At 43.5% G+C, this 124058-nt stretch overlaps 5 protein-coding genes across 16 annotated transcripts; 4 read left to right on the top strand and 1 right to left on the bottom strand.

Annotated features, from left to right (window-relative positions):
• Positions 1-466: 466 nt before the first annotated feature.
• Positions 467-4430, top strand: LOC118222679 (helix-loop-helix protein 2-like). Its single transcript, XM_035408446.1, has 3 exons — positions 467-674; positions 1060-1244; positions 2423-4430. The coding sequence occupies exon 3, from the start codon at positions 2467-2469 to the stop codon at positions 2833-2835; it is 369 nt and encodes a 122-aa protein (XP_035264337.1). The 5' UTR covers positions 467-674; positions 1060-1244; positions 2423-2466; the 3' UTR covers positions 2836-4430.
• Positions 4431-18906: 14476 nt separating this feature from the next.
• Positions 18907-76943, top strand: LOC118224246 (vang-like protein 1). Of its 7 annotated transcripts, none has more exons than XM_035411559.1 (10): positions 18907-18993; positions 34856-35126; positions 44610-44739; positions 45576-45614; positions 60715-61146; positions 61321-61496; positions 66337-66470; positions 71113-71245; positions 72474-72708; positions 73430-76943. In XM_035411559.1, the coding sequence occupies exons 2-10, from the start codon at positions 35056-35058 to the stop codon at positions 73688-73690; spliced, it is 1611 nt and encodes a 536-aa protein (XP_035267450.1). In that variant the 5' UTR covers positions 18907-18993; positions 34856-35055; the 3' UTR covers positions 73691-76943. The 7 variants fall into 7 exon arrangements, with proteins under 7 accessions (XP_035267450.1, XP_035267449.1, XP_035267448.1 ...); XM_035411558.1 differs by having other exon boundaries at positions 18924-19137; positions 34859-35126; XM_035411557.1 differs by having other exon boundaries at positions 18924-19137.
• A 4582-nt stretch (positions 76944-81525) lies between these two features.
• Positions 81526-94240, bottom strand: LOC118222593 (calsequestrin-2-like). The gene is made up of 11 exons (XM_035408301.1): positions 93413-94240; positions 89470-89554; positions 89088-89188; positions 88310-88421; positions 87595-87668; positions 86516-86646; positions 86053-86098; positions 85583-85637; positions 85139-85239; positions 84792-84866; positions 81526-84143 (listed from the first exon to the last, which is right to left on the bottom strand). The coding sequence occupies exons 1-11, from the start codon at positions 93653-93655 to the stop codon at positions 83925-83927; spliced, it is 1242 nt and encodes a 413-aa protein (XP_035264192.1). The 5' UTR covers positions 93656-94240; the 3' UTR covers positions 81526-83924.
• Positions 94241-94846: 606 nt separating this feature from the next.
• On the top strand, positions 94847-102723 carry poglut1 (protein O-glucosyltransferase 1). Of its 5 annotated transcripts, none has more exons than XM_035407910.1 (11): positions 94847-94942; positions 95792-95882; positions 96292-96435; positions 96803-96938; positions 97356-97477; positions 98256-98315; positions 98944-99043; positions 99629-99687; positions 99827-99994; positions 100910-100966; positions 101348-102723. In XM_035407910.1, the coding sequence occupies exons 3-11, from the start codon at positions 96344-96346 to the stop codon at positions 101502-101504; spliced, it is 951 nt and encodes a 316-aa protein (XP_035263801.1). In that variant the 5' UTR covers positions 94847-94942; positions 95792-95882; positions 96292-96343; the 3' UTR covers positions 101505-102723. The 5 variants fall into 5 exon arrangements, with proteins under 5 accessions (XP_035263801.1, XP_035263804.1, XP_035263802.1 ...); XM_035407913.1 differs by lacking the exon at positions 94847-94942 and adding an exon at positions 94956-94974; XM_035407911.1 differs by lacking the exon at positions 94847-94942 and adding an exon at positions 94996-95018.
• Positions 102724-103958: 1235 nt separating this feature from the next.
• timmdc1 (translocase of inner mitochondrial membrane domain containing 1) lies at positions 103959-109272 on the top strand. 2 transcript variants are annotated; one of them, XM_035407806.1, is made up of 8 exons: positions 103959-104053; positions 105047-105287; positions 105468-105633; positions 106258-106346; positions 106580-106647; positions 106761-106839; positions 108013-108123; positions 108420-109272. In XM_035407806.1, exons 2-8 carry the CDS (start codon positions 105061-105063, stop codon positions 108568-108570), a joined length of 891 nt encoding a protein of 296 aa, XP_035263697.1. In that variant the 5' UTR covers positions 103959-104053; positions 105047-105060; the 3' UTR covers positions 108571-109272. The 2 variants fall into 2 exon arrangements, with proteins under 2 accessions (XP_035263697.1, XP_035263698.1); XM_035407807.1 differs by lacking the exon at positions 103959-104053 and adding an exon at positions 104082-104243.
• The last annotated feature ends 14786 nt before the right edge of the window (positions 109273-124058 follow it).

Raw genomic sequence — 124058 nt, 5'->3', positions numbered from 1 at the left:
CATGTATGTATTGTCTCAGTGGGGACCCTGTGCTCAAATGCAGATTTAGAAATATGTATTATTAGCCATAGTAAGTTGTTAATTGTATGTAATATTCTCCCATTAAATAGAGCATTATAACTATTATTCCTTCATATCACTACTGGAAGTATCACCAGTACTACTGTCATTAATACTGCTACTTTCTTTTGCTATCACTACCTTTTTAAGTGCTCGTGCCAGTACTATTACAACAACTACTACTTCTACTACTACTATGACTACTACTACTACTAATAATAATAATAATAATAATAATAATACTGTTAAGAGCCCCACGTTCAAGTCAAACAGGCTATATCAAAAAGGCTAAAAAGTATCTTCCTCTCGCGCTGTCCTTATACAGTTAGAATTTACTCAGTTGGTGCTGAGGTGCCACGGGAGAGGGGTGGAGGAAGTGGCAGGAGGGGGCGGAGAAGGGAGGGGTGCGGATGGTTGAAAGAGAGACAGACAATACGATTCCACAAAATTATCCCGCTCCTCCGTCACTCAAGCGCAGCTTTATTAGGAGGTCGTGGTTTTAATCTCACCTCTTATAGTATTCGTCAAACTGGGCTCGACAACACCGGAAGAAAAAGAGAGGAAGAGAGAGGACCGGAATTTTTCTACCTGCGTTTTCGTCAGAGAGGCTCTCGGTGTGTCTACTAGGGCTTTTCTTTTCAGCACCACCATCTCCCACAAGAACGGAGAAACCTCTGCACACGCTCCGCGATCCTATCAGTGCAACCATCTCTATTGTTTTCCAGCTGGGGGTCACGAGGCGCCACTTCCATAAGATTTTTATCTTCCAACATTCTTCAGTCCAGAGCTATTTTTAAAAAATCGTGTTTCTTTTTTAGGGAAGGAAAGTATACACGTAACGGTATCTTGAAAATATCCACTACGTAGAAAAAATACAACAAATAAATTTCACAACATTTATATATCAAATCCTTGTCCGATATACGTATTAATATCTGAGAAATAAACCGGGTGCTGTGGTTTGTTTGTAGATTTATATCACCTTTGAATTAATTTCAGTAACCCATTTGAATGACCCGATGGAAAGGATGAGCTGGACTGGAAATGAGAATGTTTTATTCTAAAAGAAGACAAACAGAATCACTGCGCTCACCTTGAGGGCTGTCTGCGGAGTAACTCCTGAAAAGGACACTAAAGGACTGAGTTCAAGTTTCAAAAAACAGAAAGAAACGAAAAAACTATCGGTGAGTTTCACCAATTGCATGACTTAAATCTTGTTAAGTAAGTGGAGCTTGTAGGGTTAAAATTTCAGCATTTATATTTTATAGTAATTATTTTTATTTTTTAAACTAACAGTAGCCAAATAATGTGTCGTTTACTATCTAAATCGTTGCACTAGACCACCTATTAAAAACAAAAAATAGGAGAAAAAAACTATTTTAAAAAATGTATATTTATTTTCAACAATAGAATATTTGTTCTAATCAAGCTTCGGCGATGTGTATTTTAACTGACACCATTTCTTATTAGGCATTTGGAAAGATGCGATTGGATTGCATTTCAAATAAAGTAAATTTGATCCTTGTTCATATGACAGCACTTTTGTTACAACACAAGGTGCAACAGATTGATGTTAACGCTTTTGAGCGTTCGCCGTGGCGGCATATTTTAGAGCCATATCGTGGTGTCAGACTGCCAGATAACTAGATATTTTCCTACTGTGGCAGATGGTCAGATGCGAACGGTCAACAGTTCTGACAACAATGAATTTCATTTTATATTTCTCTGACTCCATGTCACACCTCTCCGTAGAAATCAAAACAAAAACACGTTAAAACTAGGAAATGTATTGTTAAAAATATATTTTGATCGTGAGAAAATCTGGTGCGGAAATGTACCCAGCTTGCAGTTTTATTCTGGCATCGCGTATTTGTTTATTCTACTGCAATATAAAAAGGTTGATTTTATTTGCTTTCTACGTTTATAATAGGCTACGGCCTAATGTAAAGACATTGTTTTTAACCTAACCAGTTGCATGCTTACGATGAGGAATGATAGTTACTTTCTAATATCTAATGTGGTACATTTCCAATATGTTAAAACTCTGATTTTAAATTATAATTACAATACTTTAGTTTAAAGCACATTGGAAGGAAGAAAGGCACATCTATTTAATAAAATATAATCTGAGGGTAGTTTCGTCATAATAATAAAATTTAAGACTAAATACTTAAGTGTACATCCATGACATGCTGAATTTGGTCATATTTGTGATATTCAGCAACTGAAAGTTACCCGTATAGTCCAACCAGAAAAAAATCATCGTGCCAGCCAGAGTGAAAGTGTTCTCTTTTACTGCCATTTTGGGATTGCGTTTTTAGTTTCTTGTCAGATAGTTTACTGTTGAATATTCTTGTTTCAGATATTGACATATTGCAGAGACAACAAAAAAGAAATTATTCGAAAATGATGCTGAGTCCAGATCAACCTGGTGCCGACCTCCCTTGGGGCCAGTCCGACACTGAATCGGTCCTCCACGACATCAAAATTGGCTGTGTCTCCGATGAGCCGATGGATGGAGAGGGGAAGACGAGGACCCTCGTTCCACAGACTCTGAGCAGGGAAGAGAAGCGACGGAGGCGGCGTGCGACCGCAAAATACCGCTCTGCTCACGCTACCCGCGAGCGCATCCGCGTCGAAGCCTTCAATGTGGCCTTCGCCGAACTGAGGAAGTTGCTGCCGACCCTTCCGCCTGACAAGAAGCTTTCCAAAATCGAAATTCTTAGGCTTGCCATTTGCTACATCTCCTATCTCAACCACGTTTTGGACGTTTAGAGAACCAATATTATTTTTCTGTCAAAGGCAATCTTACAGCGAATAAGAGAATGTTTTAATGGAGAAAGGGGAAACGTGGAATACCCAGGAAAACATAATTAGGCTTCGCTATTTTACCGATATTAGGCTATCATAACATACTTTACAAGCCGAAGACTGGATGGTTAAGAGGACGGAAAGTGTAAGTCTCGAAAGTAATTAACACAAACATCTATACGGTGTTTTCAGGGAGTTTAACTCCTTCAGTGTTCCGCAGTTGTAACTCAAATCCGGTAACAACATCGTTGTGCTGTGCAACAGCTGTCCTAATCTTTTTGAGCCGTGAAACTAAAAAAAGAAAGAAACAAGAACGCAATAATTTTCTAAAGTAGACTAGCTTTCTGATGGTGAAATCACAGTGGTATTTAACAACAGTCCACATATTGCTTTAGATATTTTGTAGGGAATAAACCTTCGTTAAAATATGTCTGGCAACGGTGAACGCAACTTTTAAAGTGATTTTAGTCAACGAAAGCATTCATGAATAAGAATAGACCAACGTTAAATTAACAATAGCTGCTTAATGATATGTGGCGAAGGATAAAGGGAGAATAAGTAAATTATGTATAAGTGCCACTTATTAAGAGACATTAAATTGTGACCTTAAGCGTTTATTTATTAATTTGTTAATTTATTTGACAATATTGAAGTTATTTAATTTATTTGCCTATATTTATCTTTAGCCAACATAGTCTTTTTATAAATCAATGTCCGCTGTTTACGTATACACGTATGTATATTTATTCATGTATAATTATTTATACTTTAGACTGTGGTGTTGGACTATGAGTGATGTTGCTCTTCAATTGCACTTTTCAGTGATATTTTTCTGTTGTAAGTATTTTGTAAATGGAATTGTATGTCAAAAACTTATTGATTGTTATCGTTTTTGTTTAAAATGTATTGTATGTCTGGCAACGATAAGCACTTCAACTTAGGTGTCTTGTATGAACTTTCTTTGTAGTTTCCTGTGTGTTGAGGGGATGGTTGTTTGGAATTGAAATTAATTGCTGTGAAGGACCAGTATTTTAAATTTAAATACACTAGGCTAATTTTTGAAAATCAAGACATTGGATGAGACAGCAATAACGTGGCTGCACACAATATTTCAAAATTTATACACATAACTATGCTGAGATGATTATCTACACAAGAACTGTTATGTGCTTCAACAACGCTGTGTCCTTTAGCTATTCAGGATGCCGCTTTAAGGTTCTAAGCAACATCCCCTGTGCTGCAACCAAAAATTATTTCAACTTACTTAGTCAACGTAATTTTTATATAGATTTATTTTCATGCCTTTATTAGATATACTTTATTTATGTATTCGTCTCTGCTTTTAACTTAACACAATAACTGATTTTTATAGTGAAGGAAAAATACATATCCGCTATCCAAAGATTTCCTGTCTTTTCAGGGTTTTATCGTGTCTTCGTTGCTTTATAGCACATATTTTGTAGTGGAGTAGTTATAATAAGCTGGTTTCTAACGAACGCAGTTTTTTCATATTTTAATAGTGAGTTGTTTCCCAAAATAAATATTTTAAAAAATCATGATTTTATTATGCTTATAAATTTTTGTGTTTGTATTTAATGGTCCCCCCTTCGCCTCGCACAGTTAATTAGCACAGTTAATAAATATAAAATGTCTTTTAAAATTAGTTGTATAGCCTACATGAAGAAGAGAACCAAATCTGACTGATGTTGTTAGAAACCGTTTGGAAAGTGGGCGGTAAAATCTCAGTCGCGCCCTTTATTTGTAATCACGTGTTAAACTAGGAACTTTCTTGTGTTACGATTAACACAAATGATCAGTTGATCCAGCATGAAATAAATACAATTGTGCATGTTGTAGCTAGAACAGGAGGCACGTGTGCTTTACACTTGACAAGAATACTTAATTCTTATCAGTTGAATTTCACTTTTTTAAAACCACGATTTCCCTATCACTAATTTTTTTTAAATGTTCTTGAGAGAGATGATGGCATAATTACTATGTTTTTTTCTTTGTTTTGTTTTTTTAAGTGCACCAAGCTCTGCTTCACGAATTCAATTTAAATAGGCTACGACAGATGTCACATCTTTGCTGAGGACGTGCAGAGCGCCACCTCGGATCATCCCCGACAAACATAAGCTACAACGTGACGTCAATTTGTTTCACGCGCCCACCGCTATTTAAACTCGTTGACTGAGTACCGAATTCTGCCTTGCGTAAACGGAGGCTCCGAAACCGTCTGGTCAGTTAGTGCCAGTGTGTGAGTGATTTCGCTATGCATGTGTTCGCCGCTCTCGTTCTCTTTTGGCTGAAAGGCGCATTCCCCAGGGGAGGGGGCAGGTGTTAGTCCAGACGAGCCAAGACAACCAAATTACTGGCCGTCTGGCACCTCCCGTGGGAAAGCGAGAGGAAGAGCTGAGAGAGAGAGATGAAAAAAAATACGACCAGGGACCAAAAGCCATGCTATATTGCCTATTAAAGCTATGGAAATATTGCTGCTCCATTTTTTGGCACTGATATTGATATTAATTCAGTTATACTGAAATCAGTTATTTTTATTTGTATTTAAATAATTGCATTGATATTGAAAATCATATATTTAGTGTCAGGATCGTAAAGACTTCACATGGACATGGAAAGACTTCAAGTAAATCATTTTATTTTGGTTAAACAAATAGAAATACTTACATACATACGTGCATACATACATACATACTGCACAAAAGTTCATTTTTCCAAACAAGATGGTGTCATAAATAAGTACATTTGTTTTCAGTTCACCCCAAAAAAGCAACATAAGCAGGAATTCAACATCCTTTCATATTGAGGGTTGCTTGCTGTATGTTATAATTGGGAAAAAACTTCCTAGATTATTGTAGTATTCCAGACCCTTTCAGCATTGTGAAGCCATGGAAAATAATACTGGTGTTAGGCTATGCCAAACCAGAAAAATTAGGAAATTCCAACACATGACATCATATCAAATAAAGCAGGAGAAGCCAATGAGTGATTAGGCTGTTCATTAGGCTGTTTGATCTGAAACCAGGCACGTTTAAAAAGCAGTCAAATTGGCAAAATATTTATTTTATTCATATGGGTCAGAGAGTGCTTGAGATTTGAGGTCTGTGATCAGACAGATGCAGCACAATGAAGGACTATTCAGTTGGCTGTACAGGTGCCATTTGTGGTTCACTGTAGATGTACTCTTGACCCTTCTATCATTTTGTATATTGTCCAGATGTGTGAAAAAATATTTTGGTCACATCTGTACAGTGACAGCATACCTCCTACTAGTGACAAAATAAGTGACACCCATGCATTTAGAATGCTCCTAATTTGTACAATACATTTATTTCGTATATTGTGTTATTTATACAGTGTAAGAAATTTAGGCCATCACAACAAAAATATCTTGTTTGCATTGGCTTTTCAAGTTTCTTCAGCTTCAACAAAGAAAAAGTTATTCTGACTAAGGACTTTCTGTTAGCATGAAAGTAAATGAGTTGAGTTGACCTATTCATATTCATTTGACGAAGTGTTGCAATTGATCTAAGAGCACTATGAGTTTTGCCAATGTTTTTTCATTTGTTCAGACAAAAACAACAAACAAACAATGATTTCTGAAGCTGAGCGAACACAAAAACGCCAGTGGAAATAGTTATCAAGACATTTCACATAGTAGGACCTGACTAAAAATATAAAATCAGAGCAAAATACTTAAATTAAACAGTTCAATCAAGAAATGGCTGGAAATGAAATGAACTTTAAACAGTCAGATTTAAGACTTTATTCCCATATCCAAAGTTCTAGATAATGCAAGAGAAATATGAACGCATCTAATTCACAAAATGTAACATATTTTCAAATAAAACAAGTAGCCTGCTGCGCTCCCCTCAACTCCAAAAATAATAATAATAATAATAATAATAATAATAATAATAATACTTGTCTAGCAGTCCAGAATGAAGTGTATCATTTCAGTGTAGCCCAAATCTTACACTAGCGTCACTATTCACATCTGATTAAAGAATAACAAACATTTATATTAAAATATAAGGCAAAAAGTGAAACCTGGTCTTTTGCTGCTCTGGATGAACACGTATGTGAGAACATACAAAGCGACTATCCTTAACTGCTCTTAAATACGTAATAAGGCAGCTATCCCTCTAAGAGTTTATTTATTTTTCAGTGACTTGGCTTTTGTTGGTGCACTGATTTTTGAGACCAACACATCGAACGTGTACTTGTTTCTTTGGGACTGAAAGGAACCTCTTACACCTATTCCTCTAAAATGATGGTGCAGTTCTGACAAACCAATGATGCTGTTGGAGATAGATTACATTATGTTAAATTACAGGAATTATAGCAAGTCTCTCTTATCCAGAAGCGATTTACACAGTTTTTTCATTTTTTACATAGTATCCATTTATAGAGCTGGATATATACAGAAGCAATGCAGGTTGAGTACCTTGCTCAAGGACTGTGTCCTACCTGGGAATCAAATGGATTACCTTTAGGTTACAAGACCAGTTCCTTAACCTCTTGTATGGATTTTCAGGAGATCTGTATCCTTTGGAGACACAAATTACTTAAAAAGGTGCAATGGTCAATGAAACTAAGCTTATCTGAAAGGACCAATGGCTGGTCTACACAACAAACCATTTCACATTTTTCATGTTTTCAATGTGGCAAACACATTACAGAGCATTTAAACATTAATTTGTAACATGTTATTTGCTGTCTATGTGGTTGAAGCTGGAAAAGGTTTTCTATCTAGTTGGCTATCTCTAAAATCAAAGGCAGCCAGTTAACTAGGTAACTAGCCTAACTAGCTACATAAAATTAATAGCACTCACAATTTTGCTGGCAAAAGCACTAGTTGAGCAACATGCCAAGTGACAAAAGTAGTCATGAATGATTGCATCTTGTACATAGACTCACCAGCCACTTTATTCGGTACACCTATCTAGTACTGGGGTAGGACCCCCATTTGTCTTGAGAACAGCCTGAATTCTTCATGGCATGGATTCAACAAGGTGCTGGAAACATTCCTTAGGGATTTTGGTCCAAGCTAACTTGATAGCATCACACAGTTCCTTCAGATTTTTTTGGCCACACAGATTTCCTGTTTCACCTCATCCCAAAGGTGCACTGTCAGATTGAGATCTAGACATTGTGCTGGCCATTGGAGGAAACTGAAGTCACTGTCATGTTCATGGAACCAGCGTGAGATTAAGCATGCTTTGTGAGATGATACATTATCCTGCTGGAAGTATGCATTTGAAAAAGTGTAGACTGTGGCAATAAAGGATGCACACAGTCAGCAACAATACTTAGGTATGATGTTAGGTATGTCATTCAAATGACGCTCAATTGGCATTAAGGCGCCAAATGTATATGCCAAGACATCATTCCCCACACCATTACACCACCACCAGCAGCCTGCAAAGTTGGCTTAAGGTAGGACGGATCAATGGATTCATGCTGTTTGTTCCAAATTCTGAACCTACAAGCATGTCGCAGCAGAAATCGAGATTCATCAGGCCAAGTGACATTTTTTACCATCTTCAATTGTCCAGTTTTAGTGATCACGTGTCCACTTTAACCTCATCTTCCTGGTCCTAGCTGACAGGAGTGGAACTCAGCATGGTCTTTTGCTGTTGTAGCCCTTCTGTTTCTATGTTCAACGTATTGTCCGTTCAGAGAGGCCTTTCTGCACACCATTGTTGTGAAAAAGCTGTTATTTGAGCATTTGGGGCTTTCTGTTAGCTTTAACAAGTCCGCCCGTTCTCCTCTGACCTCTCTCATTGAGAAGGTGTTCTCAGCCACAGAACTGACGCTTACTGGATGCTTCTGGTTTATCGCACCATTCTCTGTAAACTCTAGTGACCGTTGTAGGCCTACAGTATATGGTCATGTATTATAGTCGAAAATGAAAGAAACTGGATAATGAGTAAAGTGGGGCATAAGACGATTTACTCTTACACTATAAGTCAAGGAAAAAATGAATTCTTTGAACAGTTTGTAAGCTTCGTAAACCTTGCTTATAAAAATTAATTCATTTGAGCGCAAGACTTAGTGGGAGTTCTCCCTCCTACAGTAAACTAAACAGCATGTGATTAATCAGGGCTAAATTAACATTCAAGAAACTGTTCCATGGTGGTAGCAAAGATTACTTACATCAAAACTATTGCACAACCTGGCATACAGGAAATGTGGTCGGTGAAAATCATTTAAGCAATAACTCACGACAGGCAGTGATATATTGTAATTATATCACAGCCAGGGGGTGTTCTGCAGCCCCTTAGCTGTGATATTATCAAAATATACCATGGTGTGTTATTACTTTTATAAAACAGTGACTAAATATGATAAGATATTATAGACACTATCCAATTAAAACTGTTTTTATTAACAAGTTCATTACCGGAATAATTTATAAGAAATTAGTTCCTGGCTGCTCGTGCATAGTGCCGGGTAGTTGCTATGCAATGTCACTAAACTCTCTTTTATTCTGCCAAACTAGCTAGCAAGTAAGCTAGCATTAGTGAGCTAACAAGAGTTTATGGGTTATTGGTTATTGATTGATTATTTTTATCTTCTCATTGATTGTGCAACCACTGAAAAACTGTCCAACATCAGTAGGATCACGTTGCGTAGGTCTAGCCTACTCGGTTTGTTAGGTGGAGAAGGTGCATTGCTCGGTGTGGCGGGGATTCTGCTTCACCTTCTCCGGTCCACAAGTTTCTGTCACCAATAGCTTTGGAGTGAGCACTCATTCTTGTGCCCACTCACAGACATAATATTTCTCACCACAAAACCCGCATCAGATAGTTTAAAATGTTTCCATTTTGGGACTGATGATGATTGTTACGTGATGGTTTTTTTTTTATTTTGGCTTGAATTCCGCTTAGAAAAATACAAACTCAGCCTAACAAAAATAAATATTGGATAGAATAGAATGGAATAGAACTACAGAGAACTTCTCTGTAATACATTAAACAGGTGTTATGTTTTTGTTCTTACATTAGTGATTTGACTAATCTCATATTCATCTTATTTTAATAATTATAATCATAAATTAATACACATGTACACTGGCTAAAATCTTTTACTGAAGTTCATCCTTACATACAAAATGCATCATCTTCACATACAAACTGTACCCATCTCACAGAATTCACTCCATATCACACAGAACACATAGCCACTGATTCAATAACCTTTGCTGTTGTGCATCAGATCGTTTCTGAAAATCAACTCGACATTTCGGAGCTAATTTGAATCCATTTTACTGTGCGGAAATCACTTTCCCATGTGGGCCCAATGTCACTTTGACCAAAAGTAACAGGTAAAATGGAAGCGAGCTGCCTTCTGTCACCCACCCTGGTATTCCTCTGAAAACTTTATTGAGTCCTGTGAAAAAATAATCAGAGGAAATCAAGATGTGATGTCAGGTGAGGAGAAAAGTGCACAGGTACACCGGGGCTTAAGGCTGCTGGGACAGGGATATCCTGGGATTCTGCAGCCTCGTCCACGTCTGTTTCAAAATGGCGTGTCTTTAAACCGTGACTGTGATTCAGCCGTTCAGCATGTGATATCATCTGGCTTCTTGTTACACCAGCTAAAAGTATGAGATCCCAATGGATTGTGGTGTCCTGGTAGACACAACTGTGCCATTTAGGTTCTGTTAAAAAAAACACATACCCTTATGAACCTGATGTAAGTGGATTTCTTTCAACAGAATTCACCCTTTTTCTAACATTACAATTGCCTCAGTGCCTTTGAATGTATATATCGTTTACTTACCCTTCATATGTCTTTGCAGATATAATCACAATTTATTTCCCGCAGAGGAAATGTTTATGTTTGTCATGCAAACATTCACTTATTAAAAATAATTAAAAGATGTTTCCCAAATGAGCTTCACTTCTTTAATGTTTCAGTTGCAGTGCATTTAATAAATGTACAGATACAAAAATAACTGAAACCAGTTCCTTGTGTAAGGCACCACAGTTGATCTTATATGCATTACAAGTAATGAGTTTCAAGAGGACAGAACCTCCATTCACAGAAAATGGGTAGTTACCCAATGGCTTGAGAAGTATAATGCTGACATTATCCAGATGTCATGGCCAAACTTTACATTTACATTTAAAGCATTTTACAGAAAATCTTGTCCAGAGTGATTCACACATCTTACACATTTTTACTGATGGTTATCTTTTACTGAAGCAATTCAGGGTATTTACCTAATTCTAGGGTACAACAGCAGTGCCCCACCTTAGCATTGAACCTACAGCCTCAGAGTTACTGAACCATCCGGTACATTCTATCAAGTATGCATGAATTATTTAACTTCCTTGTGAAATAATGGGCCCATATTATTTCTGCAGAATTTCAGGTGCTGGTAGAATATTACATAGTACATACAAGCTGTACTGGCCACACATGGTACAGTAGCTTGACACTCTGTCTTAGCATTGGTCTTTCCATTGGTTCACGCCCTGTAGTCTGAGTAAAGAGGGAGTTCATGCTACCCTGTCCTCAGTGAACACAAAATTTGGGAAATCTCTTGTGGTGAGAGGTGTTAGTGATCAGCGCGAGGTTCTTTCTACGTGACTTTCTCTTATTTGTGTTTTCTTTTATTTGTGGTGTCTTTTACTAGGAGTTTTTGACCTTGCAGAGCTTTTGTGGTCCATATGTGAAGGATTTCAGAACCACTGCTCTGTAGCTTTTCAAGACTTACTTTTTAAAGTAACAAGCCTGCACCATATATACACATTTTGGTTAATTAATCATCTGGCCTGGATTTATTCATGAATGGACTTAATTTATTTAAAGTAGAATAGGAGAGGATTAGTTAGATGGTTAGATTAGTTAGGAAAAAATGGAGTTACTGACTAATTTTATTAGTTGCAATGTGATGTCACTGAGATTTTACAAACATTTAAAAAAAACTGAATGACCAATTAATGTTGATCTTGAGCAGTCCTTATTACACAGTGTACCTTCCAGTAATTGATTATTCCAGGAGTTCACATTCTGGGAACTCACTCAGTTTTGTATGACTGCACCTACCTATTACCCTGCAGCTGATTACTAACTCAGAATCACTGAGTTTCTATGGTGTTTACAAAATGTAGATCATTTTCTTGTTGTGACCACGGACCCCAGGTTGGAAATCTCTGGTTTAGGAAATGGACAACACTGTGAGTCCGTCACCACTGTTAATTCCTTTACTCCGGAGAAAACAGTGTCACAGGGTGCAAGGTGGTGCTGTATCAAGGCATGATCTGGATGTGTATGTGCGTGCGTGCACGCGTGTCTGTGTGTATGTGTGTGCGTGTGAGTGAGAGAAAGAGAGAGATGAAGTCATGACAGTCTTGTGAGTCGAGTACTGGCCAGTGAGGTGAGGTGCGATGTGTTTTGGGCACACGGCTCCACTTAATTGGCTCTGACTGCGTGACGCAGCATGCTCAGCGACCCAGAGAACCCCAGCACTGTGTGTCACCGACCCCCCTCCCCTCCACATCTCCCACCTCCCCCGCTCCACTCCATACCCCTCTTCCCCTCCCAGCCCACCTCCCTACACCCCTTCCCAGCCCTGGCCCTCCTTGTGTGGAGGAGAATCAAAGTACAGAGCGACACGAGTCCCCCAGACTGTGTACAGAAGCCTCTGCACCACATACGGGTGAAGTGGATAAAAGTAACTGATGGAAAAAACCGTGCCCACTTTACCAGCAGGGACCCCACTCGTGCTGGCGGTCGGCCTTTTGTCTCGAACAGATGGAAATGGGGCGAGAGAAAGAGGGAGAGAGAGAGAGAGAGAGAGAGAGAGAGAGAGAGGGGGCAAGAAAGAAGTGGAAAGAGAGGAGAAAAGAGACGCAGAAAAAAGAGTCAATCTGTTCTCAATAACTTGCACATTGAAACCAGTGTGCTCCTTACAATTCGTCATCCCATGTGTTGTCCCAGTCCCATTCATTCACAAGCTGGGACCATCTGTAGCCTATGGGGGCCCAGCAGAGGGCATGTCATATGAGGGTGCATAATGCACTCATGCTTATGTTCAAATATGACTTATACGTTTTACCAGTTTGGATTTTTTTTTACATTTTTTGTTATTTAAGTTAAGGGGATATTTTATAAAATACATATTAGATATTATCAGATAAAAGTTGTTTTTTATTGATTTGTGTTTTTCGTTTATGGCCCTTTCCTTTTAATTAAAGACGTGTTCCTAAAGTAGCACGTTATAACTAAGTGCAATTCATAAACCGGATAATGTTTATGTGTTAATAGTGCTATGTGTTTCATTAATTTGCCTTAAACGTGCTCAATCCCGTGTGCAACTCACACAATTCTGGATTTTCCTTTCACGTCCTCGAAACGGTTTTAACAGAACGCGCCAGCGTGTGCGTGTGTGTTACATATGGTTTATTTCATCTAGCTTCCTCTTGATTTTATTTGAGACGTTTGAGACGCACGACAGCACGTAAGCGCACACTTATCCAAAAACTCATAAATTGTGGGTCTACGGGGAGGAATCCATCCACCCTTCGAACCTATATTCAATGACCCCTCGGGCGAATCTTGCACATTCAATACGGACCATCTGCACAGCGGTTGCGTTAAATACATTCTAAAACTAATCAAGAAAGGGCGCCTACAGTGCCTTTGGGTGCGTTTGCTGAGAACTCTAATTTGACTAGAGTTCAGTGTTTAGCAATAGAATATATTTTTGTTTTGCTACTGCACCGTTAAATGGAAAGCTGTCGTGATACAAAAGACCAATTAAAGCTCAACGAAAATGTAACTTATATTTATAGCATTAAAACCAACGTAATTTATCACAAAGTGTCAGTCCTTATTTTAACCGTTAACTAAGCGCAACGAGCGACAACTTCAGCGCACCATAAGAAGTTTATCAGATGCTATACGGCTGCCCTCTGTTGGTCGCCAAAAGAAAGGTAGAAATGATACAGCATGGCGTGTTCAATCAAAATAGGAATATGAAATTATAACTATTACAACAACAACAACAACAACAACAACAACAACAAATAATAATAATAATAATAATAATAATAATAGTAATAATAATAATAATAATTGCGCACGAGAAAATTCAAATAAAGCGCACAACGAACTAAATATGTGCCCAAAGTTCGTAACTGTGATTTTGGATTGATGATAAGAATTTATTTTTTCTTTATAATGTGTCACCATAACCGGAGTACAAAACTTGAGTTTCCGAAATTGTAAATCCGTACGGTGTGTTAAGTTAGAACGCTTTTAGGACAGGCAGAGGGAAATGCATTGCAGTATATAGTTTTGACCCAAGGGGGCGTACTATCCTTGCATATAAACAGAAAACAGACAACAGTTCAGCGAATATCAAGAGACTTTGTTAACAAATTGCAACCTTTGCTACAATAAAAGTTAGGCTGTATTTAGTAGATTATCAATCAATCAGTCAATAAAATTTGTATTAGGTTATATTACAAAGGATTTTCACAACGTGCTTCACAGTATATCCTAGCCAAAAAACCCCACAAAGCAACCAATGGCAACAGTGGCAAGGAAGAACTCGATAGAAGACTTGTAGGAAGAAGTCTTGGAAGAAACCAGGCAGGTTGTATGAGGCATTCAAAGGTAGCGGACCAGGGATGGAAAGGATAGACAGCAGGCTTGGGGAAAGGTGGCAGTTGCCCCAGAGAGTGGTAAACAAATAAAAGGTTAAGAGAGAGCTATGGGTAGCATACAAAGATACAGAGAACAGAATGGGCAACATAAACCCTCACCAGGAGTTTCCTACAGCAACATGACTATTAGGTCAGACACAGAGAATATGCATAGACATGAACAAAGACAAGGAACCTACCCAATGCCCAAGAGCCAACCTGTGAAAAGAGCTCACAACTGTTGAGAGGTGACAGTGAACTGAAGTTTGTTTGTCACCCCATATTACGCTATGCCAGCAGTCCTGCACACTTCTCCAACTGCCTCTCTCGACTGTAACTGATGTTAAGCTTCAATGTAAAGGCGCATCTTTAATCTGGACTTAAATATTGACACTACCTCTGATTACCTGACGCTTTTCACAAGGTTATTCCGGAGTAGGGGAGCACAATAGGAAAACGCTCTACCACCTCTCAGGTTCTTTGGAATTCTGGGAACTACTTGAAAACCTACATCCAGAGAACAAAGCAATCTTGAAAGCTTGGAAGGTTGAAGCAGATCTGATAAATATACTGGTGCTAGTCCATGTAATGCTTTGAAAGTTAGAAGCAGAACCTAAAAGTCAGTACTATGATTAATTGGCAGCCAGAGCAGTGGTAAACTGAGGTAAATTGGTCTGCATAATATATATAATCTTGGATAGCAAACAAATCCCTCAGCTGACATTTAATCACTAAAAGGACATATTACCAAAACACATGTTTCTCTCAGACCCTGTGAAACAAAAATAAAGTAGATTTATGGGCACAAAACATGGCCACTGCAGTGTGATTTGGAATTTAAAAACAGAAACACACTGGACTGCAGTGAATTGGAAACTAGAGTTCATTTCAACACGCACACACACACACAGCTTCTGAGTGAGTGGGAAAGGGGGAGGGAGAGACAGACAGGAAGAGAGAGGGAGAAAGAGGGAGAGTATCTGTGAACGTGTTGTTCTGAGGGCACTACTGTAGAATGATAGCACTGTGTATCATTACCTAGTTAGACAGGTGAGCCTGCAGATAAACACTTATTTACATTCCCTAGGCAGGCCCCTGTGAACATGCTGTCATTTATAACTGACTTGCTCTAACAACACTCCACTATCTCTGATGGACTGCTCTGATAGGAGCCTGATTTCAATCACTGGTTCTTTTTTCTCACACGGTATTAAAATAAACAGACCTGTAGCAAAGTGTCTTCCCCTTTAACTGTCTTTGTTGTGTAATACAATGACTACGTGATGTGAACATCAATAGCCAGCAAGACAAACACTGGCTCACTTGGCAATGAAGGTCAAAATATACTTAATAATCATAATCATATTTATAACCTGACCCCAATAGCATTCTCTTTTGACCCAGAGTCACAATATATTCTAGTCAAGATATTATTTCATTATAAAAACACAGTATTAAAATGTGTACCAGAATTCATGATAAATTCTGTTTTTTAACGAGGCCCAGAGATTTGTGTGCACCCTTAGTCCCCCCAAGCTCCCACCACACCCTGCTGGCAGATGTCAAGGTCTAAAAAGGCCAGAGAACATATTGTTGGTAACTACATCTGTTCAAATGGAATGTCTTTTTCACTGTTCCAAACCACAGAAACTGTTGAAAATGGCAGTGGAATAGCCAAAGGTTCTGAGACACAGGGTCCCCCAGGGTTCTCTGAAAGGGTGCCAGGGGTTTTCTCAGCAAAAATTTTAAATAGATCTTGCCTCATTTACACATCCTCTGTAATGTAACTGTTTTAACTGTAATTATTACATATTTATATTCAACTAAATAGCCACGTCTCTAAGGAGGTGAGGGCCTATCTGGCAGAATGAGAGAACCTAACCATGGTCGGCAGCTCCACAGCGCAGTGACACGAACACACGGCATTAAAGCCAGGTGTATGGGCAACTGCAGAATGTCAGGCTGCAATGCTCCCCCAAGTGGCGTGACTTTCCTGATTGCTACATTATCAATAAGATCACCAGTTACTGTATGTTTTGCAGGGCCTCTTTATGTAGATCATGGCTAATCCAGTTTTGTGCATTACATAAACCAAAAAAGCCACAAGCCACACTTTGGAAATAGTTAAAATCTGAGGCTCTGTATGGTCCATACTATGTATAGTACTGTAGATAGCGGTGTACACCATTACTTTTTGTAGTCGATTAAAAAATAAGCTAAAGAAGAGGATGGAAAAGGAGTATACCTTAAAATGAGAGGGGCAGAGAGAGAGAGAGAGAGAGTACGCAGATGTGTGCTTGTGTGAGCTTGTGTGTGTGCGTGTGTTTGGGGGGAGGGGGGTGCTCACTTCTTCAGCTTGTGCAGGTCCTAAACCCCCCCCCCCCATATCAAGCCCTGCAGCTGGGACTCCTTCGCCCCATTAAACGAGCCTCCTCTCAACACCACCCCACCCCCCAACCACATGCCCCGTGTCACACTGGCACATGCTGGGACATCATCCAGCAGTTTCAGTATGCAGGTCCTCTCACTGTCTGTCAGCCTTCCCCAACTCAGGTAGCTAACACGTGCCGCCTGTCCTTGTTACTGTACCACTCCAACCCACCACTGCTGTTGCTCCATCAGCAAAAGAATGGCAATTAAAAAATCATGTTTCCATTCCATGTCAGGGCACCAGTGTCACCAGCGTAGTAGTTGGGGAAATTGATTTTTCTCAGCAAGTCACAGATTTGAATCTCAAATGGCACTGTGGTCGCACCCTAGAAGCATGGCATTTAACCACACTCACTTCAGTAAACATCCTGCTGTCTCAATATATTTAAAGTAAGCATAACAATATGGATATGCATATCTACATTTAATAAAAAACAAAATGCTCTGAGAACCAATATGGAAGGCACTGCTGAGGGGAAGGGCAAATAATAAATGGAAAGGTGATGTGAATTCTGTAAAGCGGGATTGGAGAGTGGCAATAATGAGCACAGCAGCCTGAGCAGCATGAGTGCTTTATTCTCTGTCAAGTGCACACCACCCCAGACACTGCCCCTCTATATTTTTCCCAGCAGGTTAATGGAGGGGGGAGGGATCAGATTTGTGCTTGGATAGTAACTGTTTATGGCCAAGGTCATAGAGGGAGCGATCCCGGCCTTATTTGATTACAATTTCATGTCATGGCAGAAAGACAATTGGGGAGATTTACTTATTTATTTATTTATTTATTTATGTATTTATTTATTTATTTATTTATTTTACTGCCAGATATTTCACAGCCAAATCTGAAACACCAAGCTAATAAACTTATAGAAATTATATAGGATAAAATTGTTCACCTGCTTTGCAGCTACACCCGACATTATAACATTGATGGATTTGCAGAAATGTTGATTAGTATGCATTATCCATGTCAAATAAACGTAATAAATAAAGATACCATCTTCTTCCGTCACCTCTCAACTAAAGGAAAAAATAAAAATACAAAAAAGATGGGCTACTCTGCGACACTGACATATCGTTATATCCTGTTGACAGCTAACCCCACCCTCCTGGAACTAGTGAGTCAAAACAAATCTGCGTTCCTTCACGGTTGAAGCCGCCGACGCCACTTCAAAGTGTTGCCATACGGCTCTCAAGATGTCTTTGAACTTGATGGCTCTGGCACTTTAAAACAAGCCATAATACCCATTGACAGCGGTTGGAGATGTATAGCGGCGATAATTGCGACAATGAAAATAGCAATAATCAGAATAAAATCAAAGCAAATCACAGTATACGCGTCTATAACCGCAGCGGCGTAGTAAGACGTAATAATTTGTGTCCGTTAATGAAACACTTTTCCAAAACTCATTCTTACTGGGCCACAGCCTACATAAACATTTTTTTTCTAATTTTCCAGTGAGATTCTCGCTGTATGGCATAGCCTACATGTAATATACATGTGTTGTTTATGATCATTTGCACTTCAAACTGTTTATTATCCTACCTCAATATTTAATCATAGCCTCTCCGTTCACCTTACCATTGGTACTTCCAAGAGCAAAGGTATCAGGTAAAATTGAGGCGTGCGTTGAAATTAACCATTCACCCACCCCACCCCACCCCACCCCAATTAAACGTAAACGCACCCCCATTAAGTAGCAGACAGGGGATTGACCCACTTTATCAACATAGCAAATAAGGTAAGCATGTATAAACTTTATAGCCAAAATAAGATTGCGAACATACACCAGAATTCGGAGGGATGAGCGCAGGAATGATCGGATGAAATTAATTACAGCGACAATAATCCTCATTGAATATTCCGCAATTGTCGCGTGGTAAACCCTGCGCGACTTCCCCCTAGCGCGACTGCCCCGCACTACAGCCTTCTGCTATCACTCCAACACCGCTGTATGTGCTGCCCCCTCTGATTTCTCCTGAACGAGGGATTCCTACGGCTGCTTTCCGGGTTAGTTTATGTCCTGTGCGCTCAGCCTCCAAATGTAAATTATCAGCAATACGTGAAATGCGTCCATGGAAATGTTGCCGCCGTAAACAGTAGTTTATCTTAAGGATTCGCAAGTTTCCGCCAAGCTTATGTGTTTTACGATCGGTAAGTCTATCGGTTATTTTCTGTCAGCGTGAAAGCCAGCTAGTTCAATAGCCTATAGAATGTGTGAGAGTAAAGTTCTTGGCCAGGTTCTGCTTCATGTTTTCCCTTTGGTATAAACGGGTTTGGTTCTGCTTTTGTTTCTCATTTATATTTCTCTGTGTCGTTTTAAGATTAACTTTGAATTTTTTTTTACCCTGACGTTTGCCGTGTCATGTGTGGATTTAAACTCAACTGTTTTATTTTTTTAAATTTGAACGGTTCATACTGTGCATATTTAAATTTGTATATGACACTGTAAATTTCTCCAACATTCAAAGAAACTGGTTCAGTGTAATAACTTACTGCAAATAACTACCGGCGACGCCTCGATTAAATGTAAATAGAAATGCAATGTTTCTGATCTGAATGCTCGCCATTATGAGTGTCGGTCTGATTTTTACCTTCTTTTGGGATGCACGAGCCACAGTTCTGAAACGTGCACTTCGCTGGGTTAGTTCTCTGCCTGCGATATGGGTGCAGACCTACTCTCAGGTATAGGTAGTTTTCTGGCTATTTAATGTGGGTGCACAATAATTTCCAACTAAATTCGTACGGGGAAGCGTTGTAGTCATGCTGCAGGGCGATGCCTGCATTTATCCGGCTGGAGAGCTGCGTACTTCTCCCTTTGAACGTGGTTCCATTGTTTTATATGCGTCTTTCCTTCGCCTTTACCGGTCGGTCTCGGGGGCGGAGTAGGGGATTTTGTTGTCATACTGTTACTATAGAGCAGATAAGAGCAATAGAGGCCCTACAAAGACCAGGGACTTTCCTACTTCGAGACGCCATTTGGGATACGGTAGGCTACAGGTAGGAGGTGGGAGGAATTCAAAATCTTGGAATACGCATGCAGACCGAAAAAAAACAATGCCGACTGGTAACAATAATTTGTGTTTTGTGTCACTGTTCGAATTTGGTGGGAAAATGTTTATATAATCCGACTCTGGAAAAATGTTCTTGTGATTCAGTCGTTTGGCTATCAACAAAATTAACATTAACCATGATGTGTAGATATGAAATGGAAGATATGCGTTTCTTAACCAGGAGCACGTTTTTCAAGTTTTCACTTAACACATCAGTTTTGTGAAACCAGAGTATTTCGTACCATGCACACCTGCATGCGATGTATAGGCTACCTCCACTCACTTTCATTTCAATTAGCTTTTTAAAATGTGGGCGGAAGGAAATTCATTTAGATACATATCAGGTATTTTGTGCCAGTTCCAGAAAGGTCTGGCAGCAGTCCATCTAAAACTCCCTACGGTTACCGTTACGTAACATGTAAAGACTATAGTTATAATGGCGTCACACTCGCGGACAGGAGTGCGTCGACGATGTTGCGTTATGCGCATGGGACGCAGGTCAGCCCTTAGCTACCATGGCCACGATTGTCGAGAATGATAGACATCTTCCACCCTTTCTAATTAGAAACATTATCCGCTCTAACCATACATGATTAAGTTAGTAGCCTATATATGTTTATTACGTTCTGCTTGAGAAAGTTTTTTCAGTCTTTTCAAAATATAATTTGGAGATACGTTTGGTCATATAGTGGTTTTGTCGAGAACGGTGTGGAAGAACTTGACTGGCCTGCACAGAGCCCTCACCACAACCCCATCCAACACCTTTGGGATCAGTTGGAAAGCCAACTGCCAGCCAGGCCAAATCACCCAAACAGTGCCCGACCTCACTAACGCTCTTCTGGCAGGATGGAACCAAATCCCTGCAGCAATGCTCCGGCATCTAGTAAAAAGCCTTCCCAGGAGAGTGGAGCTTGTTATAGCAGCAAAGGGTGGACCAACTCCATATTAATGCCCATAATTTTGGATGAGACGTTGGATGTCAAGTCTCCACATACATTTGGCCATATAGTGTACCTTCTCATCACGTTATTTAATCGTAGTGGAAAGATAAACATTGAAATTGGATCTTTGGAATAGTGCTTTGGACAGAATTGTTGGAGAACCAATTAACCCTTTGAAGATTTGTTTTTTTTTTTCAAAAAATTTTCAAAATTCTAAGTCAGTTTTCTAGAACTCCATTGCTTTCAATTAACGGTAATGATTGTTACATCAGCATGAGAGTGCTCAGTTAAGGGTTTAAAGGGTTAAAAAGGTAAAGACCTGTGTAAGGTTTTAGATTCTTTTAGCTTGCACTTTCTGTAGGCTCGTTTAAGCTAATGTATAACCACTTTCCTACAGAATGGCCCTACTCCTGTTGTGCCAGAGTCTAATTGATTATTATTTGTGAATTTATTTTTGCTGTTTTGTGACCCACATTGTTCATTTGAATTTTAGGAATTGGCAAATTTGTATTTGAAACATTAATGTGTTTTTTTACACTAACATTTGACGAAGGTACTGTTATTTAGCTTGTTCTATTATTTTCAAGAGTTTAATTGCGATATTTGTCCTTCTCCGATGCATTTTGGCACCAGCTATTTTTGCTTTATGTTTTTGTGTCCTCCTCCACCTTAATCATGCACACACATTTCATTGTCATCACAGAATTAAGACATATTGTTAGACTAAAAATATAAAGTGCAATACAATAATAAATGTTTAGAAAGGTTTTGACTTCAGCTTTTTGTTTTTTGTTTTTCTTTGGGGGGTAGGAGGGTGGGGGATCCTGGAAGTCTATTGCGGTTCTAATTGTGTTAATGATTCTCAGGCGGTCTCATTTTAAACCTCTCCCGCCTCGCTGGGTTCCCCTTTATTGTGCGGTGGGCCTGTTTGATGGAAAGAGAGGAAGCCTAATGACTCGGGCGGTGTCTACGCCAGAACCGAGCAAGACGGCGCTGTCTGTGAAGGCACGTCGAGCCGCATCACACACGTCAGGTGGCACACGCTGCCGAGGATGCACCCCCCCTCCCCCCGGCAGAGTAAACACTCTGTCAGTGTGTAAGCGTCTTCCTGGCTTCGACTGTCTTTTATTTCCCTCCCTTCGGGGGGTCTGTGGGAGAGACGGCGACAGGGAATCGGTGGATTATGAAATGACTCATTGTAAAACATGTGCATCCTGTTAACAAAGAGAACGAGGTGGTTAGAAGGAGGGGGAAACAATGCTGTCTGCCGTCCTGGTGGCATGCATTATTCAACACTCATGTCTTTACCTTTTTATCTGCGCGGAAATCTCCATTCATAACATTAGGAAAATGTTATTGAAGGTAATATCCTCCTGGGGATTTTCTGACAGCTCCACCTCAAACCCCACAGCACCTTCTAATCTAAATGGTCTACGCATCGCGTTTTTCACGCGCAACATTAAAAGTGTAAAAGTAGTCTTTAACGGGTTTCATCTGTGAGTTGCAGCTCACTGGCAGAACCCTTTCTCCTATAAGAATCCGTTCTGCTCAGTTTGCGAGACCTGGGTATCTGAGGAACAATAGAAGAATGTGGGCACGCACACAGTCAAAGTGATCTCTTTACCTTTAGAGCACAAGACAGTTTATAAGTAAGTTCCCCCTTTTTTGGGGGAGGGGGTGTTGGTAAAACATCGTATTGCAGTATTTTTGGGGTTGCAAACATCCTTAAAATGTCATCCAGCCTGGATAAAAGGCCTGCTAATTACAGAGGTCTGCAAAGTGGGCAGTGTAGAGAGTAGTGTTGCAGGACAGACAGCACACATAGCTGATATCCCCACCGACTTTGAAGGGTTAGCAATTCATTCTCGTGTCATTTCAGCTTCATCCTGCTGCAAGGCTAGCTCATTGATCGATTTACGTGCTGTATGTGCGGTGGGCAGATTGGTGGTCATAGGCCTGTCTGTTTGGGGCTGTGTTCTATACCATTCCTTTTTAATTTGCTTGTGGGTAGTTTGTTCATGCTGTGCAAGTGTGACCTCTTCCCCCTCCTGGGTTTCGCTCTCTCCGTGATGCATTCCAGCTGTCCTCTTTGTGGAGTGGGTGTGGTCAGCATTGTTGCAGCTTCTGTTACATGTTCGGTGGGGGGGGGGGGGGGGGTATGCTTTCATCACTGAGGAGGTTTGGCATGCGGCAGTGGCTTGAGGAAGTGGTGCGTCGCGGATGACGTCACAGTGCGCTGATCTCCAGTGCTGTCGGTAGCCAGGTCGCGGGTTAGGGGGTTGGGTTCACTCCAGGGTGAGATTAATTCACCGATAAGCATGTACACATATGAACTGACCACCACTTGACCCCAGCCGCTTGGCATCGTGGTCCGTTTGAGACGAGCACAAACGTAAACACAGCGCTGCATGGACTTTCCTCACCAGCCTCACGTACCCAGAGACGCCACCACTGCTTAGAAACCCATCGTCTGCAGAGGACGGATGCTTGACCCTTTGTGGAGTGGAGGCCGCAGGCATGTGTAGGAAATAGAAGGAAATGGAAAGAAATGGAAGGAAACGGACAGTCGCCCTCCAGTGATTTTAATTATAAATCAAGGAGGCTATGACTGCTTTACGTGCACTCCTGTTGTTTTTTGGTTCCGTTTCTCAGAGAAATTCCCAAAGATTGTGTTCAGCAGAAAGGAATTGTGTTGCTGTTGTTGACTCTGAAGAGTTCTGATTTGTAATGCATAATGGATATGCATTGTTCACAAAAAGGTGCACTCAACTGTCCATTGCTGTTAGAAGAGTGTGGCAGGACGGAGTGTGGCACAGTGGGTAAGGAACTGCGCTTGTAACCGAAAGGTCGCAGGTTCGATTCCCGGGTAAGGACACTGCTGTTGTACCCTTGAGCAAGGTACTTAACCTGCATTGCTTCAGTATATATCCAGCTGTATAAATGGATACAATGTAAATGCTATGTAAAAAGTTGTGTAAGTCGCTCTGGATAAGAGCGTCTGCTAAATGCCTGTAATGTAATGTAATGTAATGTAAAGAAGAGCAATACCCTGTTCAAGAGTAAACCCACCCCCCCACCCCCCCGCCACACTCACACACGCACACACAGCTTGAAACTGACTGAAACTGCTTTCCTGAACCAAAAAGGAATGCTAAGTGTTTTTCTCTCTTAGTAATGATTTGTGGAAACCTACTGTTGTTAATGCAGTATGTGTATAGTGTACATTTCATTATAAACAGTCTGTGTGAGTGCGAGCTGAAAGATGATATTTATTCACCTAGGGAATTGTGGGTAACCAATTGAGCAGAAAGACCAGAGTGTTGGGCATCATCCATGTGGCTGAAGGAAAAGATTTACTCCTCAAGTGGAAAGCTTCTCTCGCCTGTAATTGTTTGCACTGCCTCCGTAGATACACATTTGGTGAGAGGTTATCTGTAAATGTCACTGGCTTAAATAAAGGTCAGTGGCATCATTGGTAATCACTCCTTACAGCAGTGCTCAGTGCATCTTCAGCTTCCCATCAAATTACGGGTGGAGAATCTGTCTCCCTGTGGCGACCTGCTGCGTCTCTGGCACCTGAGCTGAAAGAGATGTGCGATGGCTCTACATCCCAGGCAAACGCGGACTTCGAACCCTAATAGACTGATATCTGGCAGTGAGATGAGATTTAAACCACATAAGGGCTTTCCCAGTGACGTCAACTGATTTTCTTTTACAGTCTACAGAGGAAAATATGGAGATCTATGGTATCGAAGGAGAGAAACAGATCATTCATACTCGGGCAAGGGCTGTTTCTTAAAACCAAACTGAAACCTTTCCTACACATTGTTATAATGTAAGAAAGAGGAGAGTTGTTGTGGTTTAAATATTTTGTGATTCTCTCTGGTTTGTTGATCAATTAAAGTTTTCAAAGATTGTCGGTCCATCTATGATCAGAGTTAAATCATACTGATCCACAATTTCTTAGAACTTCTTTCTTCTTGTTTTTGTTTCACCCATTCCAAATTGAAATCACAAAGAACACTGCACTCTTTGTATCAGTTTTTTTGAGCAAGCTTCGAAGATGACTGCAAAACGTAACATCACCTGAAGGGGGTCCGTACACGCTGACAACATTTAGTGACGTTTGCGGAGATAAGGTAAAGGTTATGGCAAGACGTTTTGTTCTGTATGTTCAAGTGTCCCCCAAGCAGACATTTTGGTTTTGCACACACTGATCCAGTATGACATTTGCTTGATTAGCAAGTGCACATTCCTCATACCTGGAGTGATTACCTCAATTGAAAATGGCCACAGTTGGCATCTGTGGAGTAGGGCTAACCTTGTCAATGACAGGCTCAGGATTCTGGTGTGCATTTCCTATGAGAAGAAGTCAGGAGCTGAGTTTGCGAAGATCTTTCTCTCGCATTGTTTGTTACACTTGTCGTGGTGCCTCAGCCGTTTCACAAGGTAACCAAGTATAAAGTAAACTAGTTCAATGAGTTGGTGGTAACAAGTGATTATGTTTCATTAACTTGAACAGGTGGATGATGATTGATCCAGCAGCATTGTACTGATAGGACTAGTAGTGCGAACATGTAGTTTACAAGGGTAAACAAACAATAATTTTGTTAACATAGATGAGATTAAAAATAAGAGTTTGAGAAGAATGTCTGCAGTCTGCCTTACTGCACAACATCAGCGCCATCTTGACCTGCTTACACCTAGGTATCACAACAGAAAAATACAAGGGCACTTGTTCAACATTCCTGCCATTCAGATCCAGTATGTTATAACTGTAATGGATCCTGAAACCTCTCCCTGAGGATGCTGTGATCAGAGGGTCACACTCGTGTTCTGGTCATACTCCATGGTGCGTTCTGATCCGATCACACTCGTCGGAGTGTTCCGCACGCAGTCGTCGGTGTTCTTTGTGAATACCGATCAGCTGTGGGACAGTCTAGCATTCCGAGTGGTCGTCTTTTTGATCCCCTCGCTTCATACAGTTTCTGTAGGGAAGAGGGTGGAGTTGGGTCTTTAATTGGAGGTGGGGGTGGTTTCTAATCAGGTGCTTGTGCTATGGGTTACGATTCACTGCTGTGAAGTTCCCAAAATAAAACCTTTCCCACTCTGAGGGGAGCTCTTTTGTACGTGTGGTGATTGTTTCTGGGCTGAAATTTTCATGGTACATCAGCTATCTTTGCTTTCTTTTTTATTGGTTTTCCTCTTGTTATCCAGGAACAGGGAAGTGATGTCATGCTCTTGCCGTTTCCAAGGCAATAGGGTGCCCCTGAGAATAGCTGGTGCATGCCGTTGTTAAAATTTGATGGGAAGGGTTGTGGTTTGGGCCTGGGGCTTTGGAGAGTTGAAGTGCTTGCCGCTGTTTTAATCCTGGCTTTTGCTGAAGAGGTTTTTGGGTTGTGGGGGAATGCCCTTAACTTTATATGCTGCTTTGAACATTCCAAAGTCAATGTATAAGGGAATTTACTGGTTTTTGTAATGTCTTTAAAGGGATAGCTCATTTTCTGGAGGTTTTTTAAAAAATATTTCAGTTGTCTGTGTGTTTTCTGTAAGAATAGATACTTACAGAAGTTTCAGACCACCTGCTGACTTTACAGTGGCTGGAAACTTCAGCAAGTATCTAAAATGTCCTTCATTGGACACAAAATGGGCCAATGAAAACATACACTGAAGCTGAAATAATATGTTAGAAAAGTTCCAGAAAGTGAGCTATCCCTATCCACAAAGTTTTGCTGAGGCATTCTGCAGGACCAGAGCTATTTCTGAATGATTTAAAACCCTTGTGATCTTTCTATAATGGTCATTTTGTGTGCGTCTCATTCCTATATATCCTATTGATGCTTTAATGGTGGTGCCAAGTGGTTGGTTTTATCAGGAATCTTGTTGTGTGGCATTATACCTTCTTGTGGTGGAAATGATCAATCCCGTATTTACAGTGACCAGTCCTGTTTGCAGGCCACTCCCGTCTGAAAGGTGCGCAGCCGGGTGCCTGATACGCCACAGGGGGCGCTCTCATGCGCTGATGCCTAAAATTTGAAAATGGGAAAGTTTGCATTTTCACTTCTCAGAAATATAGCCAGTCAGTGTTACTGCAAGTGTGTGTGTGTATGGTGGGGGTACTTTGAGTGGCGAATGGAAACGGGAAGATGCAGAGCCCGCCCCGGACAGTCCGCGCATTACTGCTCTGCGTCTCCATGGCGCCCCGAGGGCTCACATCGCTGTGGCGGATTCATGTCGTATTGTTGTGCATCCGTGTGCATAATCTTAATCTTGTTATTTCAGTGGGCTTGGATATCTTTGCCCCCCTCCCCCCCACTCCTGCTCTTGCTCTCTCTCTCGCTCTCTCTCTTTTTCTCTCTCTCGTTTTCTTAAGCTAAAGCAACAGCTATCAAGCATTTTACGCTCCATTTCAGGACGTCCTCGATGCTTCGTCTTTCTTTCCCGTCCATTCTTCAGTTCGTTCTTTTCCTGCTATTCCACATAAATGCCTGTATCAGCCCTGTCATTTTCTCTGAGTGCCAGCTGAGTTCTCTCCGTACTCCCTCTCTTTGCGTATGTAGGTAGAAGGCCTTTTAAATTTGATTAGATGTGCCTGCCTGGGCATTCTTCTAGCTGTTCCCGACCCCTTAGGATCAAAAGTTTTATAAGACCGGAGATGATCGGTGTGGTTCCATAGAGAGCCAGAAATACCCGGAAAGAATATAGTTTTTTTTTTCAGGAGACGACTGAATGAAACCACTGTAGAACTCCTGTGTAAATCCTGGAATCGGAACAATGTGTGTTATGTCTTGGGTTGCCGTGATGATACCCATCTGCGTTCTTTTTCCCCTCTCTGTGAAAAACCGCCTGAATCTCATTTTGAGGGTCTGGGCTGAGCTCTCCTGTTCAGACGCTGTTGTCATACGACTGGGCTGGAATGCAGCTCGTGGAGATTACCATTTGATAAGGGTGAGCAGCGGATGGGGGTGGGGCATTGGGGCTTTAAACTTGCCTATACATTAACATAGCTTCCTTTCGGGCACTGGGATTTGATTAATGACTCTCAGAGGGTAGTCTATCCTTGAGATATATGAAGTTAATGATAATAATAATAATGGCTCATAAAACCAGGGAGTGTTTTACAGTATATGTTTATTAATGATGAATGTTGAATGGGGCTTTCTGGTGTTTAGTCTGGGTTATATTTAAAATATATCATGGGTGTCTCTGTCAGTGGCCTATCCTCCAGACGTACACTGATCTCGGATCAGTGCTCACAACTCCGTGCGACACACGGGGTCTACATGCTGTTTTAGGTAGTCTGAGGAAAGGGGGAGTCGGAAGAGGAATGGGGTGGGGGTAGTGGAGAGCGCTCTTCAGTTCAAGCATGCGGCTGTTTCTCTCCTGTGTTCAGCTATTTCCAGCGGATGTATTTTATCTGAGGAGCATCTGTCCTGGTGGGTTCTTACTGGGAGGGGGGTTAGGGGTGGGCTTGGTGAGGGTGTGTGCATGCCTGTGTTTGGCACTCACCCAGGCTTGGTCAGGCAGAACCAGAGAGGGGTGGTGAGGGCAGCATCTGGTACACTTTACTCTGGAGAGATATCGAACAGTTTCAGGGATTACACCGATTCTGGTCCCCCTTTGTTTTATTTAGCTTTGTTTTCCCTCTTTGCTGATCAAGGATAACTGCTCAGGGAAAGTGGGCTGAAAGCGCTGGAATGGGGTGGGACATTTATCCCTGTTTGTCTCTGATAGGTGGGTTGGAAAGCACCCCCTGATCTGATACAGCAGTTATTCCCTGTCCAGAGGATCTGCACTGAAATCACCCTCTCAGCACTGAGCATCTGTATGATGTTTCAGTGACTGCATGTAGATTGCAGTTGCAGTGACTGCATGCAGATGTGTTTTGCGGTCCTGCAGTGTTCCAGGACATGTGTTTGTCCTGGGGTTTTGGTTGATGGGTTGTCAGGGCAACTAGTGGCCATATTTGGTCTGGGGTACACATCACAAGGAAAAAAACTAATTTAAAAAACGCAGGCCCGGGCAAGACTGCTGCACAGTCTGAAGGGAAGCTACATCTCACAGCCATCAAAATCCCCCCATGTGGTCAGGGGTTTGATTCCCACCCACGACACTTTCTGGCAAGTCCAGGTCAATTCAGAACACTTTTGGACTGCTTCGTCAGGGATTTAAGTAAGGTTTGGCATGCTTATTTGGTCTAATTAGAAACCTCTGGGAGTGAAATTACACTTGTCTCTTTGATCGTTTGAATCTAGGAGATATGCGCTAAGGAAGTTTGGGCTTGTTAGAGCGACTCCATGACTTTGACTTGCCATATCTACATTGCTATAGGTCATAGTATATCATTCATATATAATAAGAACCTGTAAAATTGTTCTTATATCATTTTAAAGGTCTTTTCCAGCTCTATCTTTACATATATTCTGCAGTATGTTCACTCCAAAATTAAAGGTAACAGAGTTATGAGTGTTTATTTTCTTGATTAAGTTGATCTCCAGTAAAACATTTCATAGTGGATCGCATTTTCACCAGATGTCATCAACACCTCCAGAAAATTTGGTATTGGGTTTTTGAGTCGTTGCCAAGATATCATTACTCATCTGAAGTGGCATCAGATCACCAATTCTTTACAATGTTGTTGAACAGCAGTTAATGATCAGTGCTAACAGACATAGTCAAGTACATGCAGAATTACAGTGCACCTTCTTGATGGGCCCTTTAAAATGATACAAGAACCATTTCTCCGTGACCTGTGGTAATAGAGTTATGGCAAGTCAAAATCATGGAGTCATGCAAATCAGCCCTAATTTTCCCTTATCAACCTTAATAGGGACCTGAGAAATGTGTAATGTTGGTGGCAGGAGTTTCTTATAAGACCAAATCACCATGCCAAATCTCATTAAAATCTGTGACAATGCAGTCCAAAAGTGTGTTGAATTGACCCAGACTTACCCTTTTCTGTACTGTGATGTCATCTCTATTTTTATCCCTCTCTACATTCCTCCTGTTTGAATAAAGTGAAAGAATACAAAATAATGGCAGACTGCCCACTCTCCTTAATAAAAAAATAAAAAGACATAGGCCTGGATTCAACCTACGCTTGTCCTCAACTTTTCCCTGGATACAATCAAAATTTGGCAAAAACTTCACCGTCCCTGTCTGTGAAGGTAACGAGTAACACTTGAGACAAAATGATAGACAGATGTTAGTTGAATCCAGGGCGCAGTACTTTGACAAAATAAGAGCAGTTGCAGATTATTTGCCACTAGAGGAGAATTAGCAAAAGCGGTTTGTCGTGTATTACACTGTTTTTATCCTCCATTATCCTCCATTGTCCTCTTATCCTCCTCTGCATCCAACCCACAGGAAACTGCTGGGGTGATGAACCCATAGCATCTGCTGGTTTTTATTTTCATCTTATAATCATTAGCCAATTCAGCCCCAAAAACCAGGCGTTACAAGTTCATCTGTGTTAATTGATCAATTATGTGCAATGTCACGATGAAAACCAGTAGGCCTCTAGTACCAGGACTGGGCACCATTAGTCAACGCTGTACTCATTCACTACACTGTATTCGCAGTAAGTTCTACAGGTGTGCTGCAGATTGAATGCGGAGGTATAGCAATTGTGTTTGAGCAGCAATTCACTTTAGAAACAGTTCACCTGAATTCTGGCCCATAGCTCATGATGTCTGTGGAGACATGTTGAGGTGCGTGGGCTGTAGAGATTTTGTTGCTTTTATAAAGCCTCCCTTGAGGAGAGAGCCATCGAAGGAGTTTCCTCAGCTGAGGACAAGTAGTGAACTAGTGAACTGAGCCTCAAGGTTTTGTGCAGACGCAGTCAGGCTTGAATCGGTTTGCCCACGTTTATTTTTTTCTAATCCGGTCACAGGCGTCTGTTTGTCCTCGTCTTAAAACCATTGCTCCGGTCCTTTGGTTTCCTGCAGACGGCGGTCCCCTGCATTGTGCGCGTGTCTCTGGGGGGCTCTTGAATCCTTTCCAGGGAATCTCTCCTCACAAGGGACTGGGCTTCCAGCCCCGCTGTTTCTAAACCCATACATCACCTACAGTCTGATGCTCCCAGCGCGCACGGCCTTTGTTTGCACAGTCTGTCATTCTGTGGGCGTCCCGCTGTTTCAGTGCTTTAAAGACTTCAGCTCATACTTTGGTGGCCCGCTATGCATGAAGAAAGCTGATGCATGAATGGGGCCTTTTTGTTTGACATTTCCCCACTGCACTGCAAAAAAAGAAAACACAACTCTGATCAAGGCCAGAAGACATGGAGATGAGTTATGAGGAGAGCTCCATCTTTTATTTTAAACCCTGTGAGCTCAAAAACATCTCTGGGTGAAACACTGTTTGGATTTTTTTTTTGAATGAAGCATTGGGGGGTCTTCTGGGGCTGTGAGTGTGAGGCTGACACTCTAATCCTTTAGATTAGAGTGTGTCTGTGCTTGGCTCTGTCACCCAAGAGTTCATAGCAAACAGCTTTTGGATTTGGCTTTTTGCCACATCTTCAGTTGCAACCCCAGTTCCTCTACAAATGAGCACGCTGCACTACAGATGATCACACTGCACTACAGATCAGCACAGTGCACTACAGATCAGCACGCTGCACTGCAGATCAGCACAGTGCACTACAGATCAGCACACCGCACTACAGATCAGCACACTGCACTACCGATCAGCACGCTGCACTACAGATCAGCACACTGCACTACCGATCAGCACACTGCACTACAGACCTGTAAAGTGTAGTACATTATTTTACGCTCCGCTCCACTCCACTCCACGCCTCTGCAGGACGTTGCTGCCTCACTACCTTGAAGCTCCAGTGATCCGTTGCCGGGATAGCAGCATTGCAGATGCAACTGTCAGAGCTGTGCACGCCGCACACATGATGGGTGAGATTTGTTTCTCTGTTCTGCGTGCCTGACGGGGAATCCTTCAGCAATGTGGAAACGGCTCGGCATCACAGTGTGAAATCACATTTCTTGTGTCAAAGGATCTAGTGAGAAGAGCAGTGAGGTTTTTAAAAAATATATGTTACAGGGGGTTGGAAGGATGTTAGGAGTCCTACTGTTTTGCAGTTGGCAGTTGTATAATTCTTTTAGGGAACATTGATATTGTACATGACGGTGGTGATGTTCTTGAAATGAAAAGCAGGAGCTGCTCTTATTCTGGAAAGTATAGGGCTCCTTTATGTGGTTGCAGGATTCAAGTATTTCTACGGTAGCAGGGTACTCTGGATGATGAGATTGACTCGGCATCAGGTGTATTTAGGTGGAAACACTACAGTCTCTTGCTGTTCAATTCAGTTCACTTCAATTTCAGTTCAATTTGCTTTATTGCCATGAAATACAAATGCAATTATTGCCAAAGCATACATATAAATAATATGTAAAATAATAATAATAATGATGATGTAATAATATATAACAATAACAGCAACGACAGCAACAGAAATAAATCAATAAATATGTACACTCTCTCTCTCTCTCTCTTATAATCTTAATCTTGTTATTTCAGTGGGCTCTGGTTTCTTTTTTTCCCTTTTCTCTCTCTCTCTCTCTCTCTCTCTCTGTTGTGCCAGAGGACAGTGAATGTCATGAACAGTGATCAGTACGTCATTGCAAATGGATTTTTTTTTTTTTTTTTTGCACCAGTCCGGGCAATTTGTGATGTCAGTGGGTCTTCATTAGCAGGCATTTACTTCTGTCTGATTAAGTGACTCATCTGCCCGTCACAGCCCACTACAGAGATCAACGCTCACAGAACAGCAGTGGGCTTTTATATTTCCTTTAACTTTTCCATGGTCAAAACGCATCATCCCCGAGAAACTGCAGCAGGAAATACCAGAGCATCATGGGAGATTAAGGGAAGAGGCTGACTGCAGGATTTACATAATGTTGCCATGAAATTTTTTAATCTCAGTGACCAGAGTGGTCATTAATAAGCATAATACTGTTTGAATAATCCTTCAGAGCCACAGGATGGAGATTTCCTCCTAACCAAACTCATAGGGATGTCCATAGAGATGGATAGTCATGGAAAGGGTTTAAAAGTCAGGGATAGCTGCCTAATTAAGAAAGCTTTAGAGAAAGTGAAATACATTCTTCTGTCTTGCTTTTGCTAGTTTTATGCCACTTTTTAAAAATCCTAACCCTAACCCTAATTTTGAAATATCACTGCAGTCATAATGCTACTGTAAATAAGTTTTACAGTAGCATTTTCTTTTGTTATTTCAAACATATGGTTTTGTTATTTCCACTAACAGTGGTCATCAGTCACTGAAGAATCACGTGTTGCTTTGTAGACACAAAAAGAAAGTAAAATGCCCTGCTTTATAAAAGTAGCCCTATATCCCATATTAACAATGGCCATTGTGGCAAAAATAAAACCTCTGAAGTCATACACTTATCCATTGACAGGTCACGGAAAATAACCTTTCAGTGGACTTAAAAATAATGCTCAAAGAAGACTGGGGAAACTGGACAAATGTGCTGTGCCAGGAACGTTTAACCTCACTTTCTATGAGCATGCTGGGAACCTGTGATGTTACTGGGGCTGCCCGTGTGGGTTTATATGTGCATTTCCGTTATTCTCTGCGTTTCCTTCAGGAAACAAAGCGTGTTTGTTGACCGTGAGACGCAGAACGCTGCGGTCGGTTCGCGCTGACTCCTGCCTCCGTCCCTGTTGCACTGAGCCAGTGCACGTGCCTCGTAGCCTTGCGGTCGCGCTGTGAGCTGCTGCTCTCCGGGTTTTCTCTGCGTCCATGAGCTCGGGCTGGCCTTAAGCTTTCCTCTCCTTCTGACACCATTATGTCAATTTTTAATGAAAATTCTGACCTTTTCCAGCGGCAGGATCTAAATCAGTGCTGGTCACAGAGCAGGTCACGTCTCTGGCACACGGTAACACACACTGTTAGGTGCTAAGACCAGAGCAGATTTATCACTGATATCAGTTTTGTATTCATTTCCCAAAAGTGCATAAGCTTATCCTCACTGGTGCTTTAATTGTAAACCTGCAGAAATGACTTGCTTTTTGGTGCCTGTGATTATTGATTTTTCAGTTGCTGTTGAAGAATGAAATATTCCTTTGCAATATGGACATAAACTTAACCATGCAAGTTTGGTCCATGTCACTAAAGTGGTTCATGTGGACACATCATTGATGCCTCAGTTATTCAGGGTGCCAACAAACAGAGAAGTGTTCCAGGTGTGGCGTTTGGGTTGGCGGTGTTGAGTAGTTTCTGGAGTGCACTGCTGATCTAAGTCCCTCCTCCTGCTCCCTGTCTCCTGCCCACCAGCTCCGAGTCTCTTCCCCTTCACCTGAGGAGCAGGTGCACACCCCTTCTTGACCTGTAATCTGTGCTTTTAGCCAACCTGACTTGCATCCTCGTACAAAGCAGGAAGTGGGAGGAGCCAGGACATGGCGATGCGGATGCGGAGTGGAGCAGTCTGGCAGCAGCTTTATGGACCTGGCATCACAGCTCCACATTACATGCACATAATGCCTGTTTGATATACAACAAATTACGTGTTTACACATACTGGCATAAGCAGTGGCGTTAAGTATGCGGGCAGGTGTTTGTGTGGGTGCGTGCAGGTATTGCGAGAGTGTATTGTGTGAGGGCAGGCAGGTGTTTCGTAGGTGGGTGTAGCGTCGGTCTGGCCCATGTGGCTTGAAGAAGAACATTATTCTGCTCTTCATGCAGCAGTGAATGAGATCTCACATCTCTGGTCCCATTGCTTTTGATTCCTGTTACAGATTGTGTTAGGGGTCACGTTTGAGTGGCTTAGTGACCCTGAAGCTGGAGTGTATCTGCGCCGTACCCCCTGTCTGAATGTATAATTTGACTCCTTTTTTCAATTTCAGCAGGTTGATGTTTTCTCGAGGGGAGCCTCCAGGGCTGAGTGCGGCATAGAACCCCAGCAGCACGAGGTCTCCGCCAATCTCCCGTGTGAGCTCCGCCTCCTGCAGATTAGACTGCCCACAAGCTCCGCCTGCACCTCCCAGGCGCCAGGCCCAGCAACCTCCACGCCCTCGGCCAATCGGCGGGGCAGGACAGCGTCGCCATGGACACGGAGTCAACCTACTCTGGCTATTCTTATTATTCTGGCCGCTCCAGGGGCTCCCACCGCCATGGGTAAGTCCCATCTCCTCTCCCTCAATTTCTCCTGCTCTCTCTTATTTCTCCCTTTCCCTCTGTCACTCTCCCTCATTCTCTCTCTCTCTCTCTCTCGCTCCCCCCCCCCCCCCGCCTGTCTCTGTCTGGCCGTGGTGTAATTTGTCTGTCGTTAGCAGAATTGTAATGGCAGACTGGTTCAGGAAAGGAGAAGGCCAGCACTCTGAAGTAGTCATGGCGATGGGGCTTCCGTTCGCTAAGCGGCGGGGTCAGGAGTGCAGGCTGGCACGCACCTGTCCGCAGATGTGCCCACCAGCCAGTCGTGAGCGAGTTCTCACACACTGGACTGGTTGACACATAGTGACACCCCCCAAACCCCGCCCACCCTGCTGCAGCCCCTCTCCTCTCACTCATGGAAAAGTCTGCAGTTGCTCTTGATTACTCATCCTCCCTTCCCCCTTACTAGGAAGTGTGGATAGATGTGCGTGTGGGACTGGGGTGTGTGCAGTCCAGCTTTACAGTGTGTAACAGTGGAGTTAGACCTGGGCTGCCGGGTGAAATTCCCAGGCCAATGACAAAATTATATTATTGTATTATTCCCGAGGCTGGGAAAATAATGTTTCAAGTTCACAGACCATTGCAGCCCTCCACCCCCGCCCAAAGGCTCGGAACAACGTAGATGGCAGCCCTGGGTTGTAACCCCTCTGTACCCCCTCCATAGCTCTTGATCTAAGGCTGTTCTTGAACCCTATGATGCCACAGTCACCCCCCCTCCACCACCACCACCACACTCCCCACTCCCCACTCCGCACATCACCACAGAAACAGAGGAAGTGTCTGGTTTCACTCTGCTGTACCTCGACCCAGAGAACAAATGGAATTATGTCCAAGACTTGGGGAGGTGGTGAGTGGGGGGGGGGGGGGGACTCTCAGGGTAATCCATTTACTTGGAGGATGACATGCATGAGAAAGAGCCTCTCGGTTTGCATTGTGAACTCATTTTTGTGCGAGTGAGACTCGCACACACCCAATCCCTGGGATTTCCAAGAACGTAGGGTTTCCTGGCGGAAGCTGCTGTCTGCGTCATGCTTTTATTCATTTATTCTCATTAATATTCATGTGTTTCTGGGGGGAAATGAAGTGAGAGGACAGGTTTGTCCACAAGCCGCACGTCAAGAAGAAAACACTTTCTTGGGCATTTCACGGCAGTGAACGGCAAACGGGAATTATTCTAACCCCGGCTCCCGTACTCATACTGCTGTGGTAATGTTTTTATCTTAGCAAAAGCGTCTCAAATATGCTGAATCATGGGGGTATGTCCATTTAATTCCACTCCGCTGCTGTTACGACCATCCCCTCAGATCTCAGGATGTGCGCATCTCATTTCTGGCTGTCAAAAGGGTAAAGGTCTAACAAATGTATGTGTGCATGTAGTATGCACAGACAAAACTCAAACAAGAGCCAGATAGCTTCTCCAATCCAAACAGCATGTTGAGTTATCTTCGCTGTAGGAAACCCTTCTGGCCTGCTCAGTCTTCAGTCCCCTGCAGGGCCTATGCCTCTATTTTCTTCTCTCCATATCTACTGTTGTGGACATGCAAACATAAAGGACAACTAAAGCCTGATTTATGCTTCTTCGCATGACCCTTTCGACAAGTGTCACGTGACAAAAATGAAAGTGTTGCATGAAATTTTGCATTTATACTTCGGCAAAGAGCAATAGAGAGGGTTCTGTTGTCTATGGTAACGAGATGCCAAATTGCTCATGCTTACATCTGTGAAAACATTGCGGTGCCCGGTGAAATTACTGAGAAATAGGGGAGGAATAAATTTGATACCTACTTTTGTTTTAAAAAAATGGTGCAAACAGAAGGTGCTCTGTCACTCAGATAAACCGAAAATAATGACGTATCCATGACAATGAATTTTGGTGTTCCGTTTGCCTTTCAAATCAACACTGTGACGAAGTATGAAGTTCTGTGACAACAAAATTCTAAAGATGTGCAACACTAAAAAAAGTGTCGTGTGACACTTTATTCCGTTGATAATAAGTCATTTTTGTCATGCGACGAAGTATAAATCAGGCTTAACAGGACACATGGTTGCTTTCCGTCTTGGAAGCATTCCAATCCATGTTTCCGCTGTTCGAAATGGGGAAAAGTTAGAGCAGAGGCTTAACTGCTAAACAGAGCTCCTGGGTGTGTGTGTTTTTGTGTGTGTGTGTGTGTGTGTGTTTGTGTGTGTGTGTTGAGGGGGGTGTACTGATTTCCTGTGGATGCTCTTCAGCCAAAGTCCTTGTCAGACTGATAAGGTCACACTCTCTGGGATTTGTAGTTCAGTGTGAACCTGGCAGCACATTCCAGATGCCTTTGAAGAGCAGACTGAACCATTTTATTCAGCTCCTGTGGGTGCGCTAGACAAAAAGAATCTGTGATGTAGAGACACCCTTTGCATTGTGGGCAATGACATGTAAAAATGTCAAATATTCACATGCATATTTCTGTTCACAGGCATATGAAGGCCTGATTAACTGGATTTTAAAAAGCGGGGTTATGTGCTGGAACCCTCAGTGAGAGGTCTCAGGGAATGTCTGCATTGTATTGATAATTATTGAATACTGAAATGGCACATTAGCTGGTGCTCAAGTGGAAAATTGGGCCTTTTGATTTGTTTGAATGCCAATGAACTATCATTGGACTCGCCGTGAATGGGGGCTCAAACAAATTAACAAAGCGTGCCATGTCCTAATCCCTTTTTCCTGGAACGGCCAGGGCGGAGGAGGTCCCAGTGCTGCCCAGAGGCTCTGAATCCGTATCCGGAAACTTCCGCCATGTCCTGGCTGCTGTTCTATGGCCATTCAGGAGTGTATGCATGTGTGTGTGTGTGTGTGTGTGTGGAGGGCAGGCTGTATATGTGTGTGTGTGTGTGTGTGGTGGGGGTGTGTGTGTGTGTGTGTGTGTGTGTATGTATGGTTAGTGTTCTACAGTGTGATAGATTGACTGAGCTGACTGAGTGAACTAGAGTTTTTTTTTTTTTTTAAAGTCCTTAACTGGACACTGGACTGGACGCGGGGACTGGCCCAAAATAAGGAACAGCGGTGCACACGTTGCTCAGGGCAAAAGACACAGTTTTAATGAAAAGGGTGGGAGCCCAGTGTATTTTGCCCCGAGAAACGTGTGCCCCAGTGTTTTCTTTTTATTTTGGGCCAGTGCCCCAGAAGTGTCAGGGTAAGGAGTTTTTTTACTTTAGTTTGACCTTCCTGGCTGTTGAGCACCGCTCCAGTCCTCTTTTATTTAGCTGGCTTGAAGCGCGCTGGGCATCTTCTGTGTGAGCTGACTGAGTATTGTGCTTTGTGCGTTTAGCCTGACAGCAGCATTATCAGTCAGGCAAAACAATTTGGCTAAAGCCCCTCACAAATGATGGGCTTATATTAACACCTTTCACTCGCTAAGCACTATTTTTCTCCCCCTCCCTTTGTGTAACAAACCTAGCCTGGGATTGGCTTGGAGAAAGAGAGGACTGTGCTGTGATTGGCTTGGAGAATGGAATGTTGCACTGTGTGTGTGTGCGTGTGTGTATCCCATCCAGCACATTATTTAGCATTGCTAATAATTAAAACTAGGTTGATTGCTTCAAATCATCCAGGACATTATTTAGCATTTCTAATAATTAAAACTAGGTTGATTACTTCTATGTTTTACAGTCAGTTCCCATCTATTCTGAGTGGCAGGGTAGAATTTGCCTGAATTGAGTTAGTCTGTATGAAGCTATAAAGATATTTAATATATATTGATATTACCTTTTTCTATGTTATAGTGACTCCAGAGTATCAGTACTTTTTAATCCACTATCACTCCGTTTGAATATATGGACATTTTGGGCGATGGGTTAGTTCCAGGTTTTGGGAACGCAGTGTGGTCCCTAGCCGGGAACTAGAGTCATGATTAGAGGGGCAGAGATCTGGCGCCAAAAGTCAGAGTGGGGCAGAGGTTCCTCATCCAGCAGGTGTACAGAGGAGATCTCTGCTCTGAAACTTGACACGGACGAGTGCCTGCTTTGCAAATAAAGGGCGGCATTGTAATGTTTGAGGGGCCTGTTCCGTAGCGGGGTGTCTGCCGGATGTCGTGCCTGTCCAGGTATGTCGGATACCTGACGGTCCTGAAGGAAAAATTGGTCCGGACCCTCTCCCCACCCCCCTCCCTGAAGAAAAAATAAATAAATAAAATAAAAATTTTAAACCTTGTTTGTGGCTTCAAAAAAAGTATGCACCACAACATGACAAAAGATGAGTGCCAAAACATAGGCTCCGTAGATATTGACCACATATTTTGTCCGGTGGTAAAAAAAAAAATTTATGTTTAGTGTCCCTCCTGAAAATATTCCACAGTTTGCATTCAGTAAGAGCATGGAAAAGGCCATTATGAAGTCTTACAGTGGCTTACAGCCCTTGTGTCCAGAGCAAGTGTATTAGGGCGTTTGCCAGCATTGTACTTGTTTTAAAAAAAATATGTATCTTCATTAATAATCTACATTTATGCCGTTTCCTTCACGAGGAGCCGGGCGTTTGTGTTTACAACTGTGTTCACAGAGATTGAAGGGGGTGTTGACTGTAAGTCTGCGGCAGTGAACTTGCAGACGTGCCTCTGAGTGACGCTAAGTGTTCGCTCTCTGTCCTCTGCAATCACAGGTGTGATGCCGCGCTGCGTGTTTTCTGCCTCGCGCTCCATTTACGGTGTAATTTGGTTCTGACGGCACCCCCCCCCCCGGTCTCCACGGCCCATTTGCGCGCTGTGTGAAGGAAGGTGCGAGCGCTCGGAGATATCAGAGAAAAGAGTGTGTGTGTGTGTGTGTGTGTGTGTGTGTGTGCGCGTTTGTGTGTGTGTGCGTAAGAGAGAGAGAGTGCATAGAGAGCTTTGACAAGAGTAGTATTGCACACTCAATCTGTCTGACTCAAAGGGGTGTGCTTAAAACCTCATGCACTGCGAACCTGGTTCAATTCTGAAGCTCTTAGCCTTAGTGTTTGCTATTTTTTTGTTTTAAATAATCCCCCATCTCTCCTTTTCCTCCCCAAATTCCCAACTGTCATCACTGTGCCACCACTACCCTGCCACTCACCCCCCCCAACCCCCCCACACCAAAAGCACTGCAGCGAAAGTGCTGCTAGCACCAATCAGACGAGAGATGTATCTCTCAGTGACAACGGATGAAAGTGTCTCACGATGGGCTACATGGCCTGTTCTCCTCATTATGTATTCTTATGTTGTTCTGATAACATTCTAAACACTACTCCACATAGCATTCTAAACACGACTCCACACAGCATTCTAAACTCTACACCGCACAGTATTCTAAACGTTACTCCACACAGTATTCTAAGCACTATTCCATATAGTATTCTAAATGCTACTTCACACAGTATTCTAAACACTACTCCATATAGTATTCTAAACGCTACTTCACACAGTATTCTAAAAACTACTCCACACAGTATTCTAAACACTACTCCATATAGTATTCTAAACGCTACTTCACACAGTATTCTAAAAACTACTCCACACAGTATTCTACACAATCTTCCGCACAGAATTGTAACTAATACTCCACACAGTTTCCTGAACACTACTCCGCACAGTATTCTGAACACGACTCCGCTTTATAACTGCTGCTCCACAGCGCTACCTCTCCACTTGATATCATAACCACTCTTCCACTGTTTCATAACCACCCTTTCACTCTGCATCATGATCATTTTCCTACTCTGTCATAACCACTGCTCCTCTCTCTTTCATTTTAAGAGATGAGTGTGCATAGCCGAGCATCACCGAGGACCTTGGGGGATGTGTTCTGAACGGCGACCCTAATCGCAAGGCCCTCATATATATCCAGTTACCACTGGCTAATTGTGCAGTCTACGATCATCATTATTTCAATTATCGTAACTAAAATAACTTCAGTCAGGGTAATGACACTCATAATTTATTCAGAGCTCTTGCTCATATATTACATTAACTCCACTTGTGTGGTTTTCACCATGTTGCTGATATGTGGCTGACATTAGTTTGACTGATGCTCTGAGTGCCTAGCACCCCTTCCTAATTATGTTGTTCATGCAAGCAAGAGAAGGCTCAGTTCTTTCAGATATATTTGGATATATTTGGCTTAGATCAGTTCTTTCATGTCTGTGTATATCCAACCATGGTCATGTCTTGGCTTCAGACATCTTACAATCTCCATGTTGTTGTTGGCCTCCACCAATCAGACTGCAGCCTGGGTGTAGCCCTGTTTGTCTGTTCAGTCTTCGGATTGTGGACTGCGTTTGTGTTAATCTTGGACTTGCTGTTATTCTTACCAGATCAGCTCCATGATGTCATGGTTGTGAGTGGTCTTATTGTGTCTGCTGGTCACATGACAACTCTGGAGAACGTCTGTTTCATCCTTATTCCCAGTCATCCTGAAGCAAGCTTTGCCTTTTCCGGTGTGAGTGGTACTGTAATTTAACAGTCGTTAGCCAGCATTTAGTTGCCTTTACTTTCTCAAAGGGGAAAAGGCAGCAAAACTACCTTTTTGGAAGTAGTCAGTTGGCAACCTTTCTTGGGTTTTTACATAACCACTCTCCAGTTAGGTGGGACATAAACCTGTAAGTGCACATGGTTCTGTGCTTCCCCTGTTTTCATCAAATAAGGCCATTGAATTGAAAAACCTGCCCTTGAGCATGATTTTTCCCTTTGATGTTATTTTAATTGGATACTGGTTTGGCTCATTACATTTGCTTTATCTGTGTTATCTGAGGTGCAGGCAGGTATTCTCATTCAGTTACTATGTGTCTAGTCTATGCGTGCTTTCCTGCAGTAAATTAAGTGATCTGTCAAACAAGCAGTCAGTCATTCAGGCAGGCAAGCAACTAGCTGGAAATTTGGAAATTTCCAAAGAGAGGATTACTAATCTGCGAACCAATGGAATTGATTTTCTTAAGTCCTTAAGGATACGCAGTTTTATTTCTTTAGAGCAGATGTGTTGGTTTGACAGGAAGTGACTTTGGAGGACAGATCATTGTCAGGACATTCCCAATGCCTGATTGGCTCTGAGGATAGATGAACAGTCGGAGAGTTTGGGAGTGCAAAAACCAGACTGCTCGCACGCAGATGAACGGGGGAGGGGAGCGCGTGCTCACACACAGGGGAGGGGCGTACCCCAGGGGCCAGCCTGGGATGCCCCCCTTGCCTCGGGGAGGGCCCGTCGGGCCCAGCTGTTACCCTGCAGCCGCTAGCGCCCGTCTCGAGCGGTGTTCTGCGGAGATATCTGCGGAGGCCTGCGCAATTTCATCCGCCACGTCCGCGTCAGCCTTCCCCCTCGCTGCCAACACTCGCCGGAGCCCCCCTCCCCGCCTCCTCCACTGCAGAAACGGAAACCTTCTGAAGCTCTTCGGCGGTTACGCTCTCCGCCGTGATTGGCGAATCCCTGGCGTGCGCGCGTGAGATTTCGCGGAGCGCTGAGGAGAGAGAACCTGGCGGCGCGTTAGTCGCAGGCCTTGCGAATGTGTGAACGTTCGTATTCATTGGGGTTGTCAGGTAAATCTTGTTTTTCTGTGGAGTTCTTTCATTTCCCACTGAAACCCGCGCGTACAAAAAATGAAGCATTAACCATTTTCTTTTTATTGTCCGTAACTTGTAAGGCTCTCTTCTTTACCAGCTCACAATGCTGGTGAAGGGTGTGGTTCTGGGTGAGACGGTGGTGTAGTCCTTAGGGAAGCCGATTGTCAAACCCATATTCCAATCCACCCGTATGCGGAGGGGGGTTTGATTTCTCGCAGTGATACCTTCTATAGTGTTACCCTTTCTATGCCTGTATCCCTCTCTGCTTATTCCCCCCTGAATAAAAAGGGTGTGGTTGCTTGGTCTGAGTAGAGGAATAGTCAGCAGTCCAAGGCTGGGGGCTGTTGGAAAAGAAGAAGGGGAAAAAAGCGCACACCATATCTCATAGGTCACTCTCTGACCGATCATCCAATGAGAGAGCAGAGATTTGTGGCTATCGCCTGTCTCATGGCTTGCAGGTCACTTTCAGGCCAATCATCCAATGACCGATTTGTGGCCTCCCATTCCAGTTCTGCACAGAGGCTTGGCATGGGTACCATGGAGACATACTTACAATGTGTGTACTACATGGAATACATGCACATATGGAGTTATTCTCTCAACAAAAATATAATTTGTTAGTCTTGAAATTGCATTATGCCTTTACAACAAAGTGTTAATGAGTGGGTGACAAAGTGAGTGTGGGGGGAGGGTGGGTGGGGGTGGTTAAAAAACATTATCTACCTCCTGTATTGAATATAAAGAACACGGTTCCCAGTCGTGAAATGACTCTGTTCGAAAGAGAAGGGATTTTCTTACTCCCTGTCTTTACTGAAAGAGGATCATTTAACCCATGAAAAATGCCTATTGTAGATTTAGCATTCTTTTGCTCAAGGTTTTTTTTTTGTTTTGTGAGAAGACTCAAAATAAGCCACTCCTCTCCATCACCAGTGTTTCTGAACGGACAGGCCCGGAGCGTGACTGCCATGCCGGGCGATGAATACCTTCAGGGCACGGCGATAGTGATGGGGGGGGGGGGGGGCTTTGCGTGGGCTATGACCGTAAAGGCGCCAGATTAGCCGCGGAGGAGGCTCTCTGCTCTGATTGTTTCGGGGCCTGTAATAGAAGCGTAATGGGCAGGAGAGCGCTGATGAAATCCCCCGTAAGGCTGGATGGGATTAGGCTCCTGCGCTGGAGGCGCGGGTCAGAGCCGGCCGGGCAGCCCTGTGAAAGAGGCTCGCCTGGGGGGAGGAGGTTATCGGTGGGGGGGGGGGAATGGAGGAGCCAGTGGGGGAATCTGTGAATCTGCACTGCTCCAGCAATCTTGACCTGGCCCCATTGACATGAGGTTTAAACGGGTCTGTGTGGAGACTTGGAAAATGTAATGCTGGGGAATAGGGGCAGCCAGAGTGACTGTGTCTGGAGCAGGCTTACCGGCAACAGGATTTTCAGCTTTGTGTGTGTGTGTGTGCGCGCGTGTGTGCGTGTGTGTGTGTGTGCGCGTGTGTGTGTGTGTGTGTGTGTGTGTGTGTGTGTTTGTGTGTGCGCATCTATGTATGTGTGTGTATGTTTGCATGTGCATGCGCGTGTGGATATGTATACATTGTTTGTTGTTTGTGCAGTGCTAAGCTCTGCGAGCCGCTTGCTGTGGGAAAATTAAAAAGAGGAAACAACAGAGCATAAAGACCCCGGAGGGATTAGGGTCGCAGAGACTGCTGGGGATAATTCGGTCTGTCCGGTGTGTTCCAGCTGGTTCTCTCCGCGTTCCCAGGGATACACGGAGATTTGCACCAAAGGGCGATACTGCTCGCGAGAATGATGACGATGGTGATGATGATGATGATGCTGCCGGTCTCTTCCTCTGCTGCGCTCTGAGCATTGCCATGGCGGCCAGGCCGACCTCACCCCCCCTGTGCACGTGCGTGTGTTTCAGGGAGCGCAGCCGCGACCGCCACAAGTCGCGCAGCAAGGAGAGCAGCCGCTCGGAGAAGTCCGTCACCATCAACGCCCCGCCCGCCGAGCCGCTGCTGGGAGACCAGTCCGCGCCTCGAGAGGAGGTCCAGGTGGGTCCCCCGAAATGCCGCCGCACTTCCTCCCCCCCCCCCCCCTTACCTTCTCCCCCTCCAGTCCCCTGTGCAACCCAACATCTGCTCTGCCCTAAAACCGAAAAAATTCCTCTCAGCAGCTTAAAAAAAAAGTGGAGGTCCAAAATCCCGCCACAGGATTGGTTATTCCTCAACCTCATCTGCAGTCGGATTTACAGCTATTTGACAATATAAATATATAATTACACAGCAGAATAAAAATAAGTTTGGGGTAATGCGTGTGGATTTGCAGTGAACAGCAGGGTGCTGTCAATGGGTCCATTTGTCATCCAGCTGTCTGTCTGTCTGTCTGATGTGTTTGGAGTGAGTCTCACTGTGGCCAGAATAATGCTGTTTTTGGAGATGGGAAGGTTTGGAGATGTGGGATTAGGCTCTGGAACTGGTGATTTCATGGGGTGGGGTTTCAGGATGAGGTTTGAGGTTGTGTTGGCCTCGTGCCTTTCCTGTACCTCAGTACTTGGTAAAGGTCCATGCTCAGAGTGAGAGGCAGAGACAAGTATAAACCAGAATCTGCTTCCCTGTGTCACACACTGGCACACAGCTTGTGTGGGGTCCTTAGCTCCTTAGCTCTGTGTCCACCCCATTCAGGGACTTCCTGAAGAGCCCAGCTTGTAATCCAGATCCAGACAGTTTGAAGACGCTGCTGACACAGCAGTTAATACTTAAAAAATTTAATTAAATTAAATAATATTTATATAATTTTTTATTCATGTTATGCTTTTCTTCTTGGCCATTTAATATAATCTCATATTTTGCTTTCTGCTTTTTTTACGCTGGCAAATGAAATCGTGCAGACGTCTGTGGATATCTCCGCAGAACACAGCTGGAGACAGGTGTATTTCACATTTGATTTGACTTTGTCCTGTTTTGCCATTCAGGGTGTTCAGTATTACTTTTCTTTCATATTGTATTGACATATGTCAGCCTAATACCATATTTTGAATTCATCTGAGTAATGGGCAGAGAGAGAATAGAAGGGAGGGAGAGAGGAGAGGAAGGAGAAGAGAGGAAGGAAGGAAGGAAGGGAGGGGAGAGGAGAGGGAAAGGAGGGGGGCAGAGAGACATAATGAGAAGTACGCACCTGCATGCAGTCACATGACCACCTGCATGCAATCACATTCAGCGCTCTCATAGGGCTCGTCCCAATTGGAGCCGATGATCCCTTTATCCACCTGAGAGTGAAACGAGCAGCTTTTGGTTCGCGGTTTCAACGCGTCGCTTAAGCTCGGGCTGACGGGGCCGTCTGCAGAGGCATGCTGGGATACCAGGCCTGACTGCGGAGCTCTGCTTCCCCCTCTCTCACTCGGCAGCCGTTCATTCTTTCGAGCCGCGGCGGGCGAAGAATAGCGCCAGATTGGCTTCGCTCTCGATCACGCAGCCAAGTCCAGGCAGGAGGTACTGTTTCCAGGTTTCCCGGCGAATGCTTTGCACTTGCTGTAAATGTCCCCTGAAATGGCGGTAACTCGGTGATTGAGCGCGAGCGTGTAATGATGATGGCTTCGGCCGAAGCCTCCCAGGTGATGGAGACCGGCTGATGTCAGAGCGGGCCTCGTCATGTGCAGGTGATCTCTGCCCGCATCGCCGTGGTTACAGATTCCGCAGGCCCGAGACTGGCGCGGCTCTGCAGGCTAGCGTGTCCCCTCCTGTGCGCACGCCGCTGTTTGAAGTGATCATGAATATTCAGATTGGGGGAGGGGCTACGGGCGGTCTCTCCGATTTCAAACCCCTGTGTGGTTTCTGGAATTAATTTTTGTTTTTGATCCCAGCCCCTCTGCTATTGAGGTTCTCTTCCCATGTGAAAATCTGTGGCTGTGTTCAGGCTCTTCAACACCACTTTCGAGGTGTTAAATTCTCACCTTCATAAAATGGTAAGTGACCGAGCGTGATGCGAAACCCGGAACGCGTAATTCAGAATCTGGAATCTGGAGTTCATAGCAATTCCTGAACATCTTTGTCATGCCAGAATAAAAGCTATTAGCTCCCTAATCCTGGCAAAAAATCATCATCATTATTAGTATTATCATCATCATAATCATTGCCACCATTGTTGTTGTTGTTGTTGCTGCTGTTGATGTTGTTGTTGCTCTTGTTGCTGCTGCTGCTGCTGTTGTTGTTACCTTTTTACATCTGAATTGTGATGCTGGTCCTTACATGTATTTTTCTCATGGACACAAGTGATTAGACTGTGCTCTTATAAGGTAAAAATTTGGTATACGCAAATGGAAGTTCTGCACTCAGTAACGCTTATTTGATGATATTTGTTACTCAGACCCTGTTTTACTTTATAGCGCAAATGAAAACTACATTTTACCTGTGTAACAAAATATTTAAACTTTATTATATAGCAGAGAGAAAGAGACTGGAGAGCAATTGAGTCTCCATAGCCTGGGTTTTCAACTGGAGGTTCACGAACATACTGCTGTAGGAGGTCCACGACTGCTCCTCCTTTTAAAAATAACTCTTCTTAACTTATGACAGGGGTCCCCTGGGTGCCTTTGAGCCTGGGTGGGGGGTCCTTGGATCAGAAAAGGTTGAAAAGCCCTCTATAGCTTTGCATGTGGGTTCAGCTGGTAATTGACTCATTAATATTTTTAATAATTCATAAATAAAAGAGGTCAGATGCGCAGTACATTTTCACTACATTTACAGCATCAGCGGTGCACTAAATGCAATGTTTCTCCAGCACATCAATGATGTGTCATAATATTGACCTATCATTTTGGCCATAAAGCATTGGATCGATGCCAATATCTTCGTTTTAAGCTATTGTGGGCCAATACCAATATGGCCCCAATATTAGCATGCATCTCTCGTAAAAAGTCATCAAGCTGCACTGCACTTGCCCTTAAACCAGGTGGAGCACATTAAGTAGGCGTGGCGGATGTGCAGGAGGTGGTTTTGGAAATGGGACTCGGAAACCTTTTGAATGGCTTCTGCGTTCACATTACAGTTTGATGCTGTAGAGTTTAGAGTTTGGAGCATAAAGGTTTACTAAGGAACAGCTCATTGACTGTAGGATGTGTGCCAAGCCATTTGGATCTGTTAACCACATCTTTATGGAAATAAATGGTGATGGGTACTGTGTGTGTGTGTGTGTGTGTGTGTGTGTGTGTGTGTGTGTGTGTGCACGCACGCGTTCATTCTTGTGTTTGTGTGTGGGTGGGTTTGTTGCATGTGTGAACATGCATGTGTGTGGAGGTGAGTGTTTTCTGGTGTGTTCCTGCACACATGCATCTGTGTGTATGCCTGCTGTATGTTTCTGCGTTTACAATCACATCATGCCATACAGCTGCTGTTGTTACTTCTGTGTTGATGTTCTCCCTAATTGGAGTTATTTCAGTTCATCTGACTAGCATGATTCTCCTGCGTCTCTCAAATACTCTCACACAGCTGTACTGCCCTTCTGCCTCTTCTGTCACACTGCACAAACTACTGAAAATCTGTAATCGCACCTATGACATGGCACACTCAACTATTACAGGGCAATACACACATACCCACAAGTTTAGCTCTGTGGAAACCCAGTATTGTATTTTCAGTGTGGTTGTGGGGGCCTAATTTTAATGTAGCACAAATGGGACAGGGAACTCTGCATGCAAAACGCTCACACACGTCCAAAGCACGCAGCCATGTTATTTGTCCGAGCACCAAGGTTCTTGGTTTAATTCCAGCTCATGTACACAACCTCAGTACATAATTCATTATGCTGTTCAGGTGGCATAAGCTGAAATATGTTAGCAATGCTTATTCTTGACCCTTGTTTTCTGCTCAGTACGACTTCAGAATTTACTAGCTGTAAATGCTTGGAGATCTATTCATCAACTCTATTTAACTCTGGTTGCTGTTGTATATTTCATGGGTCTGTGGTGTTGGCTGTTGTATATCCAATCTTCAATACAGAGGTTCAGAGACCAGCACGTGCGTGTTTTTTTCACTTGTGGAAGGAAGCCATGAAACGCAAATGCAAAGAGATTAATGTCTTTGTAGATGCTTGTTTGTATTTTTATCTTGCTCCTTGAAGTGGTATTTCACTTTTTTTTAAATAAAAAAAATCTTTAAAAAAACCTTTAAATACATAAATAATTTTGAAATATGACTTATGTTTAATGTCTGTTTTCAACTGGCACCAATAGTTTTTATGTGCAACAAAGGCTTTTTGATACTGACCCAAGATTCTGCTAGACAGTTTCTGTCTGCCAGCTTTACAGCGGCGGGGTGTCTCAACATTGTGGTTTAAGCAACAGAATGTGTTTCAGGTTATTCCAAAAAGTATTGTCTACAGCTACATTATTTTTCCAAGGGTTGTGCGAATGAACAGATTGATATCATAGCGTTTATTCAGAATTATTACATAAATGCTGGTTTTTATATTTCGCCGGTACTTCCTTCCTTCCCAGTTTTCAAGCAGTGTGAGCTCTTCACACCCAAGGATCCCTGTAGTAATGCTGACACTGGAAGTAGCACCATGGCTTCCTTGAGCGCTGTTGTCTCAAGTGTCTTGTGCTACAGGAAATGCTTCTTACCCAAAAATATGATTAAATATCATTTTTTAAGAATGATCCAGTAATACATACACAAACAACCTCTGCGGGCACGATATCACTGTGAAAGTTGCATTGAACTTTCTTGCTTTAAACCATGAGCCAATGCTTAAATTTTTATCATTATTATGATTATTGGCAGTAGTCCTAAAAATAATGACTACAGCACTTTGCTGCTGAGTGATTTTACCTTTATAATGGAGCTTGTTTTTGTGTAATTATATCTGTAATTAGTGTAACATAATCTGCAATTATAGTAGATGACCTAAGCACTTTTCGAAATGCACTTGAACAGCAGGATTCCTGAGGAATTTACACTCATGAGTACAATGTCCTTTAAAATGGCGGGAAAGAGGATATTTATAAGCCCAGCACTGAACACACCATGTGAAATTAGCGCAGAATGTGCTGGCAGCAGGGCTAATGTGTCAACCTGAAGGAAGCTGGAGATCACAGTTCATGTGCAGTTCATTTATGTGAAAAATTGTTCAGCTAGGCGGTAGTGTGCATTGCATCCTGGGAACCAATTTATTCACTCTTTGTCACACCATTTTAATCTGCGAGCACAGTCTCTTCATTACACCGCTTGAATATTGAAATCTAATATGTCGGTGCAATGTTGTATAGTGTCGTTAGAGTATAGGCAACTATGGTGTAGTATTGCTCAGGCTGTTATTGGAATGTAGGTCATCGTTTCACTTTTCTTGTTTGCTTGAAGTTTCTTCCGTCAATCTTGCAGTAAGAATAGTTTGTCCCCCTTCAGTTTTTAAGCCACTGGATACCAGCCCCTCCTGAATCAGGCCCCCCCTACCCTCTAAAGAGGACCCACAGCACTAGAAGCAGAAGTTTAACACGGGTGCAGCTCTGTGGGTTCTGACGCAGTGAGATGAGGTGGGGCAGGCCTGCCTTGTTGCCTCGATTCAGCTTGTGTCCCAGTCGAAGCCCATTGGCGAAGCCAATCACAATTTTCCAAGCTGAATCGACCAGTTTTTTTCTCCATTCTCAGCTGTCTGTCACAGAGCAGCGCAAGTGTGGCTGTGAGAGCAGCTCGTGGGGAACAGCAGGGCAGCAAACCGCCAATCACTCATGAAATGGCGCTTATCCAGGCCGCCACAGGATGACACACGGGAGCCGGCTTTGAGCACCGCTGGCGTCAGCGGCTAATCAGCACTATACAATATGACATAAAGGGCTTCCTCCCTGAACTGAAACCCAGTGTGAAAGGGAGCAATCTTTTCCTTTTTATGATTTTTTGATTCGAGTTTTTAAAGTTATTTTATTAAATTTTTTGTATATCTATTCCTGAATGCCATTCTCAATGCTTGAATTTGCTTTCTGTATAAATCTGTGTGTAATTTTGTTTCTGTATTTTTTCTAATTCATCTGTAAGGACCAATTAAATCTGGAATTTAATCGTCTTGGTTTGAGTCCTGTCATGCCCCCCCTACCCCTCGGTCATAATTGGTTAATGACACAGGTCCCAGCCAAAACCTCTAATGTGTCATCTTTATGGCCCCTCCTCCAATCATGTTGACAGCCTTTTACTGGCTGATCCTCTCTATAGGGCCCATCCTACAGCCATGTTGACGGTCTTTTACTGGCTGACCTCTCTATAGGGCCCATCCTGCAGCCATGTTGATGGCCTTTTACTGGCTGATCCTCTCTATAGGGCCCATCCTGCAACCATGTTGATGGCCTTTTACTGGCTGATCCTCTCTATAGGGCCCATCCTGCAGCCATGTTGACAGCCTTTTACTGGCTGATCCTCTCTATAGGGCCCATCCTACAGCCATGTTGACGGTCTTTTACTGGCTGATCCTCTCTATAGGGCCCATCCTGCAGCCATGTTGATGGCCTTTTACTGGCTGATCCTCTCTAGAGGGCCCATCCTGCAGCCATGTTGACAGCCTTTTACTGGCTGATCCTCTCTATAGGGCCCATCCTGCAGCCATGTTGACAGCCTTTTACTGGCTGATCCTCTCTATAGGGCCCATCCTGCAGCCATGTTGAGAGTCTTTTACTGGCTGATCCTCTCTATAGGGCCCATCCTGCAGCCATGTTGATGGCCTTTTACTGGCTGATCCTCTCTATAGGGCCCATCCTGCAGCCATGTTGACGGTCTTTTACTGGCTGATCCTCTCTATAGGGCCCATCCTGCAGCCATGTTGACAGCCTTTTACTGGCTGATCCTCTCTATAGGGCCCATCCTACAGCCATGTTGACGGTCTTTTACTGGCTGATCCTCTCTATAGGGCCCATCCTGCAGCCATGTTGACAGCCTTTTACTGGCTGATCCTCTCTATAGGGCCCAGTCCTGCAGCCATGTTGAGAGCCTTTTACTGGCTGATCCTCTCTATAGGGCCCAGTCCTGCAGCCATGTTGAGAGCCTTTGCTATCTGACCCAAATACCACCCCTTCAGCACTCTTACACAATAGAGTTTATTCTTATACACTGCTTTCACCATTAAATATAGATCATTGTACAGCTAGATATTCACTGTATCTATGCTGTTATTCAGTAAGTAATTTGGGTTCGAGCTGGACCCTGCTGGGATTCTAACCTACATGCTTGTGTTTTGATGGAGTGTGCTAATGGTGGAGCTGTTTGGGGTGTGGGGGGCAGACATGGAGAGAGACTGCTGGCTGCTGGCACAGGCTCCATAGGCAGGAGTCTCTGGTGTTCTCCGGAGGATCCATGGCCAGCCAATCAGGGCCTGCTTTGCTGAGGCATCGCCCTGTGACTGTGGAGTGAAAGTGGTGCTGAGTAAGATGAGATGAAAGGAAAGCGGTAATGTGCGAGGCAGGTCAGGCTAAGAGAAAGAGGCGGCCTGGGGCGTGTTCAGGAGATGACAGGAGCGATGGATGGAGAGGGGAACATCTGCTCGGGGCACCGACGAGCAAGCAGCGAGCGTGCGCCCAACTGCCCTTAATTGGCTTATCTCTCTCTCTCTTTCTCTCTCTCTCTGTCACTGTTGCTCGCTTGCTCTCTCTCCCTCTCTCTCTCCCTCTCTCTCTCTCTCTTTCAAAGGGACACATCTGTTTGTTGAATAGAAGCCCCCCCCCCTCCCCCTCCACTGGCTCCATAGCTCAGCCATCCTGTCCCATGTGACCACAGCTCTCAGCATCTCTGCACTTTTATCAGTCCTTTACTGTACTGTAATAACGGAATCGCTGTTTTTCCCTCAAAGCCGTGCCTGAATTTCTGCGTGTTTGGCAGGGAGGAAAGGGAGCTGAAGCCAAAGCGCCACTGAGAACATGACACATAGAGAGAAGAGTAAAGAAGGACATGTTTAGCTAGTGGTTTTATTTAGCGTGCTACGACACTCATGGAGCTGCCTGTCCCCGGAGGACCTGGAGAGGGGGTTGTGGAGGACTCGGGAGAGGCGGTTATGGAGGGACCAGGAGAGGGGGCTGCGGAGGGACCCGCCCTCTCCGAAACCCCGGTTAATCAGCCTGGCCAGCGGCAGGTAAGCCACGGGAAGGCCGGTCACCTGACGGGAGCGAGCTCCCCCGGCAGCCGGCCGCGCCGCGGGCGCCCGCCGTTCGTCCGTCGTTCGTTCGTCCGTCGCATCAGGCGCCGTCTCTCTCCCCGCGCGGCAGCGGCGGCGGCGTAAGCGCTCCCAGGGAACGGCTTCGCTTTCTAAACCGATAAATGCGCTTCTTTTTTAAAAAGAGCCCATCGACCGCTGAGAGAACGTGGGACACCGCTAATGGACTGCCGCTGCCGCCGCCGCCGCCAGCTCTGGTTTCGGTGGAGAGGCGGCGGCGGCGGCGGCGGTTGACAGCGGCCGTATCGAGTGGCAGTGTTTCAGGCGCTTGTCGGTCGGCGCGGGGGGGGGGGGAAATTGCTGTGGAATGGCGGTAATGGGGAACATGCTTTGTTCTCGCGGGGGACGCCGAGCGGTTAAAGTGTAGCGGCTGCTCGAGAGCATTCCGCGGCAGCAGCTGTGCGAGAACAGAGCCCTGTTCTCCGCGTAATCGCCAGAGAAACGATGCAAAGTCGGAAATGGCTTTACGGCGTGCTCAGAATCTGTGGATCGTTCCACCACTCAGACCCTCACACATACTGTATCGCACGCACACATGCACACACACACACACACACACAAACACGCATGCATGCACACACACATGCGCGCACGCACACGCACATGCCCATGCTCAATGTCTGTGGTAAAAACAAACTTTGTTGGTGCTGGATCAATAATTGTGTTCTGTGCTGTAAGTAAATGCGGTGTAGTGAATAATGTTTTATTAAATATGATGTAGTGTGAAATGTACAGTGTAGTGAATTGTGATTTTAGGTTGTGGGGTAGTGTGCAACATTGTATTAGATGTAGTGTATTGTAGGGTGTTGTGCAGAATTAGATGTGGATGTACTGATTAATATGCTGTTGGATAAGGTACAGTGTATGGTATGGTATGTGCTGTGAGTGTGATCTTCACAGAATCCTGTTCTTTAGCACATAGTTAGCCAGTTTGGAGAGGTGATGTGGTGCTTCAGTCGGTCCTTCCGGAGAGAGATAGCCGGACGCTTTGAGCTGCCAGAAGCAGGATGGGCCACCGCCCATTTCCGCCCCGAGTTTAGACAGGCGAGAGGACCCTGGCCTGTGCCTCTCTCTCAGCGCTCCTGCCCCCCCCCCCCCCCCTCCTCTCCTGCCTCCCATATTGCCAGTCCCCGGAGTCTACAGAGAGCATCTGTTAGCCCTTAGAGCGAGATGGGCTGTCTGGACTCCTCCGCTCGTGCGCAAACAAACAAACAAAGTGGCAGACGAGCAAGCAAACAAACGTACAACAGAGAAGCAAACAAAGAAGACAGCAAGACCCCCCCCCCCAAGCAAAATGACAGGACGTTCACTCCTCCTGTCTGTGCTGCCACTTGGATTAAGCAAACCAGCACTGGAAAATGGCAGGAGTGGATAATGATGCTGATAATCACTTTTGTCTTGTTGATTAATGTGTGATCTCAGATGACAGGCACGTGTCCGGCACTTTCTAATTAAATAGACTGCTTCTCACAACCGCTCATCCTCTATCTATCTTTACAGGCACACTCACACATTTTAATATCCACACGCATACTGTACTCACGAAAGCTCTCTCTCACACACACATGCACGCGCTTGCACGCGTGGACACACACACACTCATATCTCCACACACAGTCTTTCATACTCTCTCTCCCTTGTGAGGGGATTGTGGGGAGATTGCGGGTTGGTTGTCAGTCGGCTAGAAGGAGGTTTTTTTTTTGGGGATTTTGTGCTGAGGTTGTGGGGAGGTTGAGCAGGACTGAGGCGTATGAGTCTCCTCACAGTCTGTTCAAATTTCACAGCACCATCCATCCAGCATGAGCCCATTCCCCCAGCTAATGAAATCTACTGATTTTGTGTGTGTGTGTGAGTGTGTGTGTGTATGTGTGTGACATATACAGTGTATGAGTGATGGAGTGGTTATGTCATGACGTTAACCCTTCAGGGGAAAAGGGCACTTCCTGCCATTGAGTGCCTTTGCCTTGTTCTAAAAGCCATTTATAGGATACAATGGCAGCTGGTTTGACAATTCATTTATCCTCACTCTATAACCTGTGTCCTACCGCCCTACCCAGAAGTTTGTCCTTTTAGTCTTCCATTTTCTTTTAGGCCGTTCAAAGTCGGATGGTTTTAAGGGGCTGTATGAAGTTGGCTCACTCAGTTAGAAAAACTATGACTGCATATAATTGACATGTGATTACATTTGATTAAAATTTGACCTGTCTTTGTGATTGGTCACTTCTACAGCCTTAAATGAGAATATGGGGGTCTGGTCTTCCTCATTCTAATTGGTGCAGCAAAGCAGAGCTTTTTGTTGACTTTTCTGGTAAATAGCAGATTGTTGGATCCTCGGTGAGTAAGACATGAGTGTCAATGTTGCATTGTGGGATATTGGAGTCAAAGAGGGAAGTTAATCTGAGTGCATGGTAAATTGCCGTTGCCTGCAGTCATAGTTTACACTCTGATCTTTTGCCATTCTGCTTGACAGACTGATGTTCATATCTCTAGACGTTAATTAGACCAGACATGTTGAAATCTGCAACTGAGCCTGTGACGTTATAAATCCAAGAGAGATTTTCGTTTTTCCTGCATTTCAGTGTCGGTTATACATTCTCCTGGGTCGTGTGCAAAGAGTCTGGCAGTGTGTGGTCTGAGGCTCTGATTAATGTGAAGTTAATCTGTGAGAATGAAGCACTTAAAGTAATTGAAAATGATTGGATGTAAGAGGTTTTAAGGATGTGTGAGCTTGTGCAGCCAATAGATTGCCCTTTCGTTGGCCGCTGTGTGTCTACGGCTGAGCTTTTTTGAAATGATGAATGAAAGCTCATTCTGTCCGGTTTTGGCTGCTAATGTCAGATCAGTCTTCTCCCGTGAGCGTGGTCTGGTTACAGTGGCATGGAGAGTTGGAGTGCTTTAATGAGCCCATTTACTATAAATCCATCCATTTAGCTGCACTTCTCCTTTCCCTCTGCAGCTCCCTCCCTCTCTGTCTCCCTCTGTTCTCCCCCTCCATTCCTATCTCCCTCCTATTCTCTTTCTTCGACTCTAATTAAGATGACAGGTCCAGAAAAACTCTCTTCCCTTTCTTTCATGTCTTCTCCTGCTCCCTCGTCCTTCTCTCTCGCTTCCTTTCCCTCCCTCCGTCTGTCTTTAATTAGGATTCCTCTCTCAGCTCGACGGTATCACTGTGTATCACTGGGAACCTCTCGTTTCTGAAAGAAGTCCCCCGTTTGCTTGCCAGTGTATAAATCTCTGTCTGGCTGTGCAGGTAAACAGCACAGGCGCACGGAAAGCTGGGATTTAGCATAGTGTGCTTAGCATGACTTGTGTAAAGTGGGTAGAGTGCAAAATGGGCTTCTACTTCAGGAGTCTGCAAGAGTTTTGAGTGTGGGTACGTATCTGTTGGATTAGAGGTTGTGAGCAGGTGCAGCAGTGTATTTTCTGCGTTCGGCTGCTGGGGTGTTTCTGTTGCATGGGAGCAGGGCTATTCAACTCCAGGCACTGCGGGACACAGTTTCTGCAGATATTTTACCCAAACCGTCTCCTACATCACCTGATTTCACTAATGAGCTTTCCTCCTGAACCAATGAGGTAAAGCAATGTGTCGTGTAGTGCATGGTTGGATCAGATACCTGCGGCCCACAGGACCTGGGGTAGAGTACGTATTGGAGGTATCGAGCAGGCGCAGGTGTTTTGTATTCCAGCCATGAAGGCCCGAGTTCAGCTGTCGAGCGGGACCTTCTGCCGCTCTTGGCGCTCGTGTTCTGAATATAAAGGAAGTGGAAGCGGGTGGAGCGCAGCAGATCCAGTGGGCCGATCCCACGCCTGTTTACGCACCTTTTATCTGCTGCCTTTCCTGCAGCCTTCGTCTTGCGTTCTCAGATGACACGGGGTTCAGGAGCGCACCGCTTTGCGCTTCCACTCTGGAGGGGCTCCAGTTCACAGCTGTGTGTGGGGATTACGTTCGAGGACACGGGTTCACCTCAGGACACCGTTAAATGTTTGGCAGGGGGTGGGGCTGACACTGATTTAAAAATAGCTCTCACTCTCTCTCTCTCTCTCTCTTCACCTAATTTGTCTGATGAGTGTGAGTCAGGCGGAGATTAGGCCGTGTGCGGGTTATTTAGACCCCCCAGGTGACCACGGTGCACGTCCGTGCATTAAGTGTCCGCCTCGAGCGCCCGGCTTTCTCTCCGTGGCAGGCCCGACACCTAGAGAGCGCAGGCGCCCGTGGAGCGCAATCCTAAAGAATCACAATTTCTTCTCCCCACTCAGGCCTTCTGAAGGGCCTCTCGATTGTGGGGTGTCCGAGTTCTCGCTCATTCCTGCTCGTCTCTGAAGCCCGGGAGCAGACGGACCCAACCGTCTGTCTTTCCTGCTGCTGGAGGCCACGCCCCCACAGGGCATGTGTTGCTCTTCTTTCTATAGGGTTAGGGTTAGGGTCATAGTTTTCAAGCAGCACAAGCTCTTCAGTCCTAAGTACACATGCTGATGCTGATGTTGGAAGTTGTGCCACTGTTTCTTTGAGCGCAGTTTGCATAACCATTGGAAATAGTTTCAACCAAAAATAAGACTAAAAATTAATTTCCAAGTATATTTTCTAATTATGGGCAAGTATAATATTGATACATACCACCTCTGATGGCAAAACATCACAGTGAAAACTACTTTGGAGTTCATTGAGTATTTTATTGCTTTAGACCAGGAACCCTTGAATGCCTTGATTCCCACTATTGCAAAGTTGCCAGATTGTTAGTAAGTATCTAAAATATCTTTCAATGTACATGAAAACTGCCTGTGCAAATAGAAGACATACACTGTCTGAAATAATATGAAGTACTCCATAAAGTGAACTATCCTTTTAGGAGCAGAAAGTAGGAAGTTGACTTGGTCGGTTTAAATTCAGCCATTTCAGGAAAGTGAAATTCAATACGTAAGTGTAGAAATTCTTTGTTGGCATTTTTCAATTCATGCATTGAATTAAAATTCCCTTCCTGATTGGACCAAAATGAGTTGGGACCAACCTAGTCCTGTGGTGAAGATGACTCTTGGTGTGTGTTAGATTGCTCTTGCCCTTGGCTGCTTCATTTTTCAAAGCTCCATGTGACAGTGTTCTCTGATGGATGATAGATGGCTGTAGTTGTTTAGAAGAGGAGGAGAGGGTGGTGGGGGTGGGCAGAGGGGTTATGTCTGTTAGGGTCCTGCCCACAGTGGGCACTCAGCTCAATGATTGGTGCGTAGTGGAGGAAGGGACTTTTTGGAGAAGATGTACGCTCCTCTACTCTTCTGCGACATGATCAACTATTTGAGTGAGGAGTGAGGATGTCATTGATCTGTCTGTCTGCTTATCAGTCTGTCTGTCTGTCCTTCATTTAACTATCTATTAGCCTGTCCATTTGCTGTCCTTCTTTTATTTATCAGCCTGTCTATCTGTCGTTTGTGCATTTGTCTATCAGTCTTTCCCTCATTTATTTGTGTCGATTAGTCATCCCTCTAATTACCTATCAGACGATCCATCTGTCATCCATTTATCACTCTCTGCCTTTAATCTGTCTAATCTCTCATGTGTCCATCTATCAGTCTGTCTCTGTATTTTATCTATATGCCAGTCTTCCTGAAATTAATCTGTCTAACAGTCTATCTGTCATTCCTCTGTCTTTAATCTTTCCGTCTGACTGTTATAGTCATTCATTTATTTGTTCATTTATTCATGAATAGTTTTAGAAGCGATAGTGCTGTTATCATTTGATCCAAAGAGCATTAAGAGAATATATGTGAAGTTTTAATCATGGCTACCAGGCATTCATTTTGTTGTGATCTTTGCGCTAACATTAGTGATAAGGCTATTTGTTTTATTCAGGTCTTTATCCGTGCGTGTTATTCAAGTCGACCTTAATAAAGATAGCAGGGGAGAGAATGACCTTTCGGTTATGTAACCACACAGGCCCGGTTGCGGAGTTTCTGGCCTGGTTACGGCTGGGTCCTCAGCCACGGGGCGGACGAAGGGGTCAGCCTGGCCACACCCTCCGGCACTCTGGGAAATGTAGGCGGGGACGGACGCCGCGTTGTTATTTCTGTTTCGCACGTGCTCGTTCACCGCCCCGCAGTTACGAAGGCTGTTTCCGCTCTGCCGGGGGCCATTTTGTCCTTTCGGCCGAGATGGGCTTTGAAATTGCCCTCCCGGCGACGCCCTCTTCTTCTCGAGCATGCGGCACGTGGGTCCACCATCCCCCTCGCCCCTCCCCCCTCCCCCCTCAGCCGCGTCCCCCAGCTCTGGGCGTTTTCTCTGGGGAGGACGGGCCGCGTTGGAAGCGCCTCGTCAGCAGCGTTGCGGTTTGAGGAGCCGCCGCGGCCTGCGCGTAGCTGTCTCGTCGCGCGGACGTCAGGGAATTTAGCGCCCGTTTCAGCGGTTTCTTTTTTGTCTTCTCCCCTCTCTCCTTTCTCCTCTCTCTCTCGCGCGCAAGCCGTCCCTTTCCGTATCGGCCGATGGCTAGCGCTCCCTCGCCCGCGCCCGCGCCGTTTTCTTCAGGAGCAGGCAGAACTTTCTCACGCCAGCGTGATGTAAAGATAACATCCCCGCTTCCCTGAAACACTTCATCAGCGCTGGAACAATAGAGCGGAAATGAGCTGAGCCAGAGAAAGGGGCTGATTTTTCCCTCAAGCTTCCTGAATGCATGGCAGTGGCTGTGATGGATACTAGGATATTGACCTTTAACCCCCTGATTACCCCATTGGGGGCCCAAAGTGTACATTCACACACAGGCATAGGACAATTAGAGCGTACAATGTGTTGCAGTTTTCAATGTGTTGAAGGTTTACTTTCAGCAGCCAGGCAAAATATGAATTGACCTTTTTATCATTTAAAAAAAATACAGCTCTGTATATAAATATAAATTTGCCTTCGAATGCATCCTGACCGTGCAGTACGGCTATTAAGCCGGTGAGCTATTGGGCAGATTTTAGGGCTTTGGTTCATTTGAGCTGGCGGGTAAGTGTTGAACACTGAGCGCTTCGCTGACTGGTTTTCCTCCCCGTCTCCCCTCCTGTGTTTACCTCATTGCAATGCGGCTGAAAACAGACAAAGACGTACGCCAGCAAGCGAGCAGGCAAGCGAGCAAGCAGGCAGGCAGGCAGGCAGCCAGTCAGCCAGGCAACCACCGGGAGATTAAGCATTTAGTATCTCAAATATGTTTATTTTCTTTTTTCAAATATTCCTACCCCCGAGAGTTTTTAGAACTTATTCCGCAGCTTGGATCGTGGATCAGAACAATTCAGGCCTTCATCACAAATTCCACCCCACCCACCCAAGAAAAGAAAAAGTAATTTCACTGACTGAACAAGAAGAGAGCATGGTTAGAATTTTGAAAGGGGATGATGCTGGGTTCAAAGGCAGTAAGTAAGTGAGTAAATAAACAAATATGCAGACAACAATAAAAACTGTGAAATATCTCTAAATGCATTAATCCACTAAGGCTTTTTAATCTGACCCCGAGCACTTTTCCATGCTGAGGGGGTTGGGGGGGGGGAGTGTTGATCATTATTGACAGGGCCGGTTTAACTCTCGTGAATAATGATCAACCCCCTCTGCCCCGGACAGTCTCATGGCATCGTAAGCTTCTGAGGCTGTCCAGACAATGTCAGACAATGTCAATCCAACTGTGAAATTTATTTGCATTCTGTGTACCCTATATCTGCTGTCTGTCTGTGTTCCTGTCTTTCTCCATCTCAGACAGTCTCTCTGTCTGTCTGTCTGTCTGTCCATTTGTCTGTCTGTCTGTCTGCTTATCTGGACTTAGTTTTAGTCTTTTCCAGGCATTGACATTGTGTCTGTCTGTCTGTCTGTCTGTCCGACCGCCTCTCAGGACGACAACTGGGGCGAGACGACGACGGCGGTGACGGGCACGTCGGAGCACAGCCTGTCGCAGGAGGACATCGTGCGCGTCGGCAAGGAGCCGGAGGACGGCGTGCAGCGGGGCTGCCGGCGCTACCTGGGCCCGGCGGCGGCGGCGGTGCTGGGCCTGCTGGTGCTGCTGACGCCGCTGGCCTTCCTGGCGCTGCCGCACGCGCTCTGGCCCGAGCAGCTGGAGCCCTGCGGGACGGCCTGCGAGGGCCTCTTCATCTCCGTGGCCTTCAAGCTGCTCATCCTCCTCATCGGCGTCTGGGCGCTGTTCCTGCGCCGGCCCCGCGCCGGCCTGCCGCGCGTCTTCGTCCTCCGGGCGCTGCTCATGGTGCTGGTGCTGCTCTTCGTCGTCTCCTACTGGCTCTTCTACGGCGTGCGCATCCTGGACACGCAGGTGCCTGGGGCGGCTCGCTGGGTCCTGCGGGGGGGTTTGTAGGGGTGTGTGCGTTTGTATGCTTGTGTATGCGTGTATGAGCATGTGTGCACGTGCGTGTATGTGTGTGTGTGTGTGTGTGTGCACATGTACGTGTGTTTGTGTCTGCATTAATGCTCTCTCTCTATCTCTCAGGATAAGAACTATCAGGGCATAGTGCAGTACGCCGTGTCGCTGGTGGACGCTCTGCTGTTCATTCACTACCTGGCCATCGTGCTCCTGGAGCTCAGACAGCTGCAGCCCTGCTTCTCTGTGTGCGTCACACGCTCCACCGACGGAGAGACACGCCACTATAACCTGGGACAGCTCAGGTGAGACACAGCACTGTAACCTGGGACAGCTCAGGTGAGATACAGCTTTATAACCTGGGACAGCTCAGGTGAGACACAGCACTGTAACCTGGGACAGCTCAGGTGAGATACAGCTTTATAACCTGGGACAGCTCAGGTGAGATACAGCTTTATAACCTGGGACAGCTCAGGTGAGACATGCTACTATAACCTGGGACAGCTCAGGTGAGATACAGCTTTGTAACCTGGGACAGCTCAGTTGAGATACAGCTTTGTAACCTGGGACAGCTCAGGTGAGATACAGCTTTATAACCTGGGACAGCTCAGGTGAGATACAGCTTTATAACCTGGGACAGCTCAGGTGAGATGCAGCTTTATAACCTGGGACAGCTCAGGTGAGGTACATCATTATAACCTGGGACAGCTCAGGTGAGATACAGCTTTATAACCTGGGACAGCTCAGGTGAGATACAGCTTTGTAACCTGGGACAGCTCAGGTGAGATACAGCTTTATAACCTGGGACAGCTCAGGTGAGATACAGCTTTATAACCTGGGACAGCTCAGGTGAGATACAGCTTTATAACCTGGGACAGCTCAGGTGAGACATGCTACTATAACCTGGGACAGCTCAGGTGAGATACAGCTTTGTAACCTGGGACAGCTCAGTTGAGATACAGCTTTGTAACCTGGGACAGCTCAGGTGAGATACAGCTTTATAACCTGGGACAGCTCAGGTGAGATACAGCTTTATAACCTGGGACAGCTCAGGTGAGATACAGCTTTATAACCTGGGACAGCTCAGGTGAGATACAGCTTTGTAACCTGGGACAGCTCAGGTGAGATACAGCTTTATAACCTGGGACAGCTCAGGTGAGATACAGCTTTATAACCTGGGACAGCTCAGGTGAGATACAGCTTTATAACCTGGGACAGCTCAGGTGAGATACAGCTTTATAACCTGGGACAGCTCAGGTGAGATACAGCTTTATAACCTGGGACAGCTCAGGTGAGGTACATCATTATAACCTGGGACAGCTCAGGTGAGGTACATCATTATAACCTGGGACAGCTCAGGTGAGGTGCAGCATTATAACCTGGGACAGCTCAGGTGAGGTGCAGCATTATAACCTGGGACAGCTCAGGTGAGGTACAGCTTTTTAACCTGGGACAGCTCAGGTGAGATACAGCTCAAGTGAGGGAGCAGATCAGAGAAAGAGTGTGTGGGGGAGTCTGATGGGTGAGACTGTTTTAAAGGGATAAGCTAATTTAATTATTCAGCAGGTGATGACAAATGTGATTTAAATGACTTAAATCATCTTCAAATTTTTTTGAAGGGGTTTATGAAATGAAATTGCTATACTGAAGAATCTCATCTTAAAGTACCTTTCTAATATGCAAAGTCCCTCCTTCTCCCTGGAGGCAGGTTACAGCTGTCTTTTCAGAAGTCTCCTGAGGTTTGTGCCGCCTCTGCTTTTCCTCTGAGACCGTAATGAGTCGGCGGCGCGTGTGATTGGTGTTAGTGGAGTTCAGACGGAGGTCACACGTTCGACGCGGTGGACCCAGGTTTGACGAACGTGAGATGGTGACTGTGAAGTGCAGAAGTGTGGCACCTTGCGGTTTCTGGGTTATCTGTCATCGTGGGGATGCTAGGTTTCCATCTGGCTGACTGACGAGCGGGTCTGGTCTGCCGTGTCACGGTAATTCCAGTAGCTGGCGATGCCAGACTTCCACGGTATGTTTAGTTGTAGATATTTCGACGGCTGTGGGCCCTAGGCTTGCATGGAGGGTCATGTTAGGGTAATTCTGGTAGCTGTGGGCCCTTGCTGTGTGCGGGTGCCGGGTTTAATAGTGCAAAGTTTATCACTGCTATAGCTGAACGCACCCGTCTCTGAACCAACACAGAACAGCTACAGCATAGAGGGCCACAGATGTGAAGGTTGAACTCTTCCAGCCTGCTAGGTCCTGATAACCCGTAATTCCCTTTAGGCAAGTCATCACAGGGAGTCGGCTCATCTACATTTCATTTGCTCCTATGTTTTTTTTCTTCAGTTATTTAATCTTTCGTCAAGCAGATCCTGACACAGCAAAGCCGTTAGAAATGAATAAATCTCATCAGATTTATCAGGTTGTAAATTGATAAATCTTATCAGAGATGGGTTAGATTGCATCAATGCTCCATCTTACAGTTGGTGTTTAGCTTTTGGGCAGTACACGTGTTTGTGTGTGTGAATATTTGTGTGTGAGTGCCTGTCTGTGTGTCTCTGCTTTCGTCCCTTCAGAAAGGGGTAAATAACAGGTAATAAATTCTGCCAAAAGCTGTTCTTAGCCTTGTACGCACCCATGCGCTCTCACGATTAGATCTCACACACACAAGACACTAACATCCACATGCATGCGTATAGTCACACACACACTCACACACATTTATGAATGCATGACTCCCACATTCGGTTAGGAACTGTATTTGACTCAGGCCACAGTAATGCAGGGATTTAGTGGGGCTACTTTTGATCCTCTTGGGTTACTTCTTTGATGGGGAATTGTTTTTTTATGAGCTCAGTGGAATGTGTCTCAAACCTGTGTCTAAGTCTGCCCTCATGTGAGCCCAAAATGTAGGCTCTGTAGTGCTCTGTGGCAATGTGTTTGTGCATTGCTGTGTTTGTTTGGATTTGTATCAACCCTGGATTGGGCATCTTCTCAAAGGCATGCAGCACAGTCTTGTGCAGGATCTTCCTGTATGAAGCTTCTTCCTTAGGCCTGCTTTTCTTCCTTTTCATCGTTCTGGCAGGGGCACAAGCATCAGTACTCTGGCCTGTGGTAATGGGAGTCGCATGCTCCCAGGGAGCACATGCCACTGGTGACAGTTAGATTAGAGCTGCGTTTTGAATTAGCGGTATGGCTTTCTGTGTGCACTGTCATTGGAATGTGAAAGGGAGAGACCAGGGGCACTTATTGTTTTCTCCTTTTCTTGTCTCCTGTCCTAGTATGGAAGGCCAAAAGGGTCAAAAATATGTGAAACACGCAAAAGACGCACTTGTCTTTCCTTGCTCGAGAATTCTTCTGGCTCCTCCTAGCTCCTAGCTCCTTGATGGAGCATTTAACAGGTTGGAATGTCCTCAAAGATTGCACCTCAATTGATTTCCAGGTCAGTCAAGGACCTTGGAGACAAAGGACAAATAAAATGAGCACTTGGAATGCACCCACGTTGGCAATGCGTGATTCCAGATGCCAGTTTCACTTTTTATTTTTTATTTTTATTTATAATTTTTGTTTTTACCTGTTTTTTTTAGCCTTCCATACAAGGAAAAGAGGCAAGAAAAGGAAGCAAGGATGTCAAAAATAAAGTGTTTGGAATGCACCCCAGGTCTCTGTCACCTCAGATCCATGCTTTATGATGCCTTTCTTGCCACACCCCTTCTTAAAGGAGTAGTCCACCCAAAAATATATTTGTCATGTTGTCTTTTAACTTTAAATTTATTTTTATCCAGGTTAAATTGTTTGCTGAGAACTATACTTTATTTGAAATTGTTTAATAAATTTTGTTGAAATAGGCATTGATCATATTGCAAGCCTAAGGATTAGTAAATTTACTTCATAATTGTATACTGCGTAATGTATCATTATCTGTGTATAGTACAGATTCTTCTAGCTCATCGGATATTGGCTTCCATTTCCGAGGTATTATCATTGGTCACGCCCTTAATGATGCGTGGCTTTGGAATGTCTGGGCTTCAGCAGTGGGGAAGTTAGCCACTGGGTCTGTAGAATCCGTGTCCCAGCTTTGCAGGCAGTACGCAGTTACCATCTCCCATCAGGATCTTTTAAAAGGCACACGTGCTGTAATGCCTCATGCGTTTTCAGTTCATTTACGGTTTACTCAATGCTAATAGATTCCTGTCCCAGAATGCATTCTGAGCTTTGATGACCATCATCGGCCTTCCTAAAAATCCCCCATTAAGGGAGACTGCATGACGCAGTCCATAGGGTTGCCAGCTCTCAAACTGTGTACAGATCCCCCCCCCCCCCCGTGCAGCTGGGGGTACAGTTCCCCACTATGGCACCCCTCTGTGCTGTGATCCTGGGGATGCAGCATGCTCAGTCCCCTCCAGGTACATCTATCATTTGTGGCCTTACCTTCCCATTGATTTCCGTTAGGATCCACTTAAACTGTCAGAGAGAGAAGACTAGCCTGTCATGGGCGCATTAGTGTGATGTTTAATGTGGTGTTTATGGTGATGTTTAGCTGTGGTTAATGTGAGGTTAAGTGTGATGTCTGTGCCTTCTTCTGCTGTGGGACCTGGGGTTGTCTGTTTGAAGGCCATGAAAGTGTCTGAGGTATCTGAATGCTCACCAGAAGGTCCCCACACCTCCTGGTTAGCCCACTAGTTTTCTGTTCTGAAGCATTTAAATGTGTGTCTCTGTCTCTTTCTCCGTCAATGTTCTCCCATCATAACTGAGGGCAAATTGGTTAATTTGAGCTCAGCATGGTAGCAGATGAGTACATCGTAACACCGTCCAGTTTAATGAAGTCTCTCCACCCACCAACACACACATGCACGCATGCACACGCACGCACACACACACACAGACTACCCCATAAAAAAATGCATATAATGCTAATATGCCCTATGATGGATTGGTGGCCTGTCCAGTGTGTATAACTGCCTCTGGCCCAATGCACACTGGGCTAGGCTCCAGCACCCCCCGCGACCCTGCTCAGGATAAGCGGGTATAGATAATGGATGGATGGATGGATAGATAATGCTAATAAAATTAATAACACTCATTTTGTTCAGGATGATGTCATGAGTAAAGTGCTGTTAATGAATAACATGCCAATGTGTCTTTCTGTCCCTCCAGTATCCAGAGAGCTGCCCTGACCATCTTAGAGAACTACTACCGGGACTTCCCTGTCCATAACCCCGCCCTGCTGACCGCCTCCAAATCCCGCGCCGCTAAACACCTGGCTGGCCTCAAGGTCTACAACGTGGATGGTGAGCCCAGCTGACCACTGCCCGGGGGGTCAGGGGGTAGAGAGAGAGACGGGAAGATGGTGGGTCACTCCCACTGACCTGTTTTGGCCAGGGACTGTTTTATTGATCCAACCACACAACAGAACAGCTAGTATTAAATCAGCTCTAACAGTGTTTTTATGAGTCCAACAGGGGCAATATATCCTCTGTTGGAGTTAAAAGTTAATTTTACACTGAACTGTTTTCCGTTCAGTCTTTCCCACTCTGGTAATATTGACTGATTTGTAGTGATGGGAGAGTGCCTCTGTCATGTGACTGATTCTGACCAATCATGAAGGGGCTGCTGGGTTGGTAACCCTGTTAAGCTGCTGTTCTACGGTGGTTGGGCGCCTGGCGTCTGCCTGCGCCAGACACTGGACCAGGCGGTGGGAAAAACAGCAGTAGCTGGCTGGATGCGCTTCAGAGAATGTGTGCTCATCTGCGCTCTCCGAATCAGACAGACAAGCCAAACCATTTCAATTTAATTTCAGATTTTTTTTTTTTGTGACAAAGAGGCTTTTGGCACTGGATCTTGTTGTTTGTCATTTTGACCTTCTTTGTCATACCATGGCCTTTGCCAACAGCTTTACTGCCGTTTACCGTCTCACATCTGTCCCGGGTGTGCTCTGCACTGTTTAAACGGGGGTTGAGATTGATTTTTAGAAACCCTTCAGCTGTGAAATGCAGCTACTGTGAGTGTTGGCCTCAGCTGGCAGCTGGGCGTGGCCAATGGCTGAAGTAGAGGAGGAGGATGAGGAACAGGGGAAAGTTTGTCTCCTAAAAAAGCAGCAGGCAGCCACACTAATGTTGCGGGTTCGTTAGTTGTTAAAAACAGGAGTGTGCTTAAGGTGTTTTAATCTGCATTGGTAATTAGGAGCTAAAAAAAAAAGGTCCAAGGTAATTGGAGCCTTCCCAGGATTCAGTGCATGACAACAGCATGGAAAGGGGACTACCAGACCCAGAAGAACCTTGGTTGAGCATCTTGATGGCTGCAACAACTGGGTCTTTGTCCCCCAGCTCCCTGGTGAACAGTCGGGGACTGTTGGAGGGAGGTCAGGGCAGCAAGGTGCAGAGAATAGGGCACGATTACATTCGGGGATGTTGGAGTCAGGTCCATCATTAATTCATGGCAAAGTCTGTGGGCTCCTATTCAGAGCAGTTGAACTCCTAGGGGATTTTGTCTCAGAAAGTTTTAAGATCTCTGTAGATGGGGGAGGGGGTTAAGGCGGGTGAAGATTCTGTTTAATAATTGAAGATTCTGAATCTATGAATTTCCACATTTCCATATTGCAGTGGTTCATGGTGGATCACACTTTATTGTTCCCGCTGCAGGGTAGTTGGCTCCTGTTCCTCTCCCATTTTTGTTTTCATGGAAATTCATTTGGAGATTTCCCAGAGGGGCTTTTCGGGAAGTACGTGTCGTTTATGAAAGGCCACCCTGCTATCCCCCCAGGGGAGGCTCCTCCCCTTTTTCCCTCTTTGAGTGCGTGTGTCACTGACTTCCATCTTCCGTGCGTTTCCATCATTTGTACATCTGTCTATGAGCAATTTCAGTTCAGTTCAAGCGCTTTACTGGCCATGAAATACAGTAGCTGCATATTGCCAAAGCATGAACAATAAGAGAAACAACTGAGAAACAAGAGCTAAACTAGAAGTCAGAGTGCTTCAGCATGCTACTGCAGTCTGTGGCTAGCAGCCCCGCAGGGCCATGTGTGATTGGCTCTTGCGTTGGGCTGGAATGGGAGGGGTTCTGAGTTCTGGCAGCTGTGATGTCTTCTCATCGTGCCCCATCCTCTGTGTGCTAACGCTACACATGAGGTGTCTTCCTCTGACTCATGTCTGTGCGGTGTGAGAGAAAGCAGATGGCGACAGTACGTACGTGTCTACACTTTTCCACATCTGCTGCAGAGCCGCTGAATGCGATTGGTCAGCCCAAATTTGGGACGAAATGGAGGGGAAAAAAAGGGACATAAAAATCCTCTTCGGTTGTCAGTAGTGCCTGCCGCCTGTCATCATTTTGATGGAGTGTCATTTGTGTTCCAAAGGTTGGATTTGAGAAGCAGTAACAGCATGGCATGGCGATGCAGCTCAAGGTTTATGAAATGTCCCATAATGCATTCCGAGCTTTGATGACCACCATTGGCCACCCTAAAAATACCCCATTAAGGGAGTCCGCGTGGTGCAGTCCATAGGGTTGCCAGCTCTCAAACAGTATACGAATCCTCCCCTCCTCCAGAAGGTGCACACTGAGTACCGGCGGTCATGATGGCTTCTCCCCCCTCTCGCAGGTCCTTTTCCTCTGAGTGAGTGTGTGTGATTAATTTCTCACTCAATACCTCAGGTGTCCTAATTGACACTGAGTGGCTTGGCCGCACGATGAACTAGAAAATACTCGGTCTCAAGGGCCACTCTCCTCTCCCTCGTGCCACTCGGACTGGATTGCGATGCAGCGTCTGGACTGCGGTTGAATCGATACCTCGCCGCCCACTCATGCACTCCGTTTCAGAGTCTCACAGGGCTGAGAGAGCGAGAGAAAGAGAGAGACAGAGCGAGAAAGAGAGAGTGAGAGGCACCCGTGAGACTAAATGTGTCATGGATCACCCTATACCGCCCGCCGTACATACCGGGCAGTGGTATGTAGAACACCTGGGGCTCTTCCTGGACGTGATGACATATCCTCTGGAAATGCTACCCCTCTAAACCCATTCTCAGTCTATGACTGTACAGCCGTATGCGTTTAACCAGTGAGCCCTGATTGTAGTTTTGATGGCTGCTCTTATTTGCAATACATTCTTTGTTCTTCTCAGACATATTTGTGTCAAATCCAGCACAGTCAAATGTAGAAGTCATCAGATGTATTGTATTCAAAAATACAGTAAAACCCACTCATGAAGCTTGTATTTGTCCAGTATATCAGGAATTTGACATATAACTGTGTCTACACTTTAACTACCACATTGTTTAATTTGCCATGACATCAATGAGAAGTGTATTATACAGTAAATAGCTTTCTTCATGTGTCAAGTTGACACAACTGAAACCCCTCCTATAACACCCCTAAGCCCCTCCCATAAGCACCCTAAGCCCTTTCCCATTTTGTGTGCCATTGCGTCAAAGCACACAGTTTGTTGTTGTAGCAGCGTATCATCCTTCAGTGTGCTGTGATGGTGGCTACAGTTTGCTACACAAGTTAGCAAATTGTGATTACAGTTTAATCTGAAATTTGACCTGGTTTAATCCCCGATACAAGGATTTGTTCAGTTATAAATAAATGCACATAGTATTTGTGTCCACGCGTGTCCACACATACATGCACACACACACATGTGTGTGTGTGAGTGTGTTTGGATAAGAGAATACTGGTATTTGAAATTATTATTATTAATACTAGTGCAATCCAGACCTTGATTATGGGCTTCTGGTGATCACTGATGAGATGGACATGTGGGTGGGCATGTGGAAATGAGCTGTAATGGTGAGTGGTGGTGTGGGGCGGGGGGGGGGGGGGTGAATTATTCACTCTCCTTGTCCCCTGCCCCCCCACCCCCACCCCCCAGCCTATATCCAAATGAGCTTCAACAGACATCCCAGAGCCTGTCATTAAAAGGGAATGTTGATAATCCTGCATTGTAAAGTTGGATTCCTGGTCTGGCGTGAGGGACATAAGGCCCTGGAAGCAGCAGAACTCTGAGAATGATTTCAATCAAAAGGGGGCTCAGTGGGGTCAGAAAACTGAAATGAGGATTCTCAGAAATGTACTTGCAGAATCGCAGGTATTACTGTGTTGTCACTGTTAAGAACACATTGCATTCACAATTCCAAAGAAATCAAATTAGATTCTGGGTAGATAATAGAGAAGTTGGAATCAGCACTGATTGCACGGATTGGATGATATTTTATATTGCGTGACCTGAGTTATTTATGTATTATATTATTTTTTAAAATGATCTTATGCATTACTGTTGGTTACCTATAGAGCAGGGTACGCTGGTAGTAGTTCTGTCTTGACAGAGCCAACCCCCTAATGAGGAAATGGAACAGTTTGTCGTCCTCTGCTTTTCCTCACTTTTATCGTTTCTTCCTGTGTTCAGTAACAGAAACCATGCGCCCTCGTTTTGTCAGGACTGATCATTCACAAGGCACAACAGCTGGAGCAAACCACAGGTTTGAGTGTGCAGGGTCTCAGGACAAAGGGTGCTTGGCCTGGCCTGGACTTGTTAGAAGAGGGGGCAGTTTAAATCAGTCACAGAGACCAATCACAGGGTGGGGTTAGCAGGAAGGGGGGGCTTCAGGACACTGAAGAAACTTGTGAAAAAACCTCTAGATTACAGCCAACTGTGTTATTTGGACGCGAGCCATCATTAGTCACTGTACGAACTGGAGGACATCACAGAGTTCATCACAAGGCGGCTGTAAATGTGAAGCATTCATACCCACTGAAACGACCGCAGGCTTACCTTGCTTGAGGGAGTGCCACGGACATGCCCTTGTGTCCTGAGGTTGGGTACCAGCCCCAAATGCCAAAGCAGCGCACTGGCTGTGGGTGACGTGTTCGCACGGGCCTATGCGGCCATGCTCCCAGCTCTGACTCGCTTCCCATAATGCCGCTCTCTCTCTCTCTCAGGCCCCGGGAACAACGGAACGGGCCAGTCGCGGGCCATGATCGCCGCGGCGGCCCGGCGCAGGGACTCCAGCCACAACGAGCTCTACTACGAGGAGGCCGACCACGAGCGGCGCGTCCGCAAGCGCAGGGCCAGGTGAGGGAGGAGGCCACAGCCTAATTTAGATAACGAAAAGTGTCGTACTCCATTTCACATTCATGCTTCTGCGGATGTCTCTGATGAGTGACAGTACGCCAAAATCCTGCCAGTTTTAAGTTACATTTCTGAAAACATGGCAGCGCTCGGTGAAATAACACACATCCATGACAATAAATTTCAGTGTTCCATCTGGCCGACCAATCAGCACTGCGCGACAAAGTATGAAGTTCTGCGACCTAACAAAATTCTGGAGGTGCGCGACACTTGTCACAAGGGTGTGCGACGAAGTGTAAATCAGGCTTAAGTCTTATGCACGTTCTCATTGTTATGTGCGGTCATGCCTCCAAATCAACTTTGAATTAATATTGAATTAAACCGAATTGACTTTTCTGGTGATGCATCGGCAGCTCGGCGATCGAAAGGGTGTGCGGTCACATTTAGCTTCAGTTTTTAATTTACATTTGTATTTGTATTCAGATTTCCAGTTAGGTTTTTTTTCATTTGCATTAATTCACTTGGCAGACGCTGAAGTCCAGAGCATCTTACTAGGTCATTATGGGAAATGAGGGCCTTAGTGAATAATAATAAGAGTGTGGTATGCTCAATAAAACATGTCAAGGATTTAACATTAGTAACAGTTTGATCGCCCTAATATATCTTTACCAGTTTGTGCCCGTTTTAAATTTTTCCGCATGCATACTGCCCTGTCCCGCTGCAGCGGTGTAGATTCGGCTGTGCAGACTAACACGTGACGTCCAACACTTCTTTTCCCTCCTCAGTCCTCCAGGTGTGGCTGGCCCCCCTGAGATTTGAGCATCACGCTTTATCAGTTAGGAGGAACACAGTCAGCAAAGCAGTGCATTCTGGGAAAGCGCTAAAGGAGTGGAGCTCTTTTTGGAAACTGTTTATTCAAAAGAGAGAACATTTTATTCCCCTATACTTATCTCAACAGTTTGGAATTCCACACTGTAAATCTCAGGGTGTCTAGTGGCGTAGGCAGTAAAGCACTGACCACGTGTTCGTTACGAGTTGCGAAGTTGGCAGTTACACGACATCTGTCGCATGTCTCTCACTCCCCATTCTTCCCATCTGTCTGCACTGTCCTGTCCAATGACCCTGCAAAAGCCCTAAAATATAAAAAATAAATGAATTGTAGCAGTAGTAACAACAACAGTATTTTTTCTGGTAGTGTATATGGTGTACAGTGTCAGTGTGTTCTGCCTAGGCTTGTGGTGGCGGTGGAGGAGGCCTTCACCCACATTAAGAGGATGCAGGAGGAGGAGCAGAAGAAGACTCCTGGGGAGGTGATGGACCCGCGGGAGGCCGCCCAGGCCATCTTCCCCTCCATGGCCCGCGCGCTGCAGAAATACCTCCGCACCACCAGGCAGCAGCACTGCCACAGCATGGAGAGCATCCAGCAGCACCTGGCCTTCTGCATCACCAACAACATGACGCCCAAGGTAGCCTGTCACAGAGCCTGTGGCCTCCGGGGCTGGCCAATGGTGCTCCTGGAGAGCCGTGTGCTTTCACCTCAGCCTGCTTTTATTGTTGATTCTGTGCTTTCCATGTGTATGTCCTCTAGGGCTGGGCAATATATCCATATCATATCGATATCGTGATATGAGACTACATATCGTCTGGGGTTTTGTATATCGTAATATCGTGATGTGGCATACGTGTTGTCTTTTCCTGGTTTTAAAGGCAGCATTACAGTAAACTGATGTAATTTATTGAACTTACCTGACTGTTCTAGCTGTTCTTTTATTTGCCTTCACCCACTTAGTTATTACATAGGCATTACTGATGATTATTTATCAAAATTCTCATTGTGTAATTTTGTGAAAGTACCAGTAGTCATCCCCACAATATCATCACAATATTGATATCGAGGTATTTGGTCAAAAATATTGTGATTTTGTCCACATCGCCCAGCCCTAATGTCCTCATGCGTCTGTTTTTTCAGGCTCTGTATACTTTCTGTAAATTGTTTGTGTGTCTGTATGTGTTTGTTTGTAATTTGTCTGTGTCTATGTCTGCATGTCTGTAATTTCCTTGTGTCAACGTCTTTGTCTGTAATGTGCTGCGCGCCTGTAGTTTGCGGTGTATAATTCGGGTGTGTGTGTGTAACCTGTGGTCTGTGCTGTATGCGCGTCTGTAATTTTTGGCCTGTGCGTTTCCAAGGCCTTCCTGGAGAGCTACCTGACTCCCGGGCCTACGCTGCAGTACGGGAGGGAGCGCTGGCTGGCCCGGCACTGGACGCTGGTCAGCGAGGACGCGGTCACCAGCGGCCTGAAGGAGGGATCCACCTTCCTGCTCAAGTGCATAGACTTCAGCCTGGTGGTGACCACCAAGCGCATCCCCTACATCCAGCTGTCCGAGGAGTTCATCGACCCCAAGTCGCACAAGTTCGTCCTGCGGCTGCAGTCGGAGACATCCGTTTAGAGGATTTCCCTTTCCTTTTTCTACATTTTTTTATTTTATTGCTGTAATCTCAATATCATAGTTGAATATATATATATTTTTTTTGTTATTGCTTTTATTGAAAGAGAGTGGTACAAAGAAGAAAGAAGTTAACGGATTGAAGCTGCATCAGGAGATGGGAGGACACATCTGTGCATGTGCTGAACAAGAACTCGATCCCACAGCGAGTGTGTGTGTGTGTGTGTGTCTGTGTCTGTGTAACCTGCCTGTCCCGGCATCTACAGAACAGTGGGCTAACCTGACTATCTGAAGAGCAGCAGGTGGCACAGCAGTTGGCATGGATGCCAGTCTGAAGGACCACTAAAGACAGCTGACAAACAAGGAACTGGAGAGGAGAAGGGGGTTTTTACATGAGAATTATTATTATTATTATTATTATTATTATTACATTTTATGTTCTAAGGCTTAACAGAAGCTCTTAAACATGCCATTTTCCCCCTAAGTTCTTCCTTGCATGTAGAAATGATCCAATTTCCTGCGTTTGGTGTTATAGCTGAGACAACCTTCTTGTGTGGTTATCCTGGGGTTGTTATGGCAACTGGTTCTGCCGGGCGCAGGCAGCGTGTCTGATTGAACTGCTGATTTTGGCTACTACCTTCACTTAGACAACTGTTCAGGTGCATTTTTTATTTTTATTTTTTTTTCATACAAGAGTTGACATTTTTACCAAGAGTGAACTTAAGGTATGTATATGCGTTTGTATATATATATATACATATATTTATACATATATGTACAAACATATTGTATATGACTCAGTGTAAATATAAATGTATATAAAGTTTCTCCTTTAATACTTTCATTTTCTACTTTGTCTATTCGGAGTTTCTGACCATGTTAGTTGGACACTGAGGAGGACACATTGAACACATATTTTCCCCCATCATGTGCTGTTACCAGATGTAAAATTATCCTTCATTTTGATGAAGTGGCCAACAAAGACACAGCATTTCCACAGGTTTTCTGTAACATTCTGATGTGAAAGAGGGAAAGGTGATAGTCCTGCTATTAGTTCTGGAGTTCAGGCTCGGGCAAGCCCTGAACACAAGCAGAGTGATTCTTCTGGAAAGTAACAGTCCGCCTGAAGCCATGTTGTGCATCTTAATGTAAAAGTTTACAGAGCGGACTCCCAGAAGCTCAAGAGATCCGTTTCCCTGTCCTGTTAAAAGGATTTGCCAGAAGGGTGATGCACTGCGGGGGAACATCTCTCAGCGGGACTCATAATGGATTCATATTTGTGTCCAAAATTGATTTGCAGGTATTATTTATATAAGCCCACACACACAAATGTACGTGTGTGTGTGTAATATGGTGAAGAATTTGGATTGATTTTGGATTATTTGAATTGATGATTATCACATGATATCCTCGGGCTGCGTTCCACTAGTCCCCACGTGTTGCCATCGGTGACCAGAGCATGAAGAAGTGCCCACGGCCATGCAGGACGTGGGTGACATTGTCAGGGCTGTCTTTGTTGTGAACCTGTAGCAGTATTTAAATTCAAGCTTAACAAATGTACGTTTTGTCTTTTAAATGTAAACATCAGCATTTAACGGCTAGTGTCCTCTGCTTCCATGCCTGTATTCCTATGCCAAATGCCGACATACTGGAGCTGAGGACCCTGGGCCTCAGGAACACTTGGGTTTTCCTGCTTACCTGCAGCAATGAACCCCATAATGGGTGGAGTTACCTTCTGCTCTCGGTCACTATCCTGTAAGAACCAATCACAAATCGCTTGTTCTATGATTGGTTTAATCATTGAGTCAATGCGAACATGTGATTGACACCCTTCTTAAGGGTTTCACGAAGAAGGCTGAGAAACAATGCATTGCGTAGTTCAGTGATTCTATATATGCCCTTTTTTATTTTTTTGGTATTATTACTTTTATTTAAAATGCAAATTATACACCTGTTCTGAAGGTGAATCCGAATCAATAAAAATGATTTTTTTCCCCAAGTTACTGTTGTAGAAGTACTGAGAAGCAAGTCTGACCCAGATATTAACCGAGTATCTGTAGTAATTGTTGACTACAATTAATTTTTTAAACAACCCCACCCTCTGAAAAACTATTGTATGAACAATCTGACCATATAATGTGTGGCTTTGTGGGGTGTCTGAGCTGAAGTTATCCTTTCTTTTTTTAGCATTGTGTTTTGACCTGGCTGTTTATTCAGATATGGTCCATTGTTGTGCTCTTTTATACAGTTTCCGACAGGCATACATCCACATTTACTCGTCTTCCAGGAAGAAATACAAAGTTAAAATGAAATGCAAAGCCAGTTCTGAAATACTGTGGTTACCATTTCGCCATGGAGTCGTTCATATACATGTAAGAACATCGGTCAGGGAGGGGGGCGATATTTTTAGAGGTTTGCTGCTGTGATGAAAGGTGGGAATGAAAGGAGGGTCATTATCAGGTGGCTATTTTAGAGCCGCTCACGGTTAATAAACACTGGCCTGGTGAAATGAATAGGAGCCTGGGTTACAGCGCAAGGAATACACCTGTGACATATTCTCTAAAGCTACTTTCTTTGTTTGTTTTCAAATACTCCATGTTCATGATTTGGCCAAAAAAATTTCACCAGGAATATTGAGAACAACGTTTAAAGAAACATGTCTAATACTGTAATACAGAAAATGTGAGAGCCCTGCTAATACCATCCAGTGCAGTCAAATTCAAACAACAAAATGGTTAATAGCACCATCTAGCAGATACATCTGGTATTACATGTTTGAATTGGTGTTGCCCTAAGTAGATCGTTTGGTGGAATTGTGATCAGCATGGGTAGACCATTTTGAGCAATTTTGATTTGCTGTCATCATTCAGGAATGTGTACATATTCATAAATGATGGTGTTTTAAAGAAGGACCCTGTCATTTTTTACATTTACATTTGAAAATAAATTTATATATTGTCTATCGATGTTCAAAAGATTTTTATTATTCTTAAAAGAACAAACTTGTTTTTTTTAATACATATTGCGGTTTGAATTTTTACGGAAAATAGTTGTATGTATGTACTTCTCACACAATGTGAATATGTGCCTCTGACTCTACACTGTATTTATGTAAATGGTTCTGTCAACATCCCTCTCCTACATGTCGACCAGTTTTTTTTTTTTACCCGACATTGACATTGTATTGTAAGAAATGTTTCAAATCCATAACATAAATGTTTGTATAAAATAAATATTTGTACAAAGCTTTGTAATTAAGTTTCAGAAAGGAGTGTCATTTTTTCCCTTCATTGAAGGGAATGCATTCTCTGTGTGTTGTTTGTGCCTTTCAGAGCTCTGAGTTAACCCATAGTTAAAGGTGAGACCTTGCCCTCAGCCAACAGTACCAACAGAGCATGGCATGAATATGTCTGTTATACTATCACTGAAACAGACAAGGGGGAAACAGGACTGCAGTCACCTAAGTTCATCTGGTACTCTTGTGGTCTTTTACACACACACCCACACACACTGTAAACATAACTAGGACAGCAATGGCAAAGGGACGCAATCAGGTGGGAGATCAGTGCTGTGATATCACCAACTCTCCTTTAGTCTAAGGTTTGTAAATGTCTGAATACATCAGCTACAATTATACTCTTCTTATGCCAAACTGACTTTTACTAATAGTCATTGTCTCATTGTTTAGAGCAGAGATGTGGCTCATTAGTTGAGAATTCGTTCCATGATTGCTTTCAAGCTCATTTTCATTCATACCTGTTGTACTGAACTTGGAAGGATAACTCTACCTTCTCAGAAATAAATGTACAGTGGAGGTAGATTTTTTGTTCTTAATTTCCCAATTGTATCCGGATACTACAATCATTTTATATTTGGGTACTAATAAGTAGAAATTAATATGCATTGCTGGCTTGGGGAACCATTTTATGTACCTATAGGATAGCATCCTAGTGACAAGCATTTGTACCTTTATAGACACTTTTTAATGTCTTTTTTTCTGAGAATGTTTCAAGCAATGGTTTACTCTCTGGTGTGTGCATGTTCGTATTGTTTGCACGTGAGTGGGTGTGGTGTTATAGTTGTGTTTTCCATCACTCGCTGTCCCTCAGACTGTCGCAGCCAGCAAGAAACTGTGCCATAAGTATAGAGCACTCCGCTCTCTCCCCCAGGAGTAGTTTTATTATTTCTTGGTGAGGTGGATCATTTTAAAATGGGCAGAAATGGTTGAATGGTTGAGGGAAGTATATTTTTCAGATGATTTTATGTTTTTCACATTTGGCTGTGAAGTGCAGCTCATCTCTGTCTCCACCTCCTTCAAAGGGCAGTGCTGGCACAGCCTTTCCTCTCTCTCTCTTTCCACCCTACATCCTGCCTTCTTAACTTTTCACATTTTAAAAGCCGCAAACTAACCTTTTTTTTAACCAGTGCCTCAGTGCTGATGGTACCTCTTCCCTTCCATGTGTAAGTATCTCTTGTGAATAATTAGTACCTTTCCTAAATTAAAGGAAAACCATTGCTACTCTAATGCTGCATGTGGATTAGAATTCAAATGAATTTTACTGGATGGAGCACAGTACCTCAGAGGGGTGTATTACTTCGAAATGGCCAAGTGGGAGCTTGACTCTAAGTATATGAGAAACAAATTAACCAAGCATAAATGTTTTAAAATTTGTTTGTAGCATGCGTGCTTGTGGTTTTGAACAACCGACATGGCACATGGCATTCTATTTTGCCCTCGATATATTTTCCCAGATGATGATCTTTCTCTCTGATAATCGGGAGGGGCATTGTGGTTGCATATGTGTGTTATGGTTTATCTACATGCTTCCTCTGTATTACCCAGATGGTCACCCGAGCCTAGCAGGCTCCCCCTGCAGCCAACCCATAACATTCCCTTAATGTTCCTGTAAATGTCCTTGCTTCTTCTGACACAAAGAAACAGAAGACTCCATAGGGACATTGAATATTAGCTAGGCTATGGGCACAGAGAAGAGGGGCAGTTGGTTGTCATGGCTTCTGTTGATGGGTCTTCCTGTATTCTAGTCCCTGCCTGCTTGCCATATTACACCTAATTAAAATGCTGGAGAAACAGCTGGTCCAACACAACCCCTTCATTTGAGCCCCCCATCACGGCCTCTGACCTGAGTTACAGTACACTCATTGGTGCAGCACGTTGAAGATGGAATAGGCTGTCTGCGTTTGTACTGTATGAACAGGTTTGTACTGTATCTCCCAGGTGGAAATTCCAGTCTGTAAACTCTTTCTTTTTTCTTTCTTTCTTTCTTTCCACCCCTTTTTTCCCCTATAGCAGCTCTTTGTCTGTGACCAGCTACTGAACAGAGATGCGTGTCAGTAAAAAGGGAGGGGTCTGTGTGTGTTGGAGGTAATAGCACATTAAGGCGTGTCTGGTTAATTAGCAGTTAATTACTCCACCATCAATCACACCTGACACGATGCATTGCTCCCTTGACAGTGATACATATATTTTTACCCAGACATCTGTGCAGTCTGTGAGGCAGAGAGCACACACAGAGAAGCCTAGTCACATCTTAGGCTCAGGACTGGTTGAAAGATCCTAAGGGGAGTGTCCACTTTGGAACACTCAGTCCTATTCCTCGGGTGCTGTCAGGCCCATGTATTGTGTCCCGTTGTTCACACCGGTCTGTTGAGCAGATGATTATAACCATGGCCATGTCCATTTCTGCGTTTCTCATTTATCGAGGTGACAAGACTGCTTACCTCTGTATGTCAGATAGCCCCTGTGTGTCAGAGAGATTATCTGCTTATGCAAGCCAGCCATTTGTTTGTTTGTATTTGTTTTACCACACGATCAGTGGGGCTCTGGGGCAGCTTAGTGGCAGGGGCTTTATGGGCACTGGCAGAGCATTATCTCTGGGCAGGCTGTGTAATCCAACGCTAGCTATTCCACAGCCGTTCAGAGGAACATACTACACCATTAGGTTAGCACAGATTTTCTATTGTACAAGATATTGTTCTCCAAAGAAGACCATTGCTTATGTGTCCAGTCACTTTAACTCCTTGATGCAACAACACCTCATCTCTATAGCAATGTAAACCTCAGCCAGATGTTACAGGAACATTGGGTGTGTTATCTCTCCTGTCAACAGTTTCTGGGTTACAACTCATGTAGTCTTGAGGTTAATTCTGTAGTTATCGATCATAAGAATTATGCAAATTAGAGGGGCTGCATTGCAAGGTGTAGTGTTACGTCCTCTTGGAATGGATACTGTAACAATCCATTTAATACCATAAGAATTAATGGGGAAGATGAGAGATATGTACTATAGGCTACGCTATTGTCAACACACACACACACACCAGCACATCCATCTGTTTCACTGCATGTTTTCTTACTGTATTCTTCATCACAAACACTTACGTTTTCATAACCTAGAGTAGGTTCTTTCACATTGAACAACAACTCTGTAATTATTCTAAAAAACATTCTCTCTCTATGTATTTTTACAGTCTTACCTTGACACATTAAACAACAATAGATAATTATTCTTAAGTACTTTCTCTCTCTCTTATTACATATTCTTATGGTCTTACCTTGACACATTAAACAACAATTCCTGTATTCTTAAGCACTTTTTAATATTTTTATTTCATGGACATCAATAACAAAATGTGCAGGACTGATTCAACATGAACTGAAAATTGACCTAAATGACATCACAATATGGGATAAAGTAAATTCTTGTATTTTGTGTATTCATTATTTTTTTTTAAAAACCCTGTGAAGTTCTGTTGTATCATTCTGTCTCATCATAATAACAACTGCATTCATTCATAAGAACCAAATAACGCATTAAAAAGCACTATATACAGCAGCATCTACTGCACCTACTATATAGAATGTTCATAAATGCTTATGTCAGCTACCAGAAATAGGCACATAGTACAGTATGTGTCACCTGGTATGTTGTGGCAATGTTCACTTGCTGCATCAGTGAGGACAACATACAACAAGCATATTTTTGGTTTCTTACAAAATAATTTATGAATGTTTATGTAGTGCTTATGAAGGAGTTATGTCGTTGTTATGAAGGCCCATTTACAAAAAGTGTTATTTTCAGCACTTTTTTGGAAAGATTATATGTGTCAAATATGTTGTAATCCTTTGTTTTTCACTTAAAGCATTTACCCACATATGACTACCAGTGTCAGTCATACTTATTTGCAATACAATTTAGTTCCCATCCACTCTATATGTTGTTCTATTTCGAGCACTGCATGGAATCAAGGCTTATACCTCTGAATACATATAAATGAAACAGGCACTCATATTAGATTAATGTGTGGCTGTACTGATATAGCCACAGTCTGTACTATCATAAATATACATGTACATGGATATACATTTTATCTGCATAATTAAGCCCAGTACTGCTGAATTATTCACTTGCGTGTTAATAATTCAACGTTAAGAGGCTGAGAGTCCAAAGCAGAGGAGGAGCTGGAGCTCAGTAAATGAGGGCTCTGACCTCGCTAATGAGCCACTGCCAACACTTAGGAATATCACCCCCCAATGGATCTGCACACATACACATACACTTATACACATGCACTCACATGCACGCACCCACACACAAACATGCACACGCACACACAAACACACACACACACATACACACAGACACACCCACACGCACACACACACAGACACACCCACGCACCCACACACACACACATCCATGCACACGCACACACACACTCACACAGACATGCAAATATGCAAAGGGAAAGAAGTTGAAAACTGCCTTTCTGTCCATGCATGTAATACAACATGTACTATATGAATCAGACAACTGAGCTTCATTGAACTGTTTTATTTAAAAGGAATCAATTTCCTTCATTGGTCACATTCATCTTCATATGCAAATGTTTTGATCCACTTTTAAGTTTATCGTGTATTTCAATAAGTTTTAAAAGTCTCAGTGGTATCTCAGTGGAATAAAATGTAAATAATTCTTGTGCAATGTGCTGACATAAGTTTTCTCTAAAATCAAAATATTTGGAGATTTTTATCCCATTGAAACAGTCTCAGAAAACTGCAAACTAATATTACAGTCTTTGGGGATTTGCTTCCCTCTGCTCTCCATCCAAAGCGGAGTGACAGAATGTGTATCGATTCTTTTCTTCAATTTCATGAAAGGAAAGTCATTTGCAACACTTTCATCTCGTGTTACATGTGTGTAATGCTGGAGTAAGCGGTAAACACTTTCTTTTTAAAAAGCAATAACTGCTATTTCACATATCAGCGATCTATATAACTATACCTTTAACTGGAACAAAATATTATGTAACAAAATTCAAAAGCAGCAGCAGTAAGGGAGCCATAAATTGATGTGGGTTACAGTGTCCTCTGTCAAAGATTCCATCTCACAGGGAGATGGTGACCCAGATTGAGTATATCTCCACTGTCCTTTGTCCTTCGTGCTGATTGACTAACTTATCCACGTGTTAGCTACCTTTTTAAACTCACACAATGACAAAAGCATGGCTAAAGTTGAAATTAGTGGGGGGAAACAAAACAAAAGCTCATTATGCAAAGTTAGGCCCCCGTCAGTAAGGACCACCATCTTTTGTAAGTGATATTATTATACACTCAGTGAAGATGCTATCTATTTGTTAATAATAATATATGAATTATCCTGACACGTGATTCTCTTGCATGTTGCTAGATTAATTGTACTGTGGAGTAAGGCACATGTTTATAGAACAAAGTCAGAGCTACCCAACTTCACCACAGTTAAGTGCTTTAAAATGTACGTTTTGTGTTTTTTTTTCCAGAGGGTGATTGAAGTCAAGAACGATCCCTCAATGATCCCTCAATTTCAGTGAGTGCAAAACCCTATGACTTCAGTTTTAGTGCGGGAGTTTTCAGTGCCTGGACAGAATATAGTAAATTATCAATGAGCCACAGCGACAAGCACATATGAAACAATACGCTAGGTATAAATACATGTAATGTAATGTAACATGCAATGCAGTCCTTGTTGCATCAGTACCAAAGCATTTAAGTTATTTTTTTGTTTTTAAAAGTCTTTATCATTATTAATTTATGCTACAAGAAAATTAGCACAATCAATAGAATGCATAACTTACCAATCATAAATATGACTGTAGGCATGATAGAGTGTAGTCTTATGCATGGGAGGGTGTAGTCTTAGGCATGATAGAGAGTAGTCTTAGGCATGATAGAGTTTAGTCTTAGGCATGGGAGAGTGTAGTCTTAGGCATGGTAGAGAGCAGTCTTAGGCATGATAGAGTTTAGTCTTAGGCATGGGAGAGTAGTCTTAGGCATGGAAGAGTGTAGTCTTAGGCATGGGAGAGTGTAGTCTTAGGCATGACAAAGTATAGTCTTAGGCATGATGGAGTATGGTCGGGATTTTTACAATCATTCGCAGGTAGCATCTTTCAAAATCACAGATTATATAGTAAAATGTCAAAAAAATACCAGAATCATAAATAACCTGGTATAACAACTTTCTCATTTAAAAGCAATGATAAGGAGAGCCTTTATAACCATGGGAAATCTCTGCAGACTTTCCATTCAGTTTAAACTGTCCTTATGTCATTTCTAAATCATAAATCTAAAGCAAACTTGCAGCTGAAGACAGGTATGTACAAAATATACAAAATTCTGAAAAATCATCCGGTCAATGTTGTTTCTGGTATTTTTTCAGTGAAATTGAGGCTCCAGGTAAGTGCAGATTCCATCGTACGAGTCTTCTGTGATGCCTATACTAGCAATCTGAAGAGACAGTTTATCAGTTTAAACTTTTACTTTATGTCCTCTAATTTGGAATGCCCAGTTGTATATGCATGCCCACCGCATTGCTGTGACATCCTCTGGAAACCCAAGAGAGGGCACATTGACACACACAGTCTCCAAAGTGCAACCAGCACTTTTCACTTTGCAGTCTATTAACTCAGTCACACAGCCACTGTGTTATAGGACTGCACCACCTACGCAGCTGGCACAGGCAGAACGCAGGCACCTGATTGGCCAGAGGAGTTGCTATGGTATGCTGAGATGAGAAAACTATGCCAAATAAAACCCATCCCTCCCAGGGCAATGCTATGGCCAAACACATCTCACAGAACTCCTGGCTACAGTCAGCACTGGAAGGGTCAGGGTTCAATTTTGGATGGTGGAGCACATGAAGTTTGCTTGCTTTATCTGGATGTACTACCTGTGAGGCCCAGTTTATAAATTACCATCATCATCATCTTCATCCTCATCGTCATCATCAAAATCACCAATATCATCATCGTCATCGTCATCATCATCAACAGGGACTGGAATGTCATTGTCATCGTCTTCCGTGTTGACCTTTCCAGACAGCACGTCCTCAATCCAGTCCTCCAGCTCCTCCGCACTGGGGAGATGTTCATCGTCCGGCATGTGCAGCCACACACTGTCCGCCTGCGGGTCACAGTGAGGTCATGCTGGAGTTGAAGGTTATAATGGGCCAAATCATAGTCACTTCATTTATTTATTTATTCATTTTATCATACATTTGCCACCCAATATGGGATTCAGTATGTCCAATTTCCACCCTAATTTGGAATGTTCATGTGTGATCCCCGCAGCCAATTCACGAGAGTGTGGACATCCGCGGTTCTCCTCCGAAACATGTAGTCGCCAACTTGTTTCTTTTCACACCACAGCCCACAGCTAAGCTTGCATAAAGCTGAGTTGGAGGAAGACATTTCATATACAGCTTTGGCATATAGTCCACGGTTGCCCAATCCATCAATGGGGGTTGGTAGTGAGTGATGAAACACAGACCCCTAACCAACTGAACCCTCCTGTACCTTGGGCAATGTAATCGCCAATTGTGCATCGCCCTACGGAGCTACTGGCCACAGGTGCCATTGGCATGGTCCGGATTCGATATGAGATAGTGGGGATCATTCATGCACCACAGTTTGGTACTTTAACCGAATAAACCACCCAACAGCACTTAATTTATGATAGATTTAAGGCCACATTGACTTTCCCCAGTCAGGCAACTCAACTCCTTCATATAAAAGCTTGTTTGTCTGATGTTTGATCAATGTTTTTGCTTACATCTGTGACATTCACCACACCAATCTGAGGTTTGAAGAGGTCCACTTTGAAGGTCTTTTCCCAGTATGTAGTCAGCTGCATGAAAGAGGCAAATATGATGCAATCCCATAACAGTATTTACAGTATTGATACATTTTTAACTTATGATGATTGAGCAGAGGAAGGTGTTATTTCCTAATGTAGGGGGGTTGAGTCATACAAGTAATATACAGTAGTTCATTAATATGCAATATGTAATATAATATACACAAATAATTTAAGTTAAACATATCTAAAAGCAAGCCTAAAATACTAAAATAGTGCAAAATACTCTGCAATACTGATGTATTGATCATAATCTCTCTCACCAGGGGGAAATTGTCTGGGTCGATCCACACGATGCTCAGATCTGGATTATGGGTGTTATCCCTCGCCACCTCCTTCAAGATCTCAAGGAACTCAAAACCATCTGGAATATCACATTTGCAGGTTTGAAGCAAATCTTGCCATCGTAGTTTGGAATGTCTATGGCCACTGCACCTGAAGACCGCATTTCATGTGCAGCTAGCACAGGCACAGACTGCCATTGCCCAATCAAACTGTAACGAGGCTGGTGACTCCTTACTGACTGAAACATGCCCACTCTACCTGTATGATGCAATGGCCACAGTCATCACTGACATGGCATTAGCATGGCTGGGAATCGATTCCAGGCTGTGGTGTGCATGAAACTGGCTTGTGTTTTAGCTGGATTCAGGGTTTTGATAAAGTGAAGTGTCCCTTCAATAAGCATATCTTTCATAGTAACTCACCAGGATCTTCCTCCTCAGCAAAAGCAACGATGTGGATTCCCTCCATGTCATCTTCCTGTAGTGGTGAGAGGTCGTTAACATCTCAGACTCTTTCTGGTGTAACCACTTTTAGCCATATTTCCATGGGTTTCTAGCTATTTTGACCTGTTATGCTAACGAAAGACTTGAGGTGGCACAACAACCAATCACGCATCACCCACAAACTGATGAGGAAGCATTTATTTAGCTACCAATATCACAGACTTTATTGACAGGGCATTGTTCAGATCTGAAATGAGCCCGCCCTCGTAAGGATTTCTACATCATACAGTTTCTTTGTTTTTTTTGTTTTTTTCCATCTTTAATTGGAATTAGAATGAGATCATTAAAGCATGCCTACGCTAATCTGGCAGAATGCCAGTGTTCACATATGTAACCAATTTTTGAATGAAGCAAGCCGAAGAAAATGTAGAAAAGAAGGGTCAGCTCACCCAGGTCTCAAACATATCTTTAGCTCGCAGCTTTCGCAGTGTTGGCCTGGAAATATGCACAGTATAGAATCTGACTTACTGCCAAAGAACAGTCAAAAGTACAGTATCCAAAGTTAATAATGCATAAGTTACCAAAAATGTTCCCCTTCTTACATCAGAACGGTATGTTTCCCTATGGAAGGGTACTAGAACTGAATGAACATTTGAATTTTGTTTCCCTTCAAAAGTTAGGATTTTTCTCTTCGGATTCTCATACTTATTCTATGTATTATTTGATATTATTACTTCTGCCAGTCCCCAGCATGCATTTGTTCATTTTATTGTTTTATTGCAGAAGCCTCATTATGGGTTAGTTCAGGTGACTTCCCTGGCAAGCTCACAGTGTGACAAACACGTGCAGTGTGAGCATTCACCATGTACATGTTTATTTGGATACTCACATTTAAGGAAGCTTTTACATTACCTTCTGTGAATTTTGACAAACTCCACAATGTCTTCCTCTAAGTGAGGCTTTCCAGGGATGGTCACGGGTTCGTCCATGAAGGGCTCATAGAAGTCCACCTCGTTCATCTTCAGCGTCAACTCCTTAGCAACCTGCCGTAAACAAAACAATCTCAGCTCACAGAGAGAGAGATCACATGAGAGCCCTTCCTTGAGTCTTCCTTCAATTCACAGAGAGAGACCATAAACTACATTACATTTATTTGCCAGATGCTTTTTTCCAAATTGACGTACATATCGGTCATTGGAACAACTACAAAACATGGACTGCATTCTTTATATAGCGCTTTTATCCAAAGCCCTTTACAATTGATGCCTCTCATTCACCCATCCACACACACCAATGGTGAAAGGCTGCCATGCAAGGTACCAATCAGCTTGTTGGGAGCATTTAGGGGTTAGGTGTTTTGCTCAGGGACACTTTGACACGCCCAGGGGGGAGGATCGAACCGGCAACCCTCCGACTGCCAAACAACCGCTCTAACCTCCTGAGCTATGTCGCCCCCAGATAAGGTACAATACTCATTATGTAACAGTTATCCGTAACCATATATACATTAGGTCTAGTTCACATAGTAAGCATAGGCTAGGTCAGAAAGTTAGAAGGCATGACGACGAGTTACAACATAAAGATAATGATACAACTGCAATATAAGTGCTGGATGGAGATACAAGTGTAACATGAAAGTGCTGCAGGAACAAATTAGAAGGAGTGAAGTGATAAGAACGAGTCTAGATTGAGAGTGTTCTGCAGAGTAGTGATAGTTAGTCCAGGTAAAGTCTGAACAGATGCATCTTCAGATCACGGCTGATAATGGGCAATGACTGAGTGGTTCATAGAGGAATGGGGAGTTTCTTCCACCGCTAGGGAGCTAGAGTGGAGAAGCTCTGTGGTTGGGGCTTTGAGTCTTTATTCAGTTCACAGATAAACCATACCTTTTAGTCAACATTTTAAAACCAAAATGGGTGAATTATGCAGATGTGATATTGTGCTTCTGCGCTCTCTATGTGATAACTGCTGCACATGCAAAAGCCACTCACCCCCTTATCAAAGGTGCCAAAAAACTTAATGTAGGGCTGGAAGTGTTCAGCTGCCTCCTGAAAGGCTCTGAAGTCTGGGAGAGAGAGATGGAGGGGGGAGGGAGAGAGAGCAGGAGGAAGAGAGGAGAGGAGATAAAGAATGTGAGAGGAGAAAGGCAAAGAGAGGAATGAGATTTAATTTGATTTTCAGTCAGGTCAGGATTCTCTGCGGAAAGCCAGGAGACTGGGAAATGGGACACGGTCAGGCGTGGGACCTGCTGTGTGTGCCTGACGTGAGTTTGAATCAAGCCATTGCAGCGCTCTTCTGGGCTGCCTTCTGCTCACTTACAAGCTTGTCTGGATGACTTTATACGGGGCTTTAAGATGACTGCCTGGCCTGATAGTATCACTATTATCATCTTTTTACCCTGATATTTTCTTTCCTTGTATTTTGTAATGCCCTATTGTTTCTGCATGTATGTATTCTGTCAATTTGGGAGAACACAGACCAGTTTGCGCCCTCTCATCCAAAGCCTGTGTGGCCCCTGCAGCCCACCAATTGAGCGGTGCAGTCAATGGGTCAGAGGAGAGCACTTCATGTGCAGCTGGTGCAGACAGACAGGTGGTGCTCAGTTGGCCAGAAGAGCTGCTCTTGAGTAAAGGCACAGGGGCAATCTAGCCCACTACAACCCACCATCCCTGGCCAATCTCCTACCCCCACCCCTCCCTCCCTCACACTCAGAATCCTCGCCCTTGAAGTAGCCAATGAGCCTCGTTTCCTCCTCCATGCGGTCAAAGGCGCGCAGCTCCAAGGCATTGCTGATCAGCTCCACGGGGTCTTCCAGCAGCTAGGGGGCACAAGAGAGCACAAACAGGAGAGTATTATATCAGTTCCTCCCGATGGCACATCAGGGATCCACAGGCTACCTGCTGCCATCAAGGACAGATACGCCTCTCTGTAGTACTGTGTGTGGCTGTAGGGTATACAAGAGTCACTGGGTCTCCTATGTGCACTATAGGTAATAAATAATCACTGCCTCATATACGTGGTTTGGCTTCACTGGGTAGAAACAGACAAATGGGGGAACACTTGTGCTGATGCTGTTTGCATAAACAAAAAGCTGACAACTGTCAAGCTGATGAAGACCTTTGGCTGAAATGTACAGGTGGGTGTACTTCTAAAGCCCTGATTGCAAACTTTGGGGAGGAAATGTTGTTTTTCAGGTGCCAACATGCATGTGAGCAGCAAGCTGTAGCACATCCAGCATCAAGTCCACAAAAATGAATAACAGAGCTACCCCTTTCAGCCTCAATACAGAAACAGACATGGGTGGGAGGGAAAGTACTAGAACATGCATCCTCCCACCCTGTCTATCACCAAATTACAGATGAACTGATGAAACAGCAAAACAACAAGTATCTGACAGGAAAAAAAGAAATGTCTGCCCATATTTCATTTCTCACAGAACGTCCCCTCCCACAACCAAACTCCCACCCTAACCCTCAAAACTCACATCCAGCAGGAACTCCACCAGCGTGTCTGCAGAAAGCTCTCCATCAAACTCAATGACTCGCTCATTTTTGAAGATGTACACACTGCCCTCCTCCTCCAGACCTAGGGAATCACAGAAAGTCTTTAGGGTTCTACAGGGATGCAGACACCAGCATTGCTGGGCCTCAAGATCTGTCTTTGCTTTTCTTTTTAATGGCTGCTGAATTCTTCAAACTGCCTCTTAATGACAGTTATTAATGACAAATTCTGATTGAGTTCTGGCCCGTGAATGCTGATCAATGGCCATGTTCATTGAAATCAAATTACTTTTACATTTTTTGGAGAAGGAATTCAAGAAAATGGAAGTGCAGTGTCATCCTGGGCCCACTGTTTCCGGGGCATACCCAGTTTTTGGGCAACCTTAGCGTCCTCTTGAGAGTCCACCATCCCAAACCCGATGTCCTTGTCCTCCAGGACCTGGGCTGCCAGCTGAGGATGGGAAATAGACAGCTGTGAGAATCAAGCACTCACTAGCCATTACGGAACATTCCTACAACATGTCCACAATGTTGGAGCCACACTATGATGACAGAATACACAGCTAAGAAATTATCTGCTGAATGAATCTCCCTTTTTCATCGATGGAAACTCAGTAAACTGTTCAGTATTAAATCAACTCTGACAGAGTACATGCAATCCTTACTGGACTCATTTGCACCCTGTTATAGTTTGATTAACACTGAGCATTTTACAGTACACTTGTACTGTACCTTCCACAAACCTCTTCCCAGCTTATGTAAAACAGTGATGTGACATATTTACAGTATACTGTATTTAATTTTTCAGATATAAATTGTTCAGATATTTTCCAGTTGGATGCATGTTTTGTTTTTAAAAAGGGAAATTCCACCAGATGGGCTCAAAAGGACAAGGAGAATACAAAAATATAAAAATCATAAAGTCCACTTCCAAACTGAAAATTGCACTCTTTTCTGCAGGTTTCCCCTATTTTCAAATTCTTTTGGTGCAAACATTTCTATTAAAAGTGTTGAGAAGAATGAATTCTCTTTTTCACAGAGTCTGATGTTAATATTTTCAATCTAAACAGTAATTACACATCAAATATCACTTGACCTTTCGTGTTGGAGTTGTATTTACCATGCACATTGTTTATTGGATCTGATGCATGATTCTCGGTTAAGAAGTGGGTCCAATTTTAGATTCAATTCTGTGTATGATTTACTAAGAAACTCGGTGTAATATATTCATATATGAAAGACAGTAGAAGGACACAGTGGATCACAATCATTGGATTTGGCTGACTGGGAATAAAACAGCGATGGGAGAAACTGGGACGGCAGTGAAATAGTTTCACAGTGATCTTTTCCATGAATAGAACCAGAGTGCAATTCCCTCCGTCGAGTCAACAGAGAGAACAGACTGTCAAATACTGACAAGCGATCATAACACGGGTGCTCTAGCATGAACAAAGGGATCGTCCAGCTCTCATATCCGCTAAAAAAAAAAGAAGAAAAAGAAAAGTAAGACTTTTAAACCTTCAAGTCTTTTAAACCCTTCAGAGTAAATCCTTATCGAGGTTTACATGAGTCCAGCTGGGCTCATATATTTAATCAAAATGAATATTAATTTAATGTTAATTTAAAACTCACGATTCCACTAAGCTCAAGGACAATCATGTCTTGATTATTCTCCAGAACTCTTGGAAGTTTGGGATTTGTGCTAGACGGACAGCGGTACAGCTAATTTCGCTGAACAGTCCACAAGCAGAGTTCTCAACATGAGCAAAATGCAGTGAGTAGAGATTCAGGTGGGGGTAAACCTGGGTGGGCAAGATCCAGGTTGGACATGGACATTCAGCATTGAGAGCTAGGCAGGGTGGGCATAGTGAGCTGCTATCGCTTTCAATCAGTTCTCTCCGTTAGCAAATGACACAGAGGCACAATCTCAAGGCAGGCTCATACTTATAATATAGCCCATTGTGTCAGGCAGTAAGCAGGCAGTTGTTTGAAAAAAGGTGTTTTTAAGGAACACAAGTGAACATTCACACTGATGAACACTGGTTGAGCCTCAGGAATATATGGCTGATATGCCTTTTCCATAAATAACCTCCTGCCAGACTTCTTTGCTCTATAACGCCAGGTTGTGTCACCCAGTTGTTCCCAAACTGCCCAAGCCCAAGACCCACTTAAGTCTATTTCCTATGACCCACCTTTTATTAGAATGCAATCTAACATATGTCAGAAAATTAAAGCATGTAATGTAATGTAAAGAATGTAAAAACTGCCGCATGTCCAAGGTAACTTGTGTAATTCATATTTACAGACCAAGAGTTCAATCTGAGAGGTGGCAACATTTATAGAAATTGTAATATACCAAGAAAGTTGTTTTTTCACATGCTGTATCCCACAAGCAACCTCAGCTCTTTCCACAACCCATCAGTGCGTGCTGTTCCGTACTTTCACACATCCCAGTTACAGCTCTTCCAGGGTCTTGCCCCCCAGTGGGGAATTGAGGTAACTACACCTGTCAGAACCGCAGTCACTGCCTGTCTTCTGAAGGGGACTGAAAGCCACTTCTTCAAATTGAATCTTAATTCCCACAGCCAAGCCCTACCAGCCTCTGCCCCACACTGTTATATCAGCTCCCTTACACCCGCTCCCCCCATTCTATCTGCTACATCTGCCCCCAGTTCTCCTGCTCTCTATGTAGCTCAGATTTCTTAACCTTCAGCCAGTTATGATAAACACAAATTAACATTCGTTAAGTGGTGGTACTGTTAACTTCCATATTTAGCCGTTGCATGATTATAATTTCCTCTGATTAAGAATCGTATAATATTATTCCTCATATTATGCAAATTATTGTTTTCAGTTAGCTTATTCATGTAATCTTTATCATCGCCAATAAATATTTACTGTATCCTTTATTTCTAAACCATTGTCATGTCTATGTTTTTCACTAAGTTGGACTCTACAGATATACAGAATTTAGATCGGTTGTTGAACTCAGTTGTTATGAATAAACCTGACCAAACCTCACTACAGTTTTATACAATAACATGGTTTGCTTTAATTGTGTTACAACAGTGGCTCTCAATGCTTTTCCTAGAGATTGTAAAAAATCAATTTCATTCACAGGTCATCAAGGGATTTCTTGTGAACCACTGCACTACAGATTCATTCTGTATTTATTCTGCATTCGTTATTATATGCATAGCTCAGTAAGTCCCTCTGGAAAGGTAGGTCTATAAATTAATAAATGTAATGTAAAATGCTCTTGTGGTGTGAAATTTTGCACTTTCAATGTAAGTAATTAACTCAAAAATGGAGGTGATACCTCACGCAGGGGAAAAGCCTGGCACAGTGGCTATAACTTGAAAGGTTTCTCAGTTCAAAGAAGATTCTGTTTACTGAATTTTCCCTGCAACCACGCAACTGAACTCCTTCCACGTCAATATATGCAAAATGAACAAAATCTACAGTGTGCTCTATATTGGAAAGTCTGTTCCTGCTTCTATAACTAAACATGTACATAAAAGATGTCAGCCATATTTACAACACAGCCAGGACAAGCACATGATGCTATAAATTTAAGGACAGGTAGAATTCACATAAATATCCCCTGGCTGGGGTCATACCACACAGCTGCTGAACACAGCACTTGACCTTGAGAACAAACTTTGAAGCTTTGAGTCTCTGCGGTATTTCTGTGCAACTCGTTCACATCAAATTACATTAACCAGACAAAAAAGATCATCGGGAATGGTTCATAAAGGCTTGAAATTAGGACTGTACATTGGGGGTTTAGGATGATCTCTCCAGAGATCAGGGTCCACTCTAAATTGCAGCACGATAGTATGTCGGGAGCATTTGACTGAGACCTCAAACATCCCCCACCTGCGAGGACTGCATAGCGCATAGCGATTCTGTCCATGTTGTTTATTGTAACTGGGGCTGGAGCAGTAAATAGTTTTACATAATTCAGTTTGATTTGTCTGTCAAGCAAGTTCGGACTAATCCGTGGCTGTTATCCTTTCCTGGCACCCGCAACCCCTATCATATACCTCTAGCATTCCTTCCCTCACTTATGCTCTTATAGTTTCCCCTGCCTCCCATATCTACCCTTACCCCAACCCCGCATATTGTATTTGCTCCAATCACTACCCCTGCCCCACACTCATACCCCCAATATCTATCCCTACCCTTCCTGCTCTATCTGCTCTTGTTCCTACACCCCTTGATATATACCCCTACCCCTCCTGCTACATCTGTCCCTGCCTCTCCTTCCCCTGTCTCTACCCTATATCAGCCCCCCAAACCCCCTTACCTCCAGCACCAGCTGGGCCATCTGATACTGCTTCTGCAGCTCCTTGTCGAAGCCAAGGGGCTCATGGTAGAAAAGGCACAGCATGTCATACCGCTTCAGGGCCTTCTTGTAGTTCTTCTCATTGATGTTGATCACCCGTTCTTTTCCGTCAAAGCTGGGGAACTCCAGGCCCTCCTCAGCCAGGCTGAGAGAGGCTAAGAATGGGACCAAGCAGGGCAGAACACAGAGCCACGGGGCCTTCATGTTGTCCTCCAAAAACAGATCCAGTGAGGACAAAGAGATATGCCCCTAAACTGAAAGGGAGGTGGGGGAGAACTGAGCGCAATGGGGTTTATGGGAAAAAAAGGATTGAAAAATAATTGGAAAAAGTAATTGAAAAAATAAACCGGCAGCACTTGGATCTGTACTTCCTCCTGATCTTATTCTGCTCTGTTTCCACTCCTCCAGCTGCTGAAGACAAATAGCACCCCCACCGTTGTTCTCTCTCTCTCTCTCTCTCTCTCTCTCTCTCTCCTCCCACCTACCTCTTGTTTGACATGTGACAGGGAGAGAAGACAGGAGGAGAAAGAAGAGACAGGCAGGAATTAGGATGTGGGCATGCGGGTTCTGGATGCCCATCTCCCTGCTTTTGACTCGCAGTCCTACCAGATGTAAGTCCTGAGTGACACAGTGACACAAAGGCCACTGAAAGAGAATCAGAGGCATCAACACCACTGTCACAATCCACCGTCATCCTTTTGTCCCTTTCCATCGTACCTCACCCTTCCTTTACGTTTTGCGAGTTTATTCATTTTACTTTTGTCAATGTCAAGAACATCTTCGCCTTCCTCGTCTTCCTCTTTCAATCCCTGTATCTGTTTGAACCAATATTATACTGTCTAATTTACACACATGCTGAATTTCATTTGTGCACTAAAACACCTCCAGAAAACATTGGGTATTTCTACATAAATAAACTGCCCTTGAGTCTGCAAAGCTCCAAGTATGCAGCCCACTTATTAAGACAAAAAGGACACAAAAACCCTATTTGAGATTCACAGAGGTTGAGTGCAGACGCTGTAAATAGATTTTACAATTGGGGATTTAGAGGATGATTTGGTGGGGGGGCGGGGGGGGGGGGGGGGCTGCTGGGAGACGTTAATTAGTGCCTTAATTAGAATGAGACATGTGACAGTATGGCAGCACCGCAAACGGTCTGGCCCAAAATGAATGCATCTGAAACAGCACCTGGATGATTGTTTGAAAAAAGCAAGTACCACAACAGCTAAAGCATTATAAGCCTACTGTGACTACTAGGTCAGTACTCAGCACCAATAGGCTGTTCAGGCAGACAATAAAACAATGTTACAATTAGGCCAATGTGTGCAATCATGGAGGGAAACTGATTAACTTTAACAAGGATTTACACTTGTGTGGATGACCCATAAACTACAGATGTCAGTCTTTTCGGCCTTTAAATACATGCTTCAGTTTAATCAAATGAAACTATAACACCGCTCATGAGATGACATATTTTTGAAATCTAAATCGGTCAGTTGTGCGCATCTTTCATTGATATTACGGTAACTTTTCTTCGCGCTGAGGAAAACTTTTCAGACCTGACTAGGTGCTTGCCGATCGTACGGTTCAGTTTGTTGTAGACCACTGAACTGTTTTTGTAGACTTACGAAAAATGGAAGCGTTTGTATGGCTAAGGTTACTGTTGCCTGTTCTGACGCTACATTTTTGTGGGGTCAGTTTCAGCGTGGCGGAGACAGGTAACCTCATCTTGCCGACAGTCAATTCTGAGAGCTAATTCCGTGGTCACAGTGTGACCGTAGTGAACTGTTACCCATTCATTGAGATAGGTAATGTTAGCTAGCTAGCAAACTATATCATTAGCTAAGTATGCAATGGATGGATGCCGACAATCTTCAGCACGAATAGTTTGATAGCTTGCAGGCTGACTTGACTTAGCTACCGAAACGCACCATGCTTTAAAAAAAAGAAAAAAGATTTTAAGTTATTTTCAAATAATAATGCTGGAACTGTGGATAGCTTAGAAACGAAAGGGAAAAACAAGATATTGTCCACTCCACTTGAATTTCTGTGCAAAGAGTTCATACTAAAAGAAAACTTATGTGCACAGTAACGTAGTCATACTGTTGCACTTCTCGCACGGAGAGGGCACCGTGTATTTACGCGTTCACGCAGATCTGATTGATCCGCATCCTTTATCAATTATGAAGTGAAATCGTTTAAAACTGTGCACCATCCAGTGTATTTTTCCTACGACAATGGTGTGGGTGTTGTGGATCTGTTCAGGTTCATCGCACTCCATTCCCTCCCGCATCCACATGATCATAAAAAGCCACTAACACCCAGTGCTTATGTTCACAGGCGGAAGGTGGGAAAAGTACATCGACAAGATCACGCAAGCCACGCGGACATACAGGCCTTGCAGCCCACACAACTGCAGCTGCCACCTCAGGTAACTGGCCAGGATAACGGACGCCCCAGGCTTACATCTTTTGTCATATGATTATTTGTCTTTATTATTATTATTCCACAGCTGATTTTTTGAAATAGATATCTCTTATATTTTTTCACTGACTCCAAAATTCTATATAGTTACTATAATTTTCTACTTTCATTTCAATACATGTGCAGCATTTAGGAGTGTTCTGTTACTTGTTTCCTTGGGCTGTCCTTCAATCTGTTAAACTGAGATAATGTGACTGGGCTGGATTCAGAACCGACAGACCTTAAATTGTTTCTACATGCTACTTGACCAACACCATTGTTTGATAATGGGGCAGTGGGCCGTTCTTCAGTAACGTTCTTCCTTCGTCCACTTCTCCACCCGTCCTTACACAAACACTTGTCTGTTTGTGGGACAGGGTCCTGCATAATGACTTGCGGACGTTTCGGGACGGGGTGTCGGAGGAGGTGATGGGTGACACGGTTCGGCGGGGCATAGGAACGCACTACCAGGTCATTGAGCACAAGCTGTACCGAGAGCAGAGCTGCATGTTCCCTGCACGGTAAAGACCAGTGAACATGTGCTCGTTTTTACACACCATTACTTCCTCTTACCTCACCGTTCTACTGCAGTTCTCTCCTCCTCTCTGTGACCTTTTTGATTCCTCCCTTTGTTGTTCTCATTCATTTTCCAGTTCTCTGCCTGTGGATGGTTTGCCTCCCATTCCTGTATAATTCTTATGACATTGTTTTTGTTCACCCTTTACGTGTGAGACAGTTTTGCTTCCTGTTGTAGTGTGTAGCACTGGTCTGTTCCTCCTCTCTCTATGTAGCAGTATTTGATTTCATCTGAATGTTTTTGATCAATCCTGGTCCTCGGCCCTGGCCTGGCCCCGCCCTGTGTAACTTGTTTCCACCGCCCCTGCACAGGTGCAGTGGGGTGGAACACTTCATCCTGCAGGTGATCGACAGGTTGCCAGATGTAGAGATGGTGATTAACGTGAGGGACTACCCTCAGGTACCCCACTGGGTGCAGCCAGTGCTGCCAGTCTTCTCCTTTAGTAAGGTCAGTATGCGTACACACACATAAACACACTGTATATTCACACAAACACATAGCATTTATGCACAAACATATGCAGCACACGCATAAATACACTAGACATTCACATTCATACAGTTGGATGCGCACTTACAAACATGCATGCATACACATGTGTAAACGCACTATGCTGTACATTCACACACGCACAGTCAGATTTGCTAACACATGCATACAAACACTGTTTACCCCATAAATTGGGTAAGTCCTCCAACCTGTACGCATTGTCGCCTGGTTTTTAAGTACGTAAAGTGGAACATAATACAATGCAAGATGGCTTTAGTGATCCCTTTAGGGGCAGTTTTATTTTGGGCTGGGAGGGAAAGTGTACAAACATTCAGTTACAGCAGAAATACACTGCTCTCTCATGCCTTTCTGCAGACGCCTGATTACCAGGATATCATGTACCCCGCCTGGACGTTCTGGGAGGGGGGCCCGGCGGTGTGGCCCATATACCCCACGGGACTGGGCCGATGGGATCTGATGCGGGATGACCTGAAAAAGTATGCATCTTATCCTTTAGGACAGTGGTTCTCAAACTCAGTCCTGGAGACCCCTGCATATGCTGGTATTCGTACCAACCACAATTGCAATCCAAGAATTTTAACAAGCTGTTCATTTTTCTTAATTGCACTTTTTATGATTTGAGGGATTATGTACCCTCTTAAGCCACATTATGAAATAGCTGTGCATGCCATGACGAATGAAAGTCCCATATTGTCACTGTGCTGTATTGCAAATTATTACATTGAGAGGCAAAAATGTTTTTAAACTGAACAAATTAAAGACTGAGGTGAATTAGCAGGCTCCTAATTGGTGAAAGTGTGGTCACATGGCCGCTAAAACTAACCATTTGGTAGCTAATGAAGAATTTTAAGACCGAGCAAATGATAAAAAGCCTGCATTGTGTTAACAAGTTTTAAAAAACTATGAAAGAACTTTCATGTGTTCAAAAACCTAAATTAAGCTAAATTGGCTGTAGCAAAAACCAGCAGACACAGAGGTCCACAGGAACAAGGTTGAGAGCCACTGCTTTAGAACACATAGAGTGCAAAGCACATACACTGTTTAGCCTTTTAGATATTAAAAAATGGTGCTAAAGGTTAAAGTTACATCAGTCAAGGCACACATAAACAAAACATAAAAACACAAAGGTGAAGATCTTGTTCAGCAGCTGCTGATTCTTATTTTTAGTCTTCTGCGGTTTCATGGGTGGTTTGAAACAAAGTTTTGGATGTCATGTCCTGTGAAGGTTCTCAAGGCTGTTTTTCTCTCGTGAAGGTCAGCAGCAGAGTGGCCATGGCGGATGAAGGAGTCCAGAGGATTCTTCAGAGGCTCCAGGTCACTCTTTACTCTTCTCCTGTCTTCTTCATATTCTATCTTTCTGTCCTGCCCAAGCTTAGAGGGCTGAGTGTCTGTTTCCTCTGACTGTAGATTCTTATTTTCTCTAATACTTGCATCATATTCTTACCCTTGAGCTTTGCTATTTGATAAAGTCCATGTCAGATCATTGCCAATGACTGTGATTGGTTGTGAGATTGTGTTCTGTTTTTAAGCCTCCTTCTTCCTTTGTGCTCTGCTCTGACCTTTTGGTTGGTTGAGTAACTGAACAGTTGTACTAGTTTTAGTTGAACTGGGCACAGTGTTGTTATTGTATAGTAACTTGTTTGATCAGGTTTGCAGAGGTAGGTAATTGGGCAGAAGACAAACTACAGTGTGTGTAAATTGTAAAAGACTCCAGTTGGTCAAGAAAGGGCAGTTCGTTGTATTAACACTAATTGCATTTTGAGTTGAGGGTGGATCAGGAGTAGTTTTGACACTGGATATCCAGTTCATCACTACCATGTATCCAGTTGTTGATGGGTTGATGTTAGGTTTTAGGTTCATGTGTTAAGTTGATGTCGGGTTAATATTTGGTCTGATATTGGGTTTAAGCCTGGTCCCTGTGTCTCATTACTTCTGATCTCAGGACCAGCCCAGAGCGGGATCCTCTAGTCCTGCTATCCAGAGAGGCGCCAGAACTTGTGGATGCAGAGTACACCAAAAACCAGGCCTGGAAGTCTGAGAAGGTAATTCTAGGGTCACTGGTAATGTCTGTCAGTGTAAGACCATGGTTCAGATGTGGGAAGGGCAAAAATTATTGGTAAACCTTGTTCAGGTCATGTTTGTTTTTGTCATGCTGGGTACATATCTTGCCGCTTCACCTTACTACAGAGATTACAATGGTGCCCATTGTGAGCCAGTTCGAGTCTTATTCTAATCAGGTTATTGCCCCACTCACAGGCAGCTTCCACTTAGTGCACCTACCTGCCTCTTGTGAGATCTGAAATGGGTCACACTGCTACACAATGAGAGATATGCTTTCATCTCTGTTTTAAAGCGCCTGCAGGGTTCTTTTATCTTCACACTGTTAGCATCATCAGCACTAGCAGAAGCAAGCTGAGACTGAAGATGGTGGGTTCATGTTTTTGTGTTGCTACTTAAGGGGTCTTTGTGTAGGCCTGAGAGGGTCTATGCGTATGCCTGGGGCAGTGGGTGTATTCACGGTCCTGTGCCAACAGCGACCCCCAATGTGAAGTAAAATGTGTTTCTGAAGAGGAGCCTTATCTCCCTCTCCTGCCCTACCCCACCACCCCCTGCCCCCACACACACAGGACACGCTCGGGAAGCCCCCCGCCAAAGAGATCCCGCTGGTGGAGCACTGCAGATACAAGTAAGAAAACCCAAAGATCTCCCATCCCACCAGATTTCACAACGGAAGTCTTAAATTACCATCAATGATGAGATGATAATACATGTATTTATGCAATACAGTGCTACTGTTATGTATGTATGAATGTGTGCTACACCAGGTACCTATTTAACTTCCGGGGTGTAGCAGCCAGTTTCCGCTTCAAACACCTCTTCCTGTGTGGGTCACTGGTGTTCCACGTGGGGGAGGAATGGTTGGAGTTCTTTTACCCCCAGCTGCAGCCCTGGGTTCACTACATCCCTGTCAAGCAGGACCTGTCCGACCTCAGGTATTCTCACCTGTAATTAACTCCGCCCACCACCAAAACCAGACGCCCCCTGTCCCGTTTCACCTATTCTAACCTTCAGCTGGTACCTTGCTTGTACCACCTCAGCTTACCTGTACGTGTTTTACCCTTGTTGTGTTTACTTATTAGCACCTGTGAAACTCTTAGCCTGGGTCAAATATAATCATTATTGGGATTTTAAAGCAATAAAAGACAGAAATAAAATGTAAAATAATGCAAAAATATATATTATTCTTATTTAACTTTCAAAGAATATATACAGTATGTACAGTAAGTGTCACATTGTTTGTGAAAAAGATGTGATTTATATAAAATTCACTATAATGAATGTATTCGGTGTATAAATAAACCAGGTGTTTATGCCATAGATTATACATATTTACTGCTTTGAACTGACATTCACAATTATTTGTTATCTGTGTCTTATTATATTAAAAGAAACCGTATAGCCAAAAGGCAAAACGCAAATACAGATAATGAAGAACAAACAGAAACAAAAAACAAGAACCAAATTTACAGTACTCTGGTTAGCCACTGGTTATGAAATGCATCTCTCAAAAGTGCCATTTCACTTGAACTAAAAGTCATTTTGACCCTAACCGAACACAAGGGTTAAATGGGTCTACCTGTCACTATTTCCATTCCGCTGATTTAAACTTATCTACTCAAGCTCAAAGAACAGGCCTAAATTGCACAGAACAAGGAATCTATGGCATGTCCTGGTAAATGCACAGTAAACTTCCTTCACGTCTTAATGGGTTATGAACGTAGATGTGGGTAAAGCATAATTATATGTGTGTGCCCTCCATCAGGACGTTAGGTTCTGCATTTGAGGTCTTTTCAGGACCGCGCCCCCAGGTTTAATCACCATGATGATGTGATTATCTGTATCCCCAGAGAACTGCTCCAGTTTGTGAAAGAAAATGACGACATTGCACAAGAAGTGGCCCGAAGGTAATAACAGTTAAGCGCATAATACCTCATCCACTGTTTCCTCCTGTGATCTGTAGTTGCAGAAATAACATTATAACTGACATAAAGCGGCTGATACAGTACTTGGAATGGGATAATTGTGGGATAACCATGTATTCAAATCTTATTTTAAAAGCCTGTGATTGGCTGTCAGTCCCGACAGTGCAACATCGTGGGTTGTTACATGAATAATGCTACCTGGCAGCTGGGTATTGGTGGGCCAGATGGGTCAACGCGGATAGCCTTAGGCATGTGATGTATTTGTGCATCTTTTTGTCTCGCTGTGCGGGAGCATAGATAAACTGTGAGTTTGGAAGTTTTGAGCATCACTTAGCAAACTGCACTTCCTCTCCCATTCCCCAGGGGTCAGGATTTCATCCTGGAGCACTTGCGCATGGAGGACGTGTCGTGCTATTGGGAGAAGCTGCTGACCGATTTCAGCCATCTGCTGAAGTATCAACCCAAGAGGAGACCCGGTTACAGCAAGATCACCCGCAAGCCAGAGAAATGGGAACTGTGACCCAATGCCATGGGCCTCACATAGATCTCTCTCCCCAAGTCTGTTCAGTGTACATTTCTTTCCCAGTGTCATCTGCTAGCTCAGAGTAGATCTTATTCCAGGAAAATTGCTCAATCAGTAGATCTCTCTCTCCAGAATATAGGCTAAGTGTAGATCCCTCTCCCCAGACTATAGCATTGCACCATCATCATGATTACCACGTTTTTGTTTATGCTGATTATTAAGTCACCCAGATGCGATTTTGCCATTGATTGAAATGATAGTAGCTGGACTGAAGTCATGCATTTTTGTGGGGAAAAGATGGCGAAATGTATACTAATTGTTTGTAAGTAAGGCTCCCCTTCTGTTTACAATCCAGTCAAAATGGATGTGTGTGTGTGTGCATGCGTGCGTTGTGTACACTACCTTTGAGTGAAAATGGTGTTTTCAGAGAGCTGTTTGTATGTGTGTAAGGGAAGAATGCTAATAACACTGAGCTCAGTATATTCCCGGAACAGTATGGGTGTTAAAGGGGAAAGGTCAGCATGCCATAATTAGTAATAATTTTTTTAATGTTTTGTTGTCCTACTGAGCTGTATGGCCAGCTGGAATGCAAAAACAGGACAAATTTGGCTCTGCAGGATTTGGGAAGAGTTGTATCTGGATTGTTTCATAATCATGGTTTGTAAAACTTTGGTATAACCTTAGAAGAGCTGAGCAAGAGCTGTTTGCAGAAAACATGAAGATAAAACGGGTAAGAGAAGGGGGGGTACTGGTACTGTCTAACTGAATATCGAATATGTTGTAGTATTCCTAGTGTAATTGTTTGTTAATATGTTCCTGGTGACTTTGAGTCCTCAAACAAACTGACTATAGTCAGGCGTTCAGTTGTGCTTGTCCTTATACAGTGTTTTTGGGGTATGCTCAAATTTCAGAACTTCAGTTATGTATTGACCAAAAAGCAAGGGGAATGCTAAAAACAAGAAATAGCTGCTATATTCTGATGCTGGTTGAACCAGGGCAAATTGTGGCAAATGTGTACAGTTGGAGTCACGGGAGGTGCTGCCTTTATGTCTGTTATACTCTGTCTTGCAACAGTTAAAAATGAATTTACAGAATAATTTACTGCTCTTCTTTTTAAAACATGTACAAGATGTTTGAGGCAAATATCACCAAACTTGGAGTGTGATACAGTGAACTTGGAATGTTTTTAATTAAGAAGCAAAAAAAAAACAATAACCATGTGCTTAATTTGTTTACAGGTATCATAATTTTAAAATCTAAGTATCTTTTTACTTACTGTAGGATTTGATTGTAAATTGTCACATTGATTTTTCATATTCCTTGTCATTAAAGCACATTTATAAATTTGTAACCCATGGCTGCCGGTTTCATTTACTTGTTTATTTTTTATCTTCATAATTGATGTTAAGGCATGTATATGATGGCCAATGTAAAAATCCCATCTAGATATTTTTGTTGAAATGTGGCTGTGGTTGTGGTTTGCTTCGAGCATGCTCTGTCTGAATGGAGATGTGGTCTTGGGGAGGGTCTTTGCGTGTTGCATTATTTGCTTTGCACCCTTATCCAAATCATATTACACTACTTGCATATTTACATACTGCCAATTTGTGCAGTTTGGTATTTTTGCCAAAGCACTTCTGGTTACGTACCCTGCTCAAGGGTACCAAAGCAGTGCCTCACCTAGAATTTTAACCTGAACCTGTAGTTAAGGAGCAGTTAATTATCTGCTCTATAATGATGCAGCTAATGTCATTACTGGTTTTTTGGATGCTTTACTTAATGTGGGAAAAGCCAGCAACTTGGATATCTAAGGCATAATTTAGTTTCACTTTACAGGCTACAGTAAGAGAGCCATTTATTTAGAAATCAACTATCTTTAATTCTTTAATAGTTTGTTCTCTTATTTAATTTGTGCCAGTTAGCTGGTGCTCCTAAAGAAAGGGTGTTCCTGTCATTTTATGATTTGTAGTCTTTTCCTGAGAAATTCTATTATAGGGTGGTTATTTTACTTTTCCATGTGATGAGGTTTCGGCACCATCGAGTTGCTGTGAAGGTGGAGGCATTATCACTTGGGGACTATAATTGACAAAACAATAACTGACCACGTCTCGCCTATAATTTTGTTTTATTTTATCTTAAAATTTGGCCCAACTTTGAGGACTGCAATAAGGTGACTATAAGTACAATGATTATCTTTGACATAATGCTGTAACAAAAACTGATGTGACTTTGCTGATGCATGCCCCCTGTATACTCGGGTAAATTCCAGGCGATGTAAACACACCTATTAAGTAAGTATCTATGTTAATGAGAAAATATGTTCTAGTACTTGAATGCTGTCATTTAAATATCTGTAGCCCGAAAGAAGGCCGCTTACAGAAACGAGTTATAATTTTTCGGTCTACTTGTGTTCATGGTCCTCCACCACAAGAGGGTGATGCGAAATTTCAACATGACTTCTGCTCCTACGTTTCTCCAATGTGTTCGGTGTGTTGACATTGCAGCGAGCTGCCTGGAGCCGGTGAAGGGAACCTATATCGAAACAGGTAGCACCGGGACGGTTCACGTTACCCAAACTACATCTGAAATCACACTGTAAACCTAACAAAAATAATAACTGAATAAATGTGTTTTGAAAATATTTACGTTTGCGTCCTATGGTAATGGAATGCATCTGACGAGGTCAAAGGCGGAGCAGATGTGAACGTGCACGTTCTTATCGTTACACAAACACGGGTATGCTTAAATAGTTTGAACTAAAATAACATTAAAATATTAAACACCTACCTTGTAGGTTCGCGATGCCAGTAAACGTTTTCACGGTGCAGTTTTAACGAAGCTCGTTGGCAAGTAAGCAGTTTGGACTGCGGCACAAAACACTGGTCTTATCAATCTTATAATATGGGTTTTATTAAGCTTATAATATGTAATTATGTTCGTGTTATGTTGATAGCTCGCTGCCTAGTATGCCAGAAAATATGGCTCACTTAAGTATAAGGGGATTATTAACTTAATTATTAACTAATTAGTTCTGAATTTAAGACTGTGAGACCCCTTTGTGACATCCGTATTGCACTGCTAAAATAATGAGCAAGTCATGAGATTCGATCCCTAGGTGTGATATTGCTGTCGTAAATGACTGTTGCTTTAGAACATATTGTAAGTGGCTGTGTAAAATGCTGGAAGTTCATGAGGAGAGCTGTGCTTGCCAGAATTTAGTATGTTGAAACACAAAAGTACTTTCAAGGCTCAAATTTTCCTGAAAAATTTAAAGGGGGAATTTATAGTCCAAAACACACATGGCATGTGCTGTTTGATAAATAACAATTTGAAATACTGTTTTCTTAGGCATTTAAAAAACTGAATGGCCCAGGCACTGGGTAGAATACATTTGTTATGGATATATTTGATCATGCAATGAAGTATACACAGTGCAGAAACCACAGTGTTTTTCTGTATGCTTGATTAATGTACTTTCCTTTCCACTACTTAGAAAGATGGCAGTGATTCTGTGCTGACTCCTAGTCACTGTGTTACAGCCCTATGAAACGCAATGCGGTCCGCACAGCCACCAGAATGCTTGCCCCAAGATGGCAGAGTGGATCAGAGCCCGCACAGCATGCTGGGAAGGCTCATCTCTCTCACTGTCCCCCTGGTCCACGCTGCTGAGAGCGCCAACCCCGACACCACCCCAGCACCCACACCCCTCCCCTCGATTGTGGGGAAGCCAGAGCTTGCGGAAACAGGCTGGGACCGCATCCGAGAACTGTTCGATAGAAGGTGAGTACGGGCTGGCCGCGATGCTCTGCTGGATCAGGATCAGGCCCTTTCCTCTTTTCCTTTCTCTGCTTGTGTTGAAGTTCTAACCTCATGTTTTTCAGTTGGCAGTTTCTTGCAAGTCAAATGTGTTTCTGGCTGATGCAGTTGTGCTTGAGTCTCTGTTCTTGGCGTTTCTCTCAGTGAGATGCAACAGTACCCGGAGGAGGTCACTAATGTCGTGAAGAGCGGGCTGATGGCGGCAGTGGTGGGCATGTGCTACGGGGGAATACCCGCGGCTCGCTATGCCAGGCAGAGGTTCATTGAGCAGAGCCAGGCGGAGGTGTACCACAGCCGCGTCGACGCAGTGGTGAGTGTGTGTTACGTGCATGTCCGTGCACGTGAGTACATGTGTGTTCTTGAGGTTGTGTTTGTATGTGTGGGTGCATGCATGCAAGTATACATGCATGAATTTGTGTGCATGTACGTACACTTCTTTCCAAAAGTATGGTAACGGTAGAGTGAATTTTTTTTCTTTTTGCTGTATACTGAATTTGGATTTCAGATCAAAAGATGAATATGAGACAAAAGTACAGGCAATCAGCTTTTATTTCGTAGCATCAAGGCATAGACTCAACACAAAAACAGCTGTTTCTGTAAAAAGGTAAAACATATGTGCATATAAATACCATGAAGTAAAAGCTGATTGTCTGTCTCATATTCATCTTTTGATCTCAAATCCAAATGCCTTAACTATATAAATAAATCACTAATTTCATTCTGCCGTTACCATAGATTTGGAAAGCATTGTACGTATGTATCTGTGTGTTCATGTATGACTGTACATATATTCTTGCGTGTGTGTGTGTGTGTGTGTGTACATGCATGCTCGTGTTTGTTCATCAGCCTGTGTGTGTCAGCTTGTCTGTGGTGATTTGTGTTTGTGTACGTCCGTGCGTTTGTTTTCCCCTCTTACGTGGTCTCCTGTCCCCAGAGGTCGGCTCATAATGCTGCGATCCGAGGGTTTGTGCGGTTTGGCTGGAGGTGGAGCTGGAGGGTGGCGGCCTTCGTCACTTTGTTCAAGTGAGTTTAAATTATAAATGCCGTGATGCAATTGTAAAAGACTACCCTCTCTTGTGTGATGTCAGTACTGACTCCTCTCCCTTGTCTGTGTGATATCAGCACTGACTCCTCTCCCTCATCTGTGTGGTATCAGCACTGACTCCTCCCCCTTATCTGTGATATTGGCACTGACTCCTCCCCCTTATCTGTGTGATTATAGCACTGACTCCTCTCCCTTATCTGTGTGATTATAGCACTGTGAGCACAGGAATGACTGTGTACAGAGACAAGCACGCTCTCAGCCACTATGCAGCTGCTGGGGGTGAGTCTCTTGCGAATGCATGCTAGAGATTCTCAGTCAGCGTATTTTATTGTTGATTAGCGTCTCTGTGCTGAAGTTGATTATTGATCACTGTATTTCCCCGTTTTCTCCAGCCATCACGGGGGGCGTGTTCAGGCTGAACCTGGGGCTTGGAGCTGTGCTCGCGGGGACGACCATCGGAGCGTTCCTGGGGTGAGCAAGGGCTGCGCTGGGCCAGCGTGTGGCTCTGCGTGCGGTCTGTGAAAGAGTGACCTCCCAACAACATGTTTCTGTCCTGTTCTATTGCTGCTGAAGGCTGTCAGTCAACGATTAGGTCCTTCTCTGTCGGGCTGGTGAAAGCGTGTGTGCGGGGTACAAGCGGGGCAGGTCTGGGCCCCATGGGGACAAGTGCGTAAGAATCCCCCCCCTCCCCCCCCACGCAGCCCATGTGGGCTCCCACTGCAGTGCCTGTGTTGCGTGGAGCACCCTGGCAACCAGCTGCTCTCCTTCCTTTGTACCAGATCTGCTCCCTCCCACTGTATTCCCCCCAAAGCACAACATAGGCTGCTTTCTCAGAGACCCTGCCTTCACGTATTGTTCTCTTGCTCACTTTTTCTTTCTCTCTCTTTCTATCTGTCTCTCCCCCCCCCCTCCCTCCCTCCCTCCCTCCCATGTGTCAGTGGGCTCACATGGTCTGTGGGGCAGATGAGGTTCGGGGTCCAGGGTAGCAGCTGTGCTGTTATTTTTATAGGTCTCATTATTCTCCTTTTCCATTTCCTCTACTCTACTCCCCTCCCCACCCCCAGCCATCCATCTGACCCTGTTTCATACCTTTGTGGGGGGGGCATCACAGACCATATTTCCCGCCTCACTACCCAAGCACCTGGATGGTAGCGTGTGCATATGCCCAAATGCACATCCAGGTGTAATTAGGGCAAGCTAAGATCAAACAGCCCCAAAGCAGGCAACTCTCCTGGTTACATCAACATTTCTGCTCAAAGCGGTTTGGGGAATCCTGTTTAATTTTCACATGGGTGTCGTCCTCTTACCTGTGACAGTTTGGGCTGTTTTCCCATGATGCACCCTGGCAGGATTGACCGTAGGCCTGTGGGAAAGGGTTCTGGTCACAGGCAGTTTTATTTTGCTCTGAATTTGAAAATGCCTCCATGGAAACAGAAAAGTGGTAGTAATGTCACCGATTTCATACTGTTGCTCTGCATAAAAACTTGTGTATCAGAGATCACCGGTTCAAATTCGATATAGGGCGTTGCACATTGTACCTTGAGCAATGCCTGTAGAAATTGGTAGTAAGTGAAAATGTCAGCTGTGTATGGTGTTCAGGATGCGTAAAAGATGGAAATCTATGTTACTGTGATGTTAATGCAGGTTGCCAGCGGGGGCCCTGATCATGGCCATGCAGAAGCTGACGGGAGAGACCATTCAAGAGAGAAGGAGGAGGGAACGTAGAGAACTCTACGAGCTGAAGATGGAAGAATGGTATGGCTTTGGATGGCTTCAGGCTTGTTCCGTGCTTCCTCAGACTTTTGGTTAGAATTTGTTCAGTTTAGAAGGTTCAGCTTTCATCCAGTGAAGACCAACATCAGCTAGTCCACTATCACTGCCCTAAGCTGCTTCCTACAACTAAAATGTGAAAACTGGTCTTCGTGTTAAATTTTAATACGCTTAACCATTGTATTCTGTTTCAGGAAATAACACGCTGTCTGTAGTACTCCTTCAGAGTGGATGGTAGTGTTGTTCTAAAAGCTTGCTTTTCCTTCTGACTGTACCCTCAGGAATGCCCGTCTGCAGGTGACAGAGGGGCTCATTGGTGAGATGGTCGCCACCGGGCAGAACCAGGAGTTTGAGTCTGACCTGCAGAAGATCGAGGAGCTGTTGAGTTTGCCCAGGAACGAGGGCGTGGTCAGGGACTCAGACAGCCAGTGACACAGGTGACGACAATGGTTGCCTAAAAACATCATGCACAGAGGTTTCACTGGTGATTTGCTGGTTTTTTTAAATATTGTCTCCGTTCAGTTGAATGGAATCGAACAGAAAGAATGGACTAGGATCACCATTACTGTGGAATATTGGCGGAAAACTGTGAAAATCAGTTTTCCTGGTGTTACGAGCCGGTGGGAGATATGAGGCAGTTCCAGGATGGTCTGATTAGTGCAGAGTTGGGCCACACCCTTTCTTGTTTCCCCTGTATTGCTCCACATCCTCACATCTCATAGAACCTCCACCTCAGGGGACAAACCCCTGCTGTCTCTCTTTTCTCGGCACGCCCCAACAAACAACAGATACCCTTCATTTCAATGGACATTTGTCTGTCTGTCACACGAAACCATCCAATCCAAACCCAGGACCCGAGCCACAGGTGAAAGGTGATGATGGAGAATTGTGGTCCTGCTACAGGGATCAGTCTCAGCTTTGAACGTGTAAATGTCCCAGGTGTTTGTTTCCAGGGCTGTAGACTGAACATGCAGTTGTTATGCTGTGACATTCATGCAATAAATCCCACTGCAGGGCAGTACTGTTCAAATCTGCAAGAGGCCTGTGAGCTGTTGCTGATGTAGGAGTGTGGCTTGTTCTGATATTATCGTATAATTATTGTCTGAATAAATAATTTCTTTTTTTTTTGGATACACAGCTAAGGTAGTTGCATCTGTACTAGTTTACCTGACAGCGTTGTAACTAAGCACAGACAGTATGCTTGTGCGTTTAGGCTGTGTGGAGATGACACCATCTGTATCTTTAGTCTTCTCAGCCAACAGAATTATCTGTATTCTGGTAGAAGACCAGAAGAAGTCATGACTTACAGTAAAGAGTAAGTCAGTGGGCAGCAGTGTAGCACAGTGGGTAAGGAATTGGACTTGTAACCGAAAGGTCATAGGTTTGATTCCTGGGCGCTGTAGTTGTACCCTTGAGCAAGGTACTTAACCTGCATTGCTTCAGTATATATCCAGCTGTATAAATGGGTGTACAATGTAAAATTTGTGTAAGTCGCTCTGGATAAGAGCGTCTGCTAAATGCCTGTAATGTAAATGTAAGTCAACTCAGGGCAGAAATCTGCTTTTGTACAGCTCTTTAAAATTTTAAACTCCATTACATGGCTACACACACTCAGTCAGTGATGTCATTACTGGTATTTTGGCTCAGATATCTATGGAAAAATACCTGCTTTGACATCACTGATTTAGTTGTGCCAGCAGTTCAACCATGTTGAAAATGTCACCCATAGGGGGCGCTGCAACCACAGTTTTCTGCCCTGTGTTGATTTACCCTCTAAAATGGAAGTTGTGTAGAGGATAGGAAATAGGAGTTTTTAGCCTCATGTACATTGGCATTGCAATTTAAAAAATTTTAAAGCACCAAACTGTTGTTTTAGCACATGTTATTAATCATGAAATGTTATTACATTTCTTTTTAAAATTTTACAAACAACTATTTCATCTGCATGTACATTGCCTACAGTCAGAAAAAAACATTGGACTGCTGCTAGCTCAAAGGTCACTGTGGGCTAGTCAGCCTAGTAACCTAGCAGCTCAAACTAGTTTTTCCTCAACCTTCCAGAAATGATGGATGATTCTACACAAGAGTGCGAATAACAGTGGACAGGAAAGCACTTCTGACATGCTAATTTTGAGCTCGATAACATTTGGGACAAAGACATATTTTATTGATTTGGCTCTTTACTCCACATATTTTAGATTTGTAATCAAACAATTCACATGTGCTTGAAGTGCAGTTCCTCAGCTTTTATTAAATTATACATTTTGGTTTTACCATGTAGAAATTACAGAATTTTTATACATAGCACCCCCATTTCAGGGCACCACAATGATTGGTATAAATGGCTTCACAGGTGTTTCTGATTAGTCAGGTGTGTTCAGTTGCTTCCTTAGTGCAGGTATAAGAGAGCTTTCAGTATTTAGTTTTGTCATAGGCCTTTGATTGCCTTTTAACTCTGTTACTGGCATTTGTCAACATGGGGGCTGTGTATAAAAAGTGATGTAATTTCTACATGGTGAAACCAAAGTGTATGAAAATGCCCATAAATAAAAGCTCAGAATGTGTACTTTAACCACATGAGAATTGTTTGATTACAAATCTAAAATTGTGGAGTATAGAGCCAAATCAACAGGGGGAGTCTTTGTCACAAACAGTATGGAGCTCACTGTCCAACAGTGGAACTGTACTGCAGAAATCCAAGTATTATCATCTCATTTGGATGGCAATTTAAGGCTTAGATTGTGAAATCTAGTGGTAGGGGGGCCCTTACTACTATAATCTTCAGTCTGCTTGTATTTTTTCCATAGACTGCGTTGTTGCCCTTCTCGTTGTTTAGTGTTAATCAATTTAACCTTCAGGGTCCAAGTTGAACTATGCGGTTGTTCCCTGCACTTGGACCGGTACTTCTCTCTAGGGGTTTCGTCATACTTGTTCCTGGTTATGGTTATACACTTTGTTGTACGTCGCTCTGGATAAGAGCATCTGCCAAATGCCTGTAATGTAATGTAAAAGTGCTCGTGAAAAATTCTACCCTGCTTGAATTCTCAAAAACATTCCAAAGTCAAGGCTATGAAGGTCATAAAGAATTTAGCCTATGGGTGTATGTTACAGAGAAACTGAAAATGATTAACCAGGAAAAGCACTAGAAGAGTTCATGGGGAAAACTGCAAGTTCAAAGCAAGCTGGGGATGGTTCTTTCCATGCCGTAAAAGACTCGCTTCAGTGAGGGGACATTGCAAGGTGGGTTGAGTGGCAGCCTGTGGACACGAACACAGCTTCTGATTGGCCAGCTAAACTTAAGCTCTCAATGAAATGTATTAAACATGCTTAGAACTTAACTCAATAACTTAAATTTTCTTCTTTATGCCTTTCAAACCTGCTGTTTCTAGGTGATCCAACATGCAGTTATATAGCAAGACATGGTTTTTCATCATTGAAAAGTGACTTTGTTTGTGATAATGCAAGTCACAAGTTCTTGTTTAGATTTCCACAGTGGATATCCACAACTTGCCAGTAAATGAAAAAAGGAAATCTTCAACTTTGGGAAGAAAGAATATCTGTGTACAATGCATTTTCCAAATAGGGTATTTGGGCTTGGGTGCACCATTAGTGTACATGCGTATGCACGGTTCACAGGCTGGCAAGATTTGACACTACATTTGCGGCACAGACACACTAATACAGCCCTGCTGGAGGGGAAATGGCACTCCCAAGAGGACTACGAAGGAACTGAAGCCTCAAAATCTCGCCAACCTTTGTCCATTCGTACCTGATATTGAAACCTTCTGGAATTAAGCCATAGTTCTACACCTAATGCTGGATAAATACACCTTTTTATGAATGGTAAATATATACACAATTGTTGACATATTAAACATTCCCATATCTGGTTGACATGGGCATAAACAAAGGAAAATATCAATGTGTCTATATACATAGTAATCTGACTCCTGGTCAGATGACAAGCAAGAAGGAATGAGGAATTATATAGAATAATATCATTTGAACTACAACAGTAAACATAATAGCAGATGCTAATATTAGCTAGTTGTTCACCACAGAAGTTAAAGTTAATTCAAATAAAAACAACTGTATGTACATGTATTCTGGACTCAAAAGTAAAAGAGGAGGATAGGGGTGACGACATCCTTTGGGTTATGGAGTGGCAAAGCTGACCTTGCATATCTGTGCTCTAGCATTTATGTGCAAACCAAGTATTAGCCAGAGCTGCATGGATCCATCAATGTGTCAATGCACATTTACACCTGCAGACATTGATAGAATAGGCTTTATGCACATTAAAAGGCTGATGATGTCTTTCTCAGACTGCCTGATACTGAGGGAGGAGTCAAGTTCATAGACAAGTCGGTGAACTTATGATAAATGATTCATTTTGAAAAAATCTTTTCACTAATAACAGTTGGCAGCCAAAAAGCACAGATATTTATTTGATTGTCAGTACTCTGAATACCCCGACCTTGGGAAGGGTGCTTAAAACCTCTTCGCACAAAGCTGCCAATATTCTGGGATGTGTCTGTTGAGAAACGTGTGGGTTTATTATTGCGTGAACCAAGGTGAACCAGAGGCTGTCTGTACACCTCCCTCCATTTTCCTGAAAGACAGGAACACTAATTGTCAGCCCCCAGGTCACAATCACCCACGCCCCACTGCCGCAGGTAATGGATTACTGCCCGCAGAGGTGTGTGTGGATTTGTACTGAAAAGACGAACCTCTGATTCGTATTAGAGATTGCCTTTTGAGAAACGGCAGAAAGACTCTGAAGCAAGACCCAGCCTGCTGGAACCCACAAATTACACTCTCCCTTCGGGAACAAGTGACCCCACCCATTACCTGGGGCTGTGGGGTGTGGGTGTGACAGGCAACCTTAAAAACCGTTCCATTGTTTCTTTAAGTCCAATCCCTGATTACAATCACAAATTCATATTTTCAGCGCAAATTATTACGCACACAACTCGTTGTGAAAAGAATATTACTGCACAAATTAATACACACCTGAGTGTAAAAAGAATGTAGAATTGTAACAGGTCTAATTATTAATTCTCCTGCAGTGCACAGTGCGCACTCACATTGTTAAAAATGCGGCAGTCGCGTTGTAACTTTCCATGTCATTTCAAATTCCACCACTAGGCGGCAAAAGAGATTGAATTGTTCTTTCTTTCACTCTGCAGAATGTGATCAGAGCAAGTTCCAACGAACCTTCCCTAAGAATAAATATTGGATCTGAATATTAAAATGGCGTATTTGTGTAAGATAAGTACACACACTACATTAAGCTCCTATTTTACCTCAAAGTGGTAGGTCATATGCTTCAAGAATGTGAAAACTGGATTTTCCAGTATTCAGCAACAACATTCTCTGTTATGGAAAATTTGTTGGGCTTAATTGCCCTGAGCACAAAATATTCCCCTTGAGTTAATATATATTTATGTCCTTTCAGAGACATATTTTTGGTTATGTGTGCCCAGATAAAATACTTTTAAACTCTCAAAAAATGTGTTATTGTTCCCCTAATGAAATATGTTACAGTTGAATGATAAGCCCTACATCGTGGGAGTAAGTGGTGGTAACTAATGGTTACCACATGTTTCTGGAAGCTTTACTCTGAGAAGAGATGAGGAGGGTGTGTCACAGCGCTGGCTCCCTCCGCCTCCTGCGTTCAGGGCTCGGCCAGGCCTGGTAGACGCCAGCGAGCGCGTTCCAAACGCAGGCAGGTCCTGTTCGGCGGCCCTTGTGTTCGTTCTGCACGCAGGTGACTGCGTCCAGGCCCTGCGGGATAAACGGTGCGCACGTTTGTTGCGACGGTGGCCACGTGCGGTCCCCAGCCAGCCCTGCAGGATGTCGACATGCACGCCCGGTGCACTCGAGCGTGATTGCCAAGCGTGCTTGCATAAAAAGCTTCCAGGAACAGAACCTCTGCCCTTCGCCAGAGATCAGATGACTTGAGGTCACACGGAGCGCCCAGGCAGTCGCTGGATCAAAGACGCATTGTGCAGCCGCCAGACGCTTTTATTGACAGATGCTGTGCGGGCAGGGCCGCTCACAGACACCGGGGACGGCAGAACAGGGGCGACATCATTACCTCAGAGTTCTCAGAAGGCTGTGGGAATCTTTACAGGTTACCGCACAGGTGACCCAGAAATTCACAGCAACTGCAGTACAACTGTATTTAGATGTGCTCAGCAGTATTCAAACGTGCTGCAGAGGGCAGGCATCTGTGTAGTGCCAGACAAGGTCACAAATGAAAAACATTCTGTAAGACAAAGGAATATCCAGCCAGTCTGACATATGCACCAAAAGCTGGCCATATGCAGCTAATGCAGAACATATTTCTGTAAAGCTGATACTATTTAGTTACAATAAGGCATGCCTTTCAGTTAAAGCTGAACACACTCAAATACAGCCACACATATTCAGCTAGGACAAACCTAAGCCCTAAAATGAGGTGTATTCAGTTCACCAGGCCCTGTTCACGTTCAGCAGCGTGTATTCAGGTAAATTCAAACATATTCAGTTAAAATGAGAGATGATTCCGTGCAAACATTCAGTAAAAGATGGGTATATTCATTTGCAAACTGAGCACATTCTGTTCCAAATAGAGGTATTTGGGATAGGTCCTGCTGTGTTTGTCTGCACCCTGTTGTGCACAAGTGAGAACTGAAACCTTTAATATTGCTGTACATTATTTATTTGGTTTACAGTAACCCTTATGACAGGGAACTCGCAACATATTCATTCAGCATCCCATTTAACCTATGGAGATTGCGGTCAATTGTACGGTGCAGCACCTCCCTCAATGGTACGGTATTGGCCTATTTTCAAGGGCTTTATTGTCTCATTTTTCCCTTACTTTCATTGAGAAGATTATACTCCTCATTACAGGATGAAAACAGCAACCACGTCAGAATACGGGGAAATCACTGTGCTGTGTGTTATTTACAGAGCTAGGTAATGTCTGACAGCCATGTTAATTTTATCTACTGACACTCCTTATAGCTTATACCTGTATTTTTCATTATTTTACCATTTTCATAATAATAATAATAATAATAATAATAATAATGGTTATTATTATTATTATTAGTCTAGAGCTCTGTACTACAGCATTTTGAAACTACTACTAGTACTGCTAATAATAATAATCTTTATATGTGCTGTATAGCACTTACCACACAGCACTGTAATAAAAATACAAATAAAAGACAATCTGTCTCAGCCTTCCCTGCCCAGTCTGACCAATCAGAGTCGGGAAAAACTGGAGACGTACAATAATCTGAACACACTGTTTCCTTTCGCTGTGATCTCTGTAATAAGGCTGTTAGAAAGGGAAGATACTGGGAGATGGAAAAAGTTTCCACTGGGATTAAAAAGATGACAGGTTTAATTTCTTACAGGATGTAGAACTGTCTTTGATGGAATTTGAAACAGCTGAAAACAGACTTGCTGTGGAGCCTGATGCCAGGCTTGGCATGCTGTGAAGGTGAAATTGCATTGCCATTGCAACTACCCAAATATAGGCCAACGTTATTTATTTATTTATTTATTTATTCATTTATTCTTCTATTCATCTTTTCAGTAATTTATTTGGATACCACTATTGGTTTAAGAGCACAGAAATATATTAACGTCACATATGTGGCTTTAATTTTTCATCATCTTATCCGTCGATGGGTGCAAAGAAAGAAAGAAAAGAGATGAAAGAGTTGTGAGGTAGTTGGCAATTGGTTTTTAAAAACAATTCATTGATGTGTTTTCCTTTCAACGCCACCCACTGCTAGTGCACCTGCCAAATAGTGACAACCACAGACAGGGGACATTACAAATTTGTTATGAATTCAGTATCACCACAGCAATCAGAGAACAGCCTGTACACCAGCAAATTACAATGCTACAGCATCCAGTATCACCATACCTGAGACATGGCTCACATCAGTAAGTTATGTTAACAGTGTCTAACAGTAACTTCAGCATCTCAATTCAAAAAACTTATCCATGTACTCCACATTTTCAAAGCAGGTTTGACCACAGCACAAGTCAGGGCAGGGACCAGAAACTTGGTAGCATGCCATTTTTGTGTTTTATTGTGTTAGTATATGCGGGTTTGTTTTTATTTCAGTAGGTTTAGTAAAGGGCACATATCCTTAACGGAAAACAAAATAAAAACTGGAAGACAATGAAGTAGCTAATCTCAATGTTGATTATTGCAATCCAGGATACATTTTTCAAATAACTTTGTCTGTACTTCATACTTTATAAACAACCCATGTAATCCCTACAGTAAGGGACTCATGTTGATACTTGTGCTTTTCATATTTGTCTGTATGTGGTTTAATGGTATAATTTAAAATGTGGTTTAATTTATTGAATCATGCAGGACTATCTATCTGCCTGCATTTCCATTTCAGTGTTTCTGTCAGCCCTACAAATTTACTTCCACTGATTTATATATATATATATATTTTTTTTTTTTTTTTTTTTTTTTTTGCATAGTTAGTATTTGTATGTGTTGTTTTTGGTGGTGAATGGTGAATGTGCTGCCTTTAGCACAGTTTATGTGTAGTTGTAATGATCCTTCTGCTGCATTCTCCTGCCCTCTGATTGGCTCAGTGTTTAAATGGTCTTCCTGGGTAGACCATCAACGTTCTACATGTGTGGTAGAATCAGAGAGGATGGCTGAAAACAATGTCCTCTCACAACCAACTGGCAGACCACTCCTCGGGGATTTTCAAAGTCAGACTTCCTCGGTGAGGCATTGTGGCATTTTCAGTTGACTACAGGCCCAATACAGTATCACACTACTAGTAGGGACATTCGCTCTGGTTTCTGGAGGTTTCTGTTTCACAGTAGTACTCAAGCACCTGAAATACAATGTACATGCTTTTGTCCTGATTGAACCAGTGTATAACCTTGTTAGGAGAGTTGTAGCAGAGGATTGGTTTGAAAGTGAAGGCTTTGGCTTGAAAATGAAGCGGAGTTGGCTTAAAATTGAGAGGGGAATTTATTATTTATTTAGCTCATTTACTGGATAGTGGAGACTGCTGGGTAACTTCTCCAAGAAGTTGGGCCACAGTTGGATTACTCTCTCCTCCTGAGTGAATGCTCAGTGAAATTTGCTTCTCTGTATGTAATGCACACCCATAACTTCAGAAGAGTCACACTGCCTCATCTGAGGGAGGGGTGTGAGCAGGGTATTACATTATTGTTCCTGGCATTTAGCAAATGCTTATTCAGAGGGACTGTAACGTTTTTATTTACATAGTATCCATTTATACAGTACAGTTGGATATATTCTTAAGCAACTCAGAATTTCCATGGAGTAATGGCCCTACCTGGGAATAAAACATGCAACTTTTGGGTTACAGACTGAATTCCCTATCCATAATAAACTGCTGCCCTAATGGAAAGGCCTCAAATGCCAGGTGGCTGACGCATAATGGATAAAGGGATGTGGAACATTACTTCACCCAGTAGCACACACAGTGAAACATATGTGGGTGTTTCACATGAAACTATACTGTACATTCATGGGCCACTGTATTAGGTACAACTATCTTGTACTGGGTATGACTCCTGTTTGCCTCCAGGACATCTTGAATTATTTGGAGCATGGACTGGTGCTAGAAACATTCCTAAGGGATTTTGGCCCCTGCTGACTCTATAGAAACGCGCAGTTCCCACAGGTTTTTCAGCCACACATTCATGCTGTGAACCTCCTGTTCTACCTTATCCCAATGTGGCCCTATTGGATGGAGATCTGGGGGCTGTGCAGGTAATTGGAGTAAACTGAAGTTACTGTCTTGTTTGCAGAACCACCATGAGCTGAAGCATGCTTTGTGACATGGCACATTATCCTGCTGGAAGTATTCATTTGTTAAAGGGTAGACTGTGGCCATAAAGGGATGCATGGTCAGCAGCAATGCTTAGGTATGCCGTGTCTTTCAAATTATGCTCAATATGTATTAAGTAGCCTAACGTGTGCCAAGAAAAAATTCTCCTCACCATTATACTACCCTACGAGCCTGTGCCATTGACACAAGGCAGGATGGATTCATGAATTCATGCTCTTTACTCCAAATTCTGACTCTACCGTCTGCATGCTGCAAAAAAAAAAATTTGAGATTTTTCTGATTTAGCAATGTATTCCAATGTTCAGGTCACCCAGTTTTGTTAATCATGTGCCCATTGTAGCCTCATCTTCTTGTTTGTAACTCACATTAGGGGATCTTTTGTTGCAGTAGTCTGTTTGCTTCAAAGTTCAAGGCTTTGTGCGTTCAGAGATGCACTCCTGCACACTGGTGTTGTAAACGGCTGTAATTTGAGCATCCGTGGCCTTTCTGTTAGCTCAAACCAGTATACCCATTCTCCTCCGACCTCTCTTTATTAACAAGCTATTATCGTCCGCAGAACTGCCACTCAATGGATTTGTTTTTTTCGTTCATCACACCAATATCTGTTGACTCTAGATCTGAAGTGCATGAAAATCCCAGGAGGGCAGCTGTTTCTGAGATGCTGGAACCACCATATCTGTGGCCAACAATCATTCTTCAATCATACTAAAGTCGCTTAGATCATGCTTAGATCACCCATTCTGATATTTGGTCAAACAACTAAACTAAATCTCTCCACCATGTTTTATATACTGAGTCACAGCCTCATGTTCTGTTGTTTGGAGGAGTAGGCTATTTGCATTAACAAGCAGGTGCCTAATTAAGTGGCCTCTGATTGTAAGTTATAGGGTAAAAAATCTATAAAAGAGGGAGGTATGTAGAATAAAGGTGAGAGAAACAGATTAAAAACAGGAAATACTTATTAAGACAAGAAACAATTCAAAAAAAGAACAGGGTGTACAAAAGATATGGGGCACTATTAGTAAAAAGATCTGCCTTTATCTAAAGACATTAAAGGCCAGTATCTGTAATAGACACAGTCTATAAAGGATGTGATGTGTGGGAGAGGTAAGATACATGCATGATAGCATGTTTACAGACAATGAGAAGCGGCCCAGCATTCCAGGATATCAGTTCCAGGTATGATCAGGCACAGATATGCAGTGGCACTACCCTTATTACAGAACCTTTAAGCACATTGAAGCAACAAAACTTACATTGCCGCCTTCTTCCTGGCACAGTGTCAACAAAAACACTGCAACCAGAAATATTTTCTGCAAATAGGGAAGGGCCTTCTCAAAAAAATCATCCCCAGGACCTTGAATAAAATTCCTTCAAAATAACATTTTTACATCTCTCTAGAGGCAAATTGCATTACTAATTGTTCAGTCCCGCTGTGAAATTGTGCACTGATGCTTTAACACTCCCTTGTCAATGATGTTTCATTACATTCTGCCAAGGTTATGGAAGGGAGGCAACTGGCCAAACAGCAAACAGGAGTTCTTGGGTGATTAAACAGATACAATTGAACAACAAGAGAACAACTGGTATGATTGACTCAAAAAGTCGTAATCAGCACAATGGACCGTTCTCATGTGTAAAAATGTTAAACACACACACAGACTTTTTTGTTTTTACCTTTTGGCCCATGCTCGTTCCAACCCGGCTTAATTATCATAAATTCATAAATAATAAAGTCTTGGTTTTGGTCCCAGCAGGCTCGGGCTGACTTTGAGAACTATGGTTTGAAAGCAGGACTTTTTGTAGAGAAAACCCAAGTGAAATCTGAAGGCAGATGTAAGCCCCTGCTCGATTTAGCTAAACTAGGTAACAGGGTTTCTCACCACTTGGTATGATCAAATGGGCAGGCTAACAGGGAGTCATTTTGCTAACTAAGTTTTACTGATGGCACTGCTTTTTTCAGCAAATCGTAATGGGACCTGGACAAAATACAGTTTTGACAACATGAAAACTTGGCGAGGGTTGTGTATTGACATGGGAAATCTTGAGATCACATAAGTTGTGTTTGCAAGCTTAATCATTTAGGATGAGTCCAAATTGAGCATGTGTTAGATCAGGGGTCTAAGCTGCAGGTGGAAAAGCACAATGCTACTGAACAGCAAAATAGGGCCACATTAGAGAAAATGATTGACACTGTCTCACTATTCAGGGGGCAAGAGCTTAGCTTTCAGGGAAAAGGCGAGAGTGTGTCCTCCATTAATAGGGGAGTTACTGGGAGGGGAACTACTGGGAGTTTCTCTAGTGCCAAGCCAAGCATGATGAGTTGTTGGAAACTCACATGGAGACATTTACTGGTTTTACAGGTTTGTCTAGTCTGATCCAAAATGATCTGATCAGTGCAACTGAGTGTTTTTGCTGAAGCGATTGATACCAAAACTCATGTGGCCCTGTTTTTGCCAGACATGTTGGCGGCACCACAGATTGTTGTTGCAGTGCTCAGGTATCCACCCTTTGCCTGTTGACTATAGGCAACAATACCACCAGGCAGCACCCTGAGCAACTATGCATTCCTACCTAGACAGCACTGCAGGCTCCATATGGAGAGGGGCCAGGAAAATGGCTAATCTAAGCTTGCCTCATTCTACCCAGTTGGTCTGCCAAAGCTAACAGGCATCTCTATGTGGTAAAAAAAAGAAATGAAATCAACATTCTGAAGATTCCCATGCTGGAATGTGTGTGCAATGATAGATGTGGATGAGAACAAATGTGTCCCCAAAGACCCTCTGCTCTTATGGCTTGAGGACTTTTAGACTCAACATGTAAAAAACATAAATTTTGCAGCACTCAGCCTCTAATTAGACCCCTACATGTCAGTGGCACAGGGTATGTAGTTGCTTACAGCTGGGGTAGAGTGCCAACTGCTCTCAGCATACCCCTGTGTAACTGAGCAGCCCTATTTATGGGTCACACTGCTCACCCCAGTAAGTGGTAAGGGGCTAGGAAAAGGTGACCTGGAAATTGTACACTCAACCCACTCCTGCATAGATTACCGCACCTATTGGGACAATCTGCCCAGCGGTCGAAATAAGAAAGCAATCAACCTGAAACTGGAAACATGGAATGTAAGAACCCTCCTGGACTCTTATGGCAACTCTGACAGACCCCATTAAAGAACAGTACTGGTTGCTGCTGAACTGTAGTGCTTTAACATTTACACAGTTGCCCTGAGTGGGGCCAGGCTCCTGGATGAAGGATCCTTAAAGGAAGAATTGGGATACATCTTAAACTGGAAAGGCTAACTTCTTGGTGGACAACATCTTCATGGTGTGGGACTGGTAGTCAAGAATACACTATTTCCAAGAGTGACTAAAACACCTGTTGGCATTAGTAAAAGACTAATTTCCCTCTGTATCCCCCTAGCCAAGAAGCACTACGCCACTCTTCTTAGTGCTTATGCACTAACTATGCCATTAGAGAATGAGGCCAAGGACTGCTTCTATCAGTCACTGGATGACTTTCTCCACTGGATCCCCAAGAGTGACAAGAGCCTCTTGCTTAGGCTTGGTGACTTGCTCGGATGGGCCAGGACAGCAGGATATGGAAAGAAGTGATTAGTAGACATGGTGTTGGCCAGGCCAATGCAAATGGCATTAGCATGACTTGATAATAACCAACACATTGTTTCAACAGTAATATAATGAATTAATATAAAATATCATGGCTGCATCCCCATTCCAAACATTGGCACTTAATTGATTATATCATAGTAAGATGCAATTACATCAGTCACAGACTTATAACCCATATCATGGAAGGTTCAGAATGCAAGACTGACCACCTTATGATTGTGGCCAAATTCCACATGACAGTGAAAAACTATCTACGGCCCAATAATCCCCCCCAGAAACAACAGATTGTCTTACACTTCAGAAGGACTATAACAGGATGCTGTTGAGGTGGGCTGAGCATTTTGATGCCCTACTCAACCAGCACTCTTTCACAGACCACACAATACTCCCTGAAGGTTTTAGCAGCAGGCCACTCTTTTAAAAACAACAAATCCCCTGGAATTGACAGCATCCATGCCGGACTAGTGAAACAGGAAGGGTACCTCTAAATAAAAAATCTCTGTCAATATATTACCAAGGCCTGGGCAAATGAGAACATTCCCAAACGGTGGAGGGGTGCAAGCATAGTTACCATCTATAGAAATATGGGTGACAAGTCCATCTGCTGTAACAGTAGGGGGGCACAGGGTATACATCCTCTGCCAATTCCACGATGGGGTGATAGTTTGTGTGACCATAGGAGATTAACAGGCTGTGCCTTTCCCTGTACCTGGTACCGGTACTCTTCAACATCTTCCTTGTGTGCATCCTAAACTTCTCCACAAGGAGCTTGAGGACAGCAATGGACTTCAGATTGGATGAAAATCTCTTTTAATATCAGGAGGCTCCAAGCAACAACCAAACTGCCAAGAGAACAGTTCCTTGAGCTGCAGTATGTAGATGACTGTGCTTTTGTGCAGGACCTTCTTGTGAATGTCAGACTCTACAGCAGGATGGGGTTGTCTTCAACACCACTAAGACAGAAGTGGCTTGTCAATGGAGTTCCAGAACCCCGCAGACAGCTCACAATGGCTCCATCATTTAAATATCTGGGCAGTATCCCCCCTGAGGACTGTAGCATTGATCATGAAATTTGAATCAAGCAAGCAAGCATCAGCTGATTGTGAGAGACTCTAGCACTGGGTCTTTCAAAACAAGAATCTCCACCTGCACACCATGGTTGCTGTCTATCAAGCTGGGACTGACCTGGTTTGGCAATGTGCCTCATACTGAAATACTTGCAAAGAGCAACTGCAGAGGTATTGGGGCCACAATCACCGAGCACCAGTTACACTGGCTTGGGCATGTCATCAGGATGCCCCATAATCGACTGCCATAGAGTGTTATATGGCCAGTTACTGTGCCATCGCTTAGCAGTAGGGCAGATGAAGAGAAATAAAGACCAACTGAAAGCTTCACTAAGGAAGTGTAAGATTAGACCTAAAGACTTGGAGGATGCTGCTGCTGACCGTAACACCTGGCAGCAGTGCAAGAGCAGCTCAGAAGAAACACATCCATGGATGCCATTACTACCACTACCACTTACACATGCCCCACCTGCAATAATCCTGGTTCCTGGATTGGTCTGTTCGTCCATCAAAGAACTCACTGTTAAAGGACAGAAGCGAACGTCATCATTGAATTTGATGGACAACTTTATGTGCTTGGCTGTCCGTCTGTACAGGCCTGAATGGTTTGGGCTTCTGCAGAAAGCTCAGACGATTGTTCTCTCTGTCCTTTACTTTTAGACACAAGATAAGTGTGCAGACATTATTTATTTATTTATTTATTTATTGTCTTTTAATATTCTACAGTGGCAAAGTAAAGATGCAGAGGCTTTTCATTTGTCTGCTGCTGCCAGAGCCAACATACAAGAGAGGAAACACGCAAATAAAAGAGAAGAATAATAATTATAAAAAATTTGCAGTCAATAGACAGAACACAACACACAGGACAGTACAGGACATTTGTAGGTCACACAAAATACAGACATTAAACAGTTTCAAAAGCTTGAGAATATAAATAAGTTTTGAGTCTGGATTTAAAAGCAGAGATGGAGAGAGCACACCTGATGCTGGAGGGTAGGCCGCTCCATAGCCTCAGAGCAGCGACCGCAAAGGCACGGTCACCCTTAAGCTTTAGCCGAGACCGTGGAACGGTCAGAGGTGACTGATCGGCAGACCTGAGTGACCTAGGAGTGGAGTGGAGGCAGAGAAGATCCGTAATGTAAGACAGGGCACAGACAGTTACCTTTTGTAGATGAAAAATGACTTGGAAAATATGTTTGGTTAATCAAAGAATGGTTAATGACATGCCAAGACTAACCAATTAGACTGATTATCAGTTTAATGATGAGGAAAAGCCATAACTGAAGATAAGAGAAATGGCTGAAAAAAGTGGTTTACATCCAGTGTGGTGTCATTAAACTGCAGACCTCATCCGACGT

This window comes from Anguilla anguilla, chromosome 3, assembly GCF_013347855.1.
Source record: "Anguilla anguilla isolate fAngAng1 chromosome 3, fAngAng1.pri, whole genome shotgun sequence".
Classification (NCBI taxonomy): domain Eukaryota; kingdom Metazoa; phylum Chordata; class Actinopteri; order Anguilliformes; family Anguillidae; genus Anguilla; species Anguilla anguilla.
This window is presented reverse-complemented; position numbering and strand designations above follow the sequence as displayed.

What these genes read in the sequence shown, in the direction of transcription:
- LOC118222679 (XM_035408446.1), top strand. Translation starts at nt 2,467, where the DNA reads ATGATGCTGAGTCCAGATCAACCTGGTGCCGACCTCCCTTGGGGCCAG.
- LOC118224246 (XM_035411559.1), top strand. Translation starts at nt 35,056, where the DNA reads ATGGACACGGAGTCAACCTACTCTGGCTATTCTTATTATTCTGGCCGC. An exon ending in TATAACCTGGGACAGCTCAG is followed by an intron (nt 61,497 to 66,336) that starts GTGAGACACAGC and finishes CTGTCCCTCCAG; the next exon opens with TATCCAGAGAGCTGCCCTGA. An exon ending in GTCCGCAAGCGCAGGGCCAG is followed by an intron (nt 71,246 to 72,473) that starts GTGAGGGAGGAG and finishes TGTTCTGCCTAG; the next exon opens with GCTTGTGGTGGCGGTGGAGG.
- LOC118222593 (XM_035408301.1), bottom strand. Translation starts at nt 93,655, where the DNA reads ATGAAGGCCCCGTGGCTCTGTGTTCTGCCCTGCTTGGTCCCATTCTTA. An exon ending in TAAGGTTGCCCAAAAACTGG is followed by an intron (nt 89,189 to 89,469) that starts GTATGCCCCGGA and finishes GTGATTCCCTAG; the next exon opens with GTCTGGAGGAGGAGGGCAGT. An exon ending in TGCTGAGGAGGAAGATCCTG is followed by an intron (nt 85,240 to 85,582) that starts GTGAGTTACTAT and finishes GTGATATTCCAG; the next exon opens with ATGGTTTTGAGTTCCTTGAG.
- poglut1 (XM_035407909.1), top strand. Translation starts at nt 95,085, where the DNA reads ATGGAAGCGTTTGTATGGCTAAGGTTACTGTTGCCTGTTCTGACGCTA. An exon ending in TTTCAGCGTGGCGGAGACAG is followed by an intron (nt 95,170 to 95,791) that starts GTAACCTCATCT and finishes TTATGTTCACAG; the next exon opens with GCGGAAGGTGGGAAAAGTAC. An exon ending in AGGCCTGGAAGTCTGAGAAG is followed by an intron (nt 99,044 to 99,628) that starts GTAATTCTAGGG and finishes CCACACACACAG; the next exon opens with GACACGCTCGGGAAGCCCCC.
- timmdc1 (XM_035407806.1), top strand. Translation starts at nt 105,061, where the DNA reads ATGCGGTCCGCACAGCCACCAGAATGCTTGCCCCAAGATGGCAGAGTG. An exon ending in CGAGAACTGTTCGATAGAAG is followed by an intron (nt 105,288 to 105,467) that starts GTGAGTACGGGC and finishes CGTTTCTCTCAG; the next exon opens with TGAGATGCAACAGTACCCGG. An exon ending in ACCATCGGAGCGTTCCTGGG is followed by an intron (nt 106,840 to 108,012) that starts GTGAGCAAGGGC and finishes ATGTTAATGCAG; the next exon opens with GTTGCCAGCGGGGGCCCTGA.